The 104266-nt window shown below is 47.3% G+C and overlaps 3 protein-coding genes across 4 annotated transcripts in view; 1 reads left to right on the plus strand and 2 right to left on the minus strand.

Annotated features, from left to right (window-relative positions):
• The window catches only part of LOC127387810 (lysosomal amino acid transporter 1 homolog), a 12607-nt gene extending 7192 nt beyond the window's left edge, over positions 1 to 5415 (minus strand). The window contains 5 exon segments of the mRNA XM_051626594.1: positions 127 to 251; positions 2020 to 2110; positions 3638 to 3767; positions 5022 to 5310; positions 5313 to 5415. Of these exon segments, the coding sequence (XP_051482554.1) occupies positions 127 to 251; positions 2020 to 2110; positions 3638 to 3767; positions 5022 to 5310; positions 5313 to 5415 (738 nt within the window).
• A 21114-nt stretch (positions 5416 to 26529) lies between these two features.
• On the plus strand, positions 26530 to 88127 carry VEPH1 (ventricular zone expressed PH domain containing 1). Of its 2 annotated transcripts, XM_051626759.1 has the most exons (13): positions 26530 to 26667; positions 28669 to 28884; positions 31314 to 31488; positions 44677 to 44843; positions 46398 to 46607; positions 53446 to 53666; positions 59868 to 60077; positions 60501 to 60895; positions 69718 to 69857; positions 73290 to 73424; positions 77030 to 77147; positions 86903 to 87039; positions 87891 to 88127. In XM_051626759.1, exons 1-13 carry the CDS (start codon positions 26530 to 26532, stop codon positions 88125 to 88127), a joined length of 2499 nt encoding a protein of 832 aa, XP_051482719.1. The 2 variants fall into 2 exon arrangements, with proteins under 2 accessions (XP_051482719.1, XP_051482720.1); XM_051626760.1 differs by lacking the exon at positions 73290 to 73424.
• On the minus strand, positions 35381 to 40734 carry PTX3 (pentraxin 3). Its single transcript, XM_051626762.1, has 3 exons — positions 40581 to 40734; positions 39648 to 40181; positions 35381 to 36532 (listed from the first exon to the last, which is right to left on the minus strand). Exons 1-3 carry the CDS (start codon positions 40726 to 40728, stop codon positions 35919 to 35921), a joined length of 1296 nt encoding a protein of 431 aa, XP_051482722.1. The 5' UTR covers positions 40729 to 40734; the 3' UTR covers positions 35381 to 35918.
• Positions 88128 to 104266: the final 16139 nt, after the last annotated feature.

A 104266-nucleotide genomic window follows, 5' to 3' on the forward strand; every position in this document is an offset into this window, starting at 1 on the left:
GACATTTATGATTTCTAAATCCTTGATAAAATTATCATCCATGATTCTTTAAAGCTCAGAGTACACAATCTTTTCATGACACTTTTGGGTGGAAGATTTTTGGAATGGAAGCAGGTGAGAACTTACATTACTCCTCCTGATGCCTGTGCTCTGGGCCTGGTTTCTTAGGGCCAGCTGACAGAGTAAAGTGACCCACAGTGCTGTGCACACCACGATCCAGGTGACACAGAAATTCCTCAGGCTTTTGCTGCCTAGAATGACATGCAAAGCAACGAGCTGAAAAACAACATCTGCTGCTGATTCAAGGTCACTTTTTGTTTGCGAGATAAACATGTGAAGTTACAATTTCATGTACCCTTTTCCTTGGCAGGGATGTACCCCCATCCACCTCCTTCTCCTGGGCTCTGTGCCCACCCCTGCTCCCTCTCAGGAGTGTGCTGTGTCTGTGCAACAACAGAGGGAGCAGCGCAGGAACGGGACCAGCTCCTTGCATGGGCACTGCTCCCCAGAGGGGAAATGTTCATACTCAGCTTCTCTCTTACATTGACTCCTCATTGTTTACAGTTAAATAATGGCTAATAAACAGAAAGCTGCTAAGTACAACAGAATGCAAGGGCTTCTTTCAGCACGTCTTGATTAAAAGGGCTGGAGCAGCTCTGCTCTGGAGATAGGCTGGGAGAGTTGGGGTGTTCAGCCTGGAGAAGAGAAGGCTCCAGGGAGACCTGAGAGCACCTTCCAGTGCCTGAAGGGGCTCCAGGAAAGCTGGGGAGGGACTTGGGACAAGGGCAGGGAGGGAGAGGATGAGAGGGGATGGATTAAAACTGGAAGAGGGGAGATTTAGGTTAGACATGAGGAAGGAATTCTTCATTATGGGGGTGGTGAGACCCTGGCCCAGGTTGCCCAGGGAAGCTGTGGCTGCCCCATCCCTGGCAGTGTTGAAGGGCAGGTTGGATGGGGCTTGAAGCAGCCTGGAATGGTGGGAGGTGTCCCTGCCCATGCAGGGGGATGGAATGAGATGATCTGTAATGTCCCTTCCAATTGAAACCATTCTAGGTAAATTTAAATTTGCAATTTCATGTGTCTTTTTTATGGCTTTATCCACACTAGCATTCCTCCCTCTCCAGTTGAGCAGACCATGGAGCTGAAACAAGCACTGGCAGCTAAAATGCACAAAAGCCTGTGCTTGTTTCCAAGAGTAGGCAGCAGGAAGGAAACATCTTCAGCACTGACCTATCTCCAGGTTTCTTATCAGTTCCATATTGAATGGATCTGCTTTATCCCTATCTTGTCTGCTGGGCAAGCATCTGTTTCACTTCAGCTTTTTGCTACCTCTGCTGCACCATGGATTTCCTTTGATACTTTTTGCTTTTAGATTGATGAGTTAGTGTTTTTGATTTGATACAATGTGAATAGAGCTTTCAGTCCATGTCAGTCACAACAGCAGCTCCTTGGTAGGCTGAACACTACAACTACTGCCAGGATTGTACGAAGCACAACTCAGGTAATTTCATTCCCCTTTAATATGTCTTTTAACTATATGTATTGAAACAGAACACAGGAAGATGTCAAGATATTTCATGCCAGAAGCAAATAAAGCTCCATTCCAATCAACATAGAGGAGACTAACTAAACCCAGTAATGCTCACTTTCAACTAACACATATTTAGGTAGCTGTAAGTAGGTAGAAAAGCATGGAAGAAGTTAAAATATGGCATCAGATTCCACCAAACCACTGCAATTTGTATGTCTTTATAGACTGGAAGAGCTACATGGACAATATAGACAGATATTATGTGGGTGAGGAAAGAGAGAAAGGCAAAAAGGTGGAGAAGAGAAAGGGCAGGATTTTCACAAGAGCCTGAGAAAACTGGGAACAGGCCTAACAACTCCAGCCAGAATTAGGGCACTCTATGTTTTGATCCCTCTGAGAAAAACTGTACTTAAATCCTGTAGAAAATATCAAGGTAAACAATGTGCTGCTACATTATGGAGAACATTTCAATTATTTAAAAACCTTACATTTTGTCATCTTCTGATTCTTGAGCTTGTAGTAGACAAATTGGGAAATCATAATTATATCCATGTTAACATAAAAAATGGCAGTGACAATCTGAAAGAGAAGATGCATTTGTTTGTTCAGTATGCACAGAGTTCAAAATACCTTTAACTGCTTGGAAATGTTGCTTCAGAATCACCCAGTGAATGACAAATACCAAAGCACTGCCAAAAAAAAAAAAAGAATAAAAGAAAGCATTTCCAGTCCAAAACAAGCCAGGCTGCTGCAGATGGATGCAGAGCAAACCTTATGCAACAGGGACTTGCTGACACAATCTCAATAGCTGGTCGTTTTCCACAGTACAAATTCCTGCCTGGGCACTTATGGAATCACAGAATGATGGAATTGCCAGAGCTGGAAGGGACCTCTAGAGATCATCCAGTCCAACTCCCTGCTAAGCAGGATCACCCAGAGCACATCACCCAGGGCTGCATCCAGGGGGGTCTTGGCCATCTCCAGAGAAGGAGACTCCACAGCCTCCCTGGGCAGCCTGTCCCAGGGCTCTGTCACCCTCACTGTAAAGAAGTTTTCCCTCATATTTCAGTGGCAATTCTCACACTCCAGCTTGTGCCTGTTGCCCAAGTGTGTCCTCATCCTGTCACTGGGAACCACCAAAAAGAGCCTGGCTCCATCCTCCCTGCACCCACCCTTAGATACTTGCAGGCTTTAATAAGGTCTCCCCTGAGCCTTCTCTTCTCCAAGCTAGAGTCCCAGCTCTCTCAGCCTGATAAATCCTTCCTGCCCAGAAGCCCAAGGCTGCTCCACCCAGCTGGCCAGCACTTTGGAAGCTACTGATCCCACTCAGTGCCTCTTCCCACAGTAGGACAAACCCAACATTCTCTCTTCTCCTTTTCATAAGGGGGAGGCGGAAGGGTCAGTGCCACACGTCAGGCTGTAAAAGAGAAGACAGCTCTGCCCACCCTTGGGTCCATCTCCAGCTTGTGACAAGGCCTGCAGGGGGCTGCCACGCATCCCTTTTTTTTTTTAATTAAGAGTAAACAATAAAACCCGCAGATAAGAAAATTTCAGACCCAAGAAGGTATTGCAGGAAGGGAGTGTTCCTTGCACAAAAACCCTCCCCTTCATTAAGAAAACGTCTTTTCAGATTAATCAGACATTAACAGCTTTGAACCAGTAATTCCCTGTTAATAAAGTTATCTTAAAAAACCCAAAACAAACCAACAAAACAACAACAAAACTGAACTTTAAAGAGTAGCTGCCCCAAAACAGCTTGATCTACTACAAGCTTCTTTGTAACAGCACAACTTCCTTCCACCCCTTTGCTGTGCAAGCTTACTTTGAAGTTTAACTGGAAATTCCTCACTTCTTTCATCATTGAGCAACACCCATTACCTCTCTAAAAATACTAACTGCAAGCGTGAAACGGTTCCTACAGCACCTAACAGCATCAATACAAATATCTGGCAAATTATGACTTATTTTACAGATGGTAGGTCAGTGAACAGAATACAAAACTATTTTCTCTCCCAGTATGTACTTTGCTGGGCAAAATAAAGTTGTCTCAGCATTTAAAGAAGCTGGAAAAGGATAAATCAAAAAGCAGGAATATTGACAAGTTACCTGGATGGGCAGTTGATGTGTTAAATAGCAGCCTATGAAATTGGTAAGATCTCCAGCTATCCAACACAGCAGGAAGCCCAGAGACAGAGCTTGGTCCACTCTTCCATTCTGACAGGCAAGGTAAATTTGACTGGCACAAATTCCAGAAGTAATTGTAAAACAGTGTAAGCAAAGAACGTTTAATAAGCTTAGAAGTACATTTTTTCAAAATCTGAATAAAGAGAGATTAAAACTCTACCCACAGAGACCTGTCACAGCAGTGCTGCACTCACCTTTGAAGCAGAACTCAGTATCACTGTGGCTCACCATGTCTCACTCTAACATAACAAAAGGCTCAAATCACAACCTCATTACTCCTTGCATGTCCTCCTTTGTTGTACCCTGCACTGAAATACCATTTCCTGGACAGCAGAACCATGCTGTAAGCATTTTATACTCATCTGCTGTAAATACCAGCCTTTAAAATATTGAAATAAGAAAAACAGTTATTTAACAGAGAAGGGCTGAGAATGAGCCAAGCTACTAAAAGCCCTGACACGTACATTTATGCCCCTAAACTGGAGAACTGTTATTCAGATCCACAACAGGGACTAAGAAGCAATCCCAAACCCGAGTCCATTAGACAGAACTTGATGAACTCCATGCTCACTAACATGACAGTTTTAATGTAAAGCCCCTTTCAACTAACATCTCTGAAGCCCAACAGCTCACCAAGAGTGGCTTCCTTTTGCTTTCTTTCCATAGCCCTTTTACTAGTTCAGTAAATTATATCCCCCTGACAGGGATGGACTTTGGAGTCAATCCCATTTTGTTTCAGGCACTTTCACCTGCTGGGAGCGTTTCTGCTTTTCTTTTGTCATCTCCCACCTACAGATCTGAAACTGGAGCCCAGTGCCAGCAGCCAAGCAGCAGCTGATGCAGCTCTACCCACGTGCTAACTCATGGGCTGCTCCTGACCTTGTCTCAGCCCAAATTTCCGTGGCAGGAACCAGCACAACAGAACTGGTGACACAGAGTGTGGTTTAAATAAACACGGAGGCAGCTTCTGCTGCAAGTGTGCCTGTGTGTGTGCACACATCCCGGGGTGGAGAAGATAAGAGAGGTGATTTATTCTCATTTGCCCTAAGTGGCAGAGATTAGTGTCAAGTCAGTACAACACAACAGTACATCAAGCTCATTTGTCAACCACCAAATGTTGTTGCAAACATGAACAACATGCTTCCTTGGCATATTATATCTGCATTATGCAGATAGAGAAACATATCCAGGATAAAATACGTAAATAAATAAATAAACAAACAAACAAATAAATAAAGGCAGCTTTTGAAAAGGGCTTCAGGCAAGATTACTGGTGTTTCAAGACTGCCTCAGACTTGAAACTTACGGGAGTGCAGCAAACAGAAAGCAGGCAATGGACACCAGTCCTGTGACAACGCTCCAATACTCCCCCACGTTCTCCACACATTCTTCCAGGAGATGCCAAATCCATGGTGTTCCATTTACGCACAACCTCCCGTTCTCTACCGGGGAGGTATTGAAAGCATGTGTATGGAGCTGAGGAGCCATCATTCCTGGACTGAGATTCAATCCCAGAAGTTGATTTCTGCCTCCGTTTTTACCCCACGCAAATCCACAAATCCTTTTACCAGGGCTGAATATCCGCTGAGAAAATCTGCATCCAGACGGATGCTGGAGGTCACAGTTATTTCCAGACTCCCAAATGAACCTGCCAAATTCAAAGACATAAATACAGCCAGTGTGAAGAAGACATTAGCCATGCAATGCTTGTTGATTGCTTAGAGAAGAGGAGTTAGACTTCCAAGAAAGAAAAAACACTCTGTGATCCATCGCATCCATCAGCTCTTCAGAAATGCAAGATACTCCAGATTTAACCCACCACAGCACTTTAGTCTGAGGTGCTGTTAGACTGGGACTGCCAGTTGCACTGAGGTGCCAGCAACCTGCTGCAGGGTGGAGCAAACCAAGCCACTTACTTGTGCTCTGACTTTCATGCTCAACATCCTGCCAACAAAGGAGAGGTACCTTCTGCAGCAGCACTAGCCCAGGCTCTTGCAGAACACAAACAAAAATACTGCTTTCTGTGCAACTGAGTTCAGGATGATGTTATGAAAAAGAAGTCACTTTTGTCTCAGGTTCCAGAAGAGCTCTAAGGTCTACTTGATCCAGATAGCCCATCAGAGTAGCTAGTGGTTCAACACGGTGTCAAACACTTTGCTTTATTTAATACTCCACAGCAGACAGAAAGCATGACAACTTGCACAAGGCAAATGTAGGGTGCTCCCACCCCCAAGCCCCCAGAATCAACACAGTATTCCAATACAGTTTAAATTTTGAAGTAAGGGAGGGCTGGGTTTGACTTTAAAAAAAGATTTTCTTGCAGCCATTTATAATAATTCTGAATTTATTTATTTATTTTGTTCCTGCTGAAATATTTATTATATTTCAAATTTGTGGACTTGGTAGAGTTAGGTTAATGGTTGGACTCAATGATCTTAAAAGCCTTTTCCAACCTAAACGATTCTACGATTCTATAAACTTTAATATTTACTTAGAAGGCTAACCACTACAACATTGCAAAAATGCAGAATTATCTGCTATAATTTCTTGAAACTTCCTGTTGACAAGAGCCAGCTCCTTTCCCACTCATTCTGATGAAATGTAAGTCCTCTGAAGGTTAATAATTCCTCATATAGAGGAGTCTTAAATCAACTAAGCACCAAGGAAAAAAGCCAGAGGAAATGCACTGCTGAAAAAAAATGAACCTAAAAATAAGTACTATGCTGGTAGGTTTACTTGTTTAGTATTTAAAGCCAGATTTAGAACCCCTTACAGGAAAGGTGGTTGAATATTTCTAAGACCACTTGGAACACCTCAGATGGACAGAAAACTCAGAACATGGGAAGCAATAATACTGGGCTTTAATAGCATCCCTCTAGAAATGAATAAAGTTGTTTAATATATCACAGACAACAGAACCCAAGGGATTTTTGGTTGGGATTTTTGATGATCTTTGCTCCATGCCCATGGGGACAGGGATGGGAAGGGTTGGCAACACATCTGTGATTGAAGGGGTTGGAGCCACCCTCATGACACCATCAAAACGACTTTCAGATCTTTACAGAGTTTCACGAAGTTTGTTTTCATAGAGCACCCTTCGCTGTAAAGTTTGGACTCCCTCTGCTAGTCATGGGGAAACCTGCTTTTTCTTTCCATGAGACTTCAGGTGTCTGTGGTGTTAGATGCTGGAACAAGTTTTCTGCAGGACCTGGCTGCCTCTCCAGAGAACTGCCAGCACTGGACCTGAACCAACTGAACAACAGAAAAAGGATGTGTATTCATACCCTGAGAATTGACCTTGGCTTATTAGACATATTCAGCTTATACTGGTGAAGTGATTAGACTTTGTGGCCATCTTGGAAACTAAGTTTAAAAGTTAAAAAGAAGAGTTGTGAGCAAATGTTTCAAGTAAGCTTTTCCAGCCTGGTACTCTGCAGCCGAGCAGGGCTTTATCATCCACTAAAAAGGGAGCAACAGCAAAGCACACACCCAATTTAGGCAGCTTTAAGGTGTGAACTTTCAAACATTTGCAGACATTGTACAGAAAGCTCTTACATTTTATTGAGCTTCATCCCAAATCGCCCATTGAAACAGAAGCGAAATATGTCAGATGTAAAACATAACATTAAATTCGAACACCACATTTTAAAACCACGTCTGAAAAATCAGGTTCAACGTGGTGTTCAAACCCATGTCTGATTATCATAATTGCAGCTGGACTCAGGCAAGCAAAAGTTCTCTTGCAAGAGAAGAAGGAGCGTGTGGTGGCAAGTCTGAGCAAGGCGATTCAGACTCAGCCACCTGCTCTTGTGCTGCACCCTGCTCCAAAAACCCACAGCTATTACAGAAAACCAAACAGTTTAAAAAGTGGTAGGAATTAGACAGGCCACTTACACTTCCCAGATGACTGAGGACTTGAGCTTTGGCCTCCTGCCACACAACACACTTAACACATTTGAGGCATGTGGATGTTCTTGGGCTGCTGCTACTTAACATCTATGCAGCAGAATAATGTTCCTGTTGCCAGTCCTTGTGACTAAGATTTTTAATCTTATCATAACTGCTCTTTTTCTTCGATCTCCAGCAAAATACTCTGTCCCAGTAAAAGCCTGGTCTCCAAACCCAGCAATTCCACCAGCAGCCAGAAGAAGTGGATGCTGTCAACTAAAGGCAGGGGCCACAGAACCTGAGCTCCTCCTGCCCAGGCTGGGAAAGCACAAGGCAACAGCATCACTGTGCTTCAGTTATCTCAACACCTGGCCTGGCTGTGCCATATTACCACATACCCTTCACCAAATGCACTATGTTTTCTGACACTGAATTATTTAATAACTACATTTTTAGCTCAGATGAACAATGGTGCTTGAGCTAGACCAATGGAGATGGTCCCTCCCCCAGTACAGCCAATCTGCCACAGAGGTTTGGAGGTTTCCTCAGCACTAAAAAAACCCCAACAAACATTTTGTTTTATTGCATTTGCACCTGAAAACTGGATAAGGAGATTGCTATGATGTCTCTTCTCTTTCTATACTATTTAAGTTGCCAATGAGGAGAAAAGAAAAGAATATTAAAAGGTGATTTATGTTCTGATAGGAATTCTTTGCCTGTAACTTCATATTCTTTCTTAGATTACTGCCCAAATACTAGTTGCTACCGTTTGGAAAAGTTACAGTAAAGGTGTTATTTTTCACAGAATAGTTAACTTGGAACCTTGACACCTTTCTGAACAGGTTTAGTGTTTGTCTAGCTAGAAACAAAACGATTACAGTGTAAGAGATGTAGGAATAAGGAAGGGTTAGCTCCAGTGCTGCTTGGACACTTTTTCTTATTTTAATCCCCGATTCCAGAGTAAAAAAGTGCAAACAGAAATAGCCTGTAGTTTGGAAATGAAATTCACTTAATTAAGAATATCTGCAGAGCACAGAGGAGGACCAGCAAGCTTTCCCTGGAACTTGGGAGACTTGCCACGGATTCCCTGCCTCTCCAGCCGCCAAGCTGCTGGGAACATCCATCCCTGCCTTCTGGCTGCTGCGTGTTCTTGGATGTCAAACTACAGCCACTGCTAGGGATGTGTGAAGATGTCAGATACGCGCGTTTGGCAGATTTGCAAGCGCTCTCAGCAGCAGCGAACAGCAGCTCGGAGCCCAGAAGGACGCTCAGTTGCACAGTGTTCATAATTTAATGACTCCGGGGACAAAAAGTGGAGCTGAGGAGTGATCCGGGGCTTCTTCGAACACTTCCCAGTATCAACCCGGTCCCTGTGTTTTGTCTCCAGCTATTCTCTACCCATTTTCCCGCACTCCTCCTGCCCGCGAGTGCTGCCCCGACGACAAAGCCCGGCCGGGTTGCGCCTAGAGCCCCAGTGCGGGTGCCTCACACGGCGTTGGCGTCTCACAAACACCTCCGACGTGCCCGTCAAACCAAACGAGCACACGACCGAACCACACCACCCGTGAGGACGCGCCGTTCTTCAGGAGGCACCGCAGCCCGGGGGGCACCGTCCCCGCAGCCCCGCGGCACGGGAGCGGTAACCGCGAGGGGACGGCCGGGCGGGGGCTGCGGGGCTCGGGCCGCAGCGCGGGCAGGGCCGGGCGCGGAGGGGCTGCGCAGGGTGCGGGACAAGGCAGCGAGGGGGCAGGCACCGACCTGGCGAGGGCTCCGCTGCTCCGGCTGCCGCGGGAGGGCCCCGCGCACAGGGCGGGGAGGGGGCAGCCGTGGTGCGGCCGCCGGCCGCGGGGAGCGCGGTGAGACCCCCCGGCAGCTCCCCGGGCAGTGGCAGGGAGGCGGGGAGCGGGCGGGGAGGGCGGGAGGGCTGGGGCAGAGGGTGCGGCGGGGCCGGGCCGGGCCGGGCTGCCCGCGCCCCTCCCGCAACAACCCTCCCGCGCCGCAGCGGCGGGGCTGTGGCGCCCCCTCCTGGCGCTGCCGGGAAGTCCCTCTGCCGCCTCCCTGCCCGCAGCCCCGCAGCAGCCCCGCAGCCCCGCAGCCCCGAGGCCCCCCATCCCCGCAGCAGCCCCGCAGCCCCGCGGCCCCTCAGCCCCGCAGCCCAGCAGCCCCGCAGCAGCCCCGCAGCCCCGCAGCAGCCCCGAGGCCCCGCAGCCCCGCACCAGCCCCGCAGCCCCGCAGCAGCCCCGCAGCCCCGCGGCCGGGGCCGGTCCCGCGGAGGGAAGGAGGGGCAGGGCTGGGTCGCCGCGAGGAAGCGGCCGAGGGAGGCTGCGGGGCTGGCGCTCGGGGTGCGCGGCTGCGGGGCTGCCCGAGCGCCGGCAGCGCTGAAATGCCGCCGGAGCCCCGCCGCGCGGGAGCCGGAGGAGCCGTCCCGGGGCCTCTGCGGGACACCTGGGCATGAATATTTCAAAGTATTTTGATAGGAAAGTGTTGTGTAAGTTACTGAATCTTTAATATAATTTTACTCGTTATTCTCATCTAGGCACGCCATTTGGGCAGTTCCTGCAGCCTAGCTAATTAACACAGGGCTGGGAGAACGATTACAGGGAGGCTGGGGGATCTGCAGTGCTCTGGTTTAATTGCTGCTCAGGCAATGATTCCGTGTTGGGTTTGGCAGTTGAGCAGCATTCGTCTGGCGCTGTGAAACTCCCTGTTTGTGTCCATGAGACTCGTCTGCTGTTGATGGGCAAAAGCACACGGATTGGTACAATCTTCTGCAGCCTCCAGGCTTGTGGAAGGAATTTTGTGACATGCCTTACCATGCCCTGGCTGCCGGGCTCAGGAGGTGCCTGTTGGTACAGAGCCTGCTGGCTGGAGTCTCCTCACCTGTATGGACAGAATTTGTTCTTTGTGGCTGCTGCAGAGCAGGAGAAGAAGGGGAGAAGGCTGGAAGGAGCTGTCCATGCTGCAGGATCCCTTAGGACTTGTCTCCTACAACTCCCCAGTGCCTAAAGAAAAGCCCTCCTGGGGTGAGTAACCCGTGTGGTACCCAACCCAGAACTGGATGTGACCCTGAAGTATGCAAGGGCAGCAACTGGAGACTGTGCAGGTGACTGGAGAGGATGAAACCATCCACAGATGGTCCTTGGAATAATTTAAGAAGGTGAACAAAATTTGAGCAAATGAATAATGGAGCCTGGAAGGTGTTTGTGCTCTGAAGGCACTGATAGGCCTTGGTGGCCCTGACCAGGCTCCCCTGGGGTCTCCAACCACACCTGCCCTGGGGTGTTTCAGCTCAGGCTGAGCCCCTCAGTCCTGGATGGACCTCAGGCTGATGCTGTAAGCAGCTTTACATTGTATTATAAACACAATAGCTTCCATGCTGCCCTATTTCCTGGATTTGGACCTGTGCTACAGCCTGGCCATCAGTCCTAACTGTGTCCTTGTCTACCTTTGCTCCTGGCTGGACTCCCTTGGTGAACCTTGGACTTGGGTCACTGCTTGACTCTCCTGCGACTAGTAGTGGCCAGTGTTGCCCACACCCAGCTTTGCTGCTTGCGTTCAGACCCCGGGGGCTGAGCCCTGCTGGTGAGGGCACTGCCTGTGCTGAGACCCCTCTCTGCTCTTGGCCCACGTTGCCTTAGCACACTGAGTAAGGAGGTTGGAGTGTTTTCATTATTTAAGTCAAAACCCCACGCATCATTAGATCCATGACTGCAGTTGTGCTGATGAGTCGATGCAATTTCTTGACCTCAAATGAGTTAACCCATTGAAAAATACATGAGGTTAACAATAAGGGAAAAGGGGTAAGGTAGCAATTTATATGTGGAAAAAACACTATAAAGACAACTCATAAATACTTCTAGAAAACTAGAATCCTTCTAGAAAACATTTTTAGAAACAGAGGTTAAAATTCAGAGGTTTATCCAGGCCAGTTGCTGTCTCTGTTCCTGGAATGTGTGCACCTTCTGTGTCATGAACTGCATTTTATGACATATGCTTAAAAAAAAGAGTTAATAGAGGATAATGTGGTGAAAGACAGCCAATTATTTCATAAATGTAAACTACATTAAAAAGTGGTGTACAACATTATATATTTATGGATACAATTTTGTTCTACTGTCACATAACAAAATGAATAATACATTAGTCCAAGAACTTGTCATTAAGTGAATTTCCTTGTTGCCAAGCCATTAAAATAAAACAGGCCTGGGTCTGTGTGTGTGTGCATGACATTAACCCCTTCCTGGGAGCATAATGTGGGGTGGGTGAAGGTACAATTGGATTGCAAATTTGAAGATTTTGTAAATTTTCAGGTGAAATAATGCTAATTAAATCCACCAGAGAGAGCTGAAGACATTGAGAAAGACTTTACAGGCTTTTTTTCCTGTTAATGAGATGTGAGGAATGGAACTGATACTGGATATTATTTAGACAAGAACACGCTGTTCTTTTTTACCCCCTCTATTTTCAGGGTATCATTATGGCAACCAGTAGGAAAGAGTTTCTTTGCAGGAATTAATGAGAACATGGAATTGGGGAAGATTTTTTTAAGCATCAGAAAACTTCCAGGTAAGGCAGAGAGTTCTGTTTGGTCAGTTTTGACTGTAGGGTACCAATCCTGTGAGCTGCTTTGTCTGACAACACCAGTACCACCCTTCTGTCACTTGTTGGAATGAGGTTGAGTCCATGTGTGACAGTCCATGGCTTCTCTCTGTAGCTTTTGCTTAAATTGTTCTAAAGCCTGATTCTCAAAAGCAGTGAATGAAAACAGTTGGAAACAACGTGTGGGCAGCTGAGCCAGAGCCTGCAGAAATTTATGGATACAGGGGAATTTCAGTGGCTCCAGCCACAATCATGGTGTGATTCTCTGACTCTGAGAAATAGAGCAATGAATAATCAAAAAGAAAAATTATAGTTTGTATGGGTTGTGATCTTTTCCCACGTCTTTGCTTTCTTTAACTCTTGTCCTTCCAAGATGAGAGAGGAGCATCTATTTACAGTCTGGTGAGGAAGACTAAGGTGGCAATCTGCCTTGATGGTTAGGAGAAAATTACCTTTATGGTTAAAGTGAGTTTGACTGGATATGGGAATTTCAGGCTGCAGCCTAAACTCTTGTCTTGCCCCATGAATCCTGTTGAGAAAAAAAAAAGAAATCCCTACTACAGTTAGATAATGGTGAAAATGTTTTGGTGATGAGCCTTCCAGGTGTTCTGCAGAGTTCTCCACGTAGATGTGATGAGTTTGTACCTTGCAAAAGTAAGATTAAACTGAGCTGAAATACCATGTGTCTCAGAATGCATTGATCTGATTTTTTTTTTTTCCCCCCTATTATCTCCTTTTTCTCCCTAATGTGATTGACAGCAAAATTGAATCAGTTCAGTGCTGAGCTGGACTTGAAAAGTTGAACACTGAATTTTCTGTTTCTCGATGTGAATGCCATGTGTACACCTCACCACTTGATACATTCCCATCTGCTGGGGAAAAAAAAAAATGAGGAGCACATTTTGGACACAAAGGATCAGGTGTTGACTTACGTTGCAAAGACTATTGGTTTAGATTTGTAGTTGTTGAGAGAAAAATGGTTTCTCTGTGGTCTGTTTTGAAAGTTCAGGGAGTTGGTTTAATGCTGGAGTCCCTGCAGTGCTGTGTGCCACGTCTGTGGGGTGGGAGGTTCTCGGGCTGAGGGAATGCTGAAGGAAAATGACAACAGGTATGGCAGTACCACCCCCAAAAAAGCCCCAAACAAACAAAAAACACCAAACCTCAACCCCACAAACACACCCAAACTAGCAAAAAACCCCTGTGGGCATCAGCAGCGCCCTGCTGCTCCTGATGGCACGAGTGCCCTGTGAGAATGGGCTGAGAAATTCCAGGAGAGTCCAGAGGGGTTCAACAAGAATGAAAAAGAGACCAAGAAAAGATGAGAAGAGTGGGAAGCTGAGAGATGTTTGCTCTGAAAGGGAATTTTTGAGAGAGCAGAGAGTCATGAAGTCAAACCGGGAGACAAAACAGGGATCAGCTAGTGGAGCAGGAAGAAGTCTTTGGCTACGGGGTAAATTCCTAATGAAGAAGTGTTGAAAAGCTTTGCTTAGGGAAGCAAGATCAGAACAAACATCAGATGTGCCTAGACCTGACAGCTGCTGCCTCAGCATAAGGAGGTGGGTTAGATAATCTCTCGAGGACTTTCCAGTCTGTGATTTCATGCTCATTTATATAGAGGCTTTCTCTACACATCTAGCAAACAAAACTTGGTTCTGTAAAGGCATTTACATGGTCATCTTAGTGCTGGTATTAATTAATATTAATTCATTTCAATAACTTGTCCCACGAGGTGTTCCCTCCAAGTAACTGCCCCTTCTTAGCTCTGACGACATTGCTGAAATGAGGGTGTCTGGTGGAAGGGCTGCTCCTCTTGGTTGTGTGGTGCACATCTAAGAGTTGCACCATTCACCAGGGTCAGCTTATCTTATCGAGCATCTGAGCAGAGGTTTTGGTGTTTTTTAACGCCTGCCTCTTACTGTGGGATCTCTTTACAGCCCAGAGGAGAACCTGTGCACAAGGAGGGCACGAGCACCTGGCATTGCACGTGCTGCTCCTCTCTCTTGTCAGTTCACATAAATGCCTGTATTAATTTGAAATGTGGATCAATGCCACAGATTATCTGGTTTCATTAGTAGCTTCAGAGAGCAGGTGTTTAATATTAATAATGACTATCAGCTGATAAACTTGGTGTGGATGAGGAGCAGCTGGATGCTGGGCAGAAGCAGCCCTGGCTCCGGGTGCCGTGTCTCCCTGCACCGGGCTTGGCCCGGCGGCCGAGCTCTGCACGCGTGGCAGCTGAGGGCAGCACGTCCTCGGGGCTACTTATCAGTGCTGCTTTGCCTTCCTGCTTCTAGGACCCTTTTTAAGGCTTCTGGCTCTTAACCAGGAACGTCTATTGGGACAGCCCTCTGCGGTCAGGCAGTTTTTCTTCAGCGTGGGAGCAGCTGCCTTTGCTCTCCTCGGGTAAGCTTTCTTGACTTCTGCTCTTGGGGACAAAATACTAGGGTTACTTGGGCTGTCACCAACGGTTTAATTCATTGGTCCTGGCTATCCTTAAAAAACTTGTGCTCAAGCTTGATGCAGACTTCAGCCCATTCAGGTATTATGAGGTAGGGAACATGTACAGAAATTTCAGAGGTGAAAAATGCAGCAGAATTGCTGAAGTGCTCCTCAGCTTGTAGAGCCTGTAACTCCAGGGACACAACCCCAGCTCTTGATATTCTGCTGGGTACAGTATATAAAAACTCAGCAGTGGAGTTATGCAGCTCAATTAGCCTGGTTCATAAACTATGCAGCTCAATTCAGAAAGCCCTCTATGTGGGAAACAAAGTTAATGGCAAGAGATGCTGGAAGCAATAAAACATGCAGCTTGACTGGCAAGTGCTGCAGGTGGGCAGCACAAATGTTACCTGAGATGCAGAGTGTGATATTGTGCATGTGTGTATATGTTTAAAAAGAGAGGCTGGGTGTGTTTGCTGCTTGTCTGTCATGGCAAGGAGGCTGTGGAGCATCTAAAGTGCTGTCAGAGGGACCTGCAGTGATGTTTGGTGGTAGCCTATGGGTCATTTGGAATTGGGTCCCAAACAGCAGTGGCTACAAAGAAATGAGTAGGCAAACTTTTTCTGGTATACTTTATCAACGAGATGGCACCTAGATGCACAGCAGATGTTGTCTTTTGTGATGTAGATGAGCCTCTGGGAGCTGTGCAGCTGATAATGAGCTCTGTGGATTGTTACAAGATAGGGCTGCCAGGCAGTAAGCACCTACCAGCCTGACTAACAAGCAGCTACAGTGCTGAGGCAGGGTCTAGCTCCCCTGAGATTATGGGTCAAATCCTAGAATCCTTAGACTTCATTTGGGGAAAGCCTCTTTTAATTTCAACAGGAGCTTTGGCTCTGTCTGGTGCACAGGATTTGGCCTTCAGAAATAAACAGCTATTCTAAAAGTGTCAAACAAGATTGCTGTGCCTTGCCAGCCAATGGAGTATAAGCAATGCTTAGCGTGGAAACAAAATGCTAGTTGGAAAATAGCTTTACTAATTAATATAGAACTGGATAGAAATATTAGGTTAACTTCTAACTTTTCTATTTGGCAGGGCAATCTACAGTCATGACTAATCCACTTAGTGTATGAAACTATGCAAGTACACTAAATACTGGGTTAATGCCAGTCAAATGCATGGCCCAGAAATGCTTCTTGTTACCTGGTCTGTATAAAAACCAAGGATTACTTCATAAATGTCTGTGTCATTATCCACTTCTTTGTCTGGGACAGCAAATGAGCATAAGGTAACTTGAGGAAATACTTACTGGGAGAACAAAAGACTGTAGATCCTTGTAATGCCAGTGGAGTCTCTCCATTAACTTTCATGGGCTTTTGAGAGGCTCTGTTATTTCTGGGGTGAAATATTTCAGGAACAGAAACACCCGGCTGATTTCATCTGAAGGGGGGGAAAAAAATCAAATTTGATTGTCTCCTGCTATGCTGGAGGAAACATTAAATCCAGTTCTGCAGTTCTCAGACAAAATTCCTAATGTGTCTGCAGAAGGTGTGGCCGTGAGTGAGCGAGCAATACGGCATGAAACAGAGAGAGAACTTGCTTACATGGGAAACGTTTTTCTGGTCCTCAATCCATGCTGATTCCATCAGAATCAGAGGACTATTGCCAGGTTTTAAAAGTATGAGTGGATTAGGGTAGCATGCATCAGTGTCTTGCTTGGCAAGACTTTGAGAGGCAGGAGTGCACCTGTTGGAAGGACAGCAGCAGGGGGTGCCCTGTCCTGGGCTTTTAGCCCAATGCAGAAATTAACTTCAAAATCAGATAACTTTAGCCAAGCGTGTGAACCTTTTGGAGGTGTGATTTGTGATTTCTACACTAGTTTTGCTTTTCCATGGCTGGCTGTTGGCACACAAGGGATTGTTGGCATCGAGACAGGCTGCAGGGCCATCAAGCTGTTTTTTCCATTAGCCTTTTATATTAGTAGGTTGGGACTGGGTTGGATTTTTATGAATACCCTAAATTAAAGAGACTCCAGCCTGACTGTGAAATTAATAGAGCTATCAAAAATCCCACTGTCATTATACAACAATTGTTAATTATTTACAAGCAAACTTCTGCAAGAGCAGTATTGTAGCTGTCAGCATTGTTGTTATTAAAATTAAAATGCTTTGTCTGGGTAGAAGATAAAATTACTCATTTGGGCTAAATGCAATGAATATGGAATATTCTGTTTCTCTTCACCAATTAGCTAGAGAGAGAACAATAACGTGTCTCTTTCCTAACAAGCTGTTTATTTTTAAAAGTCTAACAAAATAAATATTTTCAGGGCTTTGTTTAAAAGTTCATTGTAGCTATTATAATGCAAGTTAAAGCCAAGGATTTTTCTGGGACAGGATAAACTGTTTTCAAAAACAAATTCTCATTTTTCAGATAGCAAAATGAATGTGAAAATCTGTTTTGCCTTATTACAGGATCTCGTTTTGCTTATTATTACAACATGTTGTTTACCATGTGCCATGATATGCTTTCGGGTTGTGAGTTGCTCGAGTGCTCTTTGCTGTCTCTGATTTATTTGTCTTTCCAAGCATATCCTGGCCCAGTGGCAATTCCTTGCTTCTCTCTGCAGTTGGTTACAGTTTTTCTAAGCAGCCAGAGGAAAATCGTGGAACTTCCAAAGACAGCTGTGCTGGGTGGCTTGAGCCAGGCTTCCTGCTAGATTCTTTCCTTGCCATCTTGCATTAGCCAAGAGTTCCTTGCTTTAGTGACACTGAAGGTGTGCAGTAATGAATCCATCAGTGAAAAAGGAGAAGCCAAAGAGCCCAGGTCTGACTGCAGGGCTGGAAGGGTGATGACAAACCTCTGCAGGGTGTGTACAGATCAGAAGTGATCCGAGTGCCCAGCTCAGGAAGGACCATGTCACTGTCTTTCTCCATGGGGATGTCATTCAGTTCTTTTCCAAGCCTGTCTGGGTCTCTCACCAGTCCTTACTTTGCTGCCTTCCAGCCCCCAGCCTGCTGTCTGTATTGCTTTTCCTGCTGCCTGTGCAGGTGATTCTGGGGGCTGAGCCCTCTCACTTCAGACTAAGGGGAAACCCTTCCTACTGGCCACTCTATGGCACTAGGAGAACATTGTCTGAGAAGACAGTCAACACTGGCCATATCCTTTCAGCATAGATGTCAAAAAAGTTTTTCCTTATAAATCTTCTGAGGACTGTCACCAGTTACACCTGCAGTTTGAATAAATACTGTGCTGGTTTGAGCCAGGATGAAGCCACTTTTCCTTTTACTGCTATTTTTTTTTTTCCTTTCAGTAAGCTCAAACCAAGAAAAGTACAAAAGCAGCTTGTGGTTCTACTTTTCCTTCCACATGAAAAATTAAGATTATCTAACACCGGGGGGCAATGTGACTTTGGTTAATATTAGAAACCAAAACTAGGCTCAAAGTGAGTGAAGGAATCAACCTATTGTACTATGGTTTAAGTAATTATTGGATGCAGAAGAAAAACCCAAGCCCTTGTTTATGCTCTTCTAGTTAGGCCACACTGCCTTTTGAAAATAAGAAAAAATCATCCTGCTTAGAAAATGAATATTTATGTTCTGCTTTCAGCTTTTAAGTTTTTACTCTCAGAGGCAGGAGAGAAGCAAGCTGTGTTCTTCACATACATACTAAGTTAAAAGGAAGATGTAGAGATATGCAATTGCCTTCTATTTAAACAACTACTTTCTTAACATCACTAGGAGTATGTGTTCACCCATCATTAATTTTGTATGTGGTTGTAGAGGCCATGGTGGAATGAACAGGAGCAAAAAAACTATTTGGAAGATTTGCCAGCAAAGCTGATGACTCCTGTGACTTGGGGTGTATTCTGTGGAGCAGATATAATTCATAAATTATTTCTGTATTGCAAAAGGACAACAGCCCTAACAGAAATGGTACAAACATGCCTCCCCATTAGCTTTGGGCAAGCAGTCTTTCTTTTCTTCCAGCAGCTGGCTAGGGGTGCTTGACCTTACCCTTTGCTGTTCTGAGTTGGTTCATTTGATATTACTTGGGCAGAAAAATGTCAGTGCTGGGACACTCCCCATGTGGGTTTGCTCCTGTGCTCTCCCAGGGAGGAGGACACAGCCAGTACCAGTTCTGTCAAGATCCTGTGGGTCTGTGTGCAGAGCAGGCTGTAGTTAGTTGATTCATTGGGAATCTGGCATTTATTTATCAAAGGAAAGTTAAGAGGGAAAGTATGCAGACGTGCCTAATGTGGAAGGACAGCATGTTCAGCTTGTGTGCAGAATGCTGCTGGAATGACTTAGAAATCACTTTGCTGCTGCAGCTGCCAAGCTTCCAAGGTGTTCAGGTAGGTCCTGGGCACTGGTTCCACCGGGGCAGTTACTCTTCCTGAGGGCTGGTTGAGGTCCTGCTGTTTGGTGAGATGCAACGGGTGTCAAGTGAAAGGATGTGTCTCCTTCAGTCTCCTCCTCATTCCTGTTTTTTCTTTTGGCTAATGTTCCTCCAGAGACACTGAGGGGGTCCAGCCTTCTCACCAGCTTCTGAGAGGAGGCCCCATAAGTAATATTAACTTCTGCAATTTCCTCGTTACTCTTAAGCAAGTTATTAATTAACTGAATGTAACCACTGGTTGTTGATAAATCCTTTTAACTACTTCAAATTCCATATCAAGCTCGCAGTGTTTTCACTCAAGCTGCTGCTGAAGCTCAGCTTTGTGAAGAATTAGTCTGGATCTGTTTTTGAGCGCTGGAGTTGGGGAAAATGGAGAGAAGATATTTGTTTGCTTGATTCCACATGACAACTCCAGGGTAACTGAATAGACTGTATGGTTGGTTTGACAAGGCAGTGCACTGAGCCAGCAGCCTCACATACCAGAGCCAGGGGGATGGAAGGGGACTGACAACTGTAATGGATTTTAGCAGAATTTCTCTAAAGAGGGACAGTTTGCCTTCAATTATTAATGTTTTTCAGAGGCTTCTCTTCTGAGAGGTATGAATAACTAACTTAAATATGCATTCATGTAACATTTTCAATAATGGATAAATTACTGCATGGAAAGAAGTCGAGTAGCAAATCCAACTGTTAAATAACAGAAGAGGGTTAGGAAATGGAGTCTTTAATAGTGTGACTGTTTTTCTGTGAACGTGGGAACTGGGGTGGTTGTATGTAGAATTCTATTAAAATGATGTTTGTGAAAAACAGTAAGTTCTCTTGAAGTGCCAGGGAAGGAAGGAAGAAGCCATGCCTGTGGGCTGTGGTGTGTGACAACATGGACACTGATCCTGCCCTGCTCCCCACTCCTCCTGGGGCTCAAACGTGTCGCTTTCCTCCCCGGGCTCAGGAGGCACTTTGTGCCCTGTGCTCAGGAGTTATTGCCTTACATTAGGGGAGCTTGGAAAAGGCAGACTGAGGAAGCTGTTGGCTCTGCTCAAACTTGTGCCGAGGAGAAACTGCAGTGGATTGCCAGGTACCTGCAGGAGCTTTAGGACCTTCAGTGACAGCTGCATCAGGAGACTCTGAGGGACAGTGACTTCACATGTATTGTTCTAGCCTGATTTTCACTTCCAGAGTGGCATTCTTAGAGACCTTATCCTATAGTCCCTCAGACTCTGCTCCATTTAGTTTTTCACTCACTTTAGACAAAAATGCATATTTATACAGTCTATAACAATCTATAACAGTCTATAACAAAACCAAGTTCTTCTCCTGTAGCACCACTAAAGTCATTGAAAATTTGTCACAGATATGAAAGCTTGTTAAGCAACACTTCATGATCAGCTTTTGACAGCATCACCACGACAATGAGTGTATTGGTATTTGTTCTATTTATTCCATATTAGCAGCGTGGTGTTTATTTTAGCATAATGTTTTAATAGCATGAAGATATTTAGAAATTGAATTCTTACAAGTCTGTCTTTTAACTATTTTTTTTAATGCTGAATCTTATGAAGTTGTTACAAATAGCAGGCAAAGAAACTCTTGTGATTCCTTAAATATTGAAAATTGTAGCAAACTGTCTCAACAACACTAGGTTATCAAGTAGGTGTGTGTGTGTATATACATACAAAGTTTTGGTCAAGTTCTAAACTGTTTGCAAAAGTAGCCCTTAGCAAGTAGATAACCACATTCTTACTACTTGGCATCGGTTGGTTCTGTGTGGGCTGTGCAGCCAAAACTGCCTCAGAGGTCTGTGAAATCCTCTTCACTGCAAGCAGCACCTGACCTGTAAAACTGTAGAATTCCTCTGGTTATTTTGCAGTTACCTCCAGCAGCAGCAGGGCTTCCTTGTGTGTAAGAACTCGACGTTGAGAACAAGTCAGTTCACAGCTCCCGGGACTGCAGCAAGGTGTTTCATTAGCAAAAAGAACAAAAAGCATTCTTAACCCTAGCCTAATTAGTAGATTTCAGAATGGATTGTTTCATCTTCTGGTGCAGCTCAGCATCCATGAGATTTCTAGAAGGCATGAAGTGTGGAAACCTGTCATGACAGAAAAAAACCAAACTTGTAGGAAACAATGGTTGTCTTGTGGTCAGAGTTTAAATATATGCAGCTGATCCCATGGGAACTGCTGTAATCTATTCACCCTGTGTGAAAATGATGCTCTTTCAATATAATCTTTAATCCTGTTCTTTCAGGGAAAAATGTGAGAACTTTATTTAAAAGTTTTGAAAGAGTTTTCTTTATGCCTGAAAAGCATTTACTTGCTAAAATAATGAAAATATTAGTGTAACATGGAGGGGAAAAGTTCTCTGAAGTATCTCCTAATATTCTGTCCATAAATTGCACATGTGAATGTTCTTGGGGAAGTTCCAGGCTGAAAATAACCAAGAAATATATCCAGGCTCTTTTTTTCCTGAATGGGTGCATGTGGGGAAGGAAGCACCCAGCAGTCTTGGGGTTATACAGACTTCTGTAACTGCTTGAGGGAATTCTTCTAATTCCACAAAACTGATTATTTCCCCTCCCCTGTGAAACAGGGGAGAAGGATTTCAAGAGAAGGGAATCCCATCATATGCACAGTAAAAGTTTGTCGTGAAGATTAAAAAAGTCTTCCTCATATTAATGGAAAATAAAAACTCAATATGCAGCTATTGAGGACAGTTGTCCCCACCCCCTGAGAGAATGGAAACCTAAACCTTGCTTTGTTCAGTCCACGTGTGGACACAAGTTCCCACAGGATTTAGTAGATCTGCTGTCCTGTCTGTTTTTTAGGGGACTATGTCCTAAATGTGAAACACCCAGTTGTTCCTGGAGGTATCACGTGGTGTATGTTTTATAGTCTGCAGACAGTGCTGAAAAGGCAGAGTCACTAATACTCTTTTCCTTTTGCATCCCTGTAGTGTCTGTCATCCAAGGCATCCGAAGCACTTCATACAATCCAGTACATTAAGCATGGCAACATGTCTGCAAGGTAAGGAAATTTGATTTTTCTTTTTATAGATAAATAGCCAAAGCATTGGACTGTGATTTGCCCAGGATCACTGTGGTAAAGCAAGACTTCTGGCCTCCCAGTCCTTTAACCCAAGTCTCCTCATTTAAGGGGAGTTCCCAGATCACCTTCCTCTGGTGTGTAGTTTAGTTGACACCTAAACCTAAGGTACTTTTTTGAGCTGGCTGCCCAGTTCATACCTTTTAGATTATTTTTTTTTCTTTAATCTTTCAGAAAATTAACCTTTTTCTTTTATTAGAGAGCTTTGGGGCCTGTGGTAGGTTGTTCCTTTAGAAGAGCACAAGAATCACCAGCTGGGAGCTGTGCTACAGCATCTAAGGAGAGCCACGCATGGTGCCCACAGAAGGGAGTGTCACAGAGGAGAAATAGCTTTGGGAAGTGCTGAAGGAACCTTGGATTCCCTTGGGAGCCCTTCCTGGGTTTGGGATATCATCCATCCTCAGTGCAGCTCTAGCAAGGGGATGGTTTTTACTCACCGCCTGGTGTCTCTGGATGTGTTCAACTGCAACTGGTCAGGGGCTTTGAGAGCCTGTGGAGACTGGCCCTGATGGTGGTGGGTGGTGGATGTTGCTGCAGGGAGGAGTTAGCTCAGTGCTGTGCATGCTTAACGTCCCCTCACATGCAGCATTACTGAAGTTCATGTACAAAATCATCTCAGCTGCAGAGTAAGATTTTAATTGCATCCTCCTTTTGTAGTGAGTGAAACAGAAGATGGTGGAAGGTTCACTTAACGTGAACTCTAGGTGGCCTGTGTTTCCTGAAATTCCTTAAATATAGTGAGGGGTTTCTTCATTTATGCTCCTTAGCATGGAATTAGATTAACAGCATTATTGCACAGTCCTTTGAAGGCTGCACTTTTGTTTTCAGTGGGGTAGCACCATCTGATAAAATCAAGCAGCCATACTTCAATTTCAAGTCTTTTGAAAGTGAAGGAAATTATTCTCATTTCTTGTAGAATTTCCTTTACTGGGAATTAAAAATAAAAATTGTCCTCTCCCCTTCCTCTTTGGTTTAAAAGATTATTGTATTTTTGTCCTTCTAATGTCATTCTGCAGAATCCAAGTTCCTGATAACACTGAGACTCAGTCTTTTAGCTCAAAGTTCAATTGGCTTTTGGATGCCCTTAGGTCCAACTGCCCTTTTACACGGAATTTTTATAGTTAATCTTCTATTATTGGGGGAATTATTTTGCAAACAGAGTGATTCAACTGCTTCAAGCTCTGAAACCTGTCAGGCTAGCTTTTATTCCCATTCCTTCTGATAAGGAGCTTTGGTAAGAATGCTGTGCCTCCAGCAAGTGGAGAGACTCACCTTGGAGGGGAACAGCTTCAAGGTCCTGGGGAACGTGTGGTTCTTTCAGCTTGCCATGAAAAGGGAAACTAGGTGTTGAAAATCAGAACAAAACTTTGAATTAGAAGTGGAACTGTACCACAAATCAGTGGAAGTGGCCTGTTATAAGCTGACTCTCCTTTTTCCCCTACATAATGGTGACCTGAAGCTGGTTAACGAGAGCTGAGTTTCCTATAGGAAGGTCTGGATCCCAGCTGTGAATCTCCACACACGTGTCCGTGGGGAGCTTGTGCAGGATGCACACCTGGGCAAGTCCCTTTGCCTCTTGTTGCTGGTGTCCATGGGACACAAATACAGGTCTGATCTATCTGGACACTGATCTGACAGACAAGGTAATCTCTGTCCTGGCTGGATGAGAAGGTAGGGGTAGGTGATGTGGAGGCAAGGGGATGAGACCTCTCAGGAACCATACTCTGAAGCAATTTTATCATCCAATCTGACCTTTTTAAAAGAAAAATAATTAGAAACCCCATGCATCATGTCTTTTCCCTTTCCTCAGTGCCAGCTGCCTATTGGTAGGGAACAGTACAGTCTGGTAATGAGCAAGGAGATACTTACGGGACAATTTATTCTTTTTAAGACCTATGCAAGAAAAGCATTTTCAGCACTGTTACGTAATGTAAGTAGTAAGAAGATTTGCTGTAATTCCATTTCAAAGAGCTTATAGTAAGTAAATGTTTTTCTCTGTTGTGCTTAGTGTGGTCTGTAAAGCTTGCACAGAAAGTGTTTGTCAGGTAGAGAACAGGACCTTTCTGAGAAGCTCTTCTGCAGAGGCACAGGGAGGAGAGTGTCATTTGCAAGAGGCCAAGAAGGGCCTGTTGTGTTTCAGTCCAGCTGATCAAAGGCAGGATTCAAATGGATCTTCATTCCTAGAGCACTTTTGTAAATGATGGGTGCAGATTTTGTTGTGCTACACAGGAGAGCAAAGTTAAAAGCCAAAGCAAGCTTCAGGCCCTCTTTTGTATCCACATGAAATGCAAGAGAATGATTGCATTTATTCCTTTGGACAGAGAATCTCTTCTCTAGCAAGTTTGTTCACTTGTTCCTTTTCTTTCAAAGAGAGTGAGCTTACTGAGGGGTTCTTTTACCCTCTTCCCAGGGAAGGATAGCTTTCCACTAACACAGAGTTCTCTTTTCTCTATTAATAACAACTGCCCTCAAGTGCAGTAGGCTTTGTGTTTTGTCCTAGAAACAGAGTGTTTTATTCAGAGATAAGGCCTCTCTGCATTTAGGTTCCTTTAGTCACCTGACGGAGCCATTGGTAACTTTTAGGCTGCTTTAGTCTGCATTCCTGGAATGCCTTCCTGCTGGCACTGCAATTAGCAGCTTCAGGTTCCCCGCTGGCCACCCGAGTCCCCTGCCTGTGCCCTGGGATGCTGCCTGGGGCTGCAGGACAGCAAAGCAGTGGCCAGGCTTTGTTCTCAAGAGCCATCCTTGAGGATGTCGGTGAGGGATCGCGAACAGGTAAAAATAAATCAATCGGTTTGTGTCTGCAGCTTTTTGAGCTTCTGGTTTTGAATTTGAGAATTGCTGAGTATGAGCACGATGGGTTAAATCTCCTCTGTGCTTGCACCCTCCCCTGCACTTCGGTGGCTGGTGATTTATGCCACAGCCAGTGTCAGGAGGAGCCAGCCTGTTGTGCTTCGGGGTTTGCAGCCTTATTAGCTCTTTTCTGCTTCTGCCTTACAAATAATCGAACTGAAAGTCCTGTGTAATGATACTGACAGATCTGGGAATACTATGAAGACCTTACCATCAGGCTTAGGGCAGATAAGTGCAAGGTGCTGCCTGTGCTATTCCAGTAGGGATTGTTTCATGGAGTTATTTCCAGAAGTTTTGCAGTGTTCTGCAGTGGTTTTGTCCCTTATTTGACCTTTTGCCTATTTTCTTCCCGAAAAATAGCATAAAATGGAGTAATGGGGATTAAGGATACTCTTCATCTCAGATAATAAGAGATCTAGTTTGTGACTATGTAGTGCCTTCTTCATAACTCACAGAAGAACCTAGAGTTGGCTGTGAACCCTTGTGGGCCATATGGGAGATGTCCAAGGAGGGTGTCCAAGCCCTGTGGGATATTCTGGGCTTGAAGGACCATGTGCTGTTGGTCCCATTCTCATATACACTGAGGTTGGCCATGAGGACTCTTGTTTCAAAGGTGTATGATCTGAGGAGACTCATCACTATGTGGCAAGTCCTGGCAGTTTCAGAATAAAAAATAGCACTTCTGAAGTCTGGAAAACCTGAACTTCTCCTGTAATTACAGGCAGTGTCTCCTCCATGGATCCTCTAAAAACCAGAGTTCTGGGACACAAGTGCAGGACCACCCTGTTTTGCAAGGGTGAGTGGTGCTGAGCCTGGCTCCACTTGGCTCAGCTGCTGTGAAGTTCCCTGGCCAAGGAGAAGTGCACAGTTTCACCTCAGCCAAGTGTTTGTTTCACAGGAGTTGAAAAGACTGCAGGGGTAATTTTGGCCACAAAACTGAATGTTTTTCTAAACAAAAATTATTATCTGGTCGATCTTGCAACAGTGTTTCTCCGGAGTCAAGACACAACAACCCTAAAACCAAACAAAGCAGCTTCACGTGCTGCCTCTCGCTCCCCTCTGCTGCTGACCATGGAAAGGTGCCTTGTAATCCTTATCAGCTAGTCCAGCCAGCATCCTGCATGGAAAGGACAAAACCTGGGGTTTATTCATTAGCAGCTACATGGTGTTTAACTCATTTGGAGTTATTTAGTGTTTGAGGGCAAAAGGCCCTCTGATGTGTGGTTTGTGGCAGGTGCTGGAGAACATCCCTGGATCAGGGGCTCCCACGTGCTGCTGTCATAGACCATTTCAAAACCTGTGCCCAGCTGGAATGGGGTGGTTAATGCATTTGCTAATTTTTCTTTTTCTTTCTTTCTTTTTTTTTTTTTTTGTAATTTTATTTTAGATTGGGACCAAGGAGTTCTTGAAACATGCCCTAGATTTATTCTTCAAATTCAATTGATGGCCAGTCCACAGGACTGTTTCTAGCCTGTTCTCACCTGGGCTGTTGATGCCCATGGTGCAGGCAGGGGCCTGGCTGAGGGGCAGCAAGTGCAGCCATGCACCAGCTGCTTGGGCTGGTTCTGGCACAAAAGGACCTCTCACGTGCAGGGGACCTTTTCTCCTTGGAGGATGCTGAAATTGAAGGAAGCCTCTCAGAAGCTCTTGAACAAATAAGAACAATTAGTTCATCTGCAGTAAGTGAATCACTGTCCTCAATCATGTGTCGTGAGATTAAATATTGTATAAATAAAATCTGAAAGATGGGGATACACACAATTTAAATTTATAAAAAACTTAAGAATGCTGAGCAAAGGGTAAGATTTAAGAGTGGTAACCAAATCCAGGTCCTGCTAGCTGGGTTTCCCTTGAAGATATTTCAAGTATGTCTTCTAGTAATTTTTATTAAATCCTTATTTAAGGTATATTAATTTATCAGGAGACGACAGGTACACTGTATGTGTAGAGTGGATTTTGTTTGCAGCAGGAAATGTTCTGAATGATGGTTGGCTCCAGTTTTGGTGAACTCTTTAAAAGTGCTGCTCCAGATAAAAAGCTCTGTACCCTTCCTGCTTCCAGGCTGCTGGCTCTTCTCTTTGGGCATGTCTTTGGCAGCACCAAGTGCAGCTGCACTGTCTTTCAGAACATCAACCAAGTTCTTTTGGCCGTTGCCTCTGCTGTCTGGGATGTGCCTCGACTCACCTAACTGCAGATTATCAGGAATTTTACACCAGTTCCTCCTAGTGTAATTTTTGAGAGAAAACGACTGAATTTGTAACCATGCTTTTCCAGCCACGGGTCTGCATCGCGCAGCTGCAGCATCCTGCAGAGCCATCCCCTGCCTCCTTGCAGCCGCTCCCACCAGAGGGCTCTGGAGATCAGGGAGCTGCTGCCTGAGCAGCCTGGATTTGATGTGCGTTTTTCCCAACCATGAGGAGTTTCTCAGCAGCCCGGACAGGCCCGTGCACACCAGTGACCACCTCTCTCTCCTGGGGTTTGCTCTGCTGCCATCCCAGCTGTTCACTTGCTCAGCTCTTTGGCAGCAACTGACCCTGTACAAAGGAAAAAAGGGGGGGTTGGTTTTTTTATCAAGTGCAGGCATTTTCCCATCACACCAAGCAATGCTTGAGAAGGTTTAGCTGTGAATAAAAGCAGAGGTTTGCTTTGAGATGGACCCAGATCTCGTGGCTGCTGCCTGTGATGCTCCATCCATGCTGGAGCTGCACTTCAAGGTGGTGCTGAGCTTGACTCCAGCCCTTCAAAAATGATGGTTGCTTTAGGAAAAACAATGACTTTTGGTTAACACTTCAGCCTGTCTTGTATTTGCAGTATTTTTTAGGGTGGAATAGCCTAGGTTAAACCAAGGGATGGTGATTGTGTTCTGGTTGTTTTAAGTTAGAGGGAAATGCTGCTGTTCCATATCCATGTGGCACCTGTGTCAGGGATTACAGGGATTATGGGATTTTGTGATAAAGCCTGTTTAATTAACTTTCATTCACGTTACATTGATGCTAATTGAAACTGACTGTTTATATACTAATTGAAACTAAATGTGTTTACTGGACTCAACATGATGTGAAAGACTTGGAACCCTGCATTTTGCCATGTACACTGTGGATATAACAATTCCAGTTTCACTTTCAGGATGTTTATGGGAGAAGAGGCCTGTGGGGCTGGTTCTAAGGTGTGTGACTGCAGTCCCATGTCAGAAAGCCATGCTGCAGGACAGACCACTAAAAATTCTTTGATAACATAATCCATACCTTCACTGATAATGAGAATTTGGACCTAAATCAGTGAACTGTCTATGGGATGACTGATTTCCATGTTTAATCACACTAAATGTGACTAGGAGGAAATTCTTTGCTGTGAGGGTGGTGAGACCCTGGCCCAGGTTGCCCAGGGAAGCTGTGGCTGCCCCATCCCTGGCAGTGTTGAAGGGCAGGTTGGATGGGGCTTGGAGCAACCTGGGCTGCTGGGAGGTGTCCCTGCCCATGCAGGTGGGTTGGGGACTAGATGAATTTTAAGGTCCCTTCCAACCCAAACTGTTTTATGATTCTATGAAATGTTTATTGTAAAGGTGGAAGTCAGAAAATGGACTCTGGACAGTAACAAAGACTTCATATATTTAGGCTTGTTTTATAGTATCCTTGAAAAGGATGGACATTCATTGGCAATTGTCTTTCCCTGTGAACCAGGACTACCAGACCAATGACAATGACCAGGCCGTGGTGGAGATCTGCATCACTCGCATCACCACTGCCATCAGGGAGACAGCATCCATAGAAAAGCACGGGAAAGCCCTGGTGGCTCTCTGGGAATCGTGTCTAGAACACAACCTGAAGCCTTCTGGAAAAGATGAGGACACACCTCATGCGAAAATTGCCTCTGATATCATGAGCTGTATCTTGCAGGTAAGACTGAGCTCCAGGCACAGGGGTGTAACACATTCCTCAGCTACTCAGTTTTCTCTCTTAAAAAGCAGCTGTGCTGTGTTTTTTGAAGTGTTTTAAGCCAAGGATATGACCCCAATTGTTAATGTATGTTGTTAGATGCAGATGACATCTGTTGTAGTGAATTAAAAGTTTTGGCAGCTGCCCTATCTTTAGAAGTGTCTCAACTGCTTCATGCCAGGTTTTATTATCTTAATGTTCCATTAATTCTAAGTATTTGTATTTCACTTAAAGTGGGAGGCACTTGGCTGTCATTTGCTGTGGTTACACAAAGACTATTTGGAAGAATTTAATGTTGGGGGAATGTTATTCAAATCATTCTGGAAGGCACCAAAATGTCAGAGTTGAATGGCATGAAATTTAGGTTATTAAATACCCTGTCAGTAAATATAATATTTCTTAAGATTTTGGTTGTAAAAGCTGAGTCCAGATACAGCAGACTGGCTTCTAAAACCTGGTTATTACTACTTTAAATAGAGGGCTAGAAAGAAGTTATGCCTTTGCCAGGAGTGTTGGCATAATTTTTAGGGTATTTTACTAAATGTTAAAGGCAGCAACAACAAGACAGAAAAAGTACTTAGGTGTCAAAAACACTTGAGAAGAACAGCTGGAATTGGTTCCTACTTGAACTCAGTAGTTGATGAACTATCACTCCCTGTGAATGCAAGACTGAAGAAGATATCTTGGTGTGGAGCAGCCTTTTGGGGATGGAAATGGGCTGTTCCAAGGCTTTCTGGGACAGCTTTCAGTCTGTGCTGGTGGCAACTGTGTGCCTAAATCACCCTTGCTCATACCCACGTGTTTTAGGGCTCCCCCTGGGGCGCAGATCACTTCAAGAAAGGAGCTCTTTGAAATGAAATGAGAGAGTTACCAGAGTACATTTACTGCTCCCTGAAACAGAGCCATTATTGGCAAGTTTCTTTGCATACAAAAAAAGAAAGAAGGCATAAAATGAGTTTTTATACAGTATGTGAGGGATAGTTGAAGTAGTAATGAATATCTGACAGCTGGGCTGAATCTCACAGCATGTCTCTGCTGATCTTAGCAGCAGGCAGGTCCCCTAGGTTTGCAAACACCACTATCATATTATTGAAATCTGTTTTTCATTGTCGTGTCACTTTCTCATAAGTGTGCATTCATGCCCTGGTATTTGTAAGGGAACAAATGAAACCTTTCTCCTTCCATCTGAATTCAAACCTTTTCTTAGCACAGAGTTTTATCTTTAGTGTAAGGGGAAAAATAGAATTGCTCCTTGGATTTTTCTTAGATCTTTTAAATGACAGTCAGAGGGCCAAGCCTTACCTTCCTCCTCTTTCTGTGTCCAGTCCTGGAGCATAACTTGGAGGCAGAATTTGGCTTCTACTCAGTAGTGTGCCTCAGTCAAATATAATGGGGCATTATATTGATTTTAAACATGCTGCTGCATAAGGCTCTGTTCATTTTAAGGGTCTTTCTCATTAAAGATGCAGTTTTGGGTCATGTGGCAGTTGCCACCATGAGCCATCCTGACACCTAGGAGCTGCTGCAGCCCCTGCTTCCCTAGGGGCTGGGGGGAAGGGACTGTCCTGGAGCTACTGCAGCACTCCACTGCTTGGCAGGTCTCTGCTGCAAGGAAAAGTCCTTCTAGCCAGCTAAGCTTGGCTCTTTTGTATTGGTTGCATAGCAAAATGCAGCCTTAATTAGGGTCCCCCCTGCTCTCCAGGAAGCTAATGGTGATGGCTGTTACCGCTGATGGAGCCTGAGCTGGGGGCAGCCTAGCAGGGTACATGGAGCAGCAGATCTGGTTTTTCTCAGGTCTAAGTTTTCTTTCAGTGCTGCTCCAGCATGAGCATGTGTTAATTCTGGACTGCCTTGCTTTGCACACTCTTGCTGCTTTTCAAAACTTCTGGGTTGCAGTGGTTGCCTGCGATTTCAGATGCTAATTCAATAGAATCACATTGCAGAATTATTTTCAAAAATGATGTGCTCCAGTTTCAAAGAGGTGTTCAAAACTGAGTGAAGAGGAGAGAAAAGCACTGGTTAAGGAGGGTCCAGACAGAATATAGGCTCTCAGTGACACACAAACATCCTCCTAGCTTCGAGGCAGCTGTACGTGAGAACTTCATGGGCAATGGGCAAAGGTAACAGAGTAAAACTAGAGAAGGGGAGATTAGGTTGGAGATTAGGAAGAAATTCTTCGCTGTGAGGGTGCAGGAATTTGAATTTCCTTACTAGCTGCTCTTGATGTCTGCCTTCAGTGGTGTTACCAAAACATAACCTTTCTTGACGTGTAATTTGCTTTTTTTCCCTGTTGTGATTTCTGTTTTTCTACTCGGATTAGCATGAGACTTTATTTTAAGGACTTGGGTCAGCTGCTTGTTTTTCACTGTTTTTTTTTGATATTTTGACAGAACTACAATCGACCTCCAGTAATGGCCTTGGCTGTCCCAGTGGCAGTGAAATTCCTTCAGAGGGGTAACAAGGAACTGTGCAGGAACATGTCCAGTTACCTATCCCTGGCTGCAATCGCCAAGGTGGATCTGCTGGCTGATCACACAGACACCATCATCAGTAGTGTCCTTCAAGGTAGGAACACTTGGGAATGTTTGGATTTAGGCCTGCAGAATGCCCACTGTTAGATTAGTTGGGTTGTGTTAGGCATAGGCTAGAGAATCGTACAATGGCTTCAGTTGGAGGGAACCTTGAAGCTCATCCAGTCCCACCCCCCTGCATGGGCAGGGACACCTCCCAGCAGCCCAGGTTGCTCCAAGCCCCATCCAACCTGCCCTTCAACACTGCCAGGGATGGGGCAGCCACAGCTTCTCTGGGCGACCTGGGCCATGATCTCACCATTCTCAGACTGAAGAGTTTCCTCCTACTGTCTAAGTCTCCCCTCTTCCAGTTTTAATCCTCTACACTTTGTCCTCTCACTCCCAGCCCTTGCAAAAAGTGCCTCCCCAGCTTTCCTGCAGCCCCCCTAAAGCATGTTACATGTAAAACAGGAGGTAGGTGTGCATGAAGCATCCATATGGACATCTCTCTAAGCATCTGATGGAACATGTCAAACACAATCTGGTAACAGGCTGTATCAAGAAAGACATTTCAAGAAAATGTGAATTTACCAAACTTTGTTGGTTCTGGATGTTCCATGGTGGATTGGCTGCCAGCTGGGCAGGAAGCACAGCTGTACTGGGAGTCCACTGCACTCATGGGCTTCCAGTTATAAGCCATGATGTGAGACACTGGTTACTGGGCTCTTATTCTTTCTCTTAGTGTCACTGGCAACACACCAAAATATAAATGGGAATGAAATGGATCCCATTCTGTGGCAAAATGGTCAGATGTAAGGCATAAAAGCTTTGTAGTGGTTCTTTAAGTTGCCTGCAGTATTAGCTTTACATGGAACATTGTTGCTAAACTCTGTGCATTTTACTTTTGTGGTTTAAAAAACTAAAAATATTGATACCTCCCCAGAAGAAAGTTCAATTTAGTTAAAGGTAGAAAGCTCACAGTGTTTGTTGCAGTCCATTGCTGCTGCAGGGGTAACATCCCTGTTTGGGTTTTGTTTTTTCAAGTAGGAGTTATAGCCCTGAGGAGCAACAGCTGTCTAACTATTCCAAGAACATAGTTATGAAGATATTAAGCCCTCACATTAAATATGTGCATTATGGATTTATCAAAAAATACCAAGTGTAGTTCTTTTTAGGTGTTTTATGAAGAGAGAGCTGAACTATAAAGTCATTTTCTTGGTAAGTCATGATGGTAAGAGTTTACACATTTGTCTGCTTGGTTTGAGGACAAATGGGTGATAAACATGATAAATATGTATGAGCCAAGTGATGATGCTGAGTTCGAGAAGACAATATTGCTAATGACTAACAAAGCCACATGGATAATTCTCTGAAGACTTGAGATGAGTATTTGTATGTGAACATAGCGCGTTGCCTCTTGTAACCCCGTGTTCTTGACAGAAAGAAAGTGAAATGGGTTTTGTTGGGACTATCCTGAGTTTAAGCGCTTTCCACCCTCAGCTGAAGGGTTTAATCGTGACTCTCCCTGCTGGTTTGGGTGTATTTATGCTGTTCTACCAGCAGATGTTGCTGTGGGCATCGAGTTTGGAACCTGTAGGCTGGAAGAGGGCTCTCGGAGCGGGCTGAGCGCTCTGGTTCAGCGCGCTGCGCATCGTTGGGTTGGGGGCACCAACAGGGGGTTGCAGCGGGCTAAGAGCCGTGTGTACAGGCTGGAGTTGGGGAGCTAACTGGGTTTTTTTGATTACGTGGGGCAACTGTGTGGCTGCATAATCAGCTCCTCATCTTATTAGCTACAAAAGAGCTCTTCAGAAGCGTGTTCAGCTCCCCTGTTGGGCCGCTGTGAGCTCAGCCCTCGCCACGCGGCTGCCGGCGGGTGCTGCCACCTCCTGCAGCACCAGGCAGATCTATCCCCCTTCCCAAGAGAGCAGCGAAACTGCCCTGTGGTTGTTGCTGTAAGCTGAGAGCCCCACGGCTGCTCCACCTTCCAGCGCAGCTCCGGAGGGGGATGTGGATGTTCCGTTCAGCAGAGGCTTGCTGAGAGCAGAGCTGGGCTCAGCGCTGAACTCCAGCCATGCATCTCTCTTTGGTCCTACATCTGCAGTGCCAGGCCAGGGGAGCACCAGACTTTTTTGTTTGGAGCCCAGGCTCTCCCAAAACACTGTTTACCTGCTGTTTTCCAGCGAAGTAACTGTTGACAAAGACAAATACAGTTAAGCTAGAAAGGAAAAAGAAGTGTGGATGGATGGAGGTGACTTGTGGTGCGGGGCAGGGGGGACACTAGACTGTGGGAAAGCCTTGCTAGTCCACAGAGGTGATAAAGGAAGAGCAAAGTAGTTGGAAAGAGGAGAGTTTTCCAGCTGAGTCAGTGAGGATGAAAGGACTGGCTTTGCATTTAGTCATCTGCCAAACAAGAACTGAGATAGGAAAGAGCTACTTCCAAGACAAAGCATTCCAGGTATGAAGCACAGGGAGAAAAGCAGCCAGGAAGGACTTTTGGTAATCTTCTTGAGGTTTTGTTTTTCCAGCTGCATTTCACAAACATTTGTTTTCCTTTAATGGAGGGCACTATAGGAAAGAGGATTTGAGAGCGGTTTGGCCCTTGCACAACACTGGGACCTTGAGTGTTTTTCTGAACTCTAAAGATGTGGTTTCTGGCTGACATTTCATTGTTCTGTAGCTAAGGTGATTTGCAGATAATATTTAGTAAGGGATTTTTGTCATACTTACTATTTATAATTTACATAAATTTTTAATTCCAGCAAGAAGAGCAGTTATTTTTACCTTAAACAGTGTTGGCAAAACTTTGGAGCAGATCATATAACTTTAAGTGTAAAGGGTAACCCCTTGAATGGCATAGTAAACTAGAAATTACTTTGTTGTAGCTTTTTACTACTTGGGTATCATGAAAGGAAGGGTCTGGTAGCTGCATAATATTCTGGAATAAGCAGAGCAGCAACATGTAAAGAGACATTATGAAGTGTGGTCTTAGGACACCTGGGGGGAATGAGAGAGAACCACGTGAGCAGAGCTGCCAGGTGCTGCTTCCAGCAGAAACAAGAATTTCTTTGAGTCAGGCCTTCTCCACAACACCTTGTGGCTTCACCAGGTAGTGTGGATTCATTCTTGCCATCAGTGATTACCTACCCAGTGACTAGTGATCCATCGTAGTCTACTCCAGCTCATTTCTCTGCACTCAGATCAGCACCAGGGGCTTGGGTCTCTGTGTCTGCTGCTTATGCACTGCATCCAGGCCTGTGTTCTGCTGGATTTTAGAGAAGCCTGTGAATGTGAGGAGAGAACTGCTGCAATCAAATCTGCCTTGCACAAACCTCCTGTTAGCATCAAACCTGGTGGTTACTTTGAATATCTAAATGTATCTAAAACTGAGTAGGTTCTTTTCAGATGACCAGCATTATGCATGGGGTACTGACTGATTTTTTTGTTTTAATTTTTTTTGGGGGAATAGATATGTCAAAGCCAATCCTTCTGCCTCCAAGCCCCACACTAGCACAGCCTCAGGTGGATGTGTGTGTCACTGTCAAAGCATCTCTTGTGTACAAGTGACCATGTCCATGTGCAAGGATCTGCCACTCCAGGAGCATGGCAGCTTTCACAAGAGGGGTTGTTACCATGAGGGGCCTTTAAAGTCACCTTTCTAGCTAATGCTTGGATTTTGGTCTTCCAAGAGTGTCTATATGAGACATTAACATTCATTATTTTCTATCAGCAGCTAAAACTGTGGTTCAAAACATGGAAAAATTCTCAGTTGGAATTTACTTCCAGAGTTTCAGTTCATGAGAAGCATGGAAACTTTCAGTTTAGTAAAGTATTTTTATTTACAAAACAGCTTTACAAAAATAATTTCAATAAAATTATTACAAAGTCAATTTACAATATAATACAGCTGCACTTGCTCAAAATATAACATCAGATTATGATGGGGTTTATTACTTTTATACGTTGGGTCAACCCATGGCATAAATAATGCTTTACACAAGGAGCTAGTTTTTGGTATAGTCTACAAATTACTAACAAGGATTAGTAAACACAGCATTCCTTGGCTGTACAATTCACATTAGCACTGAGAGCCCAAGGGCTGGAGGAGCTGGGAGGCTGCTCAGCTTCCTGTCAGCTGTGCAGGGAGGGGGCAGCTGGAAACCCGGGGTGTTTGTTTCAGCAGGGACCCAGGAGCATCACAGGGCTCCAAGTGTCCACGGTGGCACACTTCCACCTGAGAAGCTCTGCTGGGCAGCCAGCAATCCTTCAGCCTCAGGAACAGCTCTTCAATGGTGTTTTGTCAGTGGTTTGCCAAAACAGCAGGCAGAGACCAAGTCCCGTCTCCACAGCATCTCGGTGTGTAAACTTGCAACACTCATCTTGGGAACTGGAGAGATGTGGGCTCCTACAGTTCTGTTTGCTTGGATGTGCTGGTGTTCAGCTCTTCATGGGATACCTTCTCTGCTTCAGGAACTGCCTCACCAGCACTTAGGAAATGTACTGGGCTCCTCCATAGGGCAAAACTTCTGTGACTCCCCACCCGACGACGTTGCCCCTGATACTGCACCCACCTTCTCTGCTCTGTGCTGCAATCTCCCTGGCACTGAGCACTCTGTCCCACACGTTAAAGCCAGTTAACCTTCCGGAGAAGGCTAAAGCTTCATCAAATCCACCTCCAACGCAGCAGCCGTTCTTTTCTTGACCGATCTGCAAAATCCCTCCTTCTGGAATGGTGTGAGCATCAGCAAAGTCCAAGGCGGTGCCTGCAAGCTCTCCCTTCACCCACAGGGAGGCAGAACCATTCTCTGAGCTCCAGGTGCCACAGAGATGGATCCACTTTCCAGGAGCAACTACATTTTCGACAGCCAACTTATGCTGGCTGCCACCAACAACAAACACTGCAGACTCCTGGCTAAGATAAAGCTGGATTTCGTATGGATTGAACTTGGTTCCATAGGAGAAGACAATAGTTTTGTCCAAAGCCTCAGTCACCTTGATCCAGATACAAGCAGTAAAGGAGTGAAGGGTCATTCCAGCAGTTGGATGAACGCTCCCAAATATCTTTTTTGAACGCATTGGGAATAGAATTGCTGTTTCACACCCTGAAAAAGTTAGAAAGAGTGTTAGGCAAATGGAAACTGGTGTATTTGTGCATGCAGGGTTAAACCTTTGACACACTCCTGGGATTCTCAAAGGGAGCTGAGAGTTATCTGGTGGGATTTAGGATGCTTTGAAGAAGCTGTTGGATGTGATGAATAGATTTATGGGATACTGCAGCCATGGCTTTAGGGGCTGATCCAGCTGCAGGAGCAAGACTTGGCTCCCCCCTGGCTGCAGAAGGGGTGTATTGTACAGTCCTGTGCCCTGCAAAGGGACACTGAGGTTTCATCTGCCCTGGTGCTTGCCCTGGGAAGCTTGCACAGGTAGGTGCCTTTTGCTCTGCCCTGCCTGCTGGGAGAGCTGCTCTTTTGCTGCCTCACCTAGATAAATTAGCACTTCACATGAGTAATGACACCAGGCAGTCCTCTCTCTGTCATTTTGGTCTTGTTTTAGCCTCTGTTCTTTTTTTCAGTACTGAGTGCTCCATTCCTGGAGGTGTTGAAGGGCAGGTTGGATGGGTCTTAGAGCAACCTGGTCTAGTAGGAGGCATCCCTGCCCACGGCAGGGAGGTGGGACTAGATGGTCTTTGGGATCCCTTCCAACCCAAACCATTCTATGAAAACAGCACCGTTGGGTTGAGGGGGTGTGGGTTCAGTGATCTCTCAATGGGCAGGTTCCTATCCCCTGCTGTTCCTGGCATATCAGCAGGAGCCTGCCACTGGGTAACTGTCACCAGTGCTTGTTCTGTGGGTACCTGGGAAGCAGGGGAGAAGGGGACAGGAGCTACTGAAAAGCAGACACAGGGAGTGTTGGCAGAAACTTGCTGAAATGTGATGGTTTATTTAGTAGTAATGACTCCCTCTTCTGACCCTGCCTTTAGTGCTGCTGGTCAGCAAAGTTCCTGTGCTCTGGTTAAGCATGGGAAATGTAGAAGACTGGTATCTTTAACATAGTGCATCTCATCTCTAATTAATATGTTGGTGATAGAAATAAGAATAGTTAAAATCACTAACACACATTTATGAAACTAAAAAAAGTAACCAATGATCTCTCAGCCCAGGTAATTTCTGGTGCTCTATGTACTGTGCCCTAGTTGTGTATAACTTGATATTCTGAGGGGCATGGGGGAAACAGCAGCCCCCTTCTACAATTAAGCTGGTTCATTTCCTGTTTAAACAAGCTAGAGGATCTAAAAATGTCTAAAACGTCTATGGAAACTTCTGGTTCAGGGAATGAAGGACTCTTTGTGTCCTCCCAGGTCGTGCTGCTCTGCTGTTTCACTGCTTCCTTTCCACTTGGAGCAGATTTTACATTTCTTCCTTGGTCACTTTGAGGAGGGGCGGGGGCAGCGAGCAACTGTTGGGGATACTCCTTAAAATGCTACTTAAGAACACTGTTGTGGGAAAGCTTTTAATTAGCAAGCTTTCAGGCTTTATTATCAAAGCCTAAACAAAATTGGAAACAGCCTCACTGAAGAGCAGAAAGTATGATTAGAAAATCCCTCGAGTATGGCTGGCAGTAATTCAAGATGTGAGAAATTAAAGACAGTTGCTAAAAATTCTCTTGGAAAAAAAAAAATTCCAGAAACTGTCTCTGGAATTACTTAAAATGTACCTTTTAAATTAAAAATAAGAACATTTTAAGATAAAATAACGTAGGAACCAGTGGAATTAATCTGGCTTTCCTCTGATAAGACTGAGATTCTTACTGCTGATCAAGTTTTTTACTCTCACCTAGTGCAGAGTAATTGACTGTAAGGCTGGCTGGGGTTCAGGAGAGATAAAGAGTGAGATCATGCTTTCTGCAGGGCAAGATTCATGTGTCTGGGGAAAAAAGGAATATGCTGTAAGATCTGCTCCCAGTACAGAAAGATTACTACAGTGTTATGATAAAGGAGTAGAGACAGTTTAGTCCTAAAGCTGAACCATGCCCTGCTTGAGAAATTCATGTTAGACTGTAAAAGGCTTTGATGTGAGCTGTGGTTCTGTTGTGTTTGCTTTGTAATAGGCCTGTGGAAGCTGCTGCCTTTGCTTTAGCAGTTACAAGAGGTGCTCCTACATGCTCACCTGGGTAAGAGCTCACCTTGGTGGTGCAACTGCACCCCTAACTCCCTGGTCACACACCTGTGGGATTTCTGTGGGGGTTTTTAAGCTGCAGGAACTTACAGTTGTGGAAAATACCATCCTTAAAGACATCTCAAGGTTTAGAAGACCCACAGTGAAATTCAGTGTAGCAATGTGTGCGTTGCAGTTTTGCACCCAGATGTTCAATAGACATGGGGTCTGTTCTGCCACACCCAAGGTGCTGTAGCTGCTTTTTGCTGTCCTGTTACAGTGCACAGAAAAACTGACATGAAATCTGAGAGATGAACTAATCTTTCTAGGGCCACCTCTCTTACTGACCAATGCAAACATTTTGGAATGAGGAAAAAAAAAAAACCCACAACAAAAAAAACCCCAACAAACCCAAACCACCAATACCACAGTGTTACTAATTTTTCCATGCCTGGGGAAATATTCTGTCCTGACAGTTGCATGCAGTGAATGTGCCCTCCCTGCTGCAGAAGGCGTGTGTAGTTGGGTGGCATCAGCAGCATGTCCTCAGATCTAGCTCTGCTCCTGGGCAGGTGAAGTTGGTGAGGAGGGGACACCTAGTTTAGGAAGATGAAGGAGTGGGTGCATGCATGAAGAGGAGAGCTCAGTGACTAGTGCATGTGTGTCACAGTTACCAGCTGGGAAGGTAAGAGCAGAGAACATCATTCATATGTTTAAATACGTTTGCTGCTCTCTTCCAGCTGTTCTGACCCAGGAGAACCTGTAGGAGCTGGGATCCTAGCTGGCTTTGCCCTCTGTAAAGACTTAGTTTAAATTCTTCTTTGATCCTGTTTGAAAATCTCAGCACCTCTTTTTTGGTGAGTTAACTCCCCTCTCTTTGGTGAGTTAATAGGTTTTTCTTCCCTGGATGTGCAGACTGCTCAAAGCTGCTGTGGGGAGATCCAAAGATTGCTTTGGAGTCATAGACAGAGGAAGGTGCTTGAGAGGGGTGTTTAGGGGATGTCTGTTTGGACAGGCCCACCAGAGAGAGCTCTCCAGTAAAGCATCAGGTGCTTGGACTTACCTGCTGGCAGTAGGTGCTGAGCTGCCCACTGCTGCGACGCCTGCAGCTCAGCTCTGGTTTGCTGTAGCTCTTTCCACAGGGAGTTCAGAAAGAAATTGTCCCCTCTGGTGTCACTGAGTTTGTCCTGCTGAAAAGCTGTCTCCTGAGCCTCCACCTCAGACCTCCTCAGCCCAGTGCTCTCCAGCTGGCTGAGCCTGCTGGACACATTGTGGCTTAGCAGCAGAATGTGCTGGAGAACCTTGCCTTGCTCAGACTCTTGGGGCCCCTTGGCTGCTTCATCTTGGTCACTGCTCCTCACAAGCGCCCGCTCTACCTGTGACACCATGTGGGAGGTGACTTGCTCAGCCATGGCAGTGAAGGTGCCCACGAGGTTGGTGCTGAGCTGGCTCAGCTCTGCTTTCAGGCTCTGCAGATCCACCTTCAGCATCTCATCCATCGCCTGCAGCATCATGTTCTCCTTCATCTGCGAGTTCTCCAGCATGATGAAGAGCTTGTCCCACTTGGTGTGCTCCCGCTGGCAGTCACATGAAACAGCTGGAATGGAAGATACAGATGTTGCTGTCCCGTTGTACTTACATTTCTTTTTTTAAACGGAAAGAGCATCTGACAAGCCCTGGCTCTGGGTGAAGCTGAGGTGCTGCAGGCTGGCACCGCGTTCCCCCTGGCTCAAACCCGGGCGGTGGAGCAGCGCGTGTTCCAGCGCTTCGCAGGCTACGGGCCAGCAGCCGGCGTTTGCAGGAAAACTGGGGGGGAAGTATAAAGCAAATTCCAAGGCACACCATCCAAATACTTTAGCGTTTGCTGTCCCTAATAATCTACTGGTACCAGCACATGCTTCTTCCTCTGGGAAAAAGCACTAAGAGCTGGGAGAAGAGCGAGGCAGCAAAGGAGGCGGTTCTGCCCTGCACACAAATCTAGCTTAAATCCACTTACTTTCCTCCGTGCCGTGAGCCGGACCCTCGATTTCATTGTCCAGATTCACGTACAGGAGGTCGTAGTCATCGTCTTCATCCAGCGCAGAAGCAGAAGCCCTGAAAGCACAGAAGAGGGTGAGGAGGGAGAGGACCCCGCGGGGCAGCATTGCGGGGCCGGGGGCTGCGGCGGGGACGGGAGCGGGGCGCGGGCAGCGAGCCCCAATAAATGGAGCTGGAGGAGCGGGCTGGGCGGGCTCGGGGGCAGGAGGGGCGGGCGGCTGGCTCGGCGCCGGGGGGCGAGCAGAGGGGCTGGCTGGCTGCTGGGGGGATGGAGCTGGGGAAAGCTGCCGCTTCTCCCCCGGGAGCGGCTGCGGGAAGGGCGGGAGCGGGGCTGGGATCCCGGGACGGGGCTGCCGGGCGCCCCGCTGCAGCGGCTGGGCTCGGGGAAAGGGAAAGTGCTTCCCAAAAAGTCCTCCTGCTGCCGGTTCGTGCCAGGGCTCCGCGGGGGGGCTCCCTGGGAAAGCGAGCATACCTGGAGTCAGTTTGGGTACGCGTTCGGTTTCACCTAAATGTTGTGGCTTCTCTCTTTTCTTTGACGCTTTGTGGAGAAGCGCCCGTTCCGCAGCGGCAGCTGCCGGCTCCCGGGGCAGGGCAGGGCAGGGCTCCCGCGGGCAGCTCGCTTGCTGCTGCTGCTGCTGCTGCTGCTGCCCCAGCCCCAGCCCTGCCTGCCCGCAGCACGGCGGCTGGCAGCCCAGTGCCTTCCTGCCAGTGTGCCGGGAGCCTGCAGATCGGCAGCTGCATCCCTGGGCTTGGGTCTGTAAACCTTCAACAAGCAGAACAAGGCGCTCCTGGATTAGACACGGACCTAGTGCCAAGTGCTGGTGGTGTTAATCTGCTTTGGATTCTGCAAAGCTCGTCGATTCGATGGGCCATTAATTATTTCAGAGATGCGTTGCTTAGGTGAGATTTAGGGTAATGTGGTACGGATTATGCCTTGGCTATGAAACATCCAGAGAACAGCAAAAACACAGCCCTATCATCGCGTCTAACTTGCAGTCTACGTTCCTGTTCCATTTCACTCTGTGCTGCTGCACTAAATGCCTCCCAGTTCCCAGCCTTGCTGATGCAAACCTGGGCTACTGGACTGCTAGCCTGCTACTTCTGCATGCCAGGCTGCCTCCTTTTTTATCCTGTGTGTGTATGGGGCTCCTGCCACTGTGGAGCCTCCAGCTGCTCTCCTGCAGACACCAATATAAATAGTAACGTTAGAGCAAAATGCTGGAAACCTTGAAAGTTTGGTAGAGGTGAATATTTTGGGGGATTAGACTTGGTGCTTGGGCTTTTGCCTTTGAACGCTCAATCTGGAATGAATGTCAAAGCAGCACAGTATAGTCTGAACTTCTTCAGCCCATGTCGTGTTTGCAGTGTGCTACCAGGCTCATTTGAGGTGGTTTGTTGGTTTTTGGAGCGTGACCAAAGAGCTTGGTGTGCCTCCTCCCTGCTGGACCTGCAGTCAGCAGTGCAGAGCCACCAAGGGTCCCCAGCTGTACCTTAGTGTCTGCCTGAATTGCATAATTCCCACTCTGGGGTCTGCTGGGGAAGTCACAGAAAATCCAGTCTGGAAAGTATTTGGGGTAAAGGTGGTAGGGGAAGCAAGAGAGAAAGAAGGTAATGAAGGAGTTGAGTGTAGTATTTTTTCATTCTTGGGTGACAAATGGACTTTTCAGGCTCAGTTTAGACTGAGACAGATGAAGCAACGTGGAGAGAAGGGAATTACTCGGGGATGGGAACCATATCTCCTCTGACTGCCCAGGCTCTGAGCAGCAAAAGGTTGGTGAGCTGCAGGTGTGCAGATCCCTTAGAAACTGGCAAGGTGTGACAAATAAATGGCAAGAGGTGCTCGGAGCTAATGTGAGACGAAAATATAGGAAAATTGTACAAGCAAATTCGAGTGAATTGGCTTATGCTTAAGTTACTTTAACCCTTCTCAAGTTATACGAAGAACAGACAAGCTTTGGTATCTGCTTGGATTGCTTACAAGTTTGTGTAGGCAGGTTATCCAATTAAAAGCAATTCCATGTCAGTGAGGTCCCTTAAATACCACTCCAAAGATATGGGGTTGCTTCTAAATTGCCTTTGCTTTCCCTCTGTCTTGGTTAGTGAATCTAAACCCAGCAGTGGTTGCTGCAGGAAACTGCCCAAATCTGTGTTTGTACAAGTATTTTTTTTTTTCAGAGAAGTTCCATGGCTGCAATCCATCATGTTGTGTCATGTGGAATTCCATCACTCCTCCAATGTGGCCGATACTTAAAATGGTTCTTTTCTCACATGGAATAGTCAGTCTGACTTTCTCTCTCTGCTCTCCCAGCTTAGGCACTAGCACAGCTCAGGTTAGTGGCTGTCTTTCTTCGTTTCAAGCTGATAGTTTTAGTTTGTGTCCCCTGAACCTCTTCCCTTTACACTTGCACAGCCAGTGAATTTACCTGTCCAGGAACATGGCAATTTTGTCTTGTACAGGTGTTAATGTTGCTGAAATTTGGCTTGGGCTTAAGGGCTCTGCTCCATTTGGGCAGGAAACTTTCAGTGGAAATTAAATGAAGGCAAAGGAAGGACCTGCTGCTGTAAGCACTACATTATTCATAGAAAACAATGTTTAGTGTATTTGGTTACAAAAGCTTTCAGCTTCAAACTCGGACGTGAGTGTAGAAAGGTCCAACTAAACACACCCTCTCACCATTTGAGTTCTAACTTTGGGTGAGTTGGTGCTTTGCACGAATCCCACGGTACGTGAGTGACACTGTGAAAGTGGTGACACTTCTAATGCAGATTCACTTGTGACTCCAGGAAGAGATTTGCACGAGGAACGTGGGCAGAGGATGGGCAGAGCTGAGCAGCTTGCTGATCTGTTTAGGGTCATTCATCAGCAAATCTCTCCCCTTTGCAACTGGCCTTTGTGCTTCCTTGGTGGAAGAGAACAAGACTGACATTCCCATGGGACCAGAGGTGGGGTCTGAACCTTGCCTGTAGCACAGCAGCAGCTGGATGGAGGGCTCTGAGCTGCCTTCAAGGAGAAGCCAATGATTCCTCAAGCAGAATAAACGCTTCAGGATGGGGTGCAGGAGCACGGCTGGCTGAGTGGGGTGGAGAAACTCCTCCATCCCAAGTACAAACAACCCTTGGGGATCATTACAAGCTGTTCAACTAAAAGTTGTCTGAACCTACAATGAATTATACGTTAGTTACTTGGCTCAGAGGAGAGGCTGCAAGACCTAACAGTGTCTTGGGATGTGTTTTCTGTCTCTGTCAAGAGCACAATGTGGGCCAGTCTGATCCATTTATCCATTTTTCTGCTATCATGGAGTGACCTGCTTATCTTCCAAAATTAGAAGGCTCACATTTAGATGGGACAAAAAGCAGCAGGCCAGAGAGCTAGATCCTATTGGAAACCAAATCCAAAGAGACTGTAAGGACTTTCAGGGGTTTACAAAAAGGAACTGTACTACATGGCAACAGGCAGATGTTTTCCATATGTTGTTCAAGTGAAACTTAAATCTATCGAGGCAGGCATGTACAGGGATGTGAAGTTATATATTTTGCTTGTGAGCCTGGGCTTCAAACTGAATTATGCACAGACATCTTAAGAAAATGTGTGAGAGAGGGTTTTGCACATCTTTGTCTGTCTGCAGTTGACTCTCTCTGGCTCCTTTCTATTCCCAGAAATGGCATCCTTAACTATTTATGTTCAAATTTACTGTCATGCATATTTAGTTTTCTTAATAACCAGCTATTCTTTCCAGATGCTGCTTATTTCATTTGAAAGTCTGAATCTCAACAAAGGAGAAATGGCTTTTATGTGCTTTCTAACCTTCTTTTTTTTTTTCTGGGGGGGGGGTGGTGGGGGTGGTGTATGTTTGTGTGTTAATTTAAATCCCATTCAGTCTGGCCCAGGACCCAGCAGAGTGCCCTGCAAATCGTGGTGTGGTACTTGAGAATGAAAATTATAATGAGCAAGATTTTATTTTTTTTTTCAACACGCTCCTTGTTATACCTGCCGTGATTCTTTCTCTTCAGGTTATTCATTGGTCTTCTTGGATCTTTCTTCCCTCTGTTCCCAGGGAACTGGCTGCTGCTGCGTGTCCTGCCCGCGCTGTACGAGCAGCAGCCTCAGCCCATCAACCTCCGCCTGCGGGAGCTGCTGGCCCTGGCGGCCGGGCTGGAGCAAGCCGAGCAGCACCACCTCCTCCGGCTCTGCCAGACCGTGGCTAGGAAAAAAGAACTGGGGGTAAAACAAACAAACAAACAAACGGGTTTGGAAGATCTGAGCGCTGCACCTCCTTTTGGAGGGGCTGATACGTTTCAGATGACTTGGCGAGGTCTGCCTGCTCGCTGCTCTCCAGGCAGTGAGGAGCCCCGTAGCACGTGTGACAGCCCTTTCCAAGCTAAGTCCCTGTGAATTCTTTCATTTCATTCCAAAGTTTCCATCTAATCATAAAGACAGTATAGCAAGGACTCTGCTGGACCAAAACGTTTGTGTTAAACCATTTCTCTACCTTTTTGGCTCTTCCCCTGTCGGCTGCGCAGGGATTCCCGTGGCTGTGCTTCCGTTAGCATCTATGAACTGTGTTGCATCCTGTACCAAGGGAAGTCAAAGCGAGTGAGGGATTTCTTAGGAATGAGATGGAGATCAGTTAACTAAGGCAAAATATATCACACTTTGGAAATGGCATGTCATTGGCAGCACCCAGGGCATGAGAACAAGGCACAAAACTACCTACTTCGTGAACTTGTGAAATTCATGAAATCTTTGGAAAAGCAGGGTCACCAACAGTTAGGATCTTTCCACAGGTAGCCAAGGAAACTTTATCATAATACGTGGTCCCGGATGAGCTGGAGCTCCTTTCTAAGCTATGGACTTGTCAGCTGGAGGGGGCTGGGGTGCAGCCCTGGCTATTGTGAAGCTCCATGCTGGAGCCAATGTGTCTGAAGTTGCTTTTATTATCTTTACTATAATTTATTACAACCAGCAGTTTGTTCAGCCAGCCATCTGCAGTATTTTCCAGAGCAGCAGGTATTGACTTGATGAAACTGATAATCCTCGGAAAAAATAACAGCAGAATGGGTCATTTTATGTCCCGTTTCTGTGTTGAAATGTCTTTTACACAGATGCAGGCACTTCACTGCATCAGAGGTGCATTAGCGTACATGTGTGTTTATATGAAAACTAATCATTCCACAGATAGTGGTATCCACTGCATCCTGTTTGTAAGATGATTTTAAGGGCTGCACCCTCAGCCTCTTGGAAATTGTGTTGATACAAGAAAGGCCAACTTGCCTACAGCCTTTTTTCTATGTGTGCAGTGAGGATCTTGCCTCTCATTTTTTTCCCTCTATTCCAACTATTAACTGTCTTCCCTTTCTTAGTTTCTGGTGGAAATAAAACATTCCTAGTAGTACTTTGATTTACTGTATCATTGGGGAAGGCTAAGTCCTGGATTGTTTTAATCCAAAGAACATAGGACTGGCCTAAAGCAAGGGAAATATTTGGTGAGGGGGTTTTTGTCTTTTGTAACAATTGGGCATTTCCTCACTTATAGATGCATAACTGCAATATTTCAAGGCTGCAGCTTCCCCTTGTTCCATATGTTGAGCTGAACTTTGATTGACCCCAGCAATAGCTCTATGCAAAGGTCAGCAAGGGTGGAAAACTTTTGCTAAGTCAAAGTCTAGGGTTTCATTTTTATCACTCCACTGAGCAGCACCTCTTTTGGTTATACAGATTGACAATTAAAGATATATGTATTCCCAATTTGTTTCTCTGATTTTTTTTTTTAAATAGGTGCTAAAAGAATGTATTCCTTTTCTCCTTGGCCACCTGAGAGACCCCAACCACAGTGACATTATTCTGAACACACTTCTAGAAATAGCCAGCTATGAACCAACAGCCTTAGCCACTTCTCTTCCCATGCTGAAAGAAATTGGTGAGAGTTTTCCAGGTTTGATTGGGCAAACAGCAAAGATCTTTGGAGCTGTTGGACACATTGATGAGGTAAGTCTGAAAACCAAAGAAGATGGTTGCTTAGTATTGGGTCTGGGTTGTTTCTTTTTGTTTTTGTTTTCCTGAAACTTGCATAAAGCAATGTATGTATATCCTTTCTTCCCAAGTAACTGGACTGCTCTACCAGAACATAATCCTGGTTATAAGACCATGATAGATCTATCATGGTTTAGACTGTTGTACCAGTCACTCTAGGAGAACAAATAGCACAACAACCAGGTGTGGTATTTTGGTGGCTGAGACTGCCCTCCTGTCTTCTCACCAAGGAACTGTCACATAGCAAAAGGTCTCTGCAGAAATGGGGTTTAGGTTAGTGGGAAAGAAAGAAACTTCCTAGATGAGATTAATGAGAATAAAAAAGAGAAATACTTAAGTTATCGTTGTTGTTGTCTACTGTGCATCTGGTCTGTGCAGGTCTGTGTTCTGTTTATATGAATTGAATTTTTATGAAATGCCTAAAACTATCTGATAAAAGCACCTCATTTTCATTATTCCAGGGTCTTGGCTAAGGGAGGTTGCCATGTACCTCTATGTGAAATGAAAGGCAGAGGAAAAGAAAAGGGTATTTTGCACACTCTTTGCAGGAGATCATATTTTTGATGCCTGTAAACTTCAGGAATGTTGTAATTGTGCAGTGAAATATGAACTTCCTCATGCAGTGAGATCCAGATATTCTGGCCTTGTAGCTGCAGTTAACTGGGTATTTCAGACATGTCTTTCTAATGCAAACACTCAGTGGTGACGCTGAGCTCCAGCCTCATCACAGCAACATCTTGCTGCGAGATCTGACCTCATGGGGACACGGTGCCTGAAAAGGCTTCCCAGTGACCAGCTCCTAAAAAATTCTGGGAGTTTTATGGATTTGCTCTGAAGTTTTTGCTTCAGTCCTGGCTGTGCAGCCTGGATGGGGGAACAATGCTCTCCTCACGCAGGTGCCATGAGCAGACCTGGACACTCTGTGTGTGCAGACACCTCAGGGCAGCTCTTGGGTCTCTCTGCCCTCCCCAAAACACCAATCCCAATGGCAACCCAAGGAGCCCCTTGTCCCCAGCAGAGAGGGACACTGCTCATGGGGATCCAATCTTAACCCTGTCCCTCTGGGACTGGGAAATGTCTCTGACCTCAGTGAGACCCATCTTACCCTGCTGCTGTCCCTCGTTCCCAAAAATACAACCTGCAGGAGATGACCACCACAAGCTTGTAAACTACTGGATTGCTCAAGTCCATGGGTGTCCTGAAGACACCAAAGTGGTTAGACTGACTTATGACACGTCCCAATTTTTAATGAGATTTTATTTTCATTCCTAGGTGTGAGCTTGTGTGTGTTTCATCACTGTTAGCAGACATTTTCCTTCCACCTCAGATCACAGTTCTGTAAAGGCAAAATAAATGTTCTGCTGAGCTCAGAGAGTTTCTGGCAAATAAGTCAGATCTTTATGGCTGTGACAAAACTCGATGATAGAGCAGAAACTGAAGGGTATGTCACAAGTCTAACCACTTGCTGCAGTGTGGCACTGCTGCCTGCCATCCAGAAACCTCCTTTACTCCAGCAAAGAGCTGAATCCCGCGGTTTCTGCGTCCTTTCAGGGATCCTTGAGGTAAAATTTGCACTGAGTCAACTGGAGTTTGTCTGCAGGAAGGTTAGTGATTGCACTGCGGGTTTTGGCTTTTTGAGTCAGACCTTTGGTTGCCCTTCCTTTGGCTCTGCTGGTGGCCAGTTTGGAGGAAGGAGGGGAGAGCAGTGGTTTCACTTTGCTGTGCGGGGGGGAAGTCCCTCTGCGTATTTAACTTCCACCTTTGAAATGACAGTTGTTCTATTTACAGTCCTTTAGCTACAGGTAATGATGTGCTCCCGTCAGGGGCAGTGGTCATCTGAGAAATGCAGGGAAGTTCAAGGGGAAATGTTCCCATTTTGATGGGACAGAACTGTCCCAGCCCCTCCGTGCTCCTGCCCCCGGCAGGGACGGGCGCTGTGCCGCTGGTGTTCACCTGCTGCAGTAAGGAGGGTCCTTCCTCCTCTGGCACCGAGTTCTGAGCATGTGTTGGCTGGGCAAGCGGTGTCAGATTGCTGTGGGCACAGCACTGGAAGACACTAGTCTTGCTATTTCTACTGATCTTGAGCTTTATATTCATTTAAAATGCAGTTTATCTTGTTAGAATCGAAAGCAGATTTGGTTTGGCTTCGTAAATAGCCAAAATCACCCTGAAAACTGTGACCCAAATGAGGTTTGTTGTTCTCACTCACTGACACCACCTCAGCCAGATGTACCTCTGTAAGAGCTACAGCTGACCATGTCAAACTCTGCCTTGAGTACCTAAGAGGCAAGACCTCCCAGCAGCTTTACAGCTAATCCTTGAATGGGCTGGGATCAGAACTCCAGGGTTTAATTTGGAGTCTGTGTTTCTGTGTGTTGAACCGGCTCTTCCTATTGCAGTGTCTCTGAGGCCTCTTTTCTGCTGTGTTCTGTTGCTTAAAAGGGGCTGAATTGATTTTGCCTTTTGTTGTTGTTACTGTTTTATACTAACTCTAAGAACAAGCGAAGAGCTAACTGGCCGTGTATTTATATATTGTTGGAAACCAGAGACTATGGTGAAGTTTGCTAAGAAATGATCTGCAGAATATTTTTTCCTTGTCTTTTTTAATCTGTTGGTTTGTGTGGATACACAGAGGTGAAATGTTCCCCAGGCAGCCCGGGCAAGCCTGCATGGAGTCATCTCCAATCTCACTCTCAAGTGTTGAGTAACAGGCATTGTGTCCCGTGTCCCATGTCTTATTTTTCTAAGGAGCTGCAAGCTGCTGACTTAGCAGCTGACTGCATTCCAGGCAGCTCTTTGTGTTGGGAGGGATGGCACATTCCTCTGTCCTCTGCTCTGAGCTACTGACAGCCGGGAGACCTACTACATGGACAAAACCCAAATGCAAAGGGTGGCAGAGCTGAACTTCCCCATGCGGAACTGCTCTGCTCATCTCCTTCTCTTGCTTTCTTTAAGGACAGAATGTGTGAATCATTCTGAACTGTGGAAGATCTGCTCTCAATGCCATGCTGCCACCTCAGTTATTCCCAGTGTAAATGGGGCAGAAAGAGACTTAAAACATGCCAGGGTGATGGCTGGGCACTGCATGCTGCAGCCAAGCAGAGTCACCATTTTGGGTGCAAATCTTACACAAGAGTTGAGGGGGAAGGGAGCTTAAAGTTTCCTGTGTTCTCCTTGTCAAATATTTCTGTTTCATGAGGCTTTTGCCTCTTCTGTGGTGTGGGCTGTGGTCTGCTCCCCACATCACCAGGACATTTTCACATAGTCTGTTCCCTCTTCCTTCACAGACATTATAACTTGTGGTCTTCTGCTCACCTACTTGTGAGTTTTCTCTCTTCACTCTAAGGATTTTTTTTATTTCAAGGACCTTGTCTGCTTCGTGGCCCACAATTTTGTGGGGGTATGAGGAGCTACTTTGGTGGGACATGAGTTGGTCCACAACTGCCTGGGGTGGCAGCAGGGCAGACCTGGCACCGAAGGGTCCTTGTGGCTGTTGCATGTTTAGTGACACAGTGACTCCCCCACAGCTCTCCTTTGTTCACTTTACCCCACCTTGTGCAGGTTTTTCCCTCACCCTATTGTGAGCCAAGAGATGGGTGATGTCTCTGGATGCTCCCATGCAGGTCAGGCTTCTTGAAGGGAAAGAAATGCCTTTTTGAATGCCCCATGGATCTTCCAGGTGTGTGGGGCATCACTCTGCAACACAGACCATCAGCCTGCCATAAGATAAGCAGAAACATGTGGGCATCATAAAAGCTGGAGAGATCTTAAAGGCTCAGTATATCAGGGTACACACAAGAAAGAATTAAAATAACACTCATCTCAGAGTAACTGTTGAGTTACAAGCATTACTGCAGCCAGCCAATTTATTTAGATCAAGGCCAAGTAGAAAGCAGCAGTCCCATCACTGCACATAAACGTGCTGCTGAGGGTCTCATCTCTCAGCCCACGGTGACAACACTGTCCTCGGAGCCTCTGCTGCCTCTCCTGCCCCTTGTCCTTCCCTGCAAAGGAGCTGTGCTGCTGATCTGCTCCTTCTCACACGAGGCAGTGTCAGCATCTCCTTCCCAGCTGAGCCAAACTGGTGGGAAGTGAAACAGCAACAGCAGTGCTGGAATTTTACTCATTGATATTTTATTTCACCGGGAGGTTTACTTGGGGAAAAGAGATGGCAAGGATGGGGGCTCGGCCCTTTCTGGTGTAGATTGCAGAGATGAGCAGAAATTCCTTTCTCCTGGCTTCTAGAAGAAACCTCTTGTGCCTTCACGGAGCTGCTCCCTCCACCTTGGCAGTTCAGACAGACCCCTGGGGAGATGAGAGGCTTGGCTGTAGGGGAGCCCTTTATTTTCAAGGTTGCCCCTTGTTTATACACCCCACATCTGCTGATGTCAGGGACAGTCCCGTGGGTAAAGCTGAAATCAGAACTTGTTCCTTAACCATAAATTCGTGCAAAGCAAAACACCATCTTGGGGCGTAGGTCAATCAAATGTTTTAATAATTGTTTTCCCAATAACTGTTTTGAACCAACTGAAAATGGGAGTCACTTCTGAAAGCCTTGTGATCTCTTTTGTGGTCTCCTGAGGCTGATTTTAAGATAAAGCAAAGCCCTTTGCCACACCTCATTGTTTGTGGTTTAGAGCTTCACCTTCTGGCAGATGTGATGCCATGAGATGCAAGGAATGCTCACCAACAAATACATCCATATATAAAACAAGCATTGTTGAGGTAACAATGGGTGGTGTACATCCAAGTGGGCTTTCTGAAAGTCTTCTGATAAAAATTGTGGCAGGGATAATGACTGCTTTCATGTTGAGCTATTTTGCTGTGATTTTGTTTTGTGAAACAGTTACATATTATATTACTCAGTAGAGTTTATTGTTCTTTTACCTCACTCCAGGCGAGTAGCAGCATTTCAGCAAGGCTGGAGACACTCCAGCTGGATCAAAGTGACACGAATATGGTCAAAACTTCTCTTCCAGTTACGTCTGCTGCACAGTTTGTTTAGGAAACAAAGATGTGTTTTAAATGTTAATTGAGCCTGTGTTTATCTCTTGGAGGGAGGATTGTCTTCCAAATAAACTAGTGAATATGTACCAGAAAGTCAACCATTTCTTTCAAGCCATTGAGAAAAAAGCTCATTCAGTCACACCACCCCAGCCCACCCGAGGTTGGAGCTGCAGTTTCCCCCACATGGCTGAAGGCAGCAATTTGTCTGCCCTGCTTCTCTCATCTGTCTCTGTCAGGGCACAGTGCAGCAGATCCGCTTTTGTTTGAAACAAGTTGACTTTTTCTTCAAAAAAAAAAAACAAACACCACCTCACTTGTGATGCTCAGGCCATGTTCTGCCCAAGTGCCCCAGGTACTTTTATGGCCCAGCTGTAGTTTGAATCAAAATGGCAGCAAGTTTTTTCTCTGCTGGTACGTGGCCCCAGAAGAGAAGCAGCAATGAGGTGTTGCCCTGCAGCTGGAGGGTACACGTGGCACGTGACTTCCCCTCCTTTTCTGCTCACCCTTGGGAAGCAGAGAAATTTTTATTTTCCTACAGAGCCTTTGCACGGGGTCTCAAAGCCAAATATCTCCCAGTCTTTGTACCAACCTGCTGAGCAGCCTGTGGGTTGTGCTTCATGGGTCCATACCTGCTGGAGGAGCTGGTACAAGCTTCTGAGTAAATTCCTTCCTTCCCTGCTGCTCTTCCCACTTGCATATTTTCAGGACTGGTTAATTATAACCAAACAGAAGACCCCAAATGTGTTTCTTCAGCTTTGGGGTTTCTGTTTTGGCATGTGAATTTGTACATGTACGTGCAGGAACAGTTGGCAGTGGGATTGTGCACCCTTGCCAAGCGGAGATGATAAAGTATCTTTGCTAGGAAATATTTGCATGGTTAACATTACGGTCTGAAACAGCCCCTTTAATCCTAATCTGGGGGGGGATGTGATGTCACTGATAAACTGGTGAGAACACATCCTCCTGATAAACTGGCTAGGGAAGCTGAGGCTGTGAGGGCAGAGCAGGCTGCAGAGCGGGCAGGGAGGGACCCGGCTGCCAGGCAGCCCCTCAGGACAGGAGGGAAGGTTTTAACCCCAAATCTCATTTGAAGCTTCTCTTTCTTGCAGTGTTAGTCACAGGTCTAACCTGAGTGCTGCTCCTAAAGGAACGGCTGGGAGAGATCCCTGGAGATTCAGGAGGCAGATGAGCCTCTGGCTGTCAGCAGAGGTGCTGACAGTCCTGCTGCGCTCAGCTCCTCTGCCCAGGGGGGGTGGAGGAGCCTGGGTAGCCCTGGTGACAACGGACACAAGGAAAAAGGTCCTGGAAGAGAAGACCTAGTCACCTGAAGCAGTGAGTGGGAGCAGTCGGCTCCCTGTGAGAGAGTTCACAGAATAAGCAAGAAAAGGGCAGGGGAACTGGGAACAGGAGGTGGAGTGGCCTGGCCAGGCTCACAAGGCTCATCAGAGGTGACAGGGGAGCCAGGTCTGCTGCTGGATCACCCAGCCAGGCTGATCTGCCACCCTGGAGCAATGTGGGGCCCTTCAAAGGGACTCTGGGGCCTCTGTCCTTAGGTTGAAGGAAGAGACAATGTGTACCAAAATGAGATAGTACCAGAAGGAATACATGTAGTGTCAATCAACACAAAAATAGCCTTTGCATTTGATGCAGTCACCTTTTCTTTTGTCAGTGCAGTAGCCACTTCCCCAGTGACATTGGACCAGCAGCAGGCACACAACCCTCCCTTGCACAAGCAAACAAGGAATTAACTTGTTCAAATGTGTTCCTATCCCCCTGTGCTGTCTAGGAGCGAGCCAGAACGTGCCTGCTGTATTTGGTGAATCAGCTGGCCAACATGGAGCACTCATTTCACCACATTCTTTTGCTGGAAATTAAGAGCCTGACTGACACCTTCTCAAGCATCCTGGGCACCCAGAGCAGGGATATCTACCGCATGAGCAACAGCTTCACTGCCATAGCCAAGCTCCTTGTCCGACAGCTGGAGAGCCACCCCACGTCAGGAGCCAGGTAGGGCTGGCTGATGTGTGAGGAAGCTGCAGCCATCCCTGTGGCTGTCTGAGGCAGTGGGGGCTTGTATGAAAGATGTTCAAGTTCAGTGAACGTGAGGGAACGGCCAGCTGAAAGTTAGATGTGCTGCTGCAGTTTTAAGATGCTATATTGGTATTTTAAAAATCAGTCTTGATACCCCTCTTGTATCATTCCATATACTCAGCCGTTGGATTGTGCTGTTTACAGGACCAGGTAGGAGTACAGAATGGCTTACAGACACCTGTTGGGCAACACCCCTGCTTGTAGAAGCAGCTTGAGGTATGCATTTCATATGCAAGTGTAAGGAGGATTGACACCAAAGTAGAAATCTGTAATTAAAGGCTGGCAGGAAGAGCTGTGGGCTTGGTGCAGACACCAGCGTCACGCAGGCAGAGAGAGCCTCATACAACAGAAATTGCATCATTTGGCACTGAAGAATAAAGAAGCTGTTCAACTTGTAGCACTGAAAGAGCAGGAAGAAAGCCACGTCTCAGATAAGTGGATTAAAGCAATCTAGAAAGCTTCAGTTAAAAATAACTTGGTGAAGTCAGGCTACCCAGTTATCACTGAGTTTCTTCTAGAAGATAACCAGTGATGAGCACAACGGCTGGAGTGGCTCCCTGAGAAGGGTTGGCTAAAAAAGTTGGAAAAAAATTTCTCAAGCTTGAATAAAAAGATGTTCCGCTCACTCATCTTCTTTTAAATGTGTATCCTAAGGTTAAAGCATTGGGAGCATTACAGCATTCATCACAGCAAGAGTAGAAGTGTTATTTAAATACACGGTGGTAGTCACTTTTAATTAGGGAGAGGCATAATTAGCGTTGTGTATCCTGAAATAGGTCAAGAGGGCACAAAAGGAATAGTAATTCTGTGATAAAATTTAACACAGATGTCAGAAAACTCATAACCATGAGGGACAGCCTTGGAGACAGGCTTGTGGAGTTGGAGCCAAAACACTGAGGTAATTTGAGAAACAATTAATTGGTATCCTGGAGAGAGTTAAAAATGAAAAGGGGGAATAACCCTGATACGGTCCCTTGTTTTACAACAAGGCTGTAGGAAATGTCTGAACTTCACCTGGTGGCAGAAACCTCAGGTGAAATGGAGCCCTGGGCACTGGTTTAATGAAAAGTTTGACTGAAGAGAGCTGGAAAAGCCCAAGTGGAGATGGCAAAGTCAGGAGAACACCACTTAGGCATTGTCCAAACTAGTCACCTTAACTGTGAAGAAGAATATGGCAGATGTCCCTTAGGGAAGGGGACCAGAAGGGTGTTCTGGGGACTGCAGCAAGGCAGGGTGGGAGTTGAGACATCAGTAACAAAGCTCAGTGACTCACACAGCCCATCGTGGTCTCCTGATTCATAGTAGAAAAATGGCTTTATTTGCTAAAGTGTTGTGATATCCCTATTCCTTATTGTCTTCAGTACTTAACATTTCTCTCTAGAGCTGATAAAAACAGTAGAAAAAGAAGAAAAGGTTTTCATTAAAATGTTGTTGCTGTGTTTCCCCGTTTCCCTCTAAAATTCCCCTTTGCTGGGGACTTGTCTTGCTGAGGAGTAGAAGCTGCTTCCTCTCCCAAGTGTGGTCACAGATGCAAAACCCAGTTTGGCTGCAGAGTCTTGGGGAGGAGAAGGGAGGAAACAATCTGGTTTTTCTGTGGATTTTCCAGAAAGCATTTACTTTCCTTCAGGAAAAAAAAAACAACACCACCTTTTCTGATTAGGCTGAGCATGAAAGGAGGAGGCTTTGGTTGTTTGCTTTTTTAAGTTGAGTTTGCTTTTGAGTGGCAAGTTAGAAGGCAGCCGTGGCTGTGAGCAGAGCAAAAATGTGAGTGTGTCTGAGGGACATGAGGGCTGCCCTGGGGCTGGGGCAGGCTCCAAGGGCAGTGTGTCCATGGAAAATGAACCCACCTTATCCCAGGGCTGCATGGGAGCTGCTCAGAGTGTATTCTGGTTTAAGGAAGGGCAGGGTTTGGCCTTAGATCTGCAGTGGAAGGAGCTGAAAACAGACGTTCCTCCAGGCTGTCGGTTCTGTTGTTAGTGGGTTTTAGTGTTTCTGCAGCGACTTTGCTGCTTGTCTGAGCCGGGACAGCCCGTGTGACACAGCCGTGCCCGCCACTAGGCGGGTGTGAGAGCAGCCAGAAGTGATGGGAAGGGAAGGAAAACCTGTTCCTGCTGCTCCTCTGGTGGGGAACAGTGTCCTGGGACACGGTGGCTGCTGCGGGCCAGCCCCGCGCTCAGGCTAGTGGCAGGGCCTGGGGCCTTTCAAACAAACCTTTCTGAAATCATTCCTTATTCTCTCTCTGCCTCTTGATTGTATTTTATGCTTTAATTTTCTTTTTCCCTGCTTCATCTGCCTAACCCTCTGGGACCCCTGGACACGTGCAGCTGCCATCGGCTGGTCATCTCACCCTGGCTCTCACACAGCACTGAAACACTGATTTTTTTCACAATTACCATTTTTTTATATTCTTTGGATTTACATTCCAGGCCTGAATCAAGCATAATATCAGGTAGATCAGCCAAGAATAAGTATGCAGCAGTGGTGAAGGCTGAACTGAGAGGTCTCCACTGATTTAAGTGAAGTTTGCTCTGACTTGCACAAGCCGAACTGGGACCAGCCCAGATGCTGACATGGAAATACCCCCTATCTCCAGAGCTGCTGCAGTTACTGAACTGCAGTGTTTTATAAAGAGCAGCAATCCAGAGTATTTATGCTGTGAGGGGAAACCAGGATTTTAAAATGTGTGGCTGGATTATAACCATTCCTTCCAGAATCATGTGTTTACATAAGAAGAAACTGATTTCTTGAGAGCGATGGCTGCCTTGGTGTTGTTTGACACAGGGAATTTTACATGCAGTTGGAGCAGAGCATAATGAAAACCATGCGATGCTCTGTTGCCCCCTTACTGTCACAAAATGGCAAGTTTTTCAGTCTCTGAGGTGCTTTTTAAGAAAAAATACTGAGTTTTAATGGACTGCTCCAACCAAGAAGTAGAGCGTGGTCAATTAAAAGGCAAGAAAGGAAAGAAAGAAAAAGTAACGATGCTTCCAAGCCCTTGTTCAGGGTAAGAACTGAGCATAACAGGCTGTACCAGTGCTACTCACTCCAGGGTAGTGGCTGGATGAAATGATATTTTCTCCTTAAAGGAGAGGATAGATCCAGTTATGACCAGTTCTGATCTAGTTATGATCACTTAGTAGCAATATTTGGAAGCTCTTGATGGGCTTCCCAACTGTGAGCAGGAGGTTTTGAGGTGGCCATGGTGATCCAACAGCTCCTCTCTTCAAACCTGTGTGTCTGTTCTATCAGAGGAGGTGGTTATGTCTGTATGTTGATGAACCACGAGGACCTACACTTGATCTGGCTGTGTTGCCTGCATCCACAGAGCTGAAGCCCTGGCAGCAATCCCATCTCAAGTGTCTTTGTAGCAATCTCTATTTGCCTATGTTCTGTTTTGCCATTTTAAGCACCTGCCTGATGATGTTGATAACGGTGCTGGTGGGCTAGAGAAATGCTCTTCAAATCAATGTATTGCTCTTGACTTGCTGACCTGTGTATTTAGACCTTTCTGCAGAGACTTTAAAAGCAGTGAAATGATGAGTAGTGTCTCTGCAGAGCCAAGTCCTTACGATTTCTCGGTAGGTTCGTGCATCCTTTTCCTCTCAAAAACAGCCTGAGCTTTGGTATAAGCTGATCCTGCTCCAGCAACCTCAGCAATGTACTGAAGATCTCCTGCCAAGATTTCAAACAATAGTTTATTTTACTGTTGCCGGGAGGGGAGGCCAGCAGGCCAGCCTGCCAGGCGTCCCGTTGGGCGTGGGGTGGAGGCTGCTCTGAACGCTTTGCTTGGGGTATGTGCTTTTGTGCCGTTGGCTTCCTGGGAACTGCTGTGAGCTCAGAGTGGGTGCACATGAGAGCAAATGGCCCTGGGGGCATGTCCAGGGCTGAACTTTGCCCCCCACCCCCAGGGCTTGCAGTTGTGCTGAAATCTTGGGCACCCACAGGGTCAAAATTCAGGTGTGGTTTGAGGAGCACCAGGCAGCGGTGGCCCTGGTTGTGCTGACTTACTGCTGCATTACCAGGCAGGATTAATTAACCTGTTTGTGTACAGTGTTTTCTTGTAGTTCATAGTATCACAGACTGGTTTGGGTTGGAAGGGATCTTCAAGACCATCCAGTTCCACCCCTGCATGGGCAGGGACACTTCCCACCAGCCCAGGTTGCTCCAAGCCCCATCCAACCTGCCCTTCAACACTGCCAGGGATGGGGCAGCCACAGCTTCTCTGGGCAGCCGGGGCGAGGGTCTCACCACCCTCATAGTGAAGAATTCCTTCCTCATGTCTAACCTAAACCTCCCCTCTTCCAGTCTGAAACCCTTCCCCCTCATCCCATCACTCCCTGCCCTTGTCAAAAGCCCCCCCCCCAGCTTTCCTGGAGCCCCTTCAGGTGCTAGAAGGCCACTATAAGGTCTCCCCAGAGCCTTTTCTTCACAAAGTCATCAGGGCTCAAGGGGAGGATGCTGGAGAAAAAGCTGTTGTTATAAAAGGCTGATTTTATTCCCAAAGAGGGAGGTTTGCTGGCCTAGGTCTGTCATTCAGAAACCCCACCAGTCCATCAGCCCCCCTCTGTAGCCCGAGGGCTTTATATCTATATATGTATGTACCAGACCTTGTTCCTGGTGCTTTGTTCCCACAATGGGAGCAGTGTTGAGAGCTCTGCTGGAGTGACAGCTTTCTAATAAATTAAATCTTGTCCCACATCTCCAGAAAGATTTGTTATTAAAGGTCACACTGAGGTTCTTTATTAAAGAAGAATATTTTTTTCAGAGTGTTCTCCAGTGTTAATATATTATGAGATCTTGCCTGAATTAAAAACAAAACAAGACAAAACTTGCCAGCTCCCCTGAGAAATATCCTGAACTGCCTTTATCAAAACAAATGAAAAAGTGCATTTTGTGATGCAGCATTTGTGGGGTTTTTTTTAACATGCTTTGTTTCCACAATTGGTTATTTGCAGTATTTGGGAGGTTTTAATAGGCTCCCCCACTGCGAGCAGGGCTTGCTGAGCCTCTGCTGCTTTGAAGGGCCATGTTCAAGCCCTTGCTTGTGGCTTTCCATCTCCATACTTACAGATTTAGCTCCTCGGATGTTTGTTCATCAGGGGAAAGAAACAACAAAGAAACGCTCAGAAGCAAAACGAGCTTGGGTAGAGTTGAAAAAGGAAAGACTGTCAAATAGCCCCTCGCTCTCCAAGGGATTTCTGACCGTCTGTGTGTGCTGCTGTGGGGAGTTTTTGGCTCAGTGGCTGCAGAAGTAAGATGGGAACACACAGATGCCCCTGAGGAAGAGGGGAAGGAGCAGCGGTGTTTTTACCCCAGTGTGGGTCCCTGGGGGATCTGGTCCCGCTGCAGCATCTCCAAGGGAGAGTGTGGATACCCACTGCTCAGGTGCAGGTGTCTGGGGAGCCAATGGGCCAATATTTGGAGGAGCTGAGGTTTGCTGGGAGCTGCGGAAGCGCCCAGAAAACTCCATTTTCCTGAGCCTGTTTTTGGGGAATCTAGCACTGAGCTGAATATTTGCACTCAAATTTAAAATAGAACAGCTTGTCCTGTAAGGTCATTCTAACTCTTTATTTGCTCTTTCCCTTTTGACTTCAGTCTCACTGCTTAGAACTTTTTCTGAGCCTGTTTCTCCCCATGTTCCAAGTTTTAAAAGATACTTTTCTCACTCAGAAAGTGCAAAAATTCAGTAGGAACTGAATGTACTTTGGTCAGACCTTGAAAACCGCAGACTTCTATAAACTCTGCAATTTAGCTTGAATTTTGGCTTATGAAAATAATGTAAGAAGTCAGTGTTGAGCAAGCTTGAGAGAACTGTTTAAGCTTAGTTGAAAAACTTTTGCTCTGGGGCTGCCGGGGAGTTGGGTTTTGCTTATGCAGATACAGCACATGTGACTTCTAATCCAGTGTTGTCAGAGATGTTCAATGTTTCTGATACGTCTGACAGAGAAATTGTTCTAGATGATGTTTCTCCAGATGATTAATCAACCTCTAAGGAATCTCTGCTGAAACATAATTATTTTACCAGCTAGATAATACAGGTCACAGGCAGAAATGCAGTGTCAGCATCGTAATGAACACACTGTGCCAGAGGTAAATCTCTGCTTTCTACTTCCTTAGGATGGAAAATGATATGGAAACAGAATCCCCTGCACCACTGGATGATTTAAAATCTGTTATGAATGGAAATGAAGAAGATGAAAAGCTTCAAGTTAAAATACAGGCTTTTGAAGAGAAAATAAATGTTGACAACAGCACCCCTGGCTCAGTGCGCAGATACAGTTTAGGCCAGGTTTCTAGAGAAGAAAGGAAGGACATGAGGTTTAACAGGTATGGCTCTGTAAAACGTGGGAGAGGTTTTCACAAGTATCAGTTTGGTAATAAACATTTATCCAAACACTGAGAAATTGGTCCACTCGCATGGTATCTGTGGGTGATGTAAGTAAAATTTTAACCACGTCTCGTGTCTGTGGATTCAAAGGCTGGATAAAATCTTCCTATATTTTTTATTTAATGCATAGACAAGGGGAAGGAAGGACTGGAGGCTGGACCTTGGTCTGGTTAGATGGCTTCTGGATGGCAGCTTTGTGATGTGATCAATAAAGCCCCTTCTCCAGCCCTGGACTTAGAAGTTTCTGGTGAATAGGTCGACTACCTCCCCGCACAGCATGCAGAGCAGAGCACGTGTTCAGGTGAGTTTTGTGTCTTCCCTCCATTCCTAAACACTTTTCCCCTGCCTTACTCTCCTCCCAGGTCCAAAAGCCTGGCTTTGCATGCAGTTCGTGTGAAGGGGGCAAGCGCAGAGAGTGGCCAGGAGGAGGAGAACGGGGAGCTGTCTGCTGGCATCTCCTTCACCGAGATCTACCTTAGCCCGCAGCAGGACCAGCTGCCTCTCAGCCTGGGTGCTGAGGGGACACAGCTGGGAGAGGCTTCGGGCTCACACCAAAGTTCTGACCACACAGAATCAGCAGGTTTGCTCGAATCTACAAAAGAAAAGGCCCTGGAAGGAAGCGCAGAGGCAGGGACCAGCCCCGTGGAATACCAGGACAAGCTCTACTTGCACTTGAAGGAAAACCTGGGCAAAGTGAAAGCGTATGTCATGGAGCTGGGGAGGAAGATTCCTGTCCCTGACCAGTGCGTTATTGAAGGTAAGAGGCCTGAGCTGCCCCTTCCACCAGGAGTGTAACACTGCTCTCAAAGTCCTCTCGGGGCTCAAGCAAGGGGGTAGCAAAGAGCCTTCTGCTTCCATGGAGGCTGGGTGTTTGTTTTCCAGCACAATCCAGGTGGTTTTGTGGGCCTGCAGGGGAGGTGGGTGACACGCTGCAGGAGGGGTCCTTGATACACTCCTGTTTGAAGTCAGGCTGGGTTGTGAGCACAGTCGCTCCCTTCAACATGAGTTGTGTGCATTCAACCACTTGCTGCTGGTCATGAGCTATTGCCAGTCCAGTCCTTCAGTGAGCCATAGTGTTTCCAAAGTGTAGGAGACTCAATAAATTGAATTGAGTTTCAGTCACTTACGACATCATCCTCTAATACGACGTCACTTCAGGTCCATCAAATACCAGTTTTTGTTGCTAAAATACTTGTTTACTTTTCCAGTAAAAGCAGTTTCCACTCATAAGAGGGATATAACTAGATATACTTGAAAATCTCGTTTCTGAAGGATTTCCTAAATATCTGACATTCCAAGTTTCCTATTTGAAATAGTTATTTGGTAGAATTAATGATAAACTTCTGTTTCATTAAATTAGAATGGAAACATGAGAGGGAACAATCTGGGGCTGAAGTGCTGAATGCTCTGACCTTGCACTAATCAAATACAATCTGCTGAATGTTTAAAAATGTATTGCTCAGTTTCCTTTCTGAAGTACCTATTCTGATATGTTCTAAGCATCTGACTATTTCTAAATGCATTCAAACTATTGTAATTTCCTGAAAATCCTCAACTAGCATTCTTAGGGAAATTCTCTGAGCAGGGACATGTGCAGAACAGGAGATTTATGTGACTCATTCTGAACGTGCTGAAGAAATGCAGCTCATGAGGCAGGGGACAGCTTTCTTAATAGTTCAGATATTAAATAAACACTCCATGAAAAACATTTTTGGACTTCTACGATTCCCAGAAGCCATAAAGGCCCATTCAAATGTATCTGTTCTGTTTTTCAAATCAGATGGTTAGAAAATAGCAAGAAAATGTTAAAAATTAGTGATACACAGAGCTAGCAGGAGGGAGGTTAGGGCTGTGTGCTTGTTGTGTCCTTGCTCACAGCTTTGACTCTCCCTTGGTGAGGCAGTCCCAGGAGAAGGCACTGGTGGGGCTATGACTGGAATCAGAATTGTCATCCCAGCACCTCTGAAAGGACTAGTGTTGAGAGAACTTGGTTTCTTTTCCAAAGCAGGAGAAAACTGAAGGAGGACTTGGTAACAATTTTCAGCTATGTGCAAGATGGTTAAGGGAACAGCCTGTGCTGGATGAGGCAAGAAATGATGAGCTGAAATACCACTAAAAAAAGGGTCAAGCTCCAGCAGCAGCAAAAGCTGCCTGGCTTGAGCTGGCAGAGGAGGTTGAAAGCACATTTAGGCAGCCTGGAAAGTTGGCCTAGGTGAGGCAAGGCCACGAGATGGGACACATCTGCAGGAGGGCTGGTGCTCCCTGAAACATTACTGTGTTTTCCATATCCCTCGGTGGATTTAACGTAAGGTTTTGTTTCTCCTGAGCTTTGTCTTACACTGTCAGCCAGCTCTACTGCTTCTACAACTCCAAGGTCACCAGCCCTCCCAGCTGAGAGTATGGGCACAGGGGCAGATCCAGTGACCACCCCAGGTCCCCTGCAGGTCTCTGCTCTGCAATGCTGTCTGTGATTTGCAAATTTTCTTTTTTGCTACTGATTCAGACATTTGCTCTGCAGGTCTTAGCCCTTCACAAAATATTTTTGCTTTACAGGGTGTGTTTTTTCAGTCTCCTTGTTGATTTATAAGCTCATTTTATTTATACTATATGTCAATGTTTCTGTAACGTTAACTCAAGTGTTTGACTTTACAGCTGTGAAGGGATCCAGGTTAAGAATTGTAAGGGTGGGTCCGTGGACTGTCTGTGACAGTTTGAAGATGCCTTCTACACACACTGAAAAGCTGACATCTCAGCTCCGTTATCTCATGGAGCATTTGTTATTTTTGGTTGCGTGTGCTTCAGGCAGAGAAGAGCTGAGAACTGGGTGAGGATCCTACAGCAGAAGCAGGGTTAAGACTGGGCTGTTGGCCAGAATGTCTGGGGCTAAGAAAATGGTCAAGTTGAGGGTGTTCTGAAGAACAGACCAGGTACAGCAGCTCACCAGGTCTGTGTCTGTGTGTGCATCTTAGAAGTGAATCTTTTGGAACTCACATTGCAGTTTGAGAGGGGATTTAAACTGGGCAGAAAGAAGGCACCCAAACCCACAAAAAGCCTATTTACTTCACCTTGTTTCAGTTTGGGGCCAATGGTTTGGTTCAGTTCCTGCTTAGTTTGAACTGCTTTGCCCTGATTCATATGTCTGCCATACCTTAAGCATTTTCAGGCCTTATTTTATGTCATGCTCCTCACTTTAATCCTGTTAATCCTGGGGATCTTTTCCTCAAACACAAAAGCCCGAAGTGCCACCCTGTTTGTCAGGCGGTTTGGTTTTCATGGCACAAAGCAAAGTCATTTTCAGCAGCCTGTCTTCTCCCAGATGGTTTGTGATCTTCTACCTTATCTGTACCTTCAGGATCTTGCAGATGACCTTGGCCCAGACTCATGCATCTGTGATTTCCTGAGTGCTGCTGAGCTCTGCTGCTGCTGCTCAGCTGGTGGGCAGGGCTTGCCTCACCTCACTGTGCTGGGGGCTCAGAACAGGAGCCCATGGCCAAGCCCCCCAAGGTGCATTTGCAGCTTCTCCCCTGGATGCAGCAGGTGCTCACTCAAAGGCCCTTCATCTTTCTGCTTTCCTAGGTCTCATGTTCCTCTCTGGGGAGTCAGGGGTTTGAGCCAGCTGCTCTGGGAAGCATGGGTGACAGATGACATCCCTGGTGTGGCCCCATCACCCTGTGATTACACAGCACAGGGCTCTGGAGCAGCTGCCAGGCCCCACCTGCTCTCACCTCCCTGGGTCTCACCTTCAACCACGCATGTTGGACGAGTTTTGACTTGCTCTCTTGTTTCCCAGATGTGTAGGGATGGTGGCTCAAATGCATGGCCATGTGTATCCTGCCTCTCAGATGGCTCCCAGACACAAGCTTGTAAGGCTGCTGGATTTGGTTATAACTTGAGGGCAGGTCCTTGTTTTCCACCCTAGGTTTACTTGCTCTTTAGGATAAATATGGCATCATTCACCCCTGCAGCTCAGAGCAGTGGGTGTCAAGTGAGCTGCTGGAAAGAAAGCAGCTGATAATGTATTTGTGTAGAGGATACTGAAGGACTTGCCCATCTCCTGCCTGCCCAGCCTCCTTTATGAAAGGACTGAGCCAAGGGAGCTCTGGTGCGTCCTTCAACCCTTGCTCTGCTGGGGAAGCCACGTTCCACAGGTGATGCCATCCAATGAAAACTACCCTGATCATGGTCGTGGTGAGTCACTCCTGGCTCCTCCGTGCCCTACAGGAGGAAACACAAACACTTAGTGGGATGCATGAGAGAATGCTGAAAGAGGAGGAGGTGGCAGGGGAAACAGGTTGCAGTGCAATGGCCCCAGGTCTGGTTGTTATTATGTTTTATGCTGTGCTGAGATAATCGGTACCATATGATGGTGGAGATGGAGAAGCTCATTGCTCCCCTGCAGTGCTCACCCCTGCACTGGGCTGATAAATTCCAGCATTCCATAAGCCAAACCTTGATTTGGAGCAGATGGACCTCTGCTCCTTCAGTGGGACCACAAAGTTGCAGAGGCTCGGGCCAGCGTTTCCAGAGATGAACTCTGCTGCTGCTGGGCCAAAAATACACCAGTTGGCATTTTATTCTGTGGGGCTGGCATTTCAAATGCACCCCAAATGTGAGGGCTGGCAGTGAGCAGGGAACTGCTAGCTCAGGGGGTGGCCATCACAGTGACGTGTCGTGAGGCCAGGGAGAAGCTCCCAGCGTGACAGGGAGTGTGATGGGAGCAGGACCATGCTCAGGACTTGCTGCCCTCACATGGGAGAGCACAGCAAATCCCAGGTGCTTTGCACCTGGGTGGGGAGCATCCCCTTGAACAGGCTGCTCTCCACAAGCCCTAACCTGCTAGCTGGGAGACTCCAGCTGGGTGGGTGGTGGTACCAGGCTGCTGGGGGAAGCCAAACCAGAAGACTTGGGCTTTGGGGTTGGACCAGGAGGGACCTGTGAGTCCTCCCAGGCCCCCACTTTCCTGCAATTTGCACTTGAGTATTGACACAGGCAGTGAAAGGGAAATGCTTTGTGCTGCTGAGGATGGGACAGTGTGGCACAGACTGTCCTGTTGTACTTTCCCAAAGGACACTGGCTTGTCATTGCCCCAACAGGGAAGGGCAGGAAGATGGGGGTGGTTATAACGTTCAGCTAATCTCTGTGTTCTCAAATGTGGCTTTTGCCACTCAGGTGTGGACTCTATATATTGAGTGCATGGTAGGGGCTGGCCACACCCCCCTTCTCTATTAATTTTTGTGTAAATTGCTGGGGGGCAAAATCTGTTAGACTGAGTTATGGCATGTGTGCAAAGCTGGTTGTGTAAAAAAAACAACCAAAAAAGAAATCAACATTTCTTGAAGCTGAGTGCTTTAAAAATTACCCTTTTCTCCTATAAACATATTTATTGTCTGCATACTTCTTTGTAAACCAAATTGAAGAGACTGGGCAAAGGAAACTGAGGGAGCTGAAAAAGGTTTAAAACTGAAATTTAAAAAGTTGCATCCAGTTCTTATTCCCTGGTTTCATTTTATGGGTGGGTTTGATTCTATTTGGGAAATTTATGAGCATGCTTTTACTCCCATTAACAGATTTTATTTAATAGTGAAGGATTACCAATGTAAATCAAATAACACATTAATTGTTCCCAGAACCAGTGACTCTCTGCCTACTTGCCCATGTCCCTCCTGGTTTAGCCCAGCATGTTCAGCTGGAATAAACAACAATTAACAACTCTACCAGCATTCTTCTGTTTGTTTTTTTTCTTTATTTTCCCCAGGCACACCCATTTAGTAGTGAAATTTAAAATTGCAACATATACTCTCTTGTTTCCTGTAGGAAAAACAAGTTGTTGCTTATTGAAGTCTGAGTCTTGCCAACAGATGTGGTGAGCAATGTTCCTGGGCTGGAGGAGCCTTTCCCTAGGATTCTGATCAGTCTCTGCCATCGGGGGCATTTGGTGACTGCAGGGGGTTGGTTTGTGCCTTGTGTTGCCTTTCATGTGTGTTCTTCATGCTTTCAAATCCTTTCCTTGTGTTGCTTGGACTCTCCCGGCCAAAGCTGGGCTGAGGAAGGAGGAGAACTCCTCCTTCTTCATGGAGAAGATGTTTAATCCATCATCCAGCTCCAAGAGCTACCCCTCTCCAATAGACACAAGACAAATCTGTCTCTGGCTGTTTCTTTGTCAACAACCAGAGCCCCCGTGAGCCTGTGCAGCACAGGGCTGCTCTCAGAGCCACAGAGCTAGTGACTGAAATGGTGTTTCCATAGATCCCAATTTAGCTCAGATGGGACAGGTTACTCTGTGATACGGAAGCTGGCATAAACACCCTGCTGCAAATTGGCTTTGCAATTCTAAATGCAACAGGAGGTTTTAAAGCACAAAACTGGTTCTAGAGTCTGTAAGTGTGGGGCTTAAACATGACTAACTTAATAAGCTTCATGTCCTCAAGGAAATTAGTTTATGTTTTCCTTCCTCTATCCCCTACGTACTTTTGACCAACTACTATAAAGAGCTGCAGATCCATCTTTGCCATGATTTGGACTTTATGGCTTCAAATCACATCAAAAGGACCTTTAGTCAACATTGGACCAGTGGCATTTGCCAAGACGTGTGTGCTAGGGGAGCTGCTGCAGAGCAAGGAGCTTGTGTGGACAGGAGTCTCCTGCCTCTTGTATCTGACTGATTTCCAGAGAGTTTCTGTGGAGCTAAATTCATCTTTCCTCACCAGGCAAAGTCAGGGTGAGCTGTTCCACCTCTTTTCACCCGGGCACTACATGGTTCATGGTCACTTTCAGCTACGAGTGATTTCCCATAATGAAGAGTTACGCTTTTTGCACACATGGACCAAGGCCAAGCCTCTGCTTCTGGGTGAGATGGTTTCTTAGCATCTGTGATGCATAAAGCAGGGCTCTTTCCTTTGGCCCATGCTGCTGGAAGAACATTCAGTCAACACTCTCATTGGAGACCTCATTGACTTTTGTGCATTTAATGTGTCCCAGGGTTTAGGGTCGCTCTAATTAACCCCTTCAGTTTCTCAAACTCTTTTTCTCTATTGGACAGGAGCACTGGCAGGTTATTTAGATAACCCACTGGCTTGGGTAATTTAGATTAAACTCAAATTTTCCCCACAGCTACTAATGCAGTAGTAGTGCATTTTGTGCCCCATCTTCTCCCTGCTAAGGTGTGTTTCCTGTGGGCTCAGGTGATCAACACGACCCAGACAGCACTTCCACATTCCACAGGGTTTAGGATTTAGTCAATATACAGGGCTTGGCACTGTCTTCTTCAAAGAGCAGCCTACAAATGCCCAGTGCTTGGCACCAAGCTACCACTTCATGCAGATTCTCCCCTTCTTCAAGGCAATGATCTCCTGTAATATATTCATTTGTTCAGGCCTACAGAAGAGAACAGAGTACCCTGTTTCCTCACACCAACAAGTTGCCTCTTTATTTGGTATGTTCAGTGAAGCCAAGAGCAATGGCTCCACTTCAGCTCCTCTTTCCATCTCTGTCTCAGAGCAAAGGAAACATCTTCAGAGCTGTCCTTTGCTCAATGCACTCTCTGGAGGTGACTACAGATGGGTTTCTTGTTGCCTGACCCTCTGCCCTCCCATTGCCTCTGGCTTTTCTTCTGCTTTCAGTTTTGCTCCTCTGGCCCCATATTAGCTTGTGCACCTGCCTGTGATGAAAGATGAATGAACCACCACCCCCTTGGTTTCCAGATAATCCCAGCTTAGTCTGCTGCACTGTTGCTGATGGCACCATGCAAGGACCCTCTGAGGAAGGAGAGCTGCTGTTATCACCTGTTTCTCTACAGCCAGTACAGTCTGGATGGGTTCTTGTGCTCACGTCCAGACATTATGTGTTGTCTTGGCCTGTGTGTTTCCCCACAGCATGTGTAGTGACTCCACTGGGTTTTGGGAGCTCTAACGTCAGTCTTTGTGTCTTTACATCTCAGATCTCCCCTCCTGTGCTACAGTGGAGTCTCACTGAGCTCTGCAGTCCCTGCTTGATGCTGTTGACTTCCTTTTCTCAGCAAATTCCAACAGCTTTGTCAAAGGATTGTAAAGTGGTTTCCTCTTGCCAGCTTCTGAAGTTTTTTCCCCCAGCCTAACAGCCAGCTGGCCTCTCTGTAGCATCTTCAGCAGGTTCCAACATCCCAGTTTTGAATTTTCTGCATTTTCCGTGACAAGCTGATCCACTGATACTTTTGCTCAAGGGACTCATCTTCTTAGCTCTGGTGAACTCATTCCTCATACACGGTGTTTTCATGTGAAGTACAGAATTTATTATGTTTCTCTCCTGTGCTCTCACATCTTGATTAGATGAAAAACATCAAAGCCAATTAGTACTTCAAGATGGTCTGGTGTTGGACAGAAAAGCTGCCTTCTGGTATCAGTCTTCCTCCTTGCTGGTGCCCATTGTCTGTGGCTCCAGAAGGCTGTGCTATTTGAACTGCCTCCCATTAGCTGCACTTTCTAAAAAGCTACAACTCCTTTTTTCCAGTTGGAATATTTTCTTCCAGGATTTTATTCCTGCACCTTCACTGCACGGTGACTCACCAGAACAGCATGAGATTCTGAGTAATGCTCCCAGCAGAGCTGACCCACCTCAGCTCCCCACCTGCCTTGCCAACTCCACAGGAGCCCACCCTGCTCCTGTTCTTCTTTGGAAATGCTTTGGCTCTGCCCCTGGCTTGCTGGCAGGACAGGCCCCCAGGAGAGGTGGGCACTGGTGGCTTTCAGGATCAGTCTGGCAGGCTCATCAGGCACTGCAGGGTGGCTTGGCTGTCTGTATATACACTTGGTAAGAAGTGGGGTTTGTAGGACCTGGAGCTCCTAGAAGCCAGGCTGGAGCCAGAGCATCCTTGCATGGCAGGTTCAGGTGGACATGAGCTTGGCCAGGGCTCCTGGATGGGTGGGAAGAGGAGCTGCCCATCCATGGTGACACAGGGCTCAGTCAGTGCTCACCAAGGTTCTTCTTTGAAACCCTGTTGCTTCTGGTGATGAATCAATACAGCAAACACTCCATGTGCACACAAGTGTTGTAAATTGGTTTGTGCATCTTTTGGCTCCTGGAGGGTGGGTGGCAGAGGGGAAGCACCAGGGCTGGGTGAGCCTGCTCCTGGCTGGCAGCTGCACTCCTCCCTCCCCGGGGGCACCAGCACTTCACTGCACAAGGTCTCACAGATGTCAGGCCTCTGTATGACTCTTCCCTCATATGGAATGTTTCTTCCCAACAAACTCTTTAACCAGCAGTAAGTGCTGCCCAGCTTTGGCAGAGCTGTCTGGTTCCATAAGGGTGAACAACTGTGCTGAACCTGTGAGAAAGCACAAAGATGCTGAACAGCCTGACCATGCCCTGTCTTGCAGCTTTTCCACTTGGGAGCCAGGACTTGCTGCATGAGATTTAAAGCACGGGAGACTAAACTGGCGTGTGTTGAACTTAAGGGCACAGCCACAGCCGTGTCCTTCTGAAGGCTGCAGGAGCTGACCCAGACTGAGCTGCCTCCAGAGTGGAAGTGTGTGCCCAGGCACTGCCTGGCTCACCCTCTTTGTCTTTTATCTAGTTGATTTTAATACTCTGTCCATCTCTCTCTAGACAGCGTTAGAAGCTGCGTAGCAAAGCTGTTCTTCAGCTGTCCCCTGAAGGGCCATTACTGCCTCTACAGCAAATCCAGTTTTACCCTGGTCAGCCAGCAGCCTCCACTCTGGATCCACATCATGTTCCTCTTCCAGCAGGTACGTGCCATAACCTTGTACTTGGGAAAAATGTTTTCATGATTCGTCTCTTGAAATACACTTCTAGTCCACAGCACTTTGTGACCCTTGTGATTTCTCAGAAAGTCATTAGGGTAGGTTGAAGTGATTCAGCAGTTTATAAGCTTCTCTATTTCTATGAAATACAACCTATTTCAAACTGTCTGGAGAGGTTACAACATCTGGGGATAAAAAAGTGGGACCAAATCTTATTGTTCTCATTTAGGCAAAACTTGCAGTGAGTCCCAGGTGCCCTGCAAACCAGCCAGAGCATTGTGGTGGGATTCCAGGAGAGCAGGATTGGCCCCAGGGCTGCAGGTGGAGGTCAGAGGTCCAGCACCCACAGGGATTTTTTACTGCACAAGTTTTGGACTTGGAAATCGGATCAGTGCTGCTCTCCTACCAACCCTAAAGCTATTTTCTCCTATTTAATGCCCTTTCCAAATCCCACCCAGTGTTTGGACATATGTGGAATTTCCTAACAGGTTACAAATAGTATGAAATGGTAAGAGAAAACCCTGCATTCACACTGCAAGATGAAACAGATGGTTTTGTGTTAAAATAGTTAGGTTCAGTTTCTTCACCTCTGTAGAGCTGTTCCTGCAGTTCATCCCACCCTAATCCAGCCTGGGAAATACAAAGGATTTCTCTGAAATTTAAAACATGCACAGAGAGTGATGCTGTGAATTTAACAGCTCAAATTGCTCTTCCCTGTGTTTGTTCCCAGATCCAAATACAAAAAAAACCAATGCAGGTCAGTGGGAGTGTTTGGGTGCTTCAGGACAAGAAGTGGTTCCTCTGGACCCAGAGGTGCCTGAGGGAGCTGTTTGTGGGCTTTGCTGCAGGTGAGGAGCAAGGCTGGTCAGAAGCTGAGGTGAGGTCAGGGAAGGAGAGGACAGTGACAGAGCAGAGCAAAGGAAGCAAAGAAGTTCAGTTTGTGTCTTTGCAAACCTTCTGTAAACACAGTATTTAATGTGCTTTTTTATGGGAGGGGGGAGGGGGGAAGGTTCCTCTTGGGCTGCAGTGAGTGTTGGAGCCTGCTGTGCATCAGGATGGTGTTTAATGTCAGATAATTTATGGGTTTCTTTTGTTCAAAATCCTAAAGCTTTGAAGTACTGGATCTATAACTGTTATTAAATGAAACACAGAGCACTGAATTCAGCCCTGGGATAATGTTATTTGAACCTGTGAAATTGTACAAGAGATAAATCTGACATGAATTGTACTTATCGTGTGTCAATAATAACTTAAATGAAAGGCTGGTGATAAAAATGTAATTTCCAGCAAATCCATCAGAGCTTCCCAGACAGGTGACTAATAAATACATGGTTTCTGAAGGTCTCAATACCAGGTAGAATGTTGTTCTGCCTTTTTTGCCAGTTGCTCCACATTCTGTGTGCTATGGAATTCTGCAAAAGCAAAAGCTAGGAAACATTTTCTCTCAGATCCTTAACTTCATGAGGCTGCTTTTTGTGTAATTTAAAAATATTAGTGAATAGTTTTGAAAACCCTCAGATGGAAATTGTGGAAAGGCACATTATTGGTCCAGAGCAGTGGGAAGAGGAGCAGATGTTGGTGGAGATCTGAGAAACTGTCTTACAGTGTAAGTGATGATGAACGAAAGGAATAGAATTAGAATAAGGGGTGACATTAGAGGGGTTATTGGAGAGACAGGATGTTTCTTTTCACAGCTTCATTCCTTGAAATCATCCTCTGGTGCTCTGTGATTCCTGTGTGACTTCCCTCACCAGGCAGGAGAGTGTCACAGCCTGCGGTGGCACCAGTGAGACAGGGGCTGCCCCCCAGCCTGTCCCTTCCCAACACCTTCCCTGGGCTCCCTCATCCATTTGGCAACCAGGAGCTCAGTGGGCAGCCCCTCTCCTGGTGCCAGGGGGCTGCCTGGAGCTGCCTGCTCCTCCCTCCAATTCGGACAGACCCAGCTGCTGTTCCTGACAGCTTAGCTGGAAAAAATGCCTTGCCTGAGAGCTCCTGGTTGGAGTCCAGCTGAAGTGTGTCTGTGTCAGCTGGATGCCAGACAGTGGGATTAGGATTGTTGGAGAAAGAGAAGCAGGGACATCATTCCTGGAAACCTCTGTCAAAAGGACATTGTTGGTATTGTGAAATCATATCCCTGGAATACAGAAAATGGGATTCATGGGGCACTCCTAGCTCAGCTCCTGTGTGCAGATGCATTCGTTCATTACAGGATCACGCAGCAGCTCCAGAAGAGGCAGCAGTGCTGAGCCTTGCCAGCCACAGCAGGATTCTTGCAACAGGGACTTTGTGTCCAGCTTGTACAAGGACGAATTTCATGCTGTTGAAATACCAGAATAGTTCAAGGCAGCAAAATCACAGAATAATGGAATCCCAGACTGGTTTGGATTGAAAAGGACCTTAAAAACCACCTAGTCCCAACCCCCTGCATGGGCAGGGACACCTCCCACCAGACCAGGTTGCTCCAAGCCCCATCCAACCTGCCCTTCAACACTGCCAGGGATGGGGCAGCCACAGCTTCCCTGGGCAACCTGGGCCAGTGTCTCTCCACCCTCACAGCAAAGAATTTCTTCCTTATGTCTCACCTAAATCTGTGCTCTTCCAGTTCAAAAATATTCCCCCTCATCCCATCCCTCCCTGCCCTTGTCAAAAGTCCCCAGCTTTCCTGGAGCCCCTTCAGGCACTGGAAGGTGCTCTCAGGTCTCCCTGGAGCCTTCTCTTCTCCAGGCTGAACACCCCAACTCTCCCGCCTGTCTCCAGAGCAGAGCTGCTCCAGCCCTCCTTGCTGTCCTTGGAAACGGGGGCTTTGGAGGTGAAAGCACCCAACCCAGCCCAGGTTTCATCTTGTTTTGTGAAAGTTCAGGGCCTGAAAATCCCTGTAATCTGCCAGCAAAACCTGTGCTGAGCGTGTTCTGTGGGTTTCTTCTCTTGCATTTCATCCCCCTGGAAAACATTGTGCTGTGACTTTCCCTGAACATGGAAAGAAACGTGTGCCAACCTGCAGCAGTGCTAAGCATCTCCTGGCATTAACTGGTAAATGATCTGTCTTTTCCAAAGAGATGGATGTCAGGGAGATCTCCACCTGGTGCACAGAAGCTGCTCCTGTTTTGATACATGTAGTGTGTCCATATAAACATGACATGCAGGCTGTGCATGGTGGCAGCTGAGAGATAAGCCTTGGTGAGCCACAGGCCCTGAAGACACATCATGTGCAACACAAAAAAGCCCCAAAGGAAGTGAAATATTGGAGGATTTCTCTACTTGTGCGTGTATTGATCCATCCTAACTCCTTACAGAAATTAACTAATCCCTGGTTGCTTGCATGGCTGCAAGTAACAAGATGCTGTAAGAACAAGATGCCCTTTGTTAATGGACAAGTAAGAAAAGCTTGAAATCCTGTTTTCTCAACATTTTTTTCAGAGCTTGTTTGCAGAACCTTTGTCCATAGAGAGTAGCTCTGTGCAAGTCCTTAAGGCCCTGTGGGAGAAGACACAGCTCAAGGGGACACACAGTTTTGAAACTGCCATGATCCAGTCTACATTTCCCCACCAAAAGGTAAGCTGCTTTCTGCTCAGGAAAAAAAATTAAAATAGACCTTTGCCCTGACTTTCAGGGCAACTGCACAAAGAACTTTACAATTGGTACAGCAAGTCTTCACCGTGCTCAAATGATGAAAAAACAAAGCCCCTTTCCCTGCCCCTTCCCCTTCTTCCCTTTAGCTCCAGCAGCTTCCCAGCATTTGCACTTGCTGCTGTGCCAAGTCTTCTTCTCCTGGATGGCCACAGGGTCACCCATGGAGCGTGGCTCTCACCTTCCTTTGGTTAGAAGCATTTGGCTGTGGGGAAGCTGAAACACCTTCACCAGCCCTTATGTTTTCAACCTCCACCCAGGGTCTGGTTGTTGGTTCATACTGTGCTTTGAAAGGTCTCCAGGCTTGTTCTCCACCCCCTCCTATGTGCTTTATGGGGATTTTTTTTCTGACCTGGGGAAAACTAGTGATGCTACAGATAGATCTTTTTTTCCCTGCTCACAGTTTCAAACTCTAGATTCAGCTGAGCTGCCACTGTGGGCTGCTTGGCAGCCACTTGGCCAGTCACCCAGTTCAACACAGACTGGGATTTTATGGAAATGACCGTTTGCATGTGCACCACTAGTTACCCCCATCAGTTTAAAAGATTACTCTTTCAAAGCTGTTTAGTGTCCCCAGGATTTCAGCGAATGCTGTTTCAAAGCTGTTAATCAGGCTCCTTGGAAAGGGACACTGCAGGATTGTAAAGCAAATACCTCTTCATTCCTGAACATCTCCATCCAGCACAATTGGATGGAATGAGTTGTCAAACATGAGTTTAACAAACTCTCAGAATTTTTTGTGCAGGGAGACGTCTGACTGAATGAGACTAAGTTACTAAGGTCACAGCTGACTTAAAACCAGGAGTTTTGTTAGAAACACCTTCTGAGCCCCCAAGATAATGTTGCATTGAAGTGGGAACTCCTGGAGGAGTGGGGGATCCCCTATCAGAGACCCAGCTTACAGGCTAATTTTACTTAGACCCAGTGGAGCCTACATGGAATATTTTAGCTGCTGTTGAGGTCCTGGCCTGACTCATCTGAAGGCATTAGAACTGCTCCTCTGTTCAGTACTGGCTTAACTTGAGTCTATGCCAAGATCTACTAGTGGAAAGTTGGAGCTGGTAGAGTCTAAAGGACTTTGGGGTGAGGAAAGAGCTTAGAGAAGAGTGTGCCTTGGTGGGTAAGATCAGATGTAGGGCATCGTGCACACAAAGTCTGTAAAACGTGTCCAACACCCTAGACACAGGATTAGTCTCCAGCACATGGGTTGCATAATCCTACTACAGCTCAGGTCCTTGGGTTTGGCCTATTTTGGGAACTCTTTTCTCTCCCTGACAGTAACAATCTCTGAGTTCCCAAAATAGCGGAGCTGGGAAATGAGACACTCATCTTCACTGATTTAGTGAATTAAGCAGTGGGTTGAGGTTTGGAAACTCTAGGAGCTGTGGATTGCCCAACAGCCTTTGGAGGCTGCAGGCAGTCAGGCAGATGTAACATGTCTGAAATGGCAAAAAGCTTTAATGTTCAGCCCTGGTCTCCATGATGTGCTGCTGGACTTACTTGCTCAGTTTTGGTTTTGCTTATTAATATATAACCTGAGTTTGTTTCTAGTGCCAATTCCATCCAGTTTGCTGAGAAAAAAATCCCAGTGAGTTTTCTGGGAGCAAGACCTGGGCCTGCTGTAAGGAAGGTTTCCTTTAGCTCTCCCAAAAAATCTAGCCAGAGCTTTCCTGGCATGGCCTAGTCCTTACTCTGCTTGACAGACTGAGCTTCCACTGTAATCTGAATTGTTTGTTTCAGAAGTTCTTTCCATTGCTAATACAACTCCAACTATCGTGAGTTACTTGACAGAATTGCTGTAGCTGTGAACATTATTCCTCTGCCAGTAGAGCAGGAAGCAACATGATGGGGCTGTGGTTGTTCCAACAGGCGCAGCCCTTTGAATCGGAAGTATTTGGAAATCTGCTGAGGCAAGTGCAGCATCCACGTCATCTGGTACATTCTCTGTTAGGTTTTATGCATCGTGTTACAGTAATATCTGAAGCCTTTGTCAGAATTGAGGAATTCTGGTGCTGGGAGCACGTGGGGAGGGTCTGACCCTCAGCGAGAACCACAGCACAGCCAGTGCTGGGCAACCGCTCCCTGTCTGAGTTCATTGATTGATTATTTCTTCAGAATAAATGAACTTAGACATTTTTATTATTCCTTTTTTTATTTTTTTTTTTCAATATGTATTCCAAAGCATTTTGCAAACCTGGAGAAAAAAATCTTTTGCATCAAGGGTTTAGCCCGGAGTCAGTTCTGAGAAATGTTTTCAGATTCCCATCAGTGTCAGGGATTTGGGAGGTCGGCCCGGGATGGCTGTGCAAGGGATCACAGCCAATACCTGGCTCACAAAGCCCATGTCGTGTTTCACTGGGCAGCCTGTCCATGACACGAAAAATATTTGTGCAACAGGGCTTAAGAGGTGCCAGGAGCAAAGCATTTCCAGATGTGCAGGCTGCCAGATTTCCGTTCAGTTGCTCCATAGCTCGTTATCAAAGTGCGTGCGGCCCACGGTGCAAAAGCTGAGCTGGTTTTGGGCTGGTTGCTGAATTCTTTGTGTTGACTCATGCTGTGTCAGAGGAGTGAGATGGTGACTGCTTTACGAGCCCCATGTGATGCCTTCAGAGAGCCTTTTGTTGAGCAGCCTTGCAGGAGAATAATTAACATTTTGAAGCCATTGTTGGTTCTGTGCTTCCCGCTCTTTAGTTTTCTGCCTGGGTTTGTGCAGCAGAAAGAAGCTCTGCCTTTTCACAGGGAAGTTTTCAGGGTGATAGAACACGAGGATGAGATAAACCTCTCCAGTTAGGCTTTTCCCTTCTGCTTCCCCTCCTGAAATAAGGGGCTTATTTTCAGATTATTTCAAGCGTACCGAAGTACAGAGTGGAAAAGAATGATTGCTGCAGTGGTATTTCTGTGATATTTGCTCTCTTTCAGTCTAGAGTTGCTCATTGCAGCCACCAAAAGATGTTTTCACAGCATGGAGAAGCTCCTAGGCTCTCTCTTCAGTGTGACCCACATGCCCTTACAGTTCTGCACAGACCCACTGAGAGCAGCATGGTCATTATTTGGTCCATCTTGTGTCCTCCCAGGTGCCCCATGAGGAGGAGGATGAGGGCAGGTTGGGACAGGGTATGTTGCTGGCCACGTTCTTGGTCTGCCATCCCCTGCAGAACATCTGCCCCTCCATCAGGGGCCCACAGCAGGGAGAAGACCCCAGGGGGGTTGGTGTGGTCCATGCCCCCCCTGGACATGCCCAGGGAGGCACCAACCACCCAGTGCCAGAAGGGAGGCAGGGAGCCTCAGGCCATCAGGTCCATTACCCTCAGAGGAGCTGCAGGGTGCTGCTGCCACACAGCACAGCAGCCAGCTGAATTCCTTGGACGTACAGAATTCCCCTTCAAGGGAAAACAAGAACTTCAGCAACGTAGAAAGAGCAGCAACAGAGCAAAATAATCAAGTCTTGCTCCTCCCTGCTTTCGGGTTACGAGCTGTTAACTGTGCAGCCATTCACCTCCTGAGTTTGGTTTTCCTGGTTGTTGGCCTAGGACCTGGAGCACGTGCAGATGCACCTGGAAGAAGTGAGGTTCTTTGATTTATTCGGCTACAGCGAGGAGGCAGGAGCTTGGCAGTGCTTCATGTGCAACAACCCCGAGAGGGCAACAGGTAGGTGGGCTGCCCTCCCACCAGGGCTGTGTGTGGTGGTGGAGGCAGAGGTTGGGGAAAAGGGGAAGCAACCTTTCCAGTGTTTCCATTCCATAAAATAGGCATTCCAATGCATGTTCTCATTGGAATTCGCCCATAAACTCATCTCAGCTTTTCTGGTGAGATCTAGTGCCAAGCACAAACTCTAACCCTTAGAGGGATACAACCCAGAAGTTCATGTAAATTCTTAAATATGCATGACTAGAAACCCCCCTGGGGGGTGGGAGGGACCTGCAACCATCTTGCAGTGTCCAGATAAGGGAGCTGCATCTGCTGGACCATGTCCCAGCTCCTCTGGAGACAGCAGGGGTGCCACACGCCAGGGCACATTGGCCTAGAGACCTGATTCATGTCATCTTCTTTCTCAGAATTACACCTCCAATAGGGTTGCACTTAGCAGCAAGGCAGTGCTTAAGAACAACCACAGTGCTTCAGCTGTATTAGAAAACAGGGGGAGTGGAAAATCCACATTTTCCCAGGTGAAAGATCCTGGTGACCTTTCTTCTGAAGCTTTCTGATCCCCATGTGGTTTAGATCAGTGCACTGAAATCCAGAGGACTGGCCTTTTCCTTAGATCTTTTTTGCCACTCTGTAAAAGCCTGCACCATTCTGGCCAAGAATTTTGAATATTTTGGCCAAGCCTTGGAATAATTGGCTGTTCCAGCTGTTTATTTGAACAGCCAACACCTCTTGCTGTTTCATCAACCCTGAACTTACTAAGTCTTGCGAGAGTGGCACCAGCCTGTGCTGCAGGCCAGGTGGCCCGTGCTCATTTCATGAGTGTTTGACCATCTTCCTGCTTCCACCCCTCTCTTGGGACTCAACCAACATAAAAGGAATCGTGCTTTGAGCTGAAATTTCATCTCAGTACTGTGGTTTTGCTGGGGTTTGTCCATCACATCAGTGACAGACGCATGTCAGGCTGCAAGGAAAGGGCGTCTGTCTTGCATAAAATTTCAAAGCTTAATAAAATAGCTTTGTTTTGAATTTCCAAAGGCATTTAACTAGTCCAAAAAGGGGAGTGTTTGTAGCAAGCTCCTGATTATGCTGGTAGGGCAGCTGTCTTAGAGCCAACAGACCAGATGAAGGTGGCAAAGATGATCCTTGGGGGTGACACAAGGCACGGTTTCCTTGTTGATGCCATGGGTTTTGCCAATGACCTTAGTCTGGAGACATCAAAGGGCAACTGACCCCTTGCTTCCCTGTTGCTCTCCTGCCAAAGCACCATGTCCTCCAAGGAGAGGTCTAAGAAGGGCTGGAAGCAGGACATCACGTGGGGAGGTCAGGCAGGCCACATGGCAATAGGAGACTGACAGCAGGCAGCGACTCCCAGCGGGCTCCTCAGTGCTCTTTGGGCAGTAGAAGAGCTTACAGAAGTGGGGGCTGTCTCTGGACCACTGACAAGAGGCTCTTGAGTCTGTTTGCAGAGCACTTGAGGTAACATCTTGAGTAGGGTAAGCTGTGTACTCTGCCTGACATCAATGGTCCTTGGGAGGTGAGAAGATAACATGCTGGGAACATAACATGGTGTCCCCGCCGTGGCAGGGGGTTGGAACTAGATGATCTTTAGGGTCCCTTCCAACCCAACCCCATTCCATGATGCTATGATTCCAGGAATGGAAAAACAAACAGTTTTGTGGAGATTTTCCTTTTTTCCAACTTACATTGGTCTGATAGGAACTAAAGCCCAATGGGGAAAAAAAAATGCAAATAGGTCACTGAGGCGTTCAGTGAAATGCTGCCTTCTGAGAAGAGGCAAGAACTGGAGCCTTTGCTTTCTTCTCACATCCCACGAGTACCCAAGAGCAAGGAGGATGCCTGGTCCTCCCTGCCCAGCCACCCAGCTGCCTGTGCTGCCATCCCCCAGGGAGGAGGGAGAAGCCTTTAATAAATGTCAGCACCTAGAAAATCAGCGTTTACCCGTTTTAGAGACAGGACTGAGAGTGCAGGGGTGCCTTAGAGGAGGGTCAGGAGCAGGAGGAACAAGGCACAAAACATTTTTGGACTGTAAGTGTCCTTTTTATGAATAATTACTCTCTTTCCCCCAGTAAAGACAATTTTATAAGAAGGACACATTGTGAATATCAAGATTTGCTTCTAAGCTCTAAAAGCCTTTACAAGCTCAAGAAAAGCAAGTATTGGATGGGTCGTAAAAAAGGTCACAGGTAGGAAAGTAACTTGGGAGATAATGCTCAATGGAAGCATTTTTCAATGGGAGGAAAATCTGCAGGTGAATGAGAAATTCACCTTTGTACTGGTGATTTTTCCAGCTGGGTAAAGTAATGGCAGAGTGGGGGGCACTCCAGGGTCTTTTTGGGTTTATAAGATCTGAGATCCAGAGGCCTCCTTGAACTGTAAGAATGTAAAGGCTGTCACACATACTTTATTTTCATTCCACAGTGGGACAGACCCTTGGAAACCTCAAATACTTGTGAAAGACAAGAAGGCAATTTCTCCCTCTCAGCAATGCTGTTTAGCAACCAAATTCTTCTTTAGGAAGGAATTCAGAGGCAAATTCTTCTCCTATTATTGTCTTGTGTCTTTTGTTACTGTTGGGGTTTGCTGCATGTTTTGGATGCCGTGTTGCAAGATGCCATTTATCCTCCAGACTGGGGAAAGCATCATCCCTCAGAGCCTTGCTGGAGGATGCCAGATCAATGATGGGGTGTTTTGGATGTAGCTGGGAGGTTTTTTGGAGCCAGGCTCCACTCAGAGGCTGAGCTAGTGAGGCAAGAGGCAGTTGTGCTTCAGAAACGTGGTGGATCTACCCAATGTGGCAATTCACCCAGAGAAAGCCTGAGTATTTCTCACACATTCTTCTGATTGCAAATCATTTCTGATACAGCCACACTTTTCCAGAAGTGATGTTAAATCATCCTGAATGTTGTGGGTTTTTTTTCCCTGCCACTCCTGAGCCAAGGGGGAAGAGCATTCCCTCAAGTCCTGCTCATCTGCTCAGATCCTGGCCTGCAGCCTGCCTGTGGAGCTGGTCTCAGAGCTAGGAAAACCAGGCTATACCATTTTAATTATTTTTACATTACAACCAGTCAAGCCATTCAGCGAGAAGGCATTCGAGCTGTTGGTCAGGGCAGTGGGTGCCTCTTGTCAGGAAGAGCTGGCCTTTAAGAGCCACATTTCAACAGAACCTCCTCTACTGACACTTGGCTTCACAAGCTCTTGCACAAAAAAGCCCCTCAGTCAAACCACTCGGTGGCTAGAGAGGGAATTGCAGGAACATCCCCCGGGCTGGAAGCTCACAAAGAAATTGCAGTAATCACTGTGGGCTGCAGAAGAGAAATTGTGCCCATGGGCAACGATTTGGGTCAAACAGAGGGGTTTGATGAATTCCTCTTTTAAAAAAGCAATTTGGTCAGAAGAGCCTACACCACATTAACTCCTGAACACATTTATCCTTTGCTAGCAGGGGGGGCGGGGTTCTCAAGTGAACTGAAGTGCCCCAGCTACAAGGCTTGCTTGAAAATTAGAAAAAGTGGCATTTGGTAATGTGTCCTGTCCAGGTTTTCAGCAAAACTAAATGTGGTGATTAATGAGAGTGAATCCATATTCCCTTGGGTTAATTGCATTTATCTTCATCTCCCTGCCACCCACACACTCCAGGCTTTCCAGTTAGGAGGAGTTTATTATCATTGGGATCATTCAGGATTGGACTGAATTCTGGTGGATCATTTTCTGTTTCGTCGAATGTAAGATTTAATGCTTTGGGGTTTTATCTGTTTTGAGTTGATCTTGGAAGAGTCTGGAGGGTCTTTTGCTTTGTATTCAGTACCCAAACTACTTAAAGCTTGGTGCATTGTAGTGCAGCAAAAAAGGCAAGACACAATTAATAGACAGGAATTCCAATGGACATTTACATCAACAGGTACTACTGAGGTTTGAATTGACTTGGGGGTTAGTTGCCTCTGTATTGAGACGGTTTAAGAAGCACTAGAAATCACAGTAAATAAGTCTTCATTTAGCGTTTGGGTCATATTTTTAGTTTTCTTTTGTTCAGGAAAAAAAAAAGTAATGGCAAATAATTAGTAAACGTAACCAAATATATGTAGTGAACATGACCTTTTGAATCTTTGAACTCAAAGATCTCCTCATACCTCAGCATGCCACCGCGGTGACTTCAAACCCAGAGATGCTGTGATCACCTAGTTTGACCTTCTCTAAGGCAACAGCCAAAGAATCTAATCCAAGAATGCTTTTATCAAAGAAATGATTTCTCTTTGATCTGTGTTACTTTAGCTTCTTTTCCTAAAGATGTCTAAACCTGATTTTTAAAAGCCAAGTGAAGGAGCACCCATGCCATGCCCGGGGTATTGCTCAGGTAATTTAACCACACTGATAAAATGTTTCTTTCCAGTCTGTCTCTGAACACTGCATCACTTTATGCCTTTCCCTGCTGTGTGGAAATTCTCTCTTTGGAGACTTCATGTCCCTTCTCCATCTTTGCTTGGGCAAGTTAAGGAGAATCCATGGTGTTAGTTTCCCGTGATACCAGTCACCGCATGGAAGATCAGCCTTGCCTCATTCTTGTGTCCCTTTTCTGAAGTCTCTGAGCTTGTCCTTATCTGTGCAAGGTGAGGAAATCAAAACCAGACAGAATTTTCCAGTAATCCCTCTGTGCAAGGCACGTGCACAGCCCAACTGGCAGCTGGTGGCGTTGCTATAAAATCCTCCGGCTGTGTTAGCAGTGCAGGGGGGTCACCAGGCTGGGTTTTGGGCAGAGCTCAGACAGAGGAGCTCTGCTTTTCAGAGGCAGTTGGAATCTGCTCATGATGTTCCTCACTAACAGAGCTCCATGCATTTACTCCTACTTTGCACCCAGCAGGCACTGAGTGGCTACAGTGGTGACTGAGTAAAGTCCCTGGAAGGTTTGGGACAGGCTCCCCCAAGGTGTTTTGGGGCTGGAGCTCTTGACCTGTGCAGAGGGGCTGAGGGACAAGGGGTGGTGCAAGCAGAGCTCAAGGAGGACTTCACAGGGGTCTGCCCATACCTACAAGGAGGTCACCAAGAAGACAGAGCCAGGCTCTTTTTGTGGTGTGTGGTGGGAGGGCAAGAGACAACAGGGATAAGTTGGAAGAGGAGAAGTTCAGACTGGCTACAAAGGAAAGCCTTCCCACCACAAGGATGACCAAGCATTGGAACAGCTTGCCTAGAGATATTGTTGAGATTTTCAAGTCCCAGATGGATAAATTCATGAGCGACCTCCTCTGACCCCGCGGGTGACCTTGCTTTGAGCAGGAGGCTGGAGGAGAGGTCCCTTGAGCTCCCTTCCAGCTGAGTCATTCTGTGAAGTTAACCACAACGAAAATAAGCAAAAAGGCTTAGAAAAATATTGGAAAAGAGATTCATTCTTATCTTTCCTGAATCTTTTTCTTCTAATCAGACCCTCAGACATAGTGGCATCAAATTTATTATGACAACTTTGGAAGCTGACACCAGAATTCCCCGTGGGCTGCTTTGTGGATGTGCAGGAGAAGAGCTCTGCTAGCATTGCCTCCAGCCACTGGGTGCTTAGAGACACCAACGTTTCTTCAGTAAACACTGTTTTTGAAAATTTTGGTGATAAAACCCCCCTGTAGGCCAAAATTGCACATTCACTTCCTTTCTGATGTTGCGTTCCTGACCAATAACCGCCTCAGTATCTTCTGGTCCGTGAACCTTCATAGTCTGGGTTAAAGCATCTTCCCACTGCACTGGAATCACTAGCAGAGCCAAGTCCCGTGGGATCAGGAGCCAAGTAGATGCACAAGACCCAACCACTGAGCAACTGTCTTTTCACATTAAGACCTTCTTGTGTTGCATCTAGAGGTTTACCCAGCTGTCAGCATGCTCTGAAAGCCACTGTGCATCTCATGAACCCTTTATTGTTATCATGTAGGGGTAATAATTCTTTTTCCTGTCCTATCTCTGTCATTTTTTGTCAAAGGGAAGTTCTCTCCTCTTTTCTTTCCTGCACACTGGAGGAAATCCTGCCACGTGGTGCTGCTGGGTTGGGTGTCTCACACTCACAGCTTTGTGATTTCTCTCTCTCTCTCTGGGCAGACTCGGTCAGAGCAGGTCTGACACTTCATCCTGGGAGAAAATACTAATAACAATATGTTGTTATCACCCATGTGCTGCAGAGATGGTAATTTCCTGACCCCAGACTTCATACTCTCCTGGTGAAGAAACATCCTTCTCCAAGACTGCTCATGGGATGACAGGGATGTTGCCCCATGCATCATTAAGTTACATATGTGATAAGGCATTTGCTTAATGAGCCAAATAGCAGTTGAGAGGCTGTTTTAAACTTACTGTAAGTTATAAAACTTATAAAAATGTAAAACTTGTATGTGTTCTCACAGATCTGACAAATTTTAGTGCTGATTTTATAAATGGGCAACAAAGTCACCAGAGGATGAAGTGGCTGGTAGGAGAGCACGAGGAGTTGTACTCAGACCTGCCAGACAGCCCTGGGGGATTGTCCTTTTGCTCAGCTCCCAGTGAGGAATGACCCTTAAGGATGAGCACTGTGGGGGTCCCAGCAAATCTTAGCTGCAGAAATGCCAGGTAACACCTGACCCAGCCTCAGGAAGCTGCCTAGAAAGAAAACCAGCCTGTCTGTTGCCATTAACTTCCCCTGTGGGCAGGTGGTGTCCTCTCTGCTGGGACATCAGCGCAGCCACAGCCAGACGTGACCTCGTGGTCCTGCTCAGGTGCGAAGCCAAGGTCAGCTCAAGACTGGTGGACCCAGGATTTTTGCAGAAACAAACTTATCTGAAAACCCCCAGCTTTTTCCTTGCTTCAGTGGCTTCTTGTCATTTTTCTCCAGTATGCTTTTGTGTGGTGGCCTTTGATGATGCCTTGTGTGCCCCTGGTACCTGCGTGAGCTGGGTCTCAGCTGCTTTCTGCTCCCTCTGAACAGGGTTACTGGTTATTGGGGAGCTTTGCCACAGGATAATGTTCCTTTTGCCTAGAAAGCAAAGATCGTGCTTACACAGAATTATTTTGCTGTTGATTCCTCAGCAGTTTATTCTCTTGTATTTTATGAGTGTAAATTCAGCAGCAGAGCAGGGTGTGGAGGCAGGACAGAGGCTGCCAGAAGCTCTACATCACTGCATGTCATAACATCCTCATGGCCAAGGAAGACTTCAGACTGCCTCAGCTTTGTATTTTCTGAGTCCCATTTCCAGGATTTTCACAGAAAATGCAGAATTATTTGAAAACAGCCCCCACCCCAACCACATGTCTCTGAAAGGCTGGGGAGGAAAGATTGTCAGCTGAGGAAGTCTCTAAAACCAGTGGAAAGAGGTACCTGTGGTAGATCTATGAAAGTATTTAATTAAATGTTAAAGAGTAACATTAAATATTAATTATATTTCATGTATTCATTCTAAAATTACATACTGCTATTTAATTTGCAATGATTGAGCACAATGTTGTTGAAGGGCTCACTGTAAAACGTGGCTCGGCTGCTTTCCAAGAGCGTGTTACGAAGTGGGTGCAGCCCCAAACCAGCTTCCCTGTAAATCCCTGCTGTTTTGCAGTGTCAAAAACTGTGCACGGAGAAAGGAAGCCTCTGGTTTGCTCTGTCCTGTGCCAGGGGGTGGTGTCACACGTCAGAGCTGGCAGGAAGATCTCCAGCCAAGAGCTGCTGCTTGGAGCCGGGGTGCATGGAGCAGAGCCCCACCTCTTTTCATCGTGGAAATCACAGCTGCAGTTTCCCCACTGAAGCTGAAACTTGGCCACCCCCTTTTCATTCAGCCCATCTCCTTCCCCATCTCCAGAGAGAGAAATATTTATAGCCTCGCACGAGGAAATTGCAATAGAGACCCCCAGCACCTCCCTCCCTGCCAACATAAACAGCGCTGGGGAAAAGAGACATTCTTTATCGACAGCTGATGCTTTTATTTGCATTGTTTTTTTTCCTCCAGCAGACGGGAGGTAGTGAAGAAAGACATGGGTCCAAAAACCCCCAGAGCCACCATTGGTGGCTGCTCTTGGGCACCCCAACCCCCTCATGTCCACAGCATCACACCCACCTCCTGCGTTTGGGCTCTGAATGGCTCAGGCACAGACCACAGCAAAGACTTTCCAGAAAAAGTGTGGCTGGAGAAAGTTTTCATGCTAAGGTATGTGAGAGCAGCCAGCCAGGGGATAACTGCCCATCTGACAGATGCTGGGAAGGGCTCCAAGTCAAACAGCGCAGCAGCAAACATCCATTCTCAGCCTTGGGCTGCTCTTCAGCTGCTCTGATCCATTCTGTCCTGTCTATCGGGGTAAAAATGGAAGAGAAAAAGAAACCCAGCCCTGGTCCTAGAGGATTTTTAATATGTGGAAGGGCAGTGGCTCCAGGTTGCTCTGCAAGTCATGACCCAACACCCATGGGGATGCTCTTGCTGGCTGGGCTTGTCTTGCACTGGAAAATTCCTTTTTGTGTGCAAGGTCTGGGAAATCTCTTCCAGCTCCTGAAACCTCACGTGCTCCCAGCCAGGGTAAGTGCCAGGGACTGCAGATCACAGGTGAGCACCATGGCCCTGGGGCTGGTGGCAGAGGTGGCCACATCCTGTAAATGGAAGTGCAAGGCTTCCCAACACTCACACAGTGCTTTGGAGTCTGAAATTAACTTTAAATGTAGCCGTGATTTTGCAATATGGGGGCGGGGGGGAAGGTTTTCCTTTCCTACAGGTTTTGTTTGGTTTTTATTTTAAGGGAATTGATTGAAGGGAAATCTGTAGTGACAGAGCAATTACTTTTCTAAGGCAAACTGAAGCCGCTTCTCAGAGCACTGCAGAAGATGAGCAGAGTGGGAAGTGGTGGAGCTGAATGTCTGGTGTGTCACAGTGTGTCTGTGCTTCTGCCTCCATGCGACTACAGCCCTCACAGTCACTGAGCTCCACAACGTGCTATAGCTCAGGTCATGGGGGGGAGAGAAGCTTTTGTTTTCCTTCTCCTTCCTGGTCCTTGGCTTGGGCAGTGTTGCCCACCTTTAGTTCAAGCTCACATGCCGAGTTAAAACATCACCCTCCCAACTGGTCAGTGCGGTGAGATTTACAGGGTGTCAGTAACTCTGGGCTTGTCGTAAGGATTATTTTTTACAAAATGGATTGCTAATGTTAAATTAATCTGGAGTTATTCCTGAAGAGAGAACTGGAGAAGATAACAGAGATGTAACAGAGCTTTAGGGCTGGGTTATTGCTCCAGCACTGGATAAGGGAGGGCTGATAGCAAACCCATCCCTTTCCCAAGGGAATAGGAGTTGTGTGTTGGAGGGTGAAGAAGGAAAGGGTCGGGCCTGGGAGAAAGAGCCCTGGGACTCACCGACCCCTTTCTCAGCAAAAAGTCCCATTTCTGGGCTGGAATTACCTATGAAGGGCTGATGCTCACTCCAGTGGGATGGTGCCAAGTTCCATGAAAGTATACATGAGTATTGCAGGGCTGAGGAACGACCGGGAGGCGTAACAGTGGGGGCAAGTATGTGATGGTCAAAAGAATAGGAAAAGTGATGGATGGAGGAGTCTGAGCTGTCAGCTCCATCTGCTTGGCCTCCCAAAACATGACTAAGGGCTAAAATGTCTTTCTGAAGGTCCAGCTGAATGCTTGAGGTCAGGAGGAATGTGGTCTCGGAGCTGACACAGCTCAACTGGGAAAAGCTTTTCTCCATCACAGCCAAGGCCAGGGCAAAGGGCACCAGGAATAACCCCTCGTGTGTGTTCCCTCCCCAGTTGTCAATCAGGATGGCCAGCCTCTGATTGAAGGCAAGCTAAAGGAGAAGCAAGTGAGGTGGAAGTTTATCAAGAGGTGGAAAACTCGGTACTTCACTCTGGCTGGCAACCAGCTGCTCTTCCGGAAAGGAAAATCCGTAAGTCACAAACCCACCCGCTTGACTTCTCTCTCCCCCTCCTCCCCAGCACCATTTCCCGGAGGTTTGTACTGCTCAGCTTTGCCCCTGGTCCCTGCGTGCTCGGTGGTTCACTCCAGCCAAGGGGTGGCTCACCAGCTTTACTTCCAGCTTTCTCTCTGGATCAACAGCCTGAGGTTTTCCAGAGGGCTCGGGCTGGTGCTGCTCCTGTTCAGCCACTGAATGCCCAGGGCTCAGCACCCCCACCCAGCCACTTGTTTCCCAAATGAACCAAAGGAGTTGCTGCCTCCACTTGTGGGTGGAGAGCCTGAGAGGGGGAACAACTTATCCCTGCTTCAGAGACAAGAGCTTTCGTCAGCCCCCCAGGACTGGCTGGGGTTTGTACCTGGGGAGCTTCTGCCATCGGCACGAGTCACCATTATGAGAAGCCAGAGAGAGGAAAATCTGAGCCTGTTTAGTAGCTGAAGGAGGAAGCAAAAAGTACAGATGGGGAGGGGGGAAGAGCTCGTGGATGTTGCTGTGGACCCTTGGCCATTGGGTGCAGTAGGCCTTGACCCCCAGGAAACCCAGTGGTGTCCAGCAGGTGAGCGTGGCACTGTGTGGGAGGAGGAGGAGGGTTCCCAACTCCCCTGAGGCTCTTCTGGGCAGTCCCCATCAGTGTGGCTGCCACACGAGCCACGTTTACCAGCCCAGCTCTAGAGACATCATAGGATGGTTTGGGCTGGAAGGGACCTGTAAAGGTCATCATATTCCAACCCCCCCCTGCAACGAGCAGGGGCATCACCTGTTTATTAAGATGGTGGGAGCCCTACCAGCTGAGCTGGGTTCTGCTTGTCTCCCCTGCGTTTCAGAAGGATGACCCCGACGACTGCCCGATTGAGCTCAGCAAGGTGCAGAGTGTGAAGGTGGTGGCCAAGAAGCGCAGGGACCGCAGCCTGCCCCGGGCCTTCGAGATCTTCACCGACAGCAAGACCTACGTGTTCAAGGCCAAAGATGAGAAGAATGCTGAGGAGTGGCTCCAGTGCATCAACGTCGCCGTGGCGCAGGCGAGGGAGCGGGAGAGCCGAGAGGCCACCACCTACCTCTAGAGCTGCTGGCACCTCCACAGCCACGCCAGCCAGCCAGAGGGTCTGGGACCACTCTGGCGCAGAGCATCCCACCATGGACCTCTTCCAGCTCCCAGACAGGGCAGTGGGGGGACTGTGGGGAGACCAGGTGTTGGCATGAGCCATGGAGAGCTTTGTGCAGTGCGGGAGGTCTAAGGCACCGAGGAGAAGAGCAGGTGATGGAGGGCCACCATGCAGGAGCACTCCTGGCGCTGGGACATCTGCTGGTGTGGAAGCAGGTTCCATGCCCATGTCTGAAAAGCTGCTTTTTCTCCAGCCTCATGGCCTGTAAGCCAGGAGACATGGTTAGAAACGAACCCGGAGCCCTCAGCTCCTGCTGGTGGGACACACCAGGTCTCAGTAGCTGCAGACCCTTCCCAGAGCACTGGAGAGCGTAAGGACCTTCTGCTTTCCTCAGTCTCTGTCTGTAAAAAGATTATTTTCCTTCTTATTGAATCTCAGTGCACTTCACCCTTTTACTGTTCATACACGTCTGTGGGAAAAAATCAAATGTGCTGCTTCTTTCAGGTGTGAAATTAAGCAATTTTAAAGATGTCATGCTGCTGAAAAACTACTTTAAATATTCCACTGTTTTGATTTTTCCCTCTTTTTCCTGCTTTTTCTCCCTTTGTAACTGAATGTAATTTTTTAAAATTATATTCCTTTCTTTTTCTAATTGTCTTCTCTGTTCTGTAACTTCAACATTTCTCCAAAACTGGAGAACTCCCAGTGGGTTTGATTTTTCTCTGTCACTCTCACATGGTTCCAAAGCAGAGGAAGCACAGCAGAAAAGAAAGACTGAAAGCAGAAAAGAAAAAAAGGAAAGGGGGAAAGAAATGAAAGAAACTAACTTGAAGAAGGTTGAGCAGAAATAAAATTTGCAATTTTCCAGCCTAGAAAAACCTATCTTTTGCAGAAAAATCGTTGAGAGTTAAGGGGTGGGGGGATCAGGAAACAAATGAACTGTGATGTTTTTCCTGTCTGCCCTACAGTGGCAGAGGGAGCCTACCCTGTTCTTGGAAGCTCCTTGCAGAGCTCACAATGTCATCTGCTTTCTGGAATATTCTCTCCTCGACTTCCTTAGAGGTTGCTGGGTGAGTGTTGGCGTTGGGGGCAGCAGGGGCTGGGGAGGGTTTGCTCCAGGAGTTCAGTGAGTGAGGAAGAAAACTGAAGAGTGACTGGAAACAGTCGGTGGCAACACTTTGTGTCATCAGAAGGGTTTGGGGATTGGGCAGTGAGACCAGGGACCTGGGAAATCAACTCGGACTAAAGTCCACTGAGTCAAGCTGGTGCTGCTGAGTCAAACCCTGCTCAGTGGTCACCACGAGGTCAAAGTCTCTGGTCAGACCCGGTTCTCCAGTGGGGTGAGGTTGAATGACCACATACCTCAGAATTTACAGCTGGAGTTTTCTGCTGTCCTACATGTTCCCAGCTCCCTCCAGTTCCCTGGGGCTGCTGTGGGTCAGTGGCTCTGGAAACAGGGCCCAGGATGGCTCAGAAATGTGCCGAGGGTGACTCGGCCACAGCACCAGCCTGGTCTCCTAACGTGTGCTGAGCAACTGGCCTGGCCTCCCTGCCCTGGGAGGTCAGCAAGCCCTGGGCTGAGAAGACAGTTATTTCCAACATTCCGGTGCTGAGTGGAGAAGGAAGTGCTGATGGATCACACCACGCAGCCCGCAGCTGAGAACAAAGTGGCTGCTGAAGCATTCCTGGATGATGGTAAATCAGAGAGGGCTTTAAAGCTGGCTGTGGGTTTGTAGGTCTGAAAGATAAATCTGCATTGACACTAAGGATGTCAGAGGGGAAGGAGAAGACCTCTGCCAATGGCCCATGCAATGCCTTAACAGGCTCCAGGCTTCCTGGTGCTCTCAGTGCTGCAGAGAGATGCTGAAATGTTCAAATTCCTGAGCATTCTTGTAACAATGGAAATGTGGAGAAGTTGTCTGCAGTAACTTGTGTCTTCTGTCCATCCAAACAAGGCAGGTCTGCAGGCTGAGCTGCCACCACCTCTGCTGCTGTAAATGGAGCTGTGGAGCCAAACCTCAGTGCAGGGGCAGCTGTGCCAGGGGAGGAAAAGACACACCATGGGAAATTTCCACCTGGCTTCTCTGGCAGATAAGGAAAGCAGAGCTCAGTAATTTAATTTTCATTTATTTCCAGTACCTGAAAGGGGCCTATGAAACAGCTGGGGAGAGACTTTTTACAAGAGGAGTGGTAAGATGAGGGGTAATAGTTTCAGGCTGGAAGAGGGGAGATTTAGGTGAGACATGAGGAGGAAATTCTTCGCTGTGAGGGTGGTGACACCCTGGCCCAGGTTGCCCAGGGAAGCTGTGGCTGCCCCATCCCTGGCAGTGTTCAAGGACAGGTTGGATGGGGCTTGGAGCAGCCTGGGTTGCTGGGAGGTGTCCCTGCCCATGGCAGGGGGTGGGACTGGTTGGTCTTTAATGTCCTTTCCAACCCAAACCAGTCTGGGATGCTATGATTTCCAGTACCTGGACTGATGAGTCGTACTTTACCCACAGGACGTGCCATTGAGACTAATGGAATGAAATGAATTCCTAGGTGTGAATGGGTGCATTCATGGATCTAGTTCCCAGATTCCATCCTGTACTGCAGACTGAATTCACCCACCAAGGCACGTCACTGGGGCTGGAGGACACAGTAAGTTGGCCATCAAAAGCATTTCTTACAGACAAAACAGTCTGTATTTCTTACCTCGATGCCAAGTTTCAATCTGCTACCTGAGCGTGACCTCATCCTCTTAAAGCACCTGCTGACATGTCCGTGTGTGCAAACACGGGTTGTCACTGGTCTGACAGAGACCAGGGCTGGGCCAACCAGGGCTGAGTTTTCACTTCACCTCCCAGGGACTCTCAGGTCCAGGTGTGAAACTTGTGCCCACTCCTCCTGCTGTCCCAAGGCTTTGCCACCAGTGCCTGGCTGTCACCAGCCCTCACATCCTTCCTTTCAGTCTCAACCTGATTGAGACAATATGGAGTGCATAGCTGTGTAGTTAGAGAGCCCCCGAGTCCTGTGCCAAAAAATAATTGCAGAAAATAAGCAGCTTAGCCACACTTCTCCTGCCTTAAGTTAAAACTTGGAATAAAATAAAAGAGAAATTCAGCTGGCAGATTAACTCTCGTCATCCTCCTAAAAGGAGAAGCACAGAAATCATCTGTCTAGTTATAATGAGAGCAGGGAGATTTAAAGGAAATAAAGAAAAAAATCCCACTGTCACAGATCTCCTTCTGGAGCAAATACATAAATAGTTTTTAATAGTTCTTTTTAAAACAACACGTGTTGAAACCCTCCAGCTGTAAGTAGCTGCTGCCCCCTGAGCTGGGAACACGTTGGCAGATCCTGCTGAGCTGCAATTGCTCAGTTTGTGTGCTCGTCCCTTGCAGGAACCACCCCAGCCCTCCATGAAGGTGGCCCCAGGGCTCCTCAGCCTCAGGGCAGGTGGGTGAGTCTGGCAGTGCCCTTGGAAAACGGGATGCAAAGGCCCCTCCTTGGCTGCAGGACCGGGACCCCGCCAGGAAACCACCGGCCTGGCACTGCTGGGGGTACAAAAGGTGCTGAGGTCTCTCTGGGGGTGAGCTCAACTTTGCTGGAGATGCTCAATATTTAGCATTTGGCAGAGGAGAGAAGGACAAATCCCAACCTTGGCTGTACAGGACACTGATCTCCCCTGGTGTATCCCTCTTTGCAAGGGCATGTAGTGATAGGACAAGGGGTGACGGCTGTAAACTGGAGGAGCAGAGATTGAGGTGAGACATGAGGAGGAAATTCTTCACTGTGAGGGAGGTGAGACCCTGGCCCAGGTTGCCCGGGGAAGCTGTGGCTGCCCCATCCCTGGCAGTGTTGAAGGGCAGGTTGGATGGGGCTTGGAGCAGCCTGGGCTGGTGGGAGGTGTCCCTGCCCATGCAGGGGGTGGGACTGGATGGGCTTTAAGGTCCCTCCAACCCACACCAGTCTGGGATTCCGGGATTCCGTGATCTGGTACCACACTTCCCTCTGCTCACAGGAGCAGCAATAGTGCCATTTCCATGAGGTCCATGAAAGTAGGGGGGCTTTGGGGTTCTCGTGGCCCCGTCACAGCGAGGCATCGCTCCCCAGGGCCGTGGCACATGGTGGCCTGGAGCACAGGCTGCCAGGAGGGAGAGTGGCCAGCCCAAACCAACCCCCTCCTGCCTTCCCTGCATCCTGGGGCACAGACCAAGGTTTAGGATCTAACCCAGAGCCCACAGCTAGAAAAGCAGACCAAAATATAGACCCAAACACTCCTGAACGTGAGCAATTTCCAAACCTAACCTGAGCTTCGCAGATCTCTGGGAAACACAATTCTTCAACATACTGGCTGCAGCTTCCACAAACATTTTAATGCAAGGACAACAATCCCCTTTTTCCTGGAAGAGTTGCTGTCCACCCTGATTTCTGTGCCACACCACACCTCTTCTTTCAGGAATCCAAGCCTGGGTGAGTCAGTGGCCTCAGGCAGCACTCAAGGACAGCTGCTCCATCACTCCTTTGCCCACCCGAGTGGGCGAGGGGAGCATGCCAAGGGTCCTGGCTCCCAGGAGCTGGCTCACACCTCGGGGCAGAGCCCAGCTGCATCACCTGGCACTTCTGCTGAGAGGACAGGAGCAGCGTGGGCCCCATCCCAGCAGAAGAGGAGGGGTGGGAGCAGAGCGGGGTGTCCCGCTGCGGCAGGAGCTCCAGCTGTGGCAACAGTGCCTCAAGGAGGTGTGATCCACAGGGGATCCACTGCACCACCCTCCTGCTGGGAATGGGAGCTGGACTGGATGACCTCTCCGAGGTCCCTCCCAGCACTGATTACTCTAGGATCTACAGCAGGGCAAGAGGGTTGCCAAAAATGTATCAGCAGCTCCCACGGCTTCTTCTGAAGTGTCCGTGGAGCTCTGCAGGGGCCTGGAGCCTCGCTGTGCTGCGTGGGTGCAGCTCCATGTGCCTCCCCTCTCGTGGTGGCTGCTGAGAGCAGAGACAGAGCAGGCTTCTCCGTGAGCAGCGTGGTAATGACAAGCTGCTAAGGAAAACTTACTCATGGGGAAATCATCTTCCCCCCGCTTCCTTCAAAACTGGGCTGTCATGACCGTCTTCCTCCCCAGGCTTGTTTTGGTTGTGGCTGTTGGCCTCTCTGTAAGCCAGAGATGAGTTTCTCCTGTGCAGCCCCATGCCCCTGTGTGGACCCCATCACCAAGACATCCATCTGATGGCCAGGACTGGCTGCCTCCCTCTTCTTCTCCAGAAGAAGTAAATAGAGATATTCTAGATTTCTCGCCTTCCAATTTTCCACCCGTGGCTGCAGGGGAGGAGCAGTGAGGCCTGTCCTCTCCTGGCTCATCTCAGCAGCACCCAGCCCTGGTCAGGGGAGCTGGTGGCATGGTGGGTGACACAGGAGCAGCCCACACTGGTGCTGATGGCCACTGCCCAGGCTGGTGACGCCACTGGTTGCAACAGCTCCAGAGAGCATGAAGAACAAGGGAGTTCCATGGTAAAAGGTTTGTAAGATGAAGATTAATGATATTTAGCCAGGAAAATGACACCTAATCAATGATTTCTCCAAGAAATTTAACAGTATTTGTGTTGCTCACAAGCCAGTCACTCTTTGTGTCAAATACATTATTTTTTATATACTTTTTACAAGGGCAGGTAGCCATGGGCCAGGGGGAATGGCTTTGAACTGGAGGAGGGACATTGAGGTGAGACATGAGGAGGAAATTCCTTAGTGTGAGGGTGGTGAGACCCTGGCCCAGGTTGCCCAGGGAAGCTGTGGCTGCCCCATCCCTGGCAGTGTTGAAGGGCAGGTTGGATGGGGCTTGGAGCAGCCTGGGCTGGTGGGAGGTGTCCCTGCCCATGGCAGAGGGGCTGGAACTGGGTGAGCTTTAAGGTCCTTTCCAACCCAAACCATTCCATGATTTTATGATTCTATGGTATTTTTTCTATTGTTCCCTGAAAAAATTCTTGTATTCCTGCTTGTGAATTTTTTGCAAATGGCTGTTTCTCATCACATGACACCCGTGCTGTGCTGGTCAGTTTTTATTGCCCAAATGGACGTTTCTGTGCCCAGACCTTGGGCTCACACCCACTGCAGCCAGGTGACCAACAGCCGTGGTTGCCCTCAAACCTCCTTGTGAAATTCTTCTTCCCTTCCCAGTGCCAAACTGCCTGCGCTTCAACATTCAAATGAAAACTCGGGGCATTTTTTTTTTTCTGCTGTGTTGACTAATTCTCCAGTGGATCACATTCCCAAAACCAACCAAGCAGCAACTTCCAAGGCAGCGGGGCCGGCCGCTCCCCCTAAACGCGCGCAGCATTTCCTGGAAATACGAACCACAGGTTGCCCACCAAAGCTGCCTTCCCAGGGCTTGTTTACCAGAGCTGGAGCCCAGTTCTGGGAAGTTTTCCAAGGAAATTTTACCCCACCATTCCCTCCCTGAACAAAGTGTTCCCCAGCGTGTGTGGCAGGAACAGCAGAACCCGGGCGATCCATCCGCACACGCATCGCAGCCTCGTGGGGAGAAGCAGAACAAGCTGGACGGTGTTTTTCCAGTTTTTCCCATTCCAAGCTCAGCAGCCCATGGGAATAACCTTGCCTGCTTCTTGTTGACAAGTCGTCTAATTCGTCTTGGTACTGGTGACTAATACTCCTCGGGTACACTCCTCGGCCCCACTGAAGTCAAGCACAGAACTCCTGTTAACTCCGATAGGGCCAGAGTGTTCCGGGCTCGGTGCCTGTCGCTCTGCTACCTTCACAGCTCCCTACACTCCTGTCCAGCTGCAGAAACACAAGCCCTTCCCTCCCCATGGACAAACCTCAGGCACCAGCTTTGCAGCAGGGAGGGTTTTGGTGAGAAAAGCTGCTCCTCTCACTGCTGCCAGCACCCAGGGTCGCCCCTGGCTTGGGTAACGTGCTCTCTCGTGGTGGCCATCCCATGGGATGCATCCACTTGCAATGTCCTTTCTCACACCTTGGGGCACTGGTGGTAACCCAGCCAGCTTTTCAGGCTGAAATGGTCAGAGGAAGCAGAGTATAAAGCACATTGCATGGGTTTTGTTTGTTGTTGTTTTTTTCACAGAAACAAACCTGCAAGGGCTAGGAGGTGTTTACCTTGCACCTGTGGAGGAACTGGACATTGATTAATTACATGTCAAAGTACAGAAACACAACCTCAGGACATCAAAAGGTTGAGATTTATTTGCTTCTATAAATGCAGATACTCTAACTGCCCTGCCCATCACCTGTGGATACGAGGTGTTTAATTAACTGCCACTTTTATTAGACACAAACCGCTCCGCTTTTTTTTTTAGCACAGAAGCACCAATATGTTTAGGCAACAACTGCTGTTTCAGAGCCACGTTTTGCAGGCAGATCTCTGCCCCGACATCCCTGGCCTCCCCCTCTCCTGGCTCCTCCTCACCAGGAGGAGTCTTTCAGGTGAAGCTGGGGGGACTGGTGTGGGAGGGGTCCTCCCAGCCCCCGCGATGCTGCTGCTGCTGCCCATGAGCCCCAGAGAAGGTGGCTCCTGGGGGCTGGTGGCCCTGCAGGCCACGGCCACCCCTGGGGGGGCAGAGCAGCTGCCTCTTGCCTCATCCCACTCTGCTGTGTGGGGGTAAAGATCAGGAAACACCATCACGGAGGGGACGGCAACACCCTCCAGGTGAGGAGCACAATAATTCCTGTTTCCTAGTTGCTGGCAGTCGTTCATGGAAAACACGTGTGTGCCTGTAACAGAGTCCTTTGTTTTCCCTTGTTTCTTGTAAAAGATGATTTTGCGTTGCCCCTGCCAGTGGCTACAAACCTGTACGCAGGGGGATGAGCCTGTACTGAAGAGGAAACAACAGCAGAAGGCCACGTGTCAGGAGGTGGAAAACAGACCTGCAACCAAAGGTCCCTGCCTGGTTGTGGTTTGGAGCCTCCAGCCCAAGGGAAAACGTTCACGGAAAGCAGGGTTGTTTTTCCTTTGAACAATGTGAGTGTGAAGAACCTTTGCTTCAGTGCAGGTGGTGTTTAGGCAGCAGCAGAGTCTGTTTTTCCAGCTGTCCATGACTGTGCCTCAGATCTCAGATGGAGAAGCCACCGCCAGGTTTCACATGGCCCAGCACCCAGAGGGCAGAGCTGGCTGAATCCTGGCCATGCACTCCCACAGCCTCCACTTTCCCATCTGATGGATCACGAATGTTTTCTCCTCTCAGTTCTGCTCCCTTACCTTTGCTAGACCTGAGCAATGTCCTGTTCCTGTTGAGCTGCCTGTGTCCTGTTCCCATGCTGCTCCTCAGCAGCCTAGTAGGGCTGCTCTTCTGAAGGGAAGTGGTTCTAAAATCAATCAGAAATTCAGAAGGAAATTAAAAAGAGGGTCCCTTTCACTCCAGCCATGCCTTAGCTAACCTGCCATGGCTGCTGGTTTGATGAAGTCCCTCCACATCCCACAGCCAGTGACCAGGACCAGCATCAGAGGAACGGTGGAAGCACATTGTCCACCAACACCTACAAGGTGTGTCTTTAAAACACTGAGCACAACCCAAACCACAAAGAATCAGGGGCACTCTCTGAACACGCCCCATGTGTGTACGGGACTGTGGCTGCTACGCTGGCCCTTTGCCAGAGGTTGTACAGGATTGGGTTGTTTTCACCCTATTCCTTGCAGGTCTGGATCCAGCACAACATGTGTCCGGGATAACTGGGCCCAGCCAGTTGGAGATTTTCATCAGCAGGACAAACAGGACTTCAGAGGAGCTCCACAGTTCTCCTGCTCCGTGGCTTGGGGGGGCAGAGACTAGTCCTGCTGGCACTGCACCAGGCAGATGCCTTACGTTAACAAAAGAGGTAAATTATGTGTCTAAAATACCTCAAGACCTCTAACAAACCTAAATTCTACCCCCAAGGTCTGGGGCTTGGGTACTTTGAGAGATGAGTGTCCATAACCTGTGCTGCCTTAGCTGGGACCTGCTGGCTATCCTGTCTTCCACACCACTGAGAAGACCAGAGCAGGGCTGAGCGCTGAGCCCCAGCAGAGCCCACTTGATGCACCATTGGGGTGTCCCACCTGGTTACCCCAGGGCTGGAGCCCTCTGGGCCCTGCAATGCACGGGGTGGTGGCCACAGATCAGGAAGCACCTCTCCTTCTGCTGGGAGAGCAGCCAGAAGGACCCCCAGGAGCTTCCTTCATCTCACTGCATCTGTGCAGGGTACCTGCAGCTACCTCAAGCAAGCCTGATCATTTTAAGGGACAAATGACTCAACTTGTTCCCGAACACACTACTGTCCACTTGCTGGTGCTTCTGCTTCCATCTGAACGGCTGATGTGCAGGACAAAAGAAAAAAAAATAAAAACAAAAAAAAGGAAAATAAATGTTGGGTAGAGAGAAACATGGTGCAGAGTTATTCCAGCCAGAATCCATCGATAGTTTGGTCACCACCTTGCAGCCCTCCAGACACTTCTGTGGAGCCACAAAAAGCAGCAAACTGAAAAGAAGCCAAATGTTTCTCAATTTTGCAAAGGGCTTGAGCCCTGAGGAGTGCTGCACACCTGGCTGTGCCCCAGCACACCTGGCTGTGTCCCAGCACAGCAGTGGCTGGGGGCGATGCCTGGGCTAACCAGTCTCTCTCTTCAAAAAGCTTCTTTCTGCGTTTGGGCCTCCCTTTCTCCTACCTGTTAGCTCTCCCAGAGCAGCTCCCTGCTCACCCACAGCCTCCTGCTGCTCCCACTGCCTGTGGCAGGGGCAGTGCAGGGGGTGGGGAAGGCAGCCCCTCAGACACCCTCTTATGAAATGAGAACTAAAACTCATGTGTAAAAGATCAGTGCTGGTACTAAACCATGAAGCCTGTGAGCCCGTTCACTGGAGAAAAAGTTATTTGCTTCTTTATTTACTGCACACCCAAGGCTGCTGGTGTAAGAAGTTCCCTTCTGCAGAGAATGCCAGCAAACACTGTGGATTCACTGCTCTTCAGTGGGGCCTGGTGGTTTCAGGAAAGGTCTAGGCATATGTGTGTTGTTTTGATGGTTACATTTTGGGTTAACAAATACAGCTTGACACAAAGTCCAAAATATGCCAGAAATGCCTTTTGTCCACCAGTGGATTCCAGCAGCCTGTTAAATGTTAGCAGATTGTTTAGGCAGCATAAAATGTGGCAGGCCCCAGGATGGCCCATTGGAGACATCCATCACTTATTTGGCCCGATGTGTGATCTTCTGCAGCACACTCTCCTTAATCACAGCTCCATCCCAAAATGTCACTTGGGAAAAAACTGCATTGCAAAGCACTCGGGGAGACTTGGCCAAAGCTGTCTGGGAAGTTCCCATTCATCACAGAGCAAACCAGGCTTTCTCACCTCCTAAGGAGCAACTGAGGTGGGTATATAGAGGTGAGTGTCTGGGAGCTCATGGAGAACCAGCTGAGGGGTTTGGGTGATGAGCTGCAGGTGGCAGAGAGCTATAAAATGGCCGTGGCAGGTGGGGATGGAGGGTTTGTGTTGTGAAAGAGTGAGGTGGTGGCTGAGGGCTTCCTTGTTGTGTGGTGGAATTTCATGCAGGTTCACAGATCAGAAATATTTGGTGGGAAAAGCCTCCACCCAAAGGAGGTTATCAGCTCTAGTCCATGAAACTCCTGAATTTGCTGGAAGCTGGGTGGCCACCTGAAGGAAGCCATGGTGTGGCCTGCTTTGGTCTTGAATTCTTCAAGAAGAGTCCTCCCACTGCTGGGAGTGGGATGCTGAGCAGCAGGGATGTTGGCTTTGATCTGACACTGCTGTTCTGGAGATATGGAGGTGACCCCATAGCTGGCCCCATCTCCTGGCAGGGCTGCACTAACAGACACCCTGAGCAGAGGTAGGTGTTGCTCTGGCTGCAGGAGGGACACAGGACAGGGGGTGGCACCTGGGGTTTAGCCAGGCTGTGCACTGAGCTTTGGGTGCACCCTGGGCTCCTTCCAAGGAGCAGGGACCTTTGAGGGAGGCCTCATTCTGCTCTGCAGGCACTGGAGGGAAGGAGCAAATATTTGGGGGAGGGCAGCCTGTGCCAGGCACCCAGGGTGAAATCATGTGAGGGGCTCCTTGGTGTGGTGGAGGTAAGGGAGAAAAACAACTCTCCAGGTACACGGTGGAGATCCTGATGCTTTTGGCACCATTTTGGTCTTCTGTTGAGCTCCAGTGCAGTGAAAAGGATAATGGCAGTAAACTGAGTTTTGTTTTGAGAATGATGTGGGCAAACAGGCTCAAAAGGGAACAAGTGAGTTCTGTTGATCACTTCTGAGGGATCACCAAAGCAGGTGTCTGGTGCTTTTTGAGAGTGTAGAATCACTGTAGGGCTTGTTCTGCTGCAAAAAATAATATAAAAAAAATAGCCCAAAGGTTCCAGCTCTGCTGGTAGTCCTGGCATACTTGATCCTGAAGGTACCCAGGCTTCCATCTGGGACAGGCCATGCATTGTGTAAAAGTGGTGGTTCCTCGCCATGATTCTCACAGTGTGATGTTGTCCCAAAGTAGGATTTGCAGTGCAAAGCCCTTCCTTGGAGATGTCTCACCAGAACCATGTTCCTTGCTGGGTGATCAAGCCCCCTTCTCCCTGCTGTGTATCCCCAGGGACACAAGGGCCACAAAATCCAAACTGACAACTCTTGAATCTAACAGAATCGATTATTAGCACAGCCCCACGTGCAACTAATGCAGGTTAAATGGAGAATTTCCCTTCTGAAGGTCCCTGAGCTTCCCACTCCCAGCCTCTCCATGTAGCTGGCTCAGCACCTTCTGCCACCCTCCCTGCTGAGGTGCAGGATTAGTCCTGCAGGATCCACCTGTAGCTTCACTACAGCCTCTGCCAAAGCTACTGGCGACAGGCATAAGGTGATGGATGTTGTTTTGATTTTTCAGCTCCGTTCACTTAGAAATCCAGCTTTTCCTAAGGTCAAACCCAAAACTTTCTGAAGTTTGGGTTGGTTTTGCAGTGAAGTGCTGCCTCCTGCTGGGTAAAGGCTCGGAAACTGAGCCTTTCTTCAGTCACGTGCTGTGAAGTGTTTCACCTGAAGTCTAGGAAAGGGCTTTGCAGGGAATTGTCGGCAATGGAAGAGGGGACCTGGTTTTCGAACCTAGCACAGGAGGAACCGAACTGCCTGTGGACACAAGGGCTGCACAAGAGAACGGCCTGGGGTTGCAGGGCTGTGTCCTCTGAAGGCAGAGGGGGCAGGGAGCTGGGCTGCTGCTCTTCTGCCTGCTCCTCCTCACTGCCCCTTCCCGGGGGCTCTGGGTGCCTGGCTGCCAGTTGATGTCCATTGTTGAACAAGCTGTGACCACCCCCACTCCTAACTGCCCCACTCATGTGGATTTCCAGCTCTTCCTCTGTTTCTGATTCACTGGCAGCTGAAATACTCTGGGATGTTGGTACCCCAAAGGCACGCTCTATCTAGATTTCCGTGCCAGTTTTCTTCCAGCCCCCCGGGGACAGAGGGCTCCCTGCTGACTCTGGCATTATTTCTTTTATTTGCAAATGACCTGTGGTCTGTCCGAGGCAATAGCTGGGTTCAATATTGCTGCTGGCTTTATCAGTGAGGAGACCTTGCCCGTGTGTTAGTAATTTAATTTCCTCTTCCTTTGCTAGTGAGCCTCTTGGTGTCTCAGCATCCCTCCTCTGCCCATCCCGCCGCGTGTGTTCGGGGATAAGACAAAAATAAGTCTTGAGGGCTTTTCTGCAAAATCGCATCAACCCACTAGATGGCAAACAACCACCTGCAACAGCCCAGCCGTCTCCTCTGAACACACCCACATCGAATTCGCCACTGGTAAATAGCTAAAGGAACTAAACTTCTGCTTATAGTTAAGCTCCCGGAGTGTGGTGAGGCTTGTCCAATAATCATCAGCAAGAGATACAATTAAAAGCTCGTTCAGGGCACCACGTGCCAGCGTTTGCCTAGCTCAGGTGTGAGCTCCAGCAACAGCAGCGTATTTAGCATCATCCCCTCTTGTCAGGAGTGCTAAAGGTGTCTTTCTAACAGGTTTCCACTCCATCCAGTGAGTTACCTTTCCCAACACGATAGAAAAACAGCTTCTTAGAGTTGGTATAAGATCCCCATAAGGACAGGCTTCCAGGCTTCTCTGTAATCAGTGGGAAATTTGCCACTGACTTGGAGCTCAGGAGCAATTTCACTTAGATGCTGTAGGATAAATAATGTCTCTGGCAGAGGAGCAGAGATGAAGAGGCAAGGGCCTCATCTTCCTGCTTTGAATCATTCTCTGGGGTGACGAAAATAGAATGAAGGACCTCTTGAGGTTAATAAGGCACTTGAAAATGCTTTAAAGGCAGAAAACACTTGTGAAACTGAGAAGGAATGCTTGAGCAGCTCACAGGCCGTTGCAGCAATTGCTGCAGGGGAAGAAGAGGCCAGCTGATGTGTTCAACTTGCCCCTGAACTACTGCCCCTCTGCTCTGTGCCCTCCTCTGCTTGTGAACCGCGAGGTTAATCCTTGGATGCTGTGATGGCAGCAGTTTGTTTGATACCAAAAGCAGCTCTTTACATTCTACAGACAAAGGGCTGCTCCTCAGGCTAACAGAGCAGAGGAAGCTCTCGCTGCAAAAGAACCAGCCACAGAGCAGGGGAGGGTGAGCTTGCAGCCCGAGGTTTTCTGTGCTGTGCAGCAGCAGATCAGATCAGGTCTGTGGAGATGGACCTCCAAAAATCATCAAGTCCAACCCCCTTGCCAGAGCAGGACCAAAAAAGCCACCACAACTAGGGCAGATCACTCAGAAAGGCATGCAGACAGGTCTTGAAAGTCTCCAGAGGAGACTCCACAACCTCTCTGGGCAGCCTGTCCCGGGGCTCTGTCACCCTCACAGGAAAGAAGTTCTTCCTCATGTTGAGGTGGAACTTTCTGTGAGTTTGAGTCCATTGCCCCTAGTCCTGTCACAGGGCACAAGTGAAGAGCTTGTGACTGCCTTCTTGATGCCCTCATGTACTGACAGACATTCATTAGACCCTCCTCAGTCTTCTCCTCTCCAGACTGAACAGCCCCAGGTCTCTCAGCCTCTCCTCATCAGACAGATGTTTCAGTCCCTTCCTCATCCTCGTAGCCTCCGTTGGAGTCTCTCCAGTAGATGCCTGTCCCTCTGGAACTGGGAAGTCCAGAACTGGGCAGTTGCTCTGTCCCACATCAGGGGGTAAGCCCTCGCCAAGCTAGCCTCACCTCTCTTTTTCTGGCCTTTAAAGCTGCAGAGAAGCACTTCCCTGAAAGGCTGTTTTCATAATTACACTTCTGGTTTCACGCCAAGTTAGTCATGGTAAAAACTGCAGGATGTAGCTTATGCTGCTGAATTCCTCTTCTCTCCTACAAAACCAGTGAGTAAGAGTTTAAATAAATCAGCCTCTGGGAACGATATCAAATAATCCTCATTGTTCCTTTGAACTGCTAATTTAGAGTCCAAAACTGGAGTCTCTAAATCTTTTCTAGAAGTGCCTGAGTAATTCCTCTTCAAGTCATAATTTGACAGAGTAAAACACTGTCTCTCCAGCCTGAGTAAGTTTTCACTGCTGTGCCTTTTGGTGCCAAACTCGTTGACATCTCTGCAAACCCAGTACTCAGCCTGTACTGGAAGTGTACTTGAAATCATAAGTCCTATCAGAGCTGATAACACAACTTCTTATCACTGAGATGGCAGATAAATTTAAGTGTAACTCTAGGATTATCAGATTCAGCATGAAGAATTTAAGTCAATCTCCTAGATGATTTGGTTTTTTTGCTATTTGGTTTTGTTTTGCTTTTAAATCAGCTTTCTGAAATCTGCAAAGTAAAAACTTAGCAGAATGCAAAGAGCAGACTGATCTGACAATATTCTCTGTTCTCTTAATCTGTTCTATGTGATAGGACAGCAGAAACTCCCAGGTATCAGCACATGTCAAACTATTTTACCGCCTAATTTCCTGTAATTCTGTTTGCTCACATCCTGACATCTATCATTGTTTAGGGGAGCTGGGATTTTCTGTCATCACCAATTATTTTTCCAAACAAACCCTTCTTATTCTGTTCAGCTACTTGCACATCCAATTTGCAGCTCTCTGCTGAGTTCTCTGTTCTTAACTTTGTGAAACACCTGCTGACAGGCAACGTGGGCACCAATGCCAAATCTCCTGGGGCACCAAGGATGCAAACACGGGCTGGAGCTGTCACGTGTGACCATCTGACACCAAACACAACTGGTTCAGTGCCCACTTTGGGGCCAGCAGCTATCTGTGTGGGGTTGACTTGAAGAAGGAGCTTCCACAAACTGCTCAGCTCCATGAACAGGCCAAAGGGCACCGGAGAGTCGAGCTCATTGACGCAATCACACCCATCAGTGCTGTTGTTTCCCAGCAGCGCACTGTGTCCTGCCAACACAGCCCTGGTGAGGCCACAGATGGAATACTGCATCCCATTCTGGGCTCCACAGTCTGAGAGACAGGGAGAGTCCAGAGGGGGGTGAGGAAGATGACTGGGGGATTGGAGCATCTCTCTTACGAGGAAAGGCTGAGAGAGCTGGGACTCTTTAGCCTGGAGATGAGAAGGCTGAGGGGAGACCTTGTCAATGTATACAAGTATTTAAAGGGAGGGTGCAGGGAGGATGGAGACAGGCTCTTCTCAGTAGTTCCCAGTGTCAGAATGATGGGCAACGAGTACAAATTGGAACGTAGGAAGTTCCATTTAAACATGAGGAAAAACTTATTTCCGTTGAGGGTGACAGAGCCCTGGGACAGGCTGCCCAGGGAGGGTGTGGAGTCTCCTTCTCTGGAGATACTCAAAACCCACCAGGATACAGTCCTGTGTAAAGTGCTCTAGGTTATCCTGCTTCAGTGGGAGAGCTGGACTAGATGATCTCTAGAGGTCCCAACTCCAGCAATTCTGTGATTCCACAGCCAGGGGAACACTCAGGTGGGCACCACCTTCCCCAGCACTTCTGCAACTCCTTGTTTGTCAGCTTGGAGACACCAGGTACCAGCTCACTGGTCACAGCAGGCAGTTGTCACTCTGTATTTTTAAACATGCTGCAGCAAACATTTCTGGCACACCTAAGACTTCCAGTTGCCTAACAGCTGGCGGCGGGGGGGAACAATTTGTTCAACTTTACTGAACTCAAAAATAT

This window comes from Apus apus, chromosome 8 (assembly GCF_020740795.1).
Source record: "Apus apus isolate bApuApu2 chromosome 8, bApuApu2.pri.cur, whole genome shotgun sequence".
In the NCBI taxonomy this organism is placed as follows: domain Eukaryota; kingdom Metazoa; phylum Chordata; class Aves; order Apodiformes; family Apodidae; genus Apus; species Apus apus.

What these genes read in the sequence shown, in the direction of transcription:
- VEPH1 (XM_051626759.1), top strand. Translation starts at nt 26,530, where the DNA reads ATGCACCAGCTGCTTGGGCTGGTTCTGGCACAAAAGGACCTCTCACGT. An exon ending in GAACAATTAGTTCATCTGCA is followed by an intron (nt 26,668 to 28,668) that starts GTAAGTGAATCA and finishes CCTGTGAACCAG; the next exon opens with GACTACCAGACCAATGACAA. An exon ending in CTAGGAAAAAAGAACTGGGG is followed by an intron (nt 44,844 to 46,397) that starts GTAAAACAAACA and finishes TTTTTTAAATAG; the next exon opens with GTGCTAAAAGAATGTATTCC.
- PTX3 (XM_051626762.1), bottom strand. Translation starts at nt 40,728, where the DNA reads ATGCTGCCCCGCGGGGTCCTCTCCCTCCTCACCCTCTTCTGTGCTTTC. An exon ending in GGCTCACGGCACGGAGGAAA is followed by an intron (nt 40,182 to 40,580) that starts GTAAGTGGATTT and finishes CTTCCATTCCAG; the next exon opens with CTGTTTCATGTGACTGCCAG. An exon ending in TCAGCACCTACTGCCAGCAG is followed by an intron (nt 36,533 to 39,647) that starts GTAAGTCCAAGC and finishes TAACTTTTTCAG; the next exon opens with GGTGTGAAACAGCAATTCTA.